This window comes from Hyla sarda, chromosome 6 (assembly GCF_029499605.1).
Source record: "Hyla sarda isolate aHylSar1 chromosome 6, aHylSar1.hap1, whole genome shotgun sequence".
In the NCBI taxonomy this organism is placed as follows: domain Eukaryota; kingdom Metazoa; phylum Chordata; class Amphibia; order Anura; family Hylidae; genus Hyla; species Hyla sarda.
In genome coordinates, this window is record NC_079194.1 from 219,857,183 (window position 1) to 220,001,361 (window position 144,179).

Below are 144,179 nucleotides of genomic sequence, written 5' to 3' on the forward strand. Positions count from 1 at the left end.
ATTCACAGTAATAACAGGATGGCACTGTTAAAGTAAGACTGTCAGCCTGTTCACCCACACTAAACCCACTGGATTATAGTGCGGATGAACAGGAGTCCAACGAGGGGTCACTTACTTGATTATGTCCAGTAGGTACTGAGATATGTCCCCCAGAAGATCCTCTGCTAAATTCAGTGAATTGCGCACAGGAGACGAGACTCCGCCCACTTAATTTAAATATTCATTGTCTGTGACTCCCCATTCTAGTGAAGTGGAGTCACAGACAATGAGGCCCAGATTTATCTCAGCTAACAAGCTCTGGTAAAGGGAAAGCTGAGCTGTAATTGGTCGCTGTGGGAAAATCACTCCACTTTTTCTCTCACATAGTTTGATGAATCTGGGCCTGAATATGCAAATTGAGTGGGGAGAGCCCCCCTCCTATATTCTAGTGAAGTGGAGTCACAGACAATAAATATGTAAATTGAGTGGACGGAGCCCAACCCCCTGTGCACAATTCACTGAATTTAGCAGAGGACCTTCTGGGGGACAAATCTCAGGACCTGCTGGTTAAGTAACATAGTTCATAAGGTTGAAAAAAGACCAGAGTCCATCAAGTTCAACCTATATCCCTAATGAGTCCCTACTGAGTGGAGTTGCTCCAGAGGAAGGCAAAAAAAAACCCTCATACTAGAGGTAAAAATTCCTTCCCGACTCCAAATATGGCATCAGAATAAATCCCTGGATCAACATTCTGTCCCTATAAATCTAGTATACATAACCAGCAATGTTGTTATTCTCCAAAAATGCATCCAGACCCCTTTAGAACTCATTTACAGAGTTCCCCATGACCACCTCCTCAGGCAGAGAGAATTCCACAGTCTCACTGCTCTTACAGTAAAGACCCCCCCGTCTGTGCTGGTGTAGAAACCTTCTTTCCTCTAGACGTAGAGGATGCCCCCTTGTTATAGATACAGTCCTGGGTATGAATAGATCATGGGAGAGATCTCTGTACTGTCCCCTGATATATTTATACAAAGTTATTAGGTCGCCCTTAAACAAAGCCTTCGCTTTTCTAAACTAAATAACCCTAATTCTGATAATCTTTCTGGGTACTGTAGTCCTCCCATTCCCCGTATTACTCTGGTTGCCCGTCTTTGAACCCTCTCCAGCTCCACTATATCTTTCTTGTACACTGGTGCCCGGTACTGTACACAGTATTCTATGTGTGGTCTGACTAGTGATTTGTACAGCAGTAGAATTATTTCCTTGTCGTGGGCATCTATGCCCCTATTGATGCACCCTATGATTTTATTTTCCTTGGCAGCAGCTGCCTGACACTGGTCACTACAGCTAAGTTTACTATTAACTAATACTCCCAAGTCCTTTTCCACGTCAGTCGTCCCAAGTGTGCTCCCATTTAACACATAATCCCAGCCCGAATTAAGTAAGTGACCCCTTGTCTGACACCTGATCACCCACACTATAACCCAGTTTATTGGGTTATTTTTCCATAGGGGGTAAGGATGGCTGCAGAAGTGAGGGGTCAAAATGTCTGCGCAATATACTTTGTAGTCTGTGAGAGAAGCTGTCATATTGGAGAAGAAAAAGAAAGAAAATGTCTAAAAAATGTATGTATAATAAAAAAAAGAAAGAAAGAAAATTGCTGCATCCTAATATTTGTAATATTTGTATATTAGGTCTGGCCCTCAGAATCAATTCTACTGTTAGGCTCCAGGCACCCCAATCTGGACCAAGTAAGGATTCTATACTTTATCTTCTGTTTAGTGGATGTCAGGGATTAGAAAGAGAAGGAACCTTTTTGTTTCTAGTAACAGCACTGCTCCTTGACCAGGACTGTGTTTGGTACTGCAGCTTGTCCCTTAAAAAAAAATGATCTGGTGGTTTTGCCCTAATAATAATAATAATGTATTCTCTGAGAACACAAATATAAACCTACAATTTATCTACATAAAAAGAAAACAATTTTCAGAATATTTAGGAAGCGTTTTGCCATCCATTTCCATTTCAGATCACCAACATTGCCAGTTGGACCTGCCATTTCACAGTCACAGTGGTTTTTGTAGATCTATGGCTGAAAACAGATTGGTGAATCACACGCTGACCTGCAGTCATGTTGCCATGCCAGAAAATAATATGTGGGTGGTGGGGAAATTGCTTAATGTGCTTAAAATTTCCAGATGTCTCAAGAAAGATTGTGAAAGATCCATCTCCTGTGCAAGCATCGTAACCTCAAACCCTGATGTCTACAGAGCAGAATGCTGTGACCGAAGCTGACAAAAGAGTTTATGCAGAAGAATGCAACACACGAAAATCTCCTTTATTGTGCTATGGTCTGCATTATAAATGGCATGCAAATGTTACTCTGTAAGTCAGTATGATTATGGGGATATGGTAACTTTTTTTATTGGTACAATTTTTTTATTGGTATCCCTTTCAGCACCCTGAAAGGAATTGTCTTACAGAAACAATCCCTATTACAATCTGGCCAATAAGCCCGACACCCAGTAAACACCTAACTAACTCATTCATTTGTACAGAGGGCAATTTTTACCCACAGATTTACCACCTTTTGGTCCCTATGATCCTTACCATCAGCTACTTGTGTTGAAGATTGTACCATATGTAAGGGTAATTCCCAGTGAAATTATGTACTAAATTACCCACATTACAAAATAATGGCACTCGGACATAATAAACATCCAACCTAATCCATCTAACCTACCAGAAATTTAGATTTCATGGATAAAATCAGAAGAACACCATGTCCTCTTATTGTTTTCATACGCAAAAGACTTATCCTTCAAACTGAGCCATGTCAAAAGCTGTAAGAGGTGCATATGTCTTTGGTAATTTCCTTTGGCTTTTTCAGAGTGGTGAAACAATTGTTTTCTAAAGAGATGTTGCAATAATTCACTTAAAGGGGTACTCCGGTGGAAACCTTTTTTTTTTTTTTTTTTTTTTTTAATCAACTGGTGCCAGAAAGTTAAACAGATTTGTAAATTATATACAAAAATGGATACTCTTAACACCTTGACGCTATGGAAAAAATGATGTGCCCCACAGCAGCTTTTATTGCCGATCTAATGGATCCCTGTATAACCATTAGAATAATAGACAAAAGACAAAGTTATTTGACCGGCAGTAGCGCTAGTAGAGGTCTTACAAATTGTTCTGCTGTCCAATATACGTATGTGCATGAGTGCGCACAGTAGTGTGTGCACAACCGCGCCTCTATGTTACAGAGCGAGATGTACTTGTCACACCTTAACCAAGTATTTGAATATATATAGGAAGATATTTTACCTTTATCAATGTGTATTTCTGGTCCGATCCTATTCCTCCAGTATCCGCAATGTTTCTGCCGATGATACTGGACTGTATAGTAATCCGTGCAGTTTGCAGGGAGATCTGCCCTGGCTGGCAGCGTCTCTACCTGCGTGCTGCAGAGTGAAGATGATAGTAAGTCCTGTAGCTTTGAGTGACGTCACTACAAAGAGATAGTTGGGCCAAAAATACAGTCCAGTATCATCGGCACAAATATCGCAGATACTGGAGGAATAAGATCGGACCAGAAATACACATTGATAAAGGTAAAATATCTTTCTATATGTATTCAAAAACTTGGTTAAGGTGTGACAAGTACATCTCGCTCTGTAACATAGAGGCGCGGGTGTGCACACACTACTGTGCGCACTCATGCATATACGTATATTGGACAGCAGAACAATTTGTAAGACCTATACTAGCGCTACTGCCGGTCAAATAATTTAGATTTGTAAATTACTTCTATTAAAAAATCTTAATCCTTCCAGTATTTATTAGCTGCTGAATACTACAGAAGAAATTATTTTCTTTTTGGAACACAGAGCTCTCTGATGAATCACGAGCACAGTGCTCTCTGCTGACATCTCTGTCCATTATAAGAACTGTCCAGAATAGGAGAAAATCCCCATAGCAAACATATGCTGCTCGGGACAGTTCCTAAAATGGACAGAGATGTCAGCAGAGAGCACTGTGCTCGTGATGTCAGCAGAGAGCTCTGTGTTCCAAAAAGAAAATAATCCTCTGTAGTATTCAGCAGCTAATAAGTCCTGGAAGGATTAAGATTTTTTAATAGAAGTAATTTACAAATCTGTTTAACTTTCTGGCATCAGTTGATTAAAAAAAAAGTTTTCCACTGGAGTAACCCTTTAAACACTTTAAAAACTTCTTTAAAAACAGAAGAAAAACAGAGAAAGAAAGATTCACACAGCTAGAGCTTATAGTCATACCCTCGAAAAACTCTGTTCAAGCATGTCACTAATACAGGTCACCAGAAACTAAGCATATTTTAGAAGACCCCCAAAGAAGTGGTAGAAGCTAACTTAAAGGATTCCTTTGCCACCCATCATCAAAATAAAAGTTATCACTTAGGATCACAATAACCTCAATGGGAAAACATCACCAGGACAGGATGCCAAAACCAAGAAAAGTTCAGAAGTCAGAAGAACAGAACTAGTGGTGAATGTATAAACCCACTATATGTTGTCTAACCATCATCCACATAAGCTGGAGTTTAGAGTCATAATAGCCTCTGTGGGAAGATGTCATCAGGAAAAGTGGCCATAACCTAAGACATATTTTGATGTCAAGATTTGGAGGCATAGAACTTCCTGTAGCTAAATCATGTCACTAAATTCCTTCCAACCATCATCCAAATAAAATTTGGAATCTAGGGTCATAAAACCCTCAATCCTCAGGTAGCCATAAAATATGGTACTGTATGCTTCAGAAGATCTCACACAACAACAAAAGTTGAAGCTAACTTTGAAGTCCCCCATATCCAAATAAGAGAACGAAAACACGGAGTGGCTTAGACTATCCTGTCCCTGACAAATGTATTGTATTAGAAAGCAAACGCCATCATGTTGCCTGCCTTGAATACCAGACAACTCTTATTTTGTTAAACAATTCAAAGACAAAGAAAATTGAAAATTCAGTCAGATTACCTTTACCTCACTTACCAAAATTAGATTCCCTAATTCTCAGAATTATGCTAGGAGTATCTCGACTTTTCTTCACCTGGGTCAGAGATTCCACTTGCTACCCTATTTCTGTATTTAATATGACTCTGGTTAAAAAAGATTGACTTGTTGGTGCCTTCGCTACCTCCCCGATATGAGTGAAGTTGTATCCACAATATTGAAGCAGTACACTAGCTGTGTACATTCTCCTACTCAGTCAACATAGGCACAGTCTATCTCCATGTGTTATTTATGATGGGTCATGTCACTTTAGTATACAGTACACACTCCCCGACATTGTAATTACAACATCAAGGTCATAACAGTAAGGTTATGCAGGTGTAGCATCTGTGAGTGGCTTAAATGGTATAAAAGACACATCAAAAGCAAACTTTTTCAGCCACTTGAAACCTCAAGTCCATACAGCATGATTATGCGATGCCTCCTGTCTAACAACATGCCCATTATCGCCACTTGTCGCAAAGTGAGAGTGACAGAATACTTGAAATGAGAGACCTTGGTTTATCACCCTGGTAGATCTCTTTTCTCTTCAGTTTTTTTTTTTTTTTTTTAACAATGATAGCAGGAGCTGGAGATATTGCAAGCAATGCTATGAAGAGGCCTTTACGACGGAAAATTATGCTGGTCCTTTTCCCGGAATTAGGGTGTGGGATGGCATAATTTACGGTATCTGAATCCTAGCACACTAACAGCTTGGTGTTACATTGATTTAGTTGTGGTACCAGTGGTACGGCCAGTGGTATACCACCTATAGAGACAGACCATGCAGCTGCTAAGAGGGCCAAGGGACAGAAGGGCCCAGTCTTGGTCAAATGACCCAGCTCCTGCTCTACCAGATGAACTGCAGCCAGAAGAGTAAATGTATTTAAGAAAACAGTAGAGAATTCACAGCATCACTTACACTGTGTGCCATGTGTCATTCACTACTGCGTGAGTGTTTGGTTAAAGAAGGGGAGGACTCAGCACAGCAGACTGCAGAGGAAAAACAGCTATTTATTATCAGAAAGCTGCCTCTGCTGGGCTGTCCATACCCCCCTCCTTTAAGTCATGATCAGCTGCCTGCTTATGTGTGCATGTGAGTGAGTTTAAATGTGTACGTGTATACAGTGAAATCTCCCTTAGCGGACACCTCCCATTAGGGGACACCTCCCAATATCGGACAGTTTTTAAGTCATAGGACTTAATGTATTTGTACCCTCTGAATAGTGGACATTCCCAATAGCGGTCGCGGACACGCCTAATAGGGGACAATAGGGGACAAAACACTAACAATAGGGGACAACACACTCTCAATAGGGGACAAAACACACCCAAATAGGGGACAAAACACTCTCAATAGGGGACAAAACACACCCAATAGGGGACAAAAGACTCTCAATAGGGGATAAAACACTCTTCTGACACTCTTCTGCGCCTCTCTCACTGAGGGCAGCGGCAGCTGCCAGAAATGACAAGTGACATATGGAGCGTCACTGCTGGCAGAGTGAAGCACAGAGGAGCGTCACTCGTCACTGCCTGCTGGCCAGGTAAAAAGTAAGAAAAACAGGGGGATGAGGGAATGATTTGTCATTGCAGGGGGAATAATTTGGCATGAATGATTTTCCTAATTAATTACATTGTTTAGATTTTTTTAAAGCCTTATTACAGTGCAAAATGATTTATTTATATTTAGCTTTTTATCGTGTTTTGTAGGTAATTACATTCTGGAGTGAGTACAGTACAGTATTTTGTCATTTGGAAACATGTTTATACCTTTTTTTCCCAATATGGGACATCTCCCAATAGACACTTTTTGATTCCCCGTGAGTGTCCGCTATTGGGAGATTCTACTGTATCCGTAAATCTGTGTGTAAATGTGTACATATGTGTGTGTAAATATGTATGTGTGTATAAGTGTATCTATTTCTTGTACAGCAGTTGTACACTGGGATGTGTATAGAAAAGCTCTTTAGCTGAGCACACTCTAAACACGGCGGAAGCTGACACTTCATGTCAGTGGTTGGCATCGGAGTTATCCCTTAAAGCAATCCTGTGATTTCCATATTTCCACAACTTTTCCTTCATAGCCTTTCAAATTTAATGTTGAGGAACGTAGTTTGTAATAATGTTATAGTAGTCTCTGCATCTTCTAGTCCAGAGGTCTCCAACCCAGCCCTGAAGGCCCACCAACAGTCTAGGATTTTATTTTGTCTTAGTTCTATTCCAATGGACTAACTGAACAAAAAACTGGAATGTTGGTGGGCCTTGAGGACTGGGTTGGGGACCACTGTCCCAAACATCAAGTTAACAAGTTTTTCTACAATTGTTTTCTGAGATTTGTCTGTATTACAATGTTATATATACATGTATTTCATGGCTTCTGTTTTAGCTACAATACTAGGTGGTATTTTTTGTATTCTTACTACACCTATCAGTCCCCACTGACTAATAATAGGTACATTAGGGCTGTATCCGAAAATATTCTTTGTCAAGTGTGATGGAATTGCCCCAGGGTCCAAAACGAACATTAATGACGTAATATATAATGACTACTTTTTTGTATTTAAAACAATGTTTTCCCTTAAACATGTCAATGATATGCCAAAGCCTTAACATTTTAATAAAGTCATTTTGTACAAGTATACCAGTCTTAAGCTGTCACAATCAGAAATATTTTATTAACACTGATAAAAAAAAAAAGAAGATTCCACATGTAAGGTTTCTCAGGTGAAATATTGTATAGGATAATATTTTTGAAATAATGCTGAAATCTGGACCTGTTCTGAAGGTTGTCACCTTCCCCTAATCTTTTACTCCCCCTTCTTTGGTATAGTAATATGCTGCTTATTACTAAACCACACACCAGGCAAATAAAAAAAAATAATTACTATAATATTAATATTTACAATGGAATGTTGTTCTTTTATATAAAGTCTTTCGTACCAAAGGATTGGGTAAAAGCATATTCATACTGTGGATGGAGTCGATGTATGAATCTCAGTGATGGTAGTGCTTCCTCGAATTGTACATTTTGTGCAGAACCTCTCCACTGAACTGATATGTCAACTTTTTCTTGACCTTTCTCACTTCTCCAGTTTTGCCATAGTTGCGCAATGCCCTGGCCATCTTTTGGTAGGTCATCTTCTTGCGATTGCCTTTTTGAATACCCCATCGGTGAGCAAGGGCTTCTTTGTGCTTAGAGGAAAACTGGAAGGTTCCTTTGTCTTTATCAACCCACCAAATGCTTTCTTTCATGTCTCCACTGTGCAATAGCTCTAACAGGAATTGATATAGTCGAATTTTCTTCTTATTTCCTATAAAATACAAGATGAGCTGTTCTTAGAAAATGTAGGTGAAGCATGGGGAATTTATCAACTTGCCAGACTGCAAAAGGTTGAACTTTACACCCTGCTGGCCAATTAGGCAGAGCTTGATGTAAAGTGGGCATAAACTCTGAAACACCACTGTCTACAGATATTTGACTTTCTAACCTGATTCTCCAAGAAGCATCCCATAAGCAGAGTCTCGAGGATCCATCTCTCCATCTGACACCTCCAATGGGGGGCTTCGTCTTTCATGGTCATCTTCCTCTGAGCTGGGTGGTGCAGGAGATGTGTATGGTACACAGACGCGAGGGACATATGACACCTTGAAAAGAATATAATATCTGTATAGTTTGTCATGTTTCACATTTTAAGAGGTTCTCCTAAGATACTATACAAAGAAAAATGAATACAGTACATTATTAAAGTTGGATCAGTCAGTTTCCTGTTAAGAAATGACCATTCCCAGCCAACTCTTTATCCAAATCTAATTTTTTCAGAATCATGGGGGGAGGGGCACAGCTGTCTGAGCCTCAAAGACATCTTATAAAGTCTATGATACATATATTAAGTTGTAGATAATATTTAGTTAATGTAACTACAGTATATGAAATATGAAATCTTATCTCTTACAAAAAGATATTTAATAGACTTGTGCACTAGAAAAATTTTCGTTTAATTTCGTTTCGTTTTTTCGTTTTGGAAAAAAATTTCGGTTCGGCAATATTTTCGGTATAGATTTTTCGGATACATTCGGTATTCGGGTATTCGTGTTGTTTTTTTTCGGATACATTCGGTATTCGGGTACATTCGGTAAATCTTTTTAGTCTTTTTTTGGACTTTAGCGATCCTAATAAATAATGGAGATACCTTTTTTATTAAAATTTTGCAGGGTATCATAAAAAAATCATAATAAAAAAGATACAGTGGTGATGAAAAAAATTGTATCTAATGAAATGTATCATTTTTATTATGAAATGTTTATTCATTTTTAAACAGGGATCAATTTATGTGAGCGGGTAAAGCACTAAAAATGTAGCCGACAATAATGAAAATGTAGTGTGTGCGTGTTTTTCACTTTTTTTTTTAAAACATTTTTTAGGTAGTACTACTACTCCCAGCATGGAACACACTCTTCCATGATGGGAGTAGTAGTTACCTGTACTAATTGACAGATTGCAGGGGTCCCTTGCGATCCTCTTGTATAATGTATAGATGCGCCGGCTGCTCTTCTATGGTCCCCTGCACTCACGTATATATACACATATTCATATTTCCCGCAGAGCTGTGATTGGCCAGATGGTTCCAGCCAATCACAGCTCTCTGTGAGAAATAGGAATATGTGTATATATACGGCCGTGCAGGGGACCATAGGAGAGCGGCAGCCGCATTCATACATTATACTGGAGGATCGCAGCGGGTGTCAGGAGTGATACCCGCAGTGATCTTTCCTTTACTACAAGTACTACCACTCCCAACATGGAGCACACTCTGCTCCATGCTGGGGACTGCAGTACCTGTATTAATAGACAGATCGCAGCGGGTGTCAGAAGTTACACTCGCTGCCATATGTCTATTAATGCAGGCACTACAGCTCCCAACATGGAGCAGAGTGTGCTCCATGTTGGGAGTATTAGTACCTGCAGTAAGGGACAGATCCCAGGGATGTCACTCCTCCTGACACCCCCTGCGATCCTCCTTATGTGAATGTCGGGATCAGCTGTTCTCAGGGCTACAGAGCCAGGAGAACAGCTGACGCTGAGCCGTAGGTATACATCGTATATCTACTGCCCAGCAAGAACTTACAGTGAGCTTGCAATGTGTATACAGCATACACATTGCTGGCTCACTTAACCCCTTGCTGAGCTGTGCGCTATGCGGAAGCCCAGCAAGGGAAGAGTTAACTTACACTGCTGGACAGTGTAGGTTAACCCTTTGTGCAGTATACACTTTATACAGCTATCTATAGATAGCTGTATACAGTGTATACAGAAGACGAAGTCCAGCTTACTTCCCTCGAGTCCCGGGCCGGGTTCGTGTAGCCCCGCCCCCTAGTGGTGACGTCATTAGGGGGCGGAGCTACAGAAGGGAACAAGGCTAGTTTATCTGAAGCTCTGTTCACATTGTACGTTTTGTATAATGTGAACAGACCCTTCTGGCAGTGTCTACCCAGACAGGGAGACTCCAGCTGTTGCTAAACTACAACTCCCAGCATGCCCAGACAGCCAAAGGCTGTTTGGGCATGCTGGGAGTTGTAGTTTTGCACCAATTGGTGGCTCCCTGTTTGGGTAGACATTGCATCATGGGTGCTCTCCCCAGCGGACAGCGCCAAAAATGTCATAACCAATTTTTTGTGTTTTTTTTTCTTCTCGTTTCAGATCCGTGTATGCAGAGGATTACTGCGGATTCGATGGATTACGGCGGATTATTTTTTTTCCCTTTAATAAAATGGTTAACGAGGGCTGTGGGGGAGTGTTTTTTTAAATAAAATAATTTTTCCAATGTGTTGTGTTTTTTTTTTTATTTTTATTGAATTTTCAGGGTTAGTAGCGGAAGCTGTCTTATTGACGGAATCCATTACTAGGCCAGGGTTTAGTGCTAGCCCCAAAAACAGCTAGCGCTAACCCCCGATTATTACCCCGGTACCCACCGCCACAGGGGTGCCGGGAAGAGCCGGTACCAACAGGCCCGGAGCGTCAAAAATGGCGCTCCTGGACCTAGGCGGTAACAGGCTGGCATTATTTAGGCTGGGGAGGGCCAGTAACAATGGTCCTCGCCCACCCTGGTAACGTCAGGCTGTTGCTGTTTGGTTGGTATTGTGCTGAGAATGAAAATACGGGGAACCCTATGCGTTTTTTTTTTAAATTTAAATAAAAAAAATTAAAAAAAAAAACGCATAGGGTTCCCCGTATTTTCATTCTCAGCCAGATACCAACCAAACAGCAACAGCCTGATGTTACCAGGGTGGGCGAGGACCATTGTTACTGGCCCTCCCCAGCCTAAATAACGCCAGCCTGTTACCGCCTAGGCCCAGGAGCGCCATTTTGACGCTCCGGGCCTGTTGGTACCGGCTCTTCCCGGCACCCCTGTGGCGGTGGGTACCGGGGTAATAATTGGGGGTTAGCGCTAGCTGTTTTTGGGGCTAGCACTAAGCCCTGGCCTAGTAATGGATTCCGTCAATAAGACAGCGTCCACTACTAACCTTGAAAATTCAATAAAAAAAAAAAACACAACACATTGGAAAAATTATTTTATTTAAAAAAACACTCCCCCACAGCCCTTGTTAACCATTTTATTAAAGGAAAAAATAAATAATCCGCCGTAATCCATCGAATCCGCAGTAATCCTCTGCATACACGGATCTGAAACGAGAAGAAAAAAAAACACAAAAAATTGGTTATGACATTTTTGGCGCTGTCCGCTGGGGAGAGCACCCATGATGCAATGTCTACCCAAACAGGGAGCCACCAATTGGTGCAAAACTATAACTCCCAGCATGCCCAGACAGCCTTTGGCTGTCTGGGCATGCTGGGAGTTGTAGTTTAGCAACAGCTGGAGTCTCCCTGTCTGGGTAGACACTGCCAGAAGGGTCTGTTCACATTATACATAACGTACAATGTGAACAGAGCTTCAGATTAATTAGCCTTGTTCCCTTCTGTAGCTCCGCCCCTAATGACGTCATCACTAGGGGGCGGAGCTACACGAACCCGGCCCGGGACTCGAGGGAAGTAAGCTGGACTTCATCTTCTGTATACACTGTATACAGCTATCTATAGATAGCTGTATATAGTGTATACCGCCCAAAGGGTTAACCTACACTGTCCAGCAGTGTAAGTTAACTCTTCCCTTGCTGGGCTTGCGCATAGCGCACAGCTCAGCAAGGGGTTAAGTGAGCCAGCAATGTGTATACTGTATACACATTGCAGGCTCACTGTAAGTTCTTGCTGGGCAGTAGATATACGATGTATACCTACGGCTCAGCGTCAGCTGTTCTCCTGGCTCTGTAGCCCTGAGAACAGCTGATCCCGACATTCACATAAGGAGGATCGCAGGGGGTGTCAGGAGGAGTGACATCCCTGGGATCTGTCCCTTACTGCAGGTACTAATACTCCCAACATGGAGCACACTCTGCTCCATGCTGGGAGCTGTAGTACCTGCATTAATAGACATATGGCAGCGAGTGTAACTTCTGACACCCGCTGCGATCTGTCTATTAATACAGGTACTACAGTTCCCAGCATGGAGCAGAGTGTGCTCCATGTTGGGAGTATTAGTACTTGTAGTAAAGGAAAGATCACTGCAGGTATCACTCCTGACGCCCGCTGCGATCCTCCAGTATAATGTATGAATGTGGTGGCCGCTCTCCTATGGTCCCCTGCACGGCCGTATATTTACACATATTCCTATTTCTCACAGAGAGCTGTGATTGGCTGGAACCATCTGGCCAATCACAGCTCTGCGGGAAATATGAATATGTGTATATATATGTGAGTGCAGGGGACCATAGAAGAGCAGCCGGCGCATCTCTATATTATACAAGAGGATCGCAAGGGACCCCTGCAATCTGTCAATTAGTACAGGTAACTACTACTCCCATCATGGAAGAGTGTGTTCCATGCTGGGAGTAGTAGTACTACCTAAAAAATGTTTAAAAAAAAAGTGAAAAACACGCACACACTACATTTTCATTATTGTCGGCTACATTTTTAGTGCTTTACCCGCTCACATAAATTGATCCCTGTTTAAAAATGAATAAACATTTCATAATAAAAATGATACATTTCATTAGATACAATTTTTTCCATCACCACTGTATCTTTTTTATTATGATTTTTTTATGATACCCTACGAAATTTTCATAAAAAAGGTATCTCCATAATTTTTTAGGATCGCTAAAGTCCAAAAAAAGAATAAAAAGATTTACCGAATGTACCCGAATACCGAATGTATCCGAAAAATCAAACTATCCATATCCTTTTTATTATATTTGTTATCAGAATGAATTCTTCACGTTCGTTTACAGATAACGAATGCATTCGTTATTTACAGCTGGGAAATAACGAATGTATTCGTTACTTTGCTATTCGTATTATCGTGGCTATTCGGGAATGTTCAAAATATGTTTTCGTGCATTCGGATCGGTCCGAATGCACGAAAACGGTAAAATTCGTTAATTTAGACATTCGTGCCGAACCGAATTGCACATGTCTAATATTTAATACTCTGCAGTTACAACTACAACATCAGTATCAGCAGCTACATTTTCCAATGAGAACTCTGAAATGTAATAGACACATGTGATTAGATATTTCCCTTCACTCAGAAGTCTTGTAACCATAGTCATTAATGTAAAAAAGCAATGTTCAGCTCAAAGCACAGACAAGTGCGGACCACACCGGATGTAGGGCACATGAAAATAGGGAACTGTCCAGCTCCACTGCTCATGAATTATGGATTTTCTTATTGTGTACAAATCACATGGAGTCACACAAGACGCACAAGATACAAAGTGACATGTTTTGGCCGGTCAGACGAGCCAGAAGAGTCTATAAGTAGGACTGGTCTGACCAGCCGAAACGCGTTTTGTGTGAATCCATGTGATTTATTCACAATAAAGAAATCCATTCTTCACCAGCAGTGGAGCTGGACATTTCCTTTTTGCATAGTTATTAATGATCAAGAAAAAACATGAATCATGACCAATGGGACAGATTTGCAGTAGTCACGACCTAACAAGAATGACTAATGATCATATAAGAGATTGTACAGGATTGGGAAAACATGGCTGCTGTTTTCTAAAAAAAATTGTACTATACCCACCTACAGGTTACGTATGGTCTTACAGCTCATTATTCATTTACCAAACATAACACATGGACAGGGGTGGCACTGTTTCTAGAAGGTAGCAGCCATTATTTTGCAATCTTGTACAACTCATTTAAGTGATCTTGAGCAAGCAATGAGCTAAACATTTCACATGTTTTGTCCACCTTTTTTAAAAATCTGATGGTAAATTGTTGTTTGTTTATCTTGTGCCTATGTAAATCCATAAAGTAATGACATATCTTGAAGCCGAGGTATAAACTTGTAGCTATAGGATCCCTAAGCAAAATCTGTGGCTTTTGGGATTTTTGAAGCCCTATCTGGTTCCAGGGCACATCTATCCTCAACACTTCATTCAGATATGTTTCTGGCTGCAAGAATCTATTTTGTACGTCCAAGGAGCTTCTCTCCCCCACATGATGATAAAATTGTCTGCATGAGGTCTTAGGCACTAGTGTTGCTCGCGAATATTCGCAATTCGAATATTATTCGCGAATATCGCATATTCGCGAATTCGCGAATTTCGCGAATATAGCGCTATATATTCGTAATTACGAATATTCGTTTTTTTTTTTTTTTTTTTTTTCTTCTTCACAGTACACATCACAGTGATCACCCCTCTCTGCTTCCAGCTTGTGTGGTGTAAAGAAGGCTCTAATACTACTGTGTGAGACTGGCGCGCGAAAATTTGCATATGCTAATTTTCGCATATGCGAATTTCCACACATGCTAATTTTCGCATGCGCTTATTTTCGCGTACGCGAAAATAAAACGGAGAATATAACGAATATGCGAATATTCGCGAATATATGACGAATATTCGTCCATATATTCGCGAATATTCGCGAATTCGAATATGGCCTATGCCGCTCAACACTATTAGGCACACAGAAAATTCATATGGATGAAGTGTGTACAATGGCTCATATATTTTCTTCTGGGCATGAGGTTTAAGAATTGAGAAAAGGTGGTGGACATAATGGCAACAAATTGAGAAGGTTCCTCTAAGTGACCTGAATGTCTTCAGAGGTTAAATACTGGATTGTTGGTTCAGATATAACAGAATCAGCTAGATATCTGCATAGTTCATCTCTTATATAACTGATGCTGATAAATTTAGTAGAAATTGTATAGAATTGTAAAGTTAGAATACCTGATGCGTCAGTGGTAAGTGTGGATGTGGCGCGGTCATCCCAGGTTCCAGGACGTGCATTTGTTCTATCTCCATGTGTCGGTACAACTGCTGCAGCTGTGGGGGTTGTACACTTTGCAGTTCTGTGAGCTGGGAATCTGGAAACCCATCGAGATCTCCATGTAAATGGGGGGTGTACTCCCAGTAATGTTCTAAGAGAGAAGCTAAAGGGGGGTTAGACATGATGCATATGTTTTTTTGTATAATGAATTTTAAAGGGGTTGAACAAGAATAAAAAACATAACTCTGCACCAAATCTCTCCATCTGCCTGATATTACAGCCCAGCTACATTGAAGTGCAAGGTGATGAGCTGCAAAACGGCACACAACAATAGGCAGGTATAGCATTGCTTTCTGTACAATCCCATTAATGTATAAAAATGTAACCTAAAATACTTCATTCCTGATAGCTTCATCCATCTTAGACACTGAACCCCAGGATATATCATAAATGCCTGATAGGTTGGGGTACCATTTTTAAGGCCCAACCTATAGGCGGAATGGTTCTCCAAGATTAAATGGCCATATCCAGATGGAAAATAAATAGATGGCAGGCTTGCTTGGTAGTTATCTTTCATAGACTTTGATAGAGCTCTCTTTTAAATACTCAAAAGGATGAGGTTGTGGGTAAACACTTTGTTTTGCTAAGCAGGCCTCTTTGGGTGGGAGCCCCAGAGGTGAGACCCTCACACAACACATATCCTGTAGATGTGCCATAAGAGTCTTAGGTGAGAAAACCAGACACATCTTTATAGTATCTAATACTATCTATGTACTGTACTCCATGTATTGTGTCTAGTGATGCTAATATTTAATTACAGAGCATTTGCCACACTTTTTGTAACTTTCTGTGACTAAAAGTCTGTTCCATGTACATAAGGGTCCAGCAGTTGTCAGGATTTATACAAACCCTATTAAAAGTAAGGAGAGTTCCAGAAATTTCTGAATTAAATCTACTCTATATGAATATACCCCAACCGGTACATATTATGGCTTGTGCAGATCCTGCTTCTATCAACGGACGTGGTTGCAGCTTCTTGGGACCAATTTGGCCATAATCAGTGTTTCCTGTGATATATCCTTCATCCTTCACCTTGTAATCTGCTAAACCCAACATGCCTGAGGAAGCGGGTGACCGTGAAACGTGTTGCATTATGGGAAATAAATCCTTTTAACTTCTTATCTGGTCTCAGCGCTTCCATTGATCCTGCTCTGCTACCTGGAGATTGCTTGTTTTTATCGTGATATTATGTCTTGACCTCTAACATATATTATTCATTTGTGAAATCTGAAAACTAAAGTTGATGAAGATCTATAGCTCAACTTAAAAGTTATTGAGCCTACCTGTTACCTACAAAACACTCGGACAGTGTGCAGGCTTTTCCAAGTGGTACAATGCAGCAACATCGGACGCAGCTCGGATTATATATATATATATATATATATATATATATATATATATATATATATATATATATACAGTATATATATATATATATATATATATATATATATATATACATGATTTGGGCTAACAATCTAGTTGTTTAGGGTGTAGATTTAAGTGTGCTTATTGGGCTGTTATCAAAAGATATTCAATCCGTACCATGGCTTTCACTGTCACTGAGATATTGGTAATATTCAGGGGGTGGCCGGTACACCTCTGGCTCATAGGGAACAAGCTCTTCTGGATGTGTCTGAAAGAGAGAGATAAAAACAAAAGCAATAACAGTTTACTCATATACGATAAGGACTTAATCAAAAAAAAAAAAAAAAGAATCTTAGCTACTTTGTTAACTATAGCAGTGCAATCTATTGATCAACATATCATGAATAGTTGATGAAGGGCACGCTACTGGAGAAAATAATAGAGCAGGATATTTTATTTGTCTAGTCTTCCTTTCCATGGTGTCTGGCAGCTACTTATTTCTATAAGCTCTATATGCATATTAGGTTATGGCTCATATGTATGTTAATGAGCCATTCAGGATTGATCATAGGCAGACCAGTAGTCATTACAGAATTCCTAGTTTGCTTTCAACTCAGAATATTCAAGGGATGCGTGTAAAATGGTTCTTCTGTCCTGGGAGCCAGCCAGAAGAGGAGGAATAGAGGTGGGACTATGCAGGACAACTGGGACCCCACTGTATATCTCAAATCATGAGATCCTAGCTGAAAATACTTTGGGGGCCTGAAGTTGATTCAAGAAATATATATATTTTTTGCATATAGAGAGATCAGGGAGGTGTCATAGAGAAGAGTCCAGTGCTAGCACTTATCCTTAGTAAGACATATGAACAGAATAAATCTGACAGAACCTTTGCTAATATTGTAGGTCCTATGAAGAGCTGCAGCCCAGGTTCACACCACCAATGAGGAAAAGGAATGAAGCCAACCTGACTTTCACCCCTTTTTATCAGCTATATCTATAACATGCATAGCCTTGTTTAGTTAGAAATAACGTTTTGATAGAGCTTAATGTCAACTCATTGTACCAATTAAAAAAGATTATATAGTGCATATAAATTTTATGACAAATGACTACATGATTTATATGAATTTTCCTTCTCATAAATCAGACAGTCCGGGGAATATTACTTAAAGGGGTACTCCGCAACTAGACATCTTCTCCCCTATCCAAAGGATAGGGAATAAGATCTTAGATCGCCACGGTCCCGCTGCTGGGGACCCCGGGGATCGCCACTGCAGCACCCCGCCATCATTACTGCACAGAGCGAGTTCCCTCCCAGCGTAATGACGGGCGATACAGGGGCCGGAGCAGCGCGACGTCACGGCCCCGCCCCTCATGACATCACGGCCCGTCCCCTTAATGCAAGTCTATGGCATGGGGCGTGACGACCGCCACGCCCCCTCCCATAGACTTGTACTGACGGGGCGGGCCATGACGTCACGAGGGGTGGAGCCGTGACGTAACGATGCTCCGGCCCCTGTATTGCCCGTCATTACGTGCAGAGCGATCTCCCTCTGCGCAGTAATGATAGTGCGGTGCTACAGCAGCGGGACCCCGGCGATCTGACATCTTATCCCCTATCCTTTGGATAGGGGATAAGATGTCTAGGGGCGGAGTACCCCTTTAATACTGTCCTAAAGTTAGAATAAAAGCAGACCAAACAGGCAGAAATGTTTCACTATGATTCACACTGTATCATACGTTGTGGTTCAACTTTTAAGGCATGACAGACTCCGTCCTCTTCCCTATACCATTTCATGGCAATAATATTTTGCAAGAAAAAAAATGGCAACCACATGAATAAATCTGACAAATGTAATAATATTCTTCGATTGAACCTTTTTTTAGACACTTTTAAATTGTCACAGATGGCCTAAAATGTCTCTAAACCACATTATATAGTGGACACACGGCATATTTGGATACATTGAATTTTCTCCACATACTCAGGAGCAGCAAGACTACTGCCTACTAGATACTGAGACAGAGAAAAGGTACAGTGCCACAACTTTACTGCACCTCCTTCTCCAGGCCTATCTCATGGGAGTTTGAGTTGTTCTACTGGATGTAGGAGCAGGATAAAATGAGTATTAGGTGTTACCATGTTATGCAGAAGAGGGGGCACTGCTATTGAGTAAGTGGCACAAACAGAACTAAGTCTGTGTATAGATACAGTATTACTCTGTAGCACAAAGGATGTGTTATTACTTTGAGGACACAGGGGCACTATGGCACTGTGTAGGTGCACAGATGTGGCACTTTTATTTCGTGGGGGAAGTACTTAGTACTTTTGTTTAATAGAGACAGGGCACTATAACTATGAGAGAGAAACTCAGGGGCAGAGAGGGCAATTATTACTATGAGAACTTGCAGAGGGTAATAATACTATGCTTGACCCAGAGGGGGTATAATTACTATGTGGCAGCATAAATCCTGGTACTATTACTGTGGACCAAGGGGCTATTATTACTGTGTAAGGGCAAATTTTACAGTACATTATGAGAGGCACAAATGGGCTATAGTGCAGAGGCAAAAAGAAGGGAACTCTTACCTTGTGGTGCACAAAGTGGGCAAAAGCACTATAAAAACATAAGATGTGGCGGTTTTGTGCAGAGATAATTTGTGGCTAAAAGTCATCATGTTGGTCTATTAAACTATATTCTGTTTAAAAGCTGACAGTAAGTGGTTAAGTCCCCTACTAAAATATTGCACAGTACCCACTTACATTAATGGGTTGTCTGCGTAAAGGCCCTTTTACATGGGCCGAACATCGTGCAAAGAGGATTCCTAGGAACGCTAATTGCTCATTTGCTAATTTCTGTGTAAAAGGACCAGTGATCAGCTGACGAAAAAGCAAAAGCTTGTCCATCAGCTCATTGCACCTTTTGTGCCACCTTTAAAATTGTTGCTATCAGCTGTATATCACCCTGTGTAAACAGGTGAAGTGTGACTGACAGTGATGATTTCAATGGGTCTGACAGCCGTGCGCCCTTGTGAAGGCTTGGCAAACAAGTGTGGATCAGCATGATCATCTCTGGTTGCTAGCCTCCCGTCCGTCTGTGTAAATTGGCCCTTATACAGAACAGGACAGGTCCTCCAGAGCAAAAAACACTCTGTTACCGTTCACTTCTCTATTAAAGAGATAGGGGTACCAAACTAGAAAACCTTTTAAAGGCTTGGGCTTAGTAAACCTTCAATTGCTTTTCCTGTTTCCAGTTTTATTCCCCTAATCTACTCATAATTAAAACTCAAATGAAAGCTTTCATAACTGGAATGAACATTATACCCACAAAAGTTCCTAGTGTTAACACCCATCACTCTACACCTCAATGGAGTAGTCGTCTAAGGTTTCTGTAGCTGAGAATCTTGGCATGATTAGAAATGAAATAAACACTTTTGCTTATTACACCATCTGTCTGAAACGAAATGTTTTCAGCTTATGTTGAAGTGCCAGCGAGCACATACCATCGGATCTAAGTTAATGATGGATTATCTGTCTAAAAGATGATCAGGTATCAGCTATCAGAATACAGGAGAATGTAGTAGCTTAATCCTAAACCTTATATACCTGGTGTCCTGTGGAAGAGATATCTCAGGGGTTCTTTAACATGCTTCCAATAAATCAATGGTCTGCAATTTGTAGGTCTGCAATACTCTCACTACAAGGAAATACACAAGAGAAGCGACAGCATGTACTCACCACAAGGCTGGTATCTATATGTCCGGAGGTCTGGGACACCGGGAGGACATCAGGCTTCCAGCCTGATGTCCACAACTTCCAGCCTGATGTCCACAACTTCCAGCCTGATGTCCACAACTTCCAGCCTGATGTCCACAGCTTCCAGCCTGATGTCCACAACTTCCAGCCTGATGTCCACAGCTTCCAGCCTGATGTCCACAACTTCCAGCCTGATGTCCACAACTTCCAGCCTGATGTCCACAGCTTCCAGCCTGTTGTCCACAACTTCCAGCCTGATGTCCACAGCTTCCAGCCTGATGTCCACAACTTCCAGCCTGATGTTCCCAGCTTCCAGCCTGATGTCCACAACTTCCAGCCTGATGTCCACAACTTCCAGCCTGATGTCCACAGCTTCCAGCCTGATGTCCACAGCTTCCAGCCTGATGTCCACAGCTTCCAGCCTGATGTCCACAACTTCCAGCCTGATGTCCACAGCTTCCAGCCTGATGTCCACAGCTTCCAGCCTGATGTCCTCCCGGTGCCCCGGACCTCCGGACGTATAGATACCAGCCTTGTGGTGAGTACATGATGTCGCTTCTCTTGTGTATTTCGTTGTTACTTCAGCTTTGTTGCGTGCACCCCGCACTTATCAAGTTATTCACAGGATTCCCAGCCTCCTCCACCTATATATCTTCCCAGCATTAGTGACATATGACGTGGTGCTCTCCCCTTCATTCTCTTGCTCTAATGTGTACTCTCACCAGGGCTCAAGTCCTGCAGGAACTCATGGGAACGGAGTTCCTGCACTTTTTCCATAGCAAGAACGCAGTTCCCATTAGCAGGAGTCCTGCAGGACCAGCCCTTAAAGGGGTACTCCGCCCCTAGACATCTTATCCCCTATCCAAAGGATAGGGGATAAGATGTCTGATTGCGGGGTTCCCGCTGCTGGGGACCCCCGTGATCTCGACTGCAACACCCCAGACAACCGGTGCACGTAGCGAACTTTGCTCCGTGCTGAATGACTGGTGATGCGGGGCAGAGGCTCATGACTTCACAGTAATGCCCCCTCAATGCAAGTCTACGAGAGGGGGCGTGAGGGCCATCACGCCCCCTCCCATAGACTTGCATTGAGGGGCCGTGACAGTGACGTCATGAGCCTCCGGCGCTGCACCCAATGCTCTAAACAAACGCCAGGTGCCGCAGGGAGAACGTGGGGGTCCCCAGCGGCGGGACCCCCAGAATCAGACATCTTATCACCTATCCTTTGTCTAGTACCCCTTTAAGTGGGTGAGTTCCCACACTTTTTCCCAGGATTTGACCCCTGACTCTCACTACAAGCACTCGAAGGCATCTTGGGAGTGATAGTGTTTCAAAGCAAGAAGAGCCACAAGACGAAGCTCTAGATTAAAACACACCCTTTGCTTAGTATATATCAATATATGTTCATTTAAATATAACAGGTTATAGCAGATGGAGTATTGCTTATAACTGATTATTGCTTATCTATTAAAAAGAAATTATATAAGATGATAGTAAAAGTATTTATTTATTTTTTTCAAAAAAAGCACCACCCTTGCCCATGAGTTGTGTCTAGCATTGCAGATCATTCTAATTTGAGTAAAGGTAATATAACACTATACTAAAATACTATACAATACTATTAACTAGTGCTTCAAAAATTGTGAAGTGGGCCTCACCGGTGAGATGCCACCTAGTTGTTGAGGAGCAGCAGAGGAGGCTATTTAAATAAAAAAAAAAATGAATATAAGCTACACAGTCCTTCCCCTGTCTGCAATACTCTCTGGTTTAACAAAACCTCATTCACCGGAAAGGTGGAAAACCGCATACAGGGCAAAAATGAGCCGACCGGAGTCAGCGTTTCACTCTGGTCAGCTCATTGAAATGAATTACATACGGGACCACATACGAAGGCATATGGGAGCGCAAGTTTTCAGCTGCCCCTGCCATATGCGGTCCCATATGGGACAAAACGTGATGTGAACCCAGCCTAACTCTTTAGGCCCAGATTTATCAAACTGTGTGAGAGAAAAAATTTAGTGATTTCCCCACAAGAACTAATTACCGCTCAGCCAGTGAGATGTGGTAAAGTGAAACCTGAGCTGTGATTGGTTGCTGTGGGAAAATCCCTCTAGTTTTTCTCTCACACAGTTTGATACATCTAGGACATTGTGTACTTTGTTATGTTATACAGTTTTTGCATGGACTTCTACCCCATGGTGTGTCTGGTGAGGCCCAGGAATCATCACTTTGGTCTGTTGGGTGAAGCCCCTGAAGAGTTTGAGAAGCCCTGGTATATAGACACAAACGTTGACAAGAGTGACACTGTTTGGGGGGGAAAGAATAGAATGAATGTTTTTCTTATCTCATAAAAACCCTGTAATTGATCAGTAGGTAACTCAAATGCTTTGAAAGGATAACCCCCAATCCTAACTTTAAATGAAACCCTAGAGGAGTAATCCGGCGCGCACTTTTTTCCTTTTATCCCGTCCGGGCTGCAAAATAAAAGAAAACACACTTTCTCTTACCTGCCAACGAGCCCCCGGAGCTCTGGTACACTCCGATACAGGTGTTCGGTCCCCGGGCTGTATTCTTCTTACTTCCTGTTAGCCCGGCACGTCACACGGAGCTTCAGCCTATCACTGGCCGAGGCGGGACATCGCTGCGGCCGGTGATAGGCTGAAGCTCCGTGTGACGTGCCGGGCTAACAGGAAGTAAGAAGAATACAGCCCGGGGACCGAACACCTGTACCGGAGTATACCGGAGCTCCGGGGGCTCGTTGGCAGGTAAGAGAAAGTGTGTTTTCTTTTATTTTGCAGCCCGGACGGGATAAAAGGAAAAAAGTGAGCCCCGGAGTACTCCTTTAAACAGCTAAATAATCTTTACTTTAGGAAACTAAAGTGAAATATAAGATAACACAAATATTTTAGGTATTTATACTTTATTTGTATTTTTGTATTTGTATATATATATATATATATATATATATATATATATATATATATTTCCAAAATACCAACAGAGCAGCACATCCAAAAGGCAGATAAGTGAAGCGGTGCCAGCGGCGAAATAGCCCGGTCAAGGCGGTCACACATCCAAGATAGTAATCCGCAGCACTCCAGGAGTAGGTGCAAAAATAAAGTGCTTTATTCCATACTAATACAGAGCTCTGTATTAGTATGGAATAAAGCACTTTATTTTTGCACCTACTCCTGGAGTGCTGCGGATTACTATCTTGGATATATATATATATATATATATATATATATATAAGAAGTCTCAAAGGAAGGGAAATATTTTAGTTTTGTTTCTACTCTACAGTTCCTGTTATGATTACTAATGATTGCACTTCTCCTCCCTCTATCACATCACCATCCATACAGAAACTAACTTGCTTCTTGAACTGTGTGACTTCGCTAAGCTTCCTCCATGACATCACCAACCAGAAACTATCCTGTTACAGATTGTGTGAATTTACTGAGCTTCCTCTATGACATCATAATCTAATCAGGAACTTGCTACATAGACTGTGTGACTTCACTTTTCTCCCTCTGTGATGGCACCACTGACCACAGATACCAACTCTAACTTTAGCTGTTACCTCTATGATATCACCGAAAAACAGAAACTCACCTGCTACAAAGATCAAGTCTGCACTGCAGTTACTATATGACAATACCTACCAAAAATTAACTGCATTCCATCATTGACATAACCAACCATTATCATACTAAGCTCTTATATAGGCTATGTGATTGCACTGTGCTTCTTTTTCTATGATCAGAAGTGTCTCTCCTATTAGGCGAGTTAGACGGCTGCCTAAAACCTCAGGCTGGACGGGGCCTCACAGCCGCCTAACCCGCCCCCTATGTGAGTGGTGATATGTACAATGTGCACATCTCCGCTCAGCAGAGTCTGACGACCCTGGATGCATTTAACTATAAGCGCAGCTATAGTTAAGCACTCGGCTGTGTTGACAGGGTGAAGAGACATTGGCCCCTCGCTCTGTCATTCACTCTTGTGGCCACCCACATTATGGGGGCAAACACAAAAGGGCACAGCGTCCTTCCATCATCATGTGCTGGAGCACAGAGCAGAGGGAAAGAAAGAGAGTAAACGCCACTGACTACGGGAGATAGGTGAATAACTTTGTCTTTTCTTTTACCATTGTCAAGGGGACTGCTGCTACCTAAAGGGGGCTGCTGTTACCTAAAGGGGACTGTTGCTACCTAAAGGGGGCTGCTACCTAAAGGGAGCAGCTGCTACCTAAAGGGGACTGCTGCTACCTAAGGGGACTGCTGCTACCTAAGGGGATTGCTGCTACCTAAAGGGGGGTGCTGCTACCTAGAGGGGACTGCCACTGCTTGCTACCTAGAGTGGGCAGCCACTGCTGCTACCTAAATGGGGCTGCCACTGTTGCTACCTGAAGGCGGCTGCTGCTGCTGCAACCTAGAGGGGGCAGCCACTGCTGCTACCTAGAGGGGGTGCAGCTTCTGCTACCTAGAGGGGGCTGCCGCTGCTTGCTAACTAGAAGGGGCTGCCACTGCTGCTACCTAAAGGGGGTTACTACTGCTGCTACCTAAAGGGGGCTGCTGCTGGTGCTACCTAGAGGAGGCTGCCCCTGCTGCTACCTAGAGGGGGCTGCCACTGCTTGCTACCTAGAAGGAGCTGCCACTGCTGCTACCTAGAGGGGGCTGCCACTGCTTCTACCTGAAGGGGTCTGATGCTGCTGCTACCTAAAGGGGGCTGCAACTGTTGCTACCTAAGGGGGCTGCTGCTACTACCTAAAGGGGGCTCCCACTGCCTAGAGGGGGCTGCCACTGTTGCTACCTGAAGGGGTCTGCTGCTGCTGCAACCTAGAGGGGGCTGCCGCTGCTGCTAACTGGAGGGGGTGCAGCTGCTGCTTGCTAACTAGAAGGGGCTGCCACTGCTGCTACCTGAAGGGGGCTGCTGCTGTAACCTAGAGGGGGCTGCTGCTGCTACTGCTAACTAGAGGGGGTGCAGCTGCTGCTACCTAGAGGGGGCTGCCGCTGCTTGCTAACTAGAAGGGGCTGCCACCTAAAGGGGGCTGCCGCTGCTGCTACCTAGAGGGGGCTGCCGCTGCTTGCTACCTAAAGGGGGCTGTCGCTGCTGCTACCTAGAGGGGGCTGCCACTGCTGCTACCTATAAAGGGGGCTGCCACTGCTGCTTCCTAGAGGGGGCTGCCACTGCCTAGAGGGGGGTGCCGTTGCTGCTATCTAAAGGGGGCTGCCGCTGCTTGCTACCTACAAGGGCCTACCACTGCTGCTACCTAGAGGGGTCTGCCACTGCTGCTACCTAAGGGGGCTGCTGCTACCTAAAGGGGGCTGCTACTGCTGCTACCTAGAGGGGGCTACCACTGCTGCTGCCTAGAGGGGGGTGCCGCTGCTGCAACCTAGAGGGGGCTGCTGCTACCTGGACGGGGCTGCCACTGCTGCCTAGAGGGGGCTGCCGCTGCTGCTACCTAGATGGGGTTACTGCTGATACTACTACTACCTAAAGGGGTCTGCTACTACTACTTAAAGGGGGCTTCTGCTACCACTACCTGAAGGGGGACTGCTACAACTATATGAAGAGGGGGGCTGCCCCTAATAAGGGGCTTGCACCTAACTACCAAATGGGGGGTTCCTATGCTTACCCCAACCCACTTTGCTCCCCACTCTACTGTGTAGGACATCCAGGGGTGTTATTATTACTAAATAGAGCGCTATAAGTGCTGGAAAGGTGCAGATCCTAAAATGTTTGTCTGGCAGGTTCTGTGGAGACGAGATGTGGCTGGAAGAAATCATCATGATGGTCTGGGCCAGATGGAGAAGAATAAGCAATTATAGATTTCACCTGATGTAACTGTGTGGCGTGCGGGGGTACAATGTAGGGCAGATGTTGTAACCCTGGGGGCAGATGTTATTAACTCCTTCTTGTCGTGATGCCAGGGCGTGGTTTAGCCTTCACCACCCAAAGGTAATACAGCTGGTCCTGGGCTAGGCACGGGGGCAATGAAGACAACGACGCCAAGTTACAGACAACGGTAGCTTTACTGAGGGTAAACAGGTGATACAGTCTATGCAGTAGAGCCAATATCCCAAGGAGGTGACCAGTGACACAGGGAGACCTTGAGGGTTGCTGGGACTTGTAGTATGTAGAGACAATTTAGTGCAGGCCACGGTGACTATATACACTGCTCAAAAAAATTAAGGAACACTAAGATAACACATCCTAGATCTGAATGAATGATCTAATCGTATGAAATACTTTTATCTTTACATAGTTGAATGTGCTGACAACAAAATTACACAAAAATGATCCATGGAAATTAAATTTATCAACCCATGGAGGACTGGATATGGAGTCACACTCAAAATCAAAGTGGAAAACCACACTACAGGCTGAGTAGTCAAAATGAGGCTCAGTAGTGTGTGTGGCCTCCACGTACCCGTATGACCTCCCTACAACATATGATGTCCCAGATGGGCTCAATAAGATTCAGGTCTGGGGAACAGGCGGGCCAGTCCATAGCATCAATGCCTTCCTCTTGCAGGAACTGCTGACACACTCCAGCCACATGAGGTCTAGCATTGTCCTGCATTAGGCCTGCTGGAGGTCATTTTGCAGGGCCCAGGCAGTGCTCCTCCTGCTCTGTGGTCACCACCTGAAATACCACTCCTTTATTGGGGGTGTCTTGCTAATTGCCTATAATTTTCACCTGTTGTCTCTTCCATTTGCACTACAGCATGTGAAATTGATTGTCAATCAGTGTATCTTCCTGAGTGGACAGTGGGATTTCACAGAAGTGTGATTGACCTTGAGTTGCATTGGGGGAGATTTATCAAAGTTGTCTATGTCCCGCATCAATATAGACCAAACTACAGAGGGTGAGGCTCGTCTATTGTGCACCTAATGTATCAAAAGTCGCACGACTCTGGATAAATTCTGTACACAGACTTCATGATCTATGCTTTAGACTGTATTTAAACCTGCTCCAACATGGTCTGACATTTCGGTGTACTTTCAGCCGATGCGACTTGTCGCAGAAAAGTCGCTTTTGATAAATTCAGCACCAATGCATTTTCCAATGCATTTCCGTCTAAAATAGACTAGAATGCATCACGTTCTAAAAATCCTCTAGAGCAAAAGTCGCAAAAAAGTTGCACATATTTAGACTGCGACTTTCTGTGCGACAAATTTAGACAGGAAAAACCAGTCTAAATCCTTTGATAAATATCCCCCACTGTGTTGTTTAAGTGTTCCCTTTATTTTTTTGAGCAGTGTAGAAGTCTTGGCTTGACTGACTTGACAATTGACATGATGATAACTTGAGCTTACTTGAGCTGAGTTTGGCTGCGGACTTTAGGATTGAGGTCTTCAATGCTCTGGACACACTCTGAGACAACTGCACTGGACATCAGCAGGAGCAAGAATGCTGGAAGAGAGAGATTGCAGCCCCTCCCCTGGTTTTGTAGGGGCTGTGCAAGGAGCCCATAGGTCACCCCCTAAGTCTGTCAGGTGCTGGCACGTAGAAAACAGATACAGTCCCTAATGTTGATATGCATAGAAGAATACAGAGCACTCACCAAGACTTGCTGTTACTTCTTTATTGTTCACATATACATGCGGGGTAAAGCATGCAGGGGAGCAGATGAAAAGGACACGGGGGACGGACCGCTGCATGCCAAAGTGACGGACTGTTGTCGCCAGCTCCATACCCCGGCGTCCTGTTCATCTGCTCCCCTGCATGCCTCACCCCACATGTATACGTGAACAATAAAGAAGTTACATCAAGCAAGTCTTGGTGAGTGCTCCATATTCTTCTATGCATATCATATATGTAATGTCCCAGTACAGAACATGGTTCTCTACTACCCTTAGGCCCTGTCAGGTTGAGTCCCTCAGTGACCTGGGGGCTCTCCTGCAGTGTCTCCCCTGCTGTTACTGTACTGTTATCTATTTTATTTTAAGGATAGTCAGTGTCCTAATGTATAGTCAGTATAAAGAACCTTTGGAGGACTCCAGCAGTTGTCGAAAGGACCTGTGAAATGTCACATGTTATGTCTATGTTGTCACATGTTACCCAGAGGGCACCAGCTTAACCTATGACCCACAGCTTTACCAATAGACTTTGGCTCAGCCCCCTCTATATAAGGGGGTGGCCATTACAATTCTCTGTCTTCCTTTACTGAGAACCAGCCAGTACAGAGATCTCAGTGCAAGTAACCAGCACCTGGAAGGCCTCCAATCTATAGTCATTCCAGTAAGTCAAAAGGATATGTCTGCTGTCACTAACCATAGTCAAGTCCAGTCTAAAGTCAAGCCTCAAGATAATTATCTAGTCTATTACCAGTCTGATTGGTCCCAGCAAGCTGTGAGGTCCTTTTGTGTTTCTGGCCACCTCTCTGGGAATTTGGCCTAGCTGTGAAGATAATACCATCTATCCAAACTATGTAAAGCCTCTGTTAAACCATAACTGGTCCTGGACTCTCCTTTCACTGCCTAGCCATTGGAATAGCAGAGGTACCATTCGTGTGGTTCCGGTACCCAAAAACCACTCTGGCGTCTGGTTAACAACACCTTGCCCCGGGGGTTAATACCATCTTGCCCCTTCACCTACACCGCTACACCCTGTGGTCCCGCCATACACCGTGGGTCACCACATATATAACTAGTGTTGTAATGTATAACTAGCAGATGAAAGGGTTGTTCCGATCGAAGGGGTCCCCTATAATTTTGAGATCGGGAAGCAGAGGCTTCCGTTAGAATGGAGCAGCAGGTCCCACCAATACTCCATTCATTCTCTGTATAAGCTGCTGGAAAAGGCTATCCTGTAAGGCTAGGATTCCACTTATTTATTTTTTTCCTGCCAGAAAAAAATTTCCTGACGTTTTTTCTGGTGTTTTTGCATTTGAGCCGAAATTGCACTTTTGGCCCCTTTGGCTTTTTTTCAAAATTTGTTGGATACCAAAAAAACAAAAAAACAAAAGGATGCAGTAGGGATGGGAAAAATGTATTTAACAAAATTTTTATTTTTTACAATTACATTTTTATACATTTTCACTAAAGTGTGTGTGTGTTTCACTTTTTTGTTCTCAATTTTTTACATTGTTTAGGTGGTACTGCAACTCCCAGCATGGAACAGACTGTTCCATGATGGGAGTAGTAGTACCTGTACTAATAGACATATCGCCCGGATGTCATTCCTGACACCCGATGCGATCCTCCATAATATAGCAGAGATGCGGAGCGGCTCTCTACAGTGCTCGCATCTCTGCTCTGTACTCCGGGCCGGCCAGTGATGTGAATAGAACATCACTCATTCATATTTTCTGCCCAGAGTGGGGATTGGCTGGATGGTTGCAGCCAATCCCTGCTCTCAGAGGGAAATATGAATGAGTGATGTTCTATTCATATCACTGGCCAGCCAGAGTACAGTGCAGAGATGCGGAGCACAGGAAAAAGCCGCTCCGCATCTCTGCAATAAATAAGACGATCGCATCGGGTGTCAGGAGTGACACCTGCTATGATCTGTCCTTAACTGCAGGTACAACATGGAGCACACTCTGCTCTATGCTGGGAGTTGTAGTACCTGCATTAATAGACAGATTGCAGCGAGTGCAACTTCTGACACCTGTTGCGATCTATCTATTAATGCAGGTACTACAGCTCCCAGCATGGAGAAGAGTGTGCTCCATGTTGGGAGTATTAGTACCTGCAGTTAAGGAAAGATCACAGCGGATGTCACTCCTGACACCCGCTGTGATCCTCCAGTATAATGTATAGATGCATCCGGCGGCTCTTCCATGGTCCCCTGCACTGACGTATATATACACCTATTCATATTTCCCACAGAGGGATGTGATTGGCTGGTACCATCTGGCCAATCACAGCTCTCTGCGGGAAATATGAATAGGTATATATGTACGGCAGTGCAGGGGACCATAGAAGACCATCTATACATTATACAGGAGGATCGCAACAGACCCGGGGCGATCTGTCAAATAGTACTGCCTAAAAAAAAATTAAAATAAAGAAAAGAAGGTGAAAAACACACACACACTACATTTTTATTATTGTCGGCTACATTTTTAGTGCCCTGCCCGCCCATATAAATTGATCCCTGTTTGAAAATTAATAAAAATTTCGCTATAAAAAAGATACATTTCATTAAATGCAATTTTTTCCATCACTACTGTATCTTTTTTATAATATTTTTTAATGGTACCCTATGAAATTTTATTAAAAAAAGGTATCTCCATCACTTTTTAAATCGCTAAAGTCCAAAAAAGAATAAAAACCGCCTGCCAAAGTTAAAACCCACATGGCGCTTTTTCTTGGTGTTCTTTTACGAAAAAACGCCATAGGCTCAACATGCTTCGATTTTGCAAAACTGCCAAGGAATTAAAAAAGAGTGAAAAAACGAGAAAAGGAATAAAAAAAAAAAATTAAAAAAAGCCAAACTGAAAAACGCAAAGTGGAAAAACAATTTTGCAGTTTCTCATTGATTTTGGCCCAAAAAACGCCATGTGGCAGAATTGGTGTTTTTCAAGGCGTTATCCCCCTAATAGGAGACCAGCATGTGAAACCCAAATCTTAGTATACCACCCCCCCCCCCCCCCACAGTCTCTTTCCCTTTGTTGTCAGGCCTATATTTAACTTCAACAACATTGCCAACCACTAGGCCACTGTCATAAAAATAGTAATAATAATAACCCACACAAGCTCCTCTCTCTTCATCATCATAGAAATATGAATTTTTGTGGCAACACTGGACAAAAATATGCATTTATGTATATAGCTACCTACTCATCCATCCATCTTACCTCACATTTTACGTAAGAAATTACAGTATTTTTGCTTGGTACACAGAAAAGCCAGCATTGTGATAACTCTGGGACACAGGTTTGTGGGTGGAATATTTACTAACATGGTCTTATGACTGGTTTCCAGATATGGTGTATGACTCACATTTGTGGTAGCAGTACTTGGGTTAAAAGATCATAAAATATCAAAATAATATCTACACCCAATTTAATGATTAAAGTATGTACTGTGACTGCTGGTTATTCAGAAGCACCCAACATTATCATGCCGATGCAACATCATGTTAAAACTCACTAAGTGTAAGTATAGTTGCAAAATCAGCCAGCCCAGCAAATGTTAAGAAAGTAGCAAAATGCAGTGGTGTGTGTTAGTGTGTGTGAGGGTAGGGTAGGGGACCCCCCCCCCCCTATCATAAGAATGAGGATATTTCTGTCAGTTCCATAGAGTTTTAATGTACACGCTCAGTACACAGGACTCCCTGTTACTGAAGGTGGGACTCCCCATGATAAAACTCTTTCTGTGTCTAGGAGACAAGTTGTGATTCTGGCAGAAAAAAAATCCTTTAAAGTATTAATAAAAAAGAAGAGTACAAATCCAGATGCTCTTGAACCCCAATGCAAAATCGGTAACAGGCCCCTCATGTATCATATATTATTAAAGGCGTACTCCGCCCATAGACATCTTAATATGTCTGATCGCGGAGGTCCTGCTGCTGGGGACGCCCGGGATATTGGCTGCAGCACCCCGCTGTCATTACTGCACAGAGCAAACTCACTCTGTGCATAATGATGGGCGATACAGGGGCCGGAGCATCCTCATGACGTCATGGCCCGCCCCCTTAATTCAAGCCTATGGGAGGGGGCGTGATGGCCACCACGCCACCTCCCATAGACTTGTATTAAGGGGGCGGGCCATGACATCATGAGGGGCGGAGCTGCGATGTTCCTATGGTCCGGCCCCTGTCTATTGCCCGTCATTACGCACAGATCGAGTTTTCTCTGTGCGGTAATGATAGTGGGGTGCTGCAGCCGAGATCCCAGGGGTCCCCAGCAGCAGGACCCCGCGATCAGACATCTTATCCCCTATCCTTTGGATAGGGGATAAGATGTCTAGGGGTGGAATACCCCTTTAACACTGGTTTATTTGTGGCAGGGAAAACAAAAACAAAATATCAATACAGAGACATGCAATAATGTAGGTCTGGGCAATGAGAGGAAGACATCCATGGTTCCCGCACAGCATACAATTTATCTACTACATCTTACTTTATAGCATTCAATTTCTCTGAGAAGACACTAGAATTAACCCTGGGAATGACCTTGTTTAGGGAAAAAATCAGGCTGTTTCAATTATAACGGTACTATAAGAAAGACAACTAAAGCCCAAAAGCAATGCACCACTGGGCAAGTCCACCACGTATGATGCATATCCTCAGTCTGACACCAATCCCTGAAACATAAAGGTAAAGAACTAGGGAACATGATATGAAGACGTGAGAGCACATGGTAGGTCCTATGCAAAATCTTCAAAAAGGTCTCCATCAAGGACATCTGCCAACTGCCTCTAATAAGAACCTAACAACAGGCCTGCCAATAATAATAATAATAATTTTATTTATATAGCGCCTACAGATGCCGCAGCCAATGTAATAGTATCCTGTTTTTACTGACTGTCCAAGAATTTATGAAGGGTTGGCAACCCCGATTCTGTCAGATGTATAGACTAAAGTAATCTCCATTGTGCTACACACAGTATAATAGTCTCCTATAAACAAGGTTTAGTATAATTGTCTACTATAAGCTTTATACAGTATAACTATCCTATTGCATATGTGCAGAATAATGCTCTTTTGTCAGCTATACACAGTATAATGGACTGCCATAAACTGGGTACAGTACAATAGTTTTCTTTGTGCTCTACACAGTATAATAGTCTCCTACAAATAAGGTACAGTATCGTAGTCTCCTTTTAGCTACGCAGAGAATAACAGGCTCTTTGAGCTATGTACAATAAAATAGTCTCCTATAAACAGTGTAATGATCTCCTATGAGCTATGTAGAAAATAACAGGCTTCTATGAGTTGTGTACAGTACTATAGTGTCCAGTTTCCTATGAGCTATGCACAGTATAATAGTTTCCCATAAGCCATGTAGAAAATAATAGACTCCTTTGAGCTACATACAGTATAATGTTCCCCTATGTAGAGTATAATGCTTGGCTATGAGCTATGTAGAGTATAATGCTCTGCTATGATCTATGTACAGATGTAATGCTCCATTTTGCTGTTTACAGTAAAAAAAAAAAACACCCTATGGGTATAGTATCGTGGTATCAGGGTTTAGTATCATGGATTATATCTGGTTACCATTAGAGGACATTCACATTGAGGATGATGCACTGTGGTAGAGATGTAGTTAGGCTTTCCTCAAGACTGAGTTTTGAGCCTCAAGAACTACAATCTACTATTCGCTAGTGTTGAGCGGCATAGGCCATATTCGAATTCGCGAATATTCGCGAATATATGGACGAATATTCGTCATATATTCGCGAATATTCGCATATTCGTTATAGTCTCGTTTTATTTTCGCATATGCAAAAGTTCGCGTATGCGAAAATTAACATATGTGAAAATTAACATACTCAAAAATTCGCATACTCGAAAATGCGCATATGCGAAAATTAGCATGCGCTAATTTTCGCATATGCGAATTTGCGCACGCCAGTCTCACACAGTAGTATTAGAGCCTTCTTTACACCACACAAGCTGGAAGCAGAGAGGGGTGATCACTGTGATGTGTACTGTGAAGAAAAAAAAAAAAAAAAGAAAAAAAAAATGAAAATTCGTAATTACGAATATATAGCGCTATATTCGCGAAATTCGCGAATTCGCGAATATGCGATATTCGCGAATAATATTCGAATTGCGAATATTCGCGAGCAACACTACTATTCGCCAACAACAGATAAAGTGCCTTCTTTACATTTTTTATGATTGCAACAATGCAAAAGTTTTTTGTTTTTATTTTTTTACATATCACACACTATACAGTGGTTTCCTTTATAAACGGAAGTGTGACGAGAGCATTATGCAAACATATACAGTGCATACATACTGTATGTACTGAAAGCTAAACTGACCCATGGACATCTAGGCTGGGTAAATGCGTCATGCGGGGCAGCTACCGCATATGCTGCTTGACGCCTCCAGGGGGGGATTAAGTACCGTAGTTCTTAGATCCATGGCTGTTCCTTTCCTTTGGGCCTCCCACCCCTTCCCCCCATGCCACCCTGGCAAACCCACTGTTTAGCCAACACAATCACTTTTATGTGCTACCACTGATAGCTGGTTCGAGCTCCACAGAAAATGTTGATACTTTTTCTAAAATACAAGTATATATACTATAATAGCCTGTAGTGGCCAAGCACAAGCTGTATCCATAAGAGTAGTCGGGTCACGGTGGATGAGTAAATGAAGGATTTGCTGAGTGCATAATGTCTCTCAAGTATTGTATGGTCATGTAAAAGGGTTTTTGCATTATAAAAGTATTTTGTGCCTTGCATAACTGTAGAATTTTCTCTTGTTACACATTTGTCCCCTATCTGACCCTAAAACCCCCTACCCAAATCTGGCACCTAGACCTAATGTTGCAAATTAATTGCCGACCACAGACTTGCCCAATAAATACATACAGGCCTCAGACCTGACTCTTAAATAAAAACCTCCCAGACCTGACACCCTAAATATATTTAGATCCAATCCACTAAATGAGACTCCAGACCTGACCCCATAAATAAAAATAGAGCCAAGACATAAACTCTTTAATAAATGTTAATAAATAAATACAGAATAAACAACCTAAATTCAGACTCCAGATCTGATTCCCCTAAATAAATATGGCCCCTAAATGCTCACCTCAGACCTGCCCCATTAACTAATACAGACCTCAGACCTGACCCCTAAATTAATACAGACCCAAACCACTAAATAGGCTATAAACTTGACCCTATAAATTAACCCATTACCAATATCAGATCTGACCTCCTAAATAAAGACTGAGCTCAGACCTTACCTCCTAAATTAATATAGATCACTACCTGATCTCTTGAATACAGACTCAAGACCTGACCCCTAAAAAATACAGACAAAACAGCAAGTTTATACTGTACCTGACGCCTCTATATATATGCACATCCCAAATCTGAACCTCATAAAAAAAATGCTGACCTTAGACCTGGCTCTCTAAATAAATATAAATATACAGCCTAGACCTGACCCCTAAGTAAATACCAAAGAATGTCCACCCAGATATTTTCCGGGCGGACATTCCGCTGTGTAAATGTGGTGTCCCAGTATGGGATGATGTGTCAGGCAGAGTCCCTGTCCAGGGTCCCCCTTATAATATCACCATCATGTATATATGTTTGTATTATAAAAGTGTACTGTTTCTTTAATGTTTGTACCCCATGGTTGTTACCCAGGAGGCACTTGTGACCAGGTGACCCTCCAAGGGACCTATGGGCTCCTTGCACAGCCCCCTATATAACCAGGGAAGGGGCTGCAATCTCTCTCTTTCCATGGTCTCCTAGCACATTGCTCTTCTGCTGTATGCTGAGGTCCAGTGCAGTCGTCTCAGTGTCTGTGTCCAGAGCATTGGAGGCCCTTAAATCTAAAGTCGGTCATCAGTAAGTCAAGTCAGTATTGTCAGTCACCATCTCTGTCAAGTCAAGTCCATCTGTAGTCACCGTGGCCCGCACTAAAGTCAGTCTAACTACTGCAAGTCCCAGCAAGCCTGTGAGGTCCCCCTGTGTCACTGGTCCCCTCCCTGGGATATTTGGCTGTACTGCCAAGACTAATTCACCTGTCTTGCCCCAGTAAAGCTGCCGTTATCCTTAATCTGGCATTGGTGTCTCCACTGCCCTTGCCTAACCCAGGATCAGCGGTATTACCTTCGGTTGGTTAAGGCAAAACCCCCTTGGGCGATAACATCTGCCCGGCATCTAGCCTGCATTACATCCCGACTCCAAATAAATATGGCCTAAGGGTATGTGCACTTTAAGAAAGAAAATTTCACTGAGATTTTGGAGCTGAAATCCTCTTTCTGCTCCATGATGCATACTAAGTCATTTAAGGCAGATTACACACAGATTTCTATGCAGATTCTGCCTCAAAATCTGACTGAAAACAAAGCCCCACTCATTATAATAGGAGGACCTGATGTGGGTTTAATTTCTACTTCAAGAATTGTTGCATCAATAAGAGAAACTCCGAGTACTGGGTGGTGTAGCACATGTCAAAGAAAGATTTCCCAGCTCCAAAAGCAACAAAAACTTGACATATACTTGAAACTAATTAGGACATAAATGCAGTATTTCCTTTGGACTCAGGATGGCGGACGGGAGTGGAATGTGCCGCGGGGTCTCCTGTGCGGCTAGAGTCACAGCAGCAGGGCACACCCCAGCAGCTACTGCTTCAGCACTGCTCCCAGCAGCTGCTGCTTGAGCACTGCTCCCAGCTGCTGCTCCCCACTGCAGGGTCTCAGCACGGACCAGACGAAGCAGCTCCTCCAAAGCCTCAGACGTCTTCTTCAGGGAAGGCAGATAATAGCATGGCCAACTATCTTCCTACAGTGTTCCCGACTGGCTCCTACCCTCCAGCCCACTTCTTCATAAGCCTTTTCTGAGGCTGCCCCCACCTCTGACCTCACCTATACCTTTTACCCCTTGACTCCTGATCTACCTAAGCTCCCATGCAGCCCCCTGTCAAGTATCCTCTCTGCTCCCATGCTGTTCACTACAGGGGCTTTCTATAATAAAACAATATTTATTTCTTATAAAGAGGCTGAAATAAACAATTATAAAGTATTTTAACCTCCATTGCATTATATGCAAGTATAGCTTATCATAGAAAATTCACTTGCATAGACCAGTGACACAATGGGCATCAGTACAGAGGGTATGAGAGGGCATCAGTAAGGACATTTTATTCATTGTTATAAAAAAAATGTCTCTGCTTCTTCACTCAACACTTGAGTGTTCAACACTCAAAGAATGCAGCTTTAACATACAGAACTAAGAATGCAACAGAAAACATACAGAATTAAATCAGTATGGTAAAGGTGCTTAGTGCTCACTTATGTACGACTGTAGTCTTTGAGGTGCACTCATATAACTTGTGCGTAAGGTATTTAATGCCATGAGGAAGGTGTCCATAATACCACATGATGCCAGGCACTGCCTGGGCCTAAAGAATGCTATGGGCACTGTAATTGAAACACAGACACTGATCGTAGTCATGAGCATGGGGACTTAAACGTATGTGAGTGTGTGTGTCTGTGTATTTTTGTGGCTTTAATATTTTATATTATGGTAATGGAGTAATTATAAAGCAGATTTGTTACCAGAGAATATAAAGGCAGCATTGAATGGAAAGAGGTCTGGTCTCCTATAGCCAATACGGCATGAAAATATTATGGCATCTGGCTAATAAAAGGGATTAGAGAATATACCGGACAAATAAAGTACCGATAAGAGTCTGGTGTATTCATGAGGGGATCGCTTTCCCCCTAGCTCCCCCCCAACATCTCTCAGCAGTGACTGACAGATAGCTGCTGTATTTCTGCATACACAGCAGTCTATCTATGACTGTGAGGAAGTGGGGGCAGACTCTTAAAGTGTCCCTGTCAGACCCCGACTGATCTAAATGTTTGACATGTTCAAAGTTTTCTTAAATAACAAAGATACTTTAAGTTATGTATCTGAAGTATTCTCTGATAGCTTTAATTAGCTAAATGGCACAGTATTTTTTCTGCCATTTTGACTAATACAAGACCAGATCTGTCCTCATACAATGCTGCCCTTACATATTACAGTAGAGTCTGACGACAAATCCGCATATGAAGAGTCGCTAACAAAAGCAGCAGTAGTTCATGTGTCAGTTTTTAGAGTACTTGAGAAAATGTTTATTCATGTGTGTCCCAATTACTAAAATTATTAAAGGTATATCGTACAGGAATATGTCAGAAACTATTGCAAATTACAGATTGTACAAAACTGGTATGTAGGTGACCTGTACAGCTCATGACAAACAGATAGATAGATAGATAGACAAATAGATAGATGATAGATAGATAGATAGATGATTGACAGATAGATAGATGATAGATAGATGATTGACAGATAGATAGCTAGATGATAGATAGATAGATAGATAGATAGATAGATAAATAAATAGATAGAAGATAGAAAGATAGAAACTTGAGCTTGATAATGAGGGGATGAGACCATCAAAACGTCACTGGAAATTGGGATGAATAAAAAGTTTTTCACGATATTGGAGTGCTGCCACCTTTTCTTTGGAGTAGATAGATAAATAGATAGATGATATATATATATATATATATATATATATATATATATATATGTAGATAGATACTTGAGAAAGACGTCTTGCATCCTAAACATGGGTGAATAAAAGTTCACATATTTCACCGATTTGGAGTGCTGGAACCTCTTTTTGTATTATAGATAGAAAGTATGATTCAGTAATATATGCGTATATATATATATATATATATATATATATATATATATATAGGCATAATAACAACAATACATATATTTATATAAATCGATAGATAGATAGAGCAATATAAAATATGGCAGCATTCTGTGGAGGGTTAAATCTGGTGCCAGTTACCACATCTTGATCCAGGTATACTTGAGACAGACAATTGTTGCAGCATTTGCCGTTCAAGATTTGAAAAAAATCATAATATAGGGCTGAAATGTTGCTGGGAATCCACGAGGGAAAAAAAAACCTCTTAATTTTTACACCATATCCCACCATTTGCACCATGTCTCTACCACGTACACCATGAATCAAAGTGTGGTCTAGATAAAAGGATTGATATGTTCTGTCTGAAAAAGTGCAATAGAAATGAATCAAATAGTCCAAATCAGACATCAGACATGTATTCTTAGCAATATATGGAAAAGGGCTCCTTTATTATACTGATGTATTTTTATGGAATAAAGGGGTCTTATACCCCAGTCATTTACAAGGACCAAGTATGTGAGTGCTACGCCGCCACCCTTTGGTTGAGAACGATTCATCAAGTATTTATTGAGTCTTAAATATAGAAATATATCATAAACTGGCTGAGAAACAATTGATGGTGTATTTTTAATACATTCAAATGACCTTGAGAAACTTTTTTCCTTGACATTATTATTATCATTATTATTATATCCTAGGATTTTATTACTATTATAGTTCATTTTCTACACTTTAGGATAAAATATCAGGACTGAAAAATATGGCCGTTCAGAATTGTCTATGGTCAGAATGGCAAAACCGCAAATGCCAATATATCCAAAAGTGCACTGTGTGTTTTGATGTTTCCTCATTTTATTAGGCTGAAATTATTATACTATATGAATTTCTCCAATAAATATTAAGCATATTTGTACTGTTATGTATAAGACTCTTCTCCATCTGTCCATAGGTAGTACTATGGGAATTCTCTACTCACTACTAATACGAACATGTCTCTAGTTTTATTCTACTTACATGACTAAAAATGCGTATGGACAGAAATATTTCCTCTTGATTTAAGTAACATATTCTATTCCGTGTCTAACTCCTTATCATTAACCAAGACGGGCAAATAATCTTTACTAAAATGAGGATATAAATATGACAATAACTCTAACAATGTTATATTGTACCTTCTTCTTGGTCAATTTAACATAAATTATACTTTTTCTAACAGTGAAACCAATGAGGACTACTACTCCAATCATTTATTATTGATAACTATAATAACATCTTTCAACACTGAACTCTATAGGAACATTTGGTAACCTAGACTTGAAATTGTAACCTGTAGGGTGTACACCCTATACGTATCTTAAGGCTTTATGCCTTTATGAAGAATAGTACTAGAGTACTCATAGTAACAGGATATAGAAGCCAATGAATATCTAACAATTTCATAAATTTTAGACTGAAAGGCTTGCCAAAATTGTATTTCTTTCCCTTCTTCCTCAGTACATAGATATAAATCATCAAATACTGAACACTGGTATCTTCTAACCAATCCCAAGATTGGTCACCAGAGCTCTAGTAAGAATAGTCAACTCACCGTGATAAGGGTATACCCATCCATCCTACCAGCTGGCACAATCCAGAGACCTGGGAGCCAGGATCTTCTTCTAGACTCAGGGCCCTTAAAATTGACTCTCAACAACCCTGAGAGTGACACAGAGGGCAAAGGAGAAGTGTAATCTTGGTGACCCCCCCTCCCCTCCGTCTATGTGTGCGACCAGTGGAGAATGCACGCTACCACTGATAATGAAGTTTTTCTCTCTTTCTCAATATAGGTTCCTGATTTGAAGTGTTCAATGTAGACAGCCAGTCATATATGCGTAAGACTTCACTGCATAAATCATATGGGGACGTCACAGGAAATGTGTCCTTTCAGATTGTGGGCAGCCAATCCTTCCTCCAGATTCTGGTTATAAAAGAAGAAATCCTGGCCTTATTCATGAGCTATCACAAGTCCAGGTGCTGAGGGCCATACCAAGTACCAAGACAGTGCTAATTCTTAGGGTCATGTACATACGAGGCTGATGGTTTAGTACTAGTCAATAGACATGAACGGACAGGTCATATTTCCTATAAATATACTCTGATATATCGTTGCCATATATAACCAAAATAATCTCTATCATCAGGAAGGAAAAGCTTTTCTGGGTGTACCTATATGCTGCATGTGGCACAGCAGGCGCAGCTTGTGTGAAGGATGAGCAATTTTTTACTTTTTAAGTAACACTTACGAATTTTAAACTTTACAATCTATCAGATAACCAGAAATATCACACATTAGGACAAGATGTTTTTTTTTTTTTTTTAAGTTTTCACTTTAGATGTAAGAAAAAAATAATTCTGTCACTTGAAATTGTCATAAACAATAATTCTTTACACCATATTAGGGCTTATGTGTTTTGCAGGACAGGTTGTACTTTTTAATAGAAACACACATACATTCATATTACCATATAATATAATGTTAAACCAAAAACATTATCTGTTGGGTAAAAATGACATGCTACCATTGTTGTGCAGGCTAGTTCAATCATACAAATATAACATTTATATAATTTTTGATATTTGTTTTTTTAACTTTAAATAATTTAAAACATAATGCTTTTTATCACCATATTCTGATAAATATATATATATATATATATATATATATATATATATATATACATATATATATATTCATCTAAGTAGCTGTGTGAGGACTCTTCCTTTATAGGGTGAGTGGTATTTTTTATTGCTATCATTTTAGGCTAAATGTGACTGTTTGATTGTTTTTCAATCCGTATTATGGGAAGCAATTTTGGTATTGGGTATACAGGATAAATTACATTATATTTAAATATTCTATTTAGACAGTTTAGACCTATCTGCACACAGCAATACTAAGTATGTCAATTTGTTTATTACTTTATTTATTTCATATGATAAGTAGGAAATGTGTTTTTACAGAGTCCCCCTTAAGGACACAGCCCGTTTTGGCCTTGAAGACACAGACAATTTTCATTTTTGCATTTTTGTTTTTTACCTCATAACTATTTTTCCATTAACAGACTCACATAAGGGCTTTCTTTTTATTTGCATGATCAATTGTACTTTGCGATGACACCTTTATTTTACCATAAGTTTTCATGGTGCCAAACAAAAAAAATACTTTCTTCTTTGACATCTGGCAGCACAGAAGGAATAAACCTGGCCTCTTTTATTCAACCTAGGACCGCCCACCTAGAAAAAAAACTCACAAACCATCAACCAATACTTGGTGACCACACATAATAAATAGATATTCTTCCTGGATAAAAGATGTTAACACACTCTTGCCCACCATTATCATGTTTTTTTGTTTCTTTTAAGTATATATTGTTTTATTTTACACCAGTGTCTCCAGGGTCAATGGGGTAAACCTGGGCTAAATCAAGAGGTCTGTGACTAAAAAACAGAGGCTATTTCCTGCCTATATCTATGAGGCTCATGGCATGCCTTGGGGTGATGATTCTCCCGGTTTAGGCACTGATGCAGTCATTTTCGGTGGAGGACTGGACGCTGCGGTATGTAAGTATATCGCCTACCCGATGTTCGCTTCTATTTTCGCAGTTGCGCATTAAAGTCTATGGATTTCTGGTCTGGCAGCCATGTTTGTCTTGGGAAGCACACACCTTGCGCAAGTTACTGGATAGATGCGTCAGCGGAAGTTCCAGTCTGGCAGGCCGAAACCGAATGTGACACTTCGGCAGGCCGAAACCGGATGTGACGTCCTTCTCTTCCTGAGCAGGTAATGTTATTTAAGCAGAGCAGAATGCCCACATGCCTTGCCTTTCTGTGCAGGCAGCCAGACTTCTCTGCTACTAAGGTATTGATTGCAGGCCACTGATCTTTTTTGTACAGGGGACTGTTTCCTTGTTCTTTGTACAGTATATCCATAATGTATATTTTTATGTACTATGGGGGTAGTTGAGTTACTTACTCATTATGGCAATGTTCTTGTCTTCTTATAGATGGAAAGCCTGTCTTCCTCAAAGAAGAGAAAATCTAAGTCTAAACATAGACTGTGTGTCTCCTGAATTAAGTGGAGATCATTGTGATGTTTGCAAGTTTCATTTGTCTTTATCACCTATTGGACGTAAAGCTCTTTGTGTAAGCTGTCTGCAACCTCTGCCTCCTAATGCTTCTTGTACTGTTTGTACTAACTGTGCAAATCTACATGAAACTTCATCCTTTATTGAGGAAACTAAAGGGTTCTTCAGTTTGTTTAAAACCAAGTTTGGATCTGGGAAGAAACCTAAAAGGCAGAAGTTAAGTCATAAAGATGAACCCTCAGAAGGAATCATCAGAAGAAATTATTGCTGAAGATTTTTATTTGTTCAAAAAGGAGAATGCAGATAAATTGATAAGAGCTGAAAAGGACATTATGGAGTCTTCTGAGGACAGACCTAAGGAGGATAAATAAAGTCTTTATTATTTCCCTAAAAATCACTCTGATTATCTAGTTGGACATCCAGTTTTAAAGACTATTATTGAGAAGGAATGGAAGAGACCTGACCATCGTTTGGAGTTTCGGTCCAGATTTAGAGCTGTTACAAACTTGATCCATGTGAATCAGAAATCTGGGAAAATCCTGCGAAGGTTGATTTGCCAGTTTCCAAGCTCTCTAAAAAAAACTCTCTTGCCTTCATACGACTCTTCTATATTAAAAGAGCAAATGGATAGGAAGACAGACGTTTTATTGAAACTTGCCTATGCTAGCACAGCCGCCTTGAATAAAGCAGCTCTTTCATCTGTGCCAGTTACCCGTGCTAATTGTGTCTGGTTAAGCCAACTAAGTAAGGACATACAAGATGGTATATCTAGAAGAGATCTGTTGGATGAGGTTTTAACTTTAAAGACAGCAGCAGATTTTGCATGTGACTTTCCTCTAGATGTATCAAGAATCTGTGCTAAAAACCTCGCTGTTTTAAATTCAACAAGAAGGGCTATATATTTAAAACTTTGGACAGGAGACGCTGCCTTCAAAAGTAATTTTTGCTCATTACCCTTTGAGCCTGGTTCATTAGTTGGATCTCAGTTGGATAAGATCCTAGAAGCAGGAAAAGAGAGCAAGGCCCCTGCATTTCCTTATTCTTATAAGAAGAAACTGTTTCATCCATTTCATTTTTGAAGATCAAGTTTTAGGCGAAAGCCATTCCAGGACAAAAGGTATAACAAATGTCATCAAGACACCAATAAAAAGAGACAACCTGATTCTAAACAACCTAAGTCAGAATTCTGAGTGCCAAGTCTGTAGGTGCCAGATTGCAAAAATGTTTTCCAAATTGGCTGGATATCACTACAGACAAGTGGGTCTTAAAGATCATGGAGGAAGGTTACAGTCTCAATTTCATAAAGATTCCAGGAGAAAAATTCATCTTGAACAGAGAAAATGCTATTATCCATCCAGGCTCTCCTGAACAACTTCATCAAGAAGAAAGCTCTAGAACCAGTTCCTCTCGGTCAACATGGTCAAGGAATTTACACACGTTTTTCCTGTTCCAAAGCCAGGCGTCAAGTGGCGGCTCCTAATAGATCTGCGGTACCATCTAAATCATTATTTGTCAAAAGAGAAGTTTTGCATGGAAAACATAAAATCTGCCACAAATATAATCCAGCAAGATGATTGGATGGTCTCGCTCGATCATATGGACGCCTATTTGCACATCCCTCTAAATGTAAACTCCAGAAAGAATTGCAATTGCTTTTCAGAGAAAGATCCATCATTTCCAGTTTCGAGCCATGCCCTTCGGCTTAACGTTCGCTCCCAGAATTTTTACAAAAATTGCTATCACCCTTGTTGCCTCCCTAAGACTTCAAGGGATTCATGTCATTCCGTATCTGGACGATTGGTTGCTCATAGCAACAAGTCAAGAGCTTCTCCTTCATCATCTTCAGATTACACTGAATCTTCCAGAGTCTGTCGGTTTTATTCTCAACCCGGAAAAATCTGATTTCATTCCAGCAAGAAGAAAGCGGGTCCTGGGTTCGGAGATAGACTAAACACTTCAGAAGGTTTTTCTTCCTCTAGAGAAGCAAATAAGAATTATGAATCAAGTGGATCATCTGATGAGGACTCATGTTACCATAAGAGAAGCAATAAAGATTTTGGGACTCATGACGGTGTCTATAAAAGCTGTACCCTGGGCGAAGGCACACTTCAGGGATTTGCAGATGGAGATTCTCTCTGTATGGGACCGAGATCTCTGGAAAGCCATCTTTTTCTTTCAGATCTGACTCGCCAGACCTTGCTGTGGTGGTTGATGGAAACCAATTTGCAAAGATGAAAGAGTTTCAGGTTGGTGACCCCCTTAGTGATAACCACAGATGCCTCAAAATGGGGTTGGGGAACACATTTGAATACATAGTGGGTTCATATACCCTGGTCTCCTAAAGAAAGATGTTTTTCTTCAAATCTCAGAGAACTGAGAGCTATCCGTCTAGCTGTGATGCACTTCACCTCCCTAGTAACCAACAACTCTGTACTGATTCAGTCGGACAATCTGGTATTGGTGTATTACCTTCAGAAAGGTCACCAGGGGGTTTTACAAAGCGCAAGGAGGCATGAAACAGTGTTGTAACCCAGGAGCGAGCTCCTGCCGTTCCGCTCTGCATTACCGAAACGGATCGATGTTCCTTTCATGTGAAGCATGATTTAATAAAAGACACAGTAGCAGGATTCAGGTGTGTGCTCCATTCTTTTTTTTCTTTTTTTGTTCCAGCCTTCAATCATTGATCGCTCCCAATGTTTTGTTCTCTAAGCTATGTCGAAGAAGAATGTTAAAATATTATACTTACCGTAATTTTTCTTTCTTCGAGAAAGAAGGCAGCACATATAACCCTCCCAATAAATAGTTTAAGCATCTAAGAAAAGAGTCTAGTTATTTACACAGTGTGCTGCTCTTAATGATATCTATTTATTATGTATGGTCACCATGTATTGGTTGATGGTTTGTGAGTTTTTTTTTCTAGGTGTGCGGTCCAAGGTTGAATAAAAGAGGCCAGATTTATTCCTTCCCTGCTGCCTTCTGTCTCGAAAAAAGAAAAATTAAGGTAAGTATACAATTTTAACCATTTGTGTCAGGAAACTAAAAAGAAAACTGCAATTTTGCTATTTTTGTTGGGCTTTTGTTTTTATCCAGTGCACTCCACAGTAAAACTGACGTTATCTTTATTCTGTGGGTCAATGCACATAAATTAATACCCATGTGAACATACTTTTCTAATATTTTACTGCTTTTAAAAAAGTCAAACTTTTTAAATCAAATGGTTTAAATTGGTTAAAATTGCCATATTCTGACTCACCATAACTTTCTTATTTTTCCATATATGCGGTTGTATGAGGGCTCATTTTTGTGCTATTATCTGTAGTTCACATTAGCACCACTTTTTGCATATGTGACTATTTGATCCCTTTTTATTTTTTTTCTGGGATTTGATGTCAAGAAACATGAGCAATTATGGACGTTTATTGAGGGACAAGCTTATTCACATTTGTTAAAACTTTTGTTACTATTTTTTTTCCAAGTCAATAGAGGACTATTTATTGCAATTTTTTGATAATTTGGTAATACTCATTAGTGCTATGCAATCGGTAGATTTCTCCGAGACACTAGTGCTCAGGAGAAAAAAATCGGTGTCCAAAAAGCGCTCTCTCCTCTGCGTCAGCTCACAGGTATCGGATACAAATGGTGGTCATGAAAATAAATAGCCTGGCTCGGTGGAGTAGTTTAGTAGTTTCGAGGGGTGGGACCCCCTCTTCGTCAGATCCAATGATGTGGCATGTATGCAGAGGCCACTGATTTATACATGAAAAAGCCCGCGAAAATCACCGCGAATTACCGGGTGCAAGGCAAGAACATAAATTCAAACATAACAATAATTATAATGTACATATGGGCTGTACCGTGTCAGCAGTGTTTACAACCCTCTGGCGGAGGTAAATCGGGAAAAACACAAAATCTGAAAATACACAGATACATCTCCCATATTAAAGATACTTGAAGTATAGGGACCACTGGCTCTGCCCTCCGTATGAGAGGTGGTGTAGGTGTGAGTGATAGAGTCTGCTTCCTGTAGTCTGGTGACATGCAGAGATAGATGTGCGGGAGGATCGCGGCTGTCCATGGCATGGGAGACCTCGTTCCTCCGTTGGAAAAAGAAAATCAGGGTGAGTGTTTCCCATGCAGACCACATGTTAACATTTCATTCTGAACAGGCCCGAGCTAGAATGAAGGGCTGTTCTTCTTCTTCTTCAGTGTGGTGTTTTTATTAGGGTAACGTATAGGGCTCCCTCTCCAACAATCGGCCCCGTGGGAAGTCAGAGATGTAGCCGGGTCGTAGTCCCTGGAGGTTGAACTTGGGTAAGGGAATATTTGGTGGCAGAGATGTAGCAGGATCGCGACTCCCGAAGGTTTTGCTACGGTGAGGGAACATTTAGTGGGATTCACCCTTTGTGGTATATTTGGTTTGGATGATAATATCCTCCAATGTTGGTGTGGCAATTAGGGAGAGGATCCGGTGGATAGATGGCCTGACTGAAGTTCCTAAGGAGAGGATGATATGATGAAAAAAAGCGGTGCGGCAGTCGGAGAAGGTGAGTCTATAGTGTTTAGCTTTAGTGGATTAATTCAATGGCTTCATTCAATCCATGAGGCTGGAGAGATTCCAATCTGTAAATCCAATACATTTCTTTTTTTCCCAAAGCTTCCAAGCGATTGGTAATATGTTCTGGGATGTAATCAATGGGCATGATGGAAAAGGCTTCTTTGATCCCATTGTGTTTAGTTGTGATGTGCCGTGATTGGCCATAGAACATAAATCCCTTTTTCACATTGCATCTGTGTTGATTTAGTCTTTGGTGTAATTTTTGCGTGGTCCTCCCCACGTATTGTTTTCCACAACAGCAGTTGATGAGGTAGATGACAAACTGGGATTGGCATGTCAGGTGGAATTGCAATTGGAATGTTTCACCTGTGTGGTGGCTCTTAAAGTCGGTGCTGTGATCTGTTATGATGTTGCAGCAGAGACACCTCTTCTTGCCACATTTGAACACCTTTTTTTAAGGGTCGTCTCCGTAGTGCAACGTTTGGCTGCACGTATCAGTGATATTGGCAATGTACCAGAAGGCAGATCATCAGAGCCAGTCATGGAGCAGGTGAGTATAAATCCAGCCGCAATCTTGACTCACCAGATCACCCGATCGCGCTGTGGGTGATCCAATGAGTTTCTGTAATCCCCCGTAATACTTCTGATGTCATGATCAGTTTTGATCAGTGCGATAGCAGCCAGGACCCGCAGTCTATGAAGAAAGCACAACTCCTGCGCTCACTTCATAGTTCGGATAGGACTTAGGATGTATATGTACTATACATTAGTGTTGCTTGCGAATATTCGCAATTCGAATTTTATTCGCGAATATGCGATATTCGCGAATTCGCGAATATTCGCGAATATAGCGCTATATATTCGTAATTACGAATATTCGTATTATTTTTTTTTTTTTTTTCACAGTACACATCACAGTGATCATCCCTCTCTGCTTCCAGCTTATGTGGTGTAAGAAGGCTCTAATACTACTGTGTCGCATATGCGACTTTTCGCTTATTCTAATTTTTGTATATGCAAATTTTCACATATGTTAATTTTCGCACGCACGAATATTCGCATATGCGAAAATAAAACAAGACTATTACGAATATGCGAATATTCGCGAATATGACGAATATTCGTCCATATATTCGCGAATATTCGCGAATTCGAATATGGCCTATGCCGCTCAACACTAGTATACATACTAAGATGGCAGGCATGTGGTCCTTCACTAGGCTTCTTGCTTGGCACCCCACAATCATGTTGCATGTAGAGTGATCTGAGAATAGTGGGCTTTGCCATCCACTTTGTAACCACCCAGATGCCACAGGTATCAGCTGGAATACAAAGCCACCATGCGTCATGTATCGAGTGGGATAAGCTCCTTAAAACCGTCCTAACATCATGATATAATAGCACATCACATTTTGGTAAAGGCCTGATTTATTTTTCCGTAAATTGATAATCTACCAACTGTTTACAGCACAGAATTGTAAAATAATCTAGAATTTCATTATACCAAAGTAATACTGAGAGTGTTTTGGACCCCTGAGCAAAGATCAGGGAACCCTTAGCAACATAGTTATACACTAGAATTAAGCTGGCACAATGCCCTTCAGTAGTATTTATCTCCTGTAACCTTTAGGATGAGTTCACACGTTCAAGTTTTTAATTGCAATTATTATGTGCAAAGAAAACTAACAAATTATGAATATGTGCCTAATAACTTTTAACAGTTGATTGAAAACACCACAGGTAAAGTGAGAAAATCTATTCCAGCTCCCAGCGTGTACTTCGCCTACAGAATTGCACTGGAGGAGTGAGCCCTGGAATTCAACTGGATGTCTTTTTCATAGACGGCTCCCCGGCATTTTCTGTATTATTCTTTCCCACAGGACATATGCTTTGTACTGCTAGCTGCTCCTATACACTGTGCATGAATTAGCTTGATGGAGTTTTTTGTTTTGTTTGCTATGTATTGTTTGCATTTTAAGCTTATGAGTGTCAAACCTATGTATCTGTGTATGCAGCAGGCGTCGGTCACTACCCTGAGCGACATCCCTGCAGCAGTGACACTCCCAGACCTATCAGAGCGTGTGGAGTCTGGTCCAATAGTGTTTGGTCCCGGCATCCATGCCTCTCTAGGCCGGCTGTTTATACTCCACTCACTCCAGTATTTCTTGCCAAGAATATTGGATCCTTTCTTGTTAATGGCGTTGTGATTGTATCTCCTGGTTTACCTGCATTTATTTTTGGCTTTTTCTCTGATTACTGTTTTTGCTTACTGTTTCTATACTGCACTGCTATCTCTGTTACTGACGGCTAGCTGAAATTGTTTATACATTCAGTTTTTCCTGTTTGCTGTTTAGTTTTTTGTTAACCAATTGTGTTCTCACCTGATCCCTGACATATGCACTGTTTGTATTTTATTGTTTTGACATCGCTACACTTTGCATTCATTCAGTATAGGAACTGTTGTCCAGTTGGGGGTCTGTCGCTTAGGAGAGATCGTCAAGTAGGCAGGGATAGAGGCTGAGGGTGAGCTTATGACTGCACACAAACTGCCCAATGTGACATTTAGCCATATTAGAAATTATGCAAAATTCTTAATTGCAGGCTTTCGTTATGGCCTCATTACACTGTTCAGTGTGTCAGAGCTACTTTAAATTTAATGATGTCTTTTTCTTGCAGCAAGTTGGCGCTTCAATGGTGCCAAGTTTTCCCCATCATTTTTCACCTTATTTGTTGCTTTGTGGGAGAATAAATATGTCTTCTCCGAATGGAATCCTTTCCTGTTTGATAGTAAACAAGTGTTTTGTTCCAGGATTTTATACTCATAGATGTCTATTATGTTGTCCCCCAGTTTAATGGTTACACAGAGAGCTGGGCATAGTCACATGAATACAGGTCAAGGGATTCCACAAGTGTGGCAAAAATCATTGCATGTGTTGCAAATATGTGGTAAAAACTATGAAGATGTATGGATGCAGACGATGACAGGAAAGATTGTGTAAATTGGTTCATAAACTGTAATAGTGTGCAGGCTATTTACAAGATCTTGTGCAAAATGTGTAATATGTATTGTGTAGGATGAATGAAATCTCATTGAAGGCTTAAAAAGATTCTGTATATGTTAAGTCTTCCAATGTTTAACAGAATTTCAATAAAAAACATAAAAGAGATCTATTTAGTTTACAAGGTTTTTTTTGTCATTGAAAGGGTTAACCGACTGCATAGAGAAGGTGATTGGAGATGTGTTAAGCAAAGAAATGCAGGGGATCTTCATGCCTAATACGATTGTAACATATGGTTTGAATTCTAGTACAGATCTTATTTTACCCTATTAGTAATATTATATACTTATTTTCCCAAGTGTTTACATGTTTTTAATGCTTCATAGGATGTGATGTCATGTGTGAGGTGAGGCTTGTTCAGTTTAAATTCTCCCCTTCAATGTAGTAAATTAGATTATAACTAAAGGCCATACCATCCTTAAAGGGGTGCTCCGTTGCTAGACATCTTATCCCCTATCCAAAGGGTAGGGGATAAGATGTCTGATCGCAGGGGTCCTGCCGCTGGGGTCCCCTGCAATCTCCCTGTGGCACCTGGCGTGTGGCACCTGGCGTTCGTTTAGTCTTGGGTGCAGCACCGGAGACCCGGAATGTCACGGTCACGCCCCAATCGTGATGCCATGTCCCCTCAATGACTCTCATAGACTTGCATTAAGGGGGCACGGCCGTGATGTCACGAGCAGGGCATGACTGTGATGTCACGAGCCTCCACCCTGCATCGCCAGTCATCTGGCACGGAGCAATGTTTGCTCTGTGCACCAGAAGCCACATCAAAGATCCTTTGGATATGGGACAAGATGGGGGGAGTACCCCTTTAAATGTGTCATCGCTTGTGGTTTCCGTGTCTGTAAGTCATTTTTCAGGTGCAGCTGTTATGTACCATTTTTAACACATTTCTAATTAAATAAAAAAGCAGATTTTACAAGAATAATAGTGCTAGATGTAATTTGTGCATTTGGATTCTGGGCACCAGCCCCTGAGTTGTGGTGGTGTGAACAAGCACCAAGAGGAGGGGATAATTTAGCAATGTGATGTGACCCTGGTCTGAGCCATCTGTATCACATATAAAATGAATTAATTCGTATGAAAGAGTAAGGCCCAGTTCCTAAAAAACGTTGGTAATAGTGCTCCAAATATCTAAAAAGAATGTACTGTTTTACTGTTTAATCCTACGCAGCTTCAGTGCCTACAGTCAGTGGCGTCTCCAGCATTCAAATTTAGGGGGGGCACATGGGGGGCCAGTGACAAAAGTGGGGGGGGCAATTTTAAAATGTGTGTGTATATATATATATATATATATATATATACACACACACACACATATATATATATATATATATATATATATATATATAAACACACAATGATTTTTTTTCTGTTTTTGCCATAGATTTTTGGGTAAATGACTGATGTCATTATAAAGTAGAATTGGTGGTGCAAAAAATAAGCCATCATATGGACTTTAAGGTGCAAAATTGAAAGGGTTATGATTTTTAAAAGGTAAGGAGGAAAAAACAAAAGTACAAAAACGGAAAAACGCTCGGACCTTAAGGCGTTAAAACTTTTGGACACTACCATCAACTTTTATAGCGGCATCTAAAGTGTTAATGTCAGACATCAGACTGATTGGTGATGTCTTGCATTAGCCGAGGGTTCTAGCTAATGATTTATACAACACAGTGGGAGCCGGCACTGTGCGTACACATACGCCTTGTGTCCTTAGGTCTCATTTACACGGATGGATCCCCAGCATATTTTATGCTGCGGATCCCCCGACAATGGACCCTACAGTGCTGCCTCCATCTGTGCCTGCTCAAAACAGCAATCCTCCGCTATGAGCAGACACACTTTTGATGTGTATACTCGCACACATCGCGGCTGCTCTCGGCCTAGTTCAGAGAGCAGGAGGAGCGGCCATGATGTGTGCGAGTATACACATCAAAGCGTGTCTGCTCGTAGCGGAGGATTGCCATTATGAGCAGGCACAGATAGAGGCAGCACTGTAGGGTCCATTGTCGGCGGATCCGCAGCGTAAAATACACTGCGGATCCACCCCTGAATGAGCCCTTAGGGTACGTTCAGATGTACAGGATCTGCTGTATATTTTCTGCAGCTGATTTTGCTACCTATTGAAGCTAATGGGTTGCAAAATTAGCTGCACAAAATATGCAGCAAAAATATGCAGCAGATCCCGTACATGTGAATGTACCCTTGAGGGGTTAATGAGGGGTTAATGTGTTCACATGTTGTCCTTCCAGAGGGGTCACTTTCCCTCCTCCAGTGTCCACAGGTCTCCAACAGGTCACATTACCAGAACAATTTATGGAAAAATCGCGGCAAAAATTGCGCTGTTTTACCGCGATTTACGAAAAATCGCGGTAAAAGCGCGCAATTTTTGCCGCGATTTTTCCCAAAAATTGTTGTGATAATGTGACCTGTTGGTGACCTGTGGACACGGGAGGAGGGAAAGTGACCCCTCTGGACGGCTACCATACACATCACTAGTGTTGCTCGCGAATATTCGCAATTCGAATATTATTCGCGAATATCGCATATTCGCGAATTCGCGAATTTCGCGAATATAGCGCTATATATTCGTAATTACGAATATTCGTTTTTTTTTTTTTTTTTTTTTCTTCACAGTACACATCACAGTGATCACCCCTCTCTGCTTCCAGCTTGTGTGGTGTAAAGAAGGCTGTAATACTACTGTGTGAGACTGGCGTGCAAAAATTCGCATATGCGAAAATTAGCATATGCTAACTTTCGCATATGCGAATTTCCGCATATGCTAATTTTCGCATGCGCGTATTTTCGCATACGCGAAAATAAAACGAGAATATAACGAATATGCGAATATTCGCGAATATATGACGAATATTCGTCCATATATTCGCGAATATTCGCGAATTCGAATATGGCCTATGCCGCTCAACACTACACATCACTCAGCCCCGGGTTATACTGCTGATCAGGGGGGAGAGAGGCAGGACACGGGACATCACTAACCTCACATGAAGCGGCCGCTCTGCTGTGTGACCTGTCAGCTCTTGGCCTGTCCTCTCCTGTGCTGGGGGGCGGAGCCATAAATGTATCGGGACATCCCTATTTATTTTAAATTGGGGGGGGGGCCCCTCTGGCCCCCCCCCTAGTGACGCCACTGCCTACAGTGCCATAGTAACTTTGGTTTTCACCGCAGTGGACAATTAAAGCACTTCAAGTAAAAAATTTCACATTTCCCGACAAAGTTTTGGCACAAAAAAGTTTCCATCAGATATTTCCATATTACGCTGCTGAAGGACCGCTGTATGCTGCCTTTACAGGTGCCTGCTCGGGGCGGCAATCCGCCGGTACGAGCAGACACACTGCGATGTGGAGTTGACGTGCACATGTGCAGTATACTCGCACATCGTGGCAGCTCTCGGCCTAGCTCATAGAGCAGGGGGAGCGGCCGCGATGTGTGCCAGTACACCGGGCATGCGCAGGGACTCTCACATCACTTCAGTGTGTCTGCTTGTAGTCTGCGTATTGCTGCTCCAAGCAGGCACCTGTAAAGGCAGCATACGAGGTTTACACTAGTCACTCTAGTTTTTCAAAAGAGGGCGTGGTTATGTAAACTTCATGTTTGACATGATATTTTCAAAGCGATGAGAGTCCATTTTACATAAAAAATTTCACACGAGCTCTTTGCTAGTCTAGAAATCACAGAAATGGTTGTATTTTTTTTTCTTTTTTTTGGGGGGGGGGGGTGGGGGGGAGGTGTTATTTAATCAATTATTGAAAAAGAAATATTATAGAAAAATGGCAATAAAAAAATAATGTTTTTTTTTCATTGTCACTGCACCTGCACTCACATTTAACCCCTAGACATGTTTTATTCATACAGTTGTTGCTTGTATGAGCTCTGGTAATCATGGAATGTTCTTCTCCAGAATTATCCGTAGTTTACAATTTGGCCCAAAAAAAGAATTTTTTTTTTGTTGCAAAAACTACCAATTTTGGTGCAAAAAAATTTCAATATGGTAGCAAAAAAAAATTTGGGGGCACCAAACTATACCATTTTGGCATGAAAAAGCACAAAAGTGGCATGAAAATGAACTCTCACATATTTTCCCATTTGCAAAGCGGCGCAAGAGAAAAAAAAAGTGTGAATAATATCATAACAGAAATTACAGTAGTATTAAAATATTTCCCCCATTGTGTTATGACGCTGCTGTGTTGTAAATATAGATTTGTGGGAAGGGTGCAATAAGTGTTTTACATTTTGTATTATTTTAGGGTATTTGAGACACAGTCAGTATATAGGTTAGTAAGTTATAGGTGTAAGAAGATGACAATTTTAAGCATACTTATTTTTGTGCATGTAATTATTTTTTTAAGGTTGTAAAATAAAATTAAACCTATATAAATGGGTATTCTTGTAACCGTATGGACCTACAGAATAAAGATAAGGTGTCATTTTTACCAAAAAATCTACTGCGTAGAAAAGGAAGCCCCCAAAATTTACAAAATGGTGGATTCTTTTTTCAATCTCACCCCACAAATATTATTCTGGTTTCGCTGTAGACTTTGTTATGAAATGATTGATGTCATTACAAAGTGCAATTAGTAATGCAAAAAAGGGCAGGAGGTAAAAGGGTAAAAGCAATGGGGGGGGGGGGGGGATGGAATCTGTTTCACTTTCTGGTAAGAAAAATGTTTTCTAGTGGAGTACCCCTTTAAAGGGTTAAAAAAAAAAAAAGGTAGTGCTTAAGACAGAGAACAAAAGTTTCTATTGTTTTCCAGGCAATATTTTACAGAGCATTTGTCAGACTTCCTGTCTGTTTTAGTAAATCACCCTTAAAGGGTAGCTCCCACCATCCTATTTTTTTTTTCTGTCCCTACCTATTGGCAATCTATCCCTAACCCCCTCCCTGCTTTTAATTTTAATTTTTACTATATTAAAAATGCTTTTTGTCTGCCTAGCAGTATGCTCACTACCAGGCAGACTTCCCCAGCAGGCACCACGTCACTGATGCCTGCTGGGGGGGACTTCCGCCCTTAGTTCATCTACACAGGGTGCCTCCAGCTGTTTCACCACTACAACTCCCAGCTTGCCCTGACATCTATTGGCTGTCAGGGCATGCTGGGAGTTGTAGTATTGAAACAGCTGGAGGCACCCTGTGTAGATAAACTATTAGTTAGTTACATGCGGCGCTAGCCCGTCCCCTCCGTCTCCCTCCCCCCATGCCATACCCCGTTCCCTCCATCACAACCCCCCCCCCCCCCCGCATACCCCGTTCCCTCATTACACAGCGGGCGTGCAGGGACAGCGGCAGCGTCAAGGCGGCGGCGGCGATGTGCGGGAGGTGTGGCCTCCCAGCCAGTGGCCAGGGAGCCAATGCGCTCGCTCCCTGACTGTCTGATTGACAGGTAGGGAGCGAGTGCAGCCTAACTGAAAAAGGACTGATTGCCAGGCCAAAATCAGTCCTTTTTCAGGCGTGGCGTCACGCCAGGCTGCAGCTGGCCACTAGGAGGGAGACCCCTAGTGGCCGGTTTTCAAATGTAAATTAAACCATTTTAATTAAAAAAAATAATAAAAGTATATTAGAGACATGTGGTAGTACATAAGTACTACAACATATCAAAAAATAAAGTTGGTGACAGTGCCCATTTAAAATGATAACACTTAAGTTTTATCTGCTTTGTGCTAATCCACTGTTATTCCTCCTAAAAATGTATGAATAAATTGACATCTGTGTCCCCATACAGTCTGACATCATCAGTGCTGATTGCTTAGTGTCATAGACACACTCATTTGTCAAGGTGAGAGGGTATGCCCAGGTATCACTTAAGTCATAGATGTCCAGGAGGAATGCACAATGCATAGTTCTAAGAATTTAGAAATTGAGTCTGAATCAGCCAGCAATTCCCTAAGTACCCTCATGGAGGGACATTTATCAATGTTTGCTTATGTATTCTTTTTTTTAGTAATTTTTTCTTTACTTTCTTTTTGCTTATGTGCGACGTATTTATCAACTGGTTTCAGCCTGTTGATAATTTTCTTTCACGGAAGCAATTTTTCCTTTTTTACTTTGGTAGTAGCTTTTTCTGCTCCACGTTTGAGCTGGAGTAAATTTAGTCAATTTTTAACCTTGTTGCGTCTTTTTTTTGCGCAGTTGCGACTGTCGCAGTTGATAAATACCCGACTAAAGCAAATCCATTTTTAAAAATTTACAACGTAAGCAAGTTAGAATTTTCTTGCTTTTCTTGTTCTTCATGCAAATTGTCGCACGAAAACACACGAAGTCGCAGTTGCGACAATTTTGTGACAATTATAGTAAAGCAAACCTGACTAAACCCATTGATAAATGTCCCTAATGGTGTTTATATTAACACACTTTCCTGGAAAGTTATACATTTGTTAATGCACAACTCCTGGACAATACAATACAAAATGGTACAACTGGTAAAGTTTGAGTTGACTGCAATGTTTTTGAAACCAGTTTGTAATATTATGGTTGTGCTTCATAGACTTTAGGATAGTCACAATATGACAATCCCTGCAAAACTTGCATGACATGAGTCAAATAAAAATCTCATCGAGTTGTGGTATCTGGGGTGTTGCAATGGTGAATGAAGGGTCTGGTGGTATTAACCCTTAATTGTTGTGACGCCAGGGTGCGGTTTTCTTAATAGTAATGTTCCTGCCGCAAACCGGCCCACAAACGGCAGGGATAATAAACGGAATGTCCATAGCAGATTTTATGAAGTAATGGGAAAACTTTACTTTAACTGGTATGCAACAGTCTTTACAATTATGTAGTCTTCCGGAGAAAACCGGGATGCAGGTTCCTCACAGGTTTTGCTGGGACTTGAAATAATGAGCTGTTTATGCAGGGCACTGTGCTACTAATTAGAAGATTTTAGCTGGTAGTAGTCACACAGGATTTGATAGGTTGATCTTGACAACTCACGGTTTTAGTGGTTGCTGGTTCTTTCAGGCTTTGGCCTAGATGAATTGAATGAAGTTATGTTGATTGTGCTTGCTTGATATCCAGGAGATAAGAGAGTGCAGGAACAAGAGACTGAATTTAGAGACTGCAGCCCTTTATATATGAAGGGGGCTGGACTAGGCTCATTGGTCAGCAAACCTATAAGTCCTGAACCCAGTGAACTCTGGGTACATCACATGACCCAGTAAGGTCCTTAAACAATTATACATCCCAACAGTACATCACATGACTTGGGAAAGGTCCTATACATTTATATTTCCTATACAATATATATAAATATAATTTATATGAGGCGACCAGGGGTAAGCCCTGCAGGAGAGCCCTATGGAAATGGAGGGACTCTGGCTGAGGGGACTTTAGACAGGGACAGGACTAGGTCCTGTACTGGGACACCACAATGTGCTGTGAGTCATCTTCTATTCTTTCAGTGGACTTGTAGTTATATCAACAATTTGCTGCACGTGCAAACTAAGGAAAGGACACACTTTAGGAGGCATGTCCCAGAGATATATATAACATGTATGATTGGTTGGGGTGAGCTACACTCCTGGCTTGCAGCGATCTCTTTCTTGCTGCACTGGACAGCCCCATTGTAAGTCTATTGGGCCACCCAGTGAAGCAGGATGGAGATCGTTGCAAGACAGGGAGTAAAGTGAGCTGTCGGGCACTTCTTCTTGCCCTGTTCTAGTGATAAGCTAGTGATCTAGTGATCAACATTTTTTACATGTCTCTGTATGTCAAAAGTTTTTCTAAATTTCTGGTTTAGATTTTTATATTAAATGTTTTATTAACATACCTATGGATAGTATTATACACAATCAACTTCCCTCCATCTGATACCCTATGTGATTCCATACATTTTTGTAAGTCACTTTATTTACCAAAAATGACTCCTTAACAAAAAACAACTCTAATGTCTTGGACACTAGGTGTCAATTTTTTTTGCAATCTGCTGAATCTGCTGGCCACTACCTCTAGTTACAGCTAAATCAGTACAAATTACAGAAAGTAGGGGTGGGGCTCATGTGCAGGAAAAAGATAGCCTAAAAGGCTAGGCTGTGCACCTGCAAGCTGAAGAGGATTCACATTGTTCCTTAAAGTTAAATCAAGGCTTCCCTCTTATTTCTATTTTTATATAAGTGCTAAGTGTAACCCTTTCATTGATTTGCTGCTTTCTTTCCTTTTTGCCTAAATCACACATGGCAAGCCAGGTGCATCAGTAACCACTTCTTCTCTCACATGCCATCTAGTACTGAACAGAACAAAGCACCAGCTAAGCACAGTACAGCCTGTTCTAAATCATGGTACAGCAGAGAGGAGAATGTGCTTTGATAGGCCAGAGAAGTAAGGCAAAGGATGTTTGACCACTGGGACCCCCTGTGATCTCACGTATGGGGCCCTGGCTTGGCCCCAGTTCTTTTCCAGGAATGACATTTTGCAACTAGCACGTTACCTGTCGAAACACGCCCTCTCCATTCATATCTATGGGAGAGGTGGGTACACAGCGTTCATCTCTCATACGGCATACTGTGTACGAAACTTGCATTAGCGGAGCAGAGTCGGGGCCCCGTGCGGGAGACCATGGGGATCCCAGCGGTCGAACCCCGCCCCATGATCAGACACATCCCCTATCCTGCGGATAGAGGATACATTTTTTTCGCTGGACGTCTTTAATTTTACTACAAAAAAATTAAAATAAGGAAATGAGCAAAAGTAAATATCGTTTAGTGGGATTGCAAAATAATGGATTCAAAAAGGTTGAAAAAAAAAAACAATGTAAAAAAGCATAGAAAAATATACCTATTAGTTAAAATAATGACCACTATGTTTTAGTTTTTTAAATTAAATGGCATGTAATAAATAAAATGTTCCTATTTGGCATCTTCATATTTTCTAATATCGATCTATTTATTAATCAGGACTGGACAAGACCCAGTTACTAAGCTGGCACAGCAACTAGTAACCCCAGTGCAAAATCTGTGTCATGGTTCTCCTAACATCGGCTGTTTATAATATTGGTGCCCTCCCATAGGGCCCTTTAAGCCCCCACAGGTTTCAAAGGATGTGTACAACAGCTACCTCTGCACTTCTATAGCTATGACCCTCATGCCATTGATGCATTCAATGGTTTCCCCCAGGTTTCAAGAGCATTGTGCTTGATACTGTCCCTAACCCCAACAAGCATCTTTTCTCCCTGCAGAGCCATTACTGAATGTTCCAGTCAGGATCAGAAATTACACGGAACAGCCTGAAACCATTGGTGTAAAAAAAAACAGCCGACAATTGGTTGTTCATATGTAGCTTGCTGTGATGATTAGGAGCTAGGGGTGGTCAGATAATACTCTGGCTGGGGCTGTCTACTGTAGAAGGAAGGAGGCCATCCCATTGTTATTAGTGGAAAGTGCCATGACTACTGCTGTATTAAGGGACTGCCCTTACTACTGGGGAATAGGGGAGGTGCCTATTCTGAATACTAGAGAAGTAAGGAACTTGTGTTGACTACTAGAGAAATAGGGGTGACTGTAATTATTGGGGGGGGTTACTGTGACTACTGGGGAAATGGGGCCTGCTGTGACGATTGGGAAGATGATAGGCAGCTGTGACTACTGGGGAGCTGGAAAGAATGATGTAACTAGTAGGTGGATGAAGAAAGATAGTAGAGCACAATCTGTCCATTAACTCTTCATGTATTCACTATGTTCAAATAATGCAGGTTTCTTTGCAGTTGTTTTGAAAACCACAGATCTCCTCCACAGACTAAGGCTGGGTTCGGCTGGGGGGGGGGGGGGGGGGGGGGAGTGAAAACCAGGTGCTCCTGTACCCCAGAAGGACCCAGCCCCCATCTCATTAATTTAAATGAGCCAACCGGAGTCAGATAGAGACTCCGGTCGGCTAATTTTTGCCCCATATCCGGCTTTCTGATAGGACCTAAAACCACTGTATACCACGGTTTTAGGTCCAGCCAGAAAACCGGATACAGGGCAAAAATGAGCCGACTGGAGTCACTATCTGACTCCGGTCGGATCATTCAAATGAATGAGAAGGGGACCGGGTCCGGATGGGATACGTGATTGCCCAGTTTTCACTACCCACAGCCGGATCCAGTGGTTCCCGTATTAACAAAACGTGGTATGAACCCAGCCAAACTCAGCTGTACGAAATGTGAGCGTAACTACTATACATACAGTGGGGCAAAAAAGTATTTAGTTAGCCACCAATTGTGCAAGTTCTCCCACTTAAAAAGATGAGAGGCCTGTAATTGTCATCATAGGTATACCTCAACTATGACAGACATAATGAGAAAAAAAATCCATAAAATCACATTGGCCCTCATTTACTAAGAAAATCGGGTTGTAAGTCTATGTTGCTTTCTTACCCGACTGCTTTTTTCCCCTGGTATTTATTATTATGTCACATACTGTTTGTCGCACGTAGGTTTTGTTGGTTTTGGTTTCCAACTCCTCTGAGCTGTCGGGAAAAAATCCACAATAATACAACAAATTCGGGTTGGAAACCTTAATAAATACGTGGGAAAGCTCAGAAATGTCGGGTAACGCCCCTTTTTCGGGTTTAGGAGAATCCACATCGGGTCCGTCGGGAAAAAATGTTGCATCGTGTCGCAGACTGGCGCATGATGTCTGCGACATGGCGCAGACAAAGATGCGACAAAAAAACCCGACAAAAGAGGTCGGGTTTAGAATAGTAAATGAGGGCCATTGTCTGATTTTTAAAGAATTTATTTTCAAATTATGGTGGAAAATAAGTATTTGGTCACCTACAAACAAGCAAGATTTCTGGCTCTCACAGACCTGTAACTTCTTCTTTAAATGGGTACTATCATTAAAGTAAATTTTTTTTATTAAAAAGATTATGCAAAAATAAAAATATTTCTAATATATGTAAATTAAAAAAAAGTTTGTTTTTATTGTTTTTTTTTACATTATAAAACCTGGCCACTAGATGTCACCCTATATGGCTCAGGAATCCTTTTGCCCCCATTACGTTCAGCACGTTCGGACCACTGCTGGCCAGGCAGCGTGGTCCAGCGTGGTCCGAAATGCTCGTTCACAGCTCACTCTCTGCCTGTATATGAATCAGGAAGAGAGCGAGCACAGCGCTTGTTTGCGCGCGGCGCGCACAATTTGAATATCCCCGCCCCCTTCATATGCCTCTTCTCTCTGCAGCATGCGTGCTGCAGTCTATCTCTCATGCTGGAGACAGAGAGGGAGACGAGAGCGGAGACGGGCCTGTCCTGATCTATGCCTCTATGAGCGCTCCAGAGAGGGAGCGCAGCATACAGGAAGATGGGCGGAAATGATCCCCGGCCAGGCTTCAGATGACATCGCGCCTGCCGGTCCACGCCCACTTCCTGCCCGAAGAGGGCATAAACAAGGTATTTTTTACAGGGATATCATTACAAATTAATAAAGAGATAGAGGTGGTTAGTGTCAGGGACAGATGGGGAGAGGGATTAGGGAAAGTTTAGTTAATGATAGTTTCGCTTTAAGAGTCTCCTCTGTCTTCCACTCGTTACCTGTATAAATGGCACCTGTTTGAACTTGTTATCAGTATAAAAAGACACCTGTCCACAACCTCAAACAGTCACACTCCAAACTCCACTACGGCCAACACCAAAGAGCTTTTGAAGGAACACCAGAAACAAAACTGTTCACCTGCACCAGGCTGGGAAGACTGAATCTGAAATAGGCAAGCAGCTTGGTGTGAAGAAATCAACTGTGGGAGCAATTATTATACATGCAAGACCACTGATAATCTCCCTCGATCTGGGGCACCATCCCGTGGTGTCAAAATGATCACAAGAACGGTGAACAAAAATCCCAGAAACAGACAGGGGGACCTAGTGAATGACCTGCAGAGAGCTGGGACCAAAGTAACAAAGGTTACCATCAGTAACACACTACGCCACCAGGGACTCAAATCATGCAGTGTCAGACGTGTCCCCTGCTTAAGCCAGTACATGTCCGGGCCCGTCTGAAGTTTTCTAGAGAGCATTTGGATTATCCAGAAGAGTATTGCTTCTGCTAAGGGACCAGGACGACTGATTCATGAAAAGGAAAGAATGAATGGGGCCATGTATCGTGAGATTTTGAGTGAAAACCTCCTTCCGTCAGCAAGGGCATTGGAGATGAAACGTGGCTGGGTCTTTCAGCATGACCATGATTCCAAACACACTGCCCGGGCAATGAAGGAGTTGATTTGTAAGAAGCATTTCAAGGCCTAGCCAGTCTCCAGTTCTCAACCCCATTGAAAACCTTTGAAGGGAGTTGAAAGTCTGTGTTGCCCAGAGACAGCCCCAAAACATCACTGCTCTAGAGGAGATCTGCATGGAGGAATGGGCCAAAATACCAGCAAAAGTGTGTGAAAACCTTGTGAAGACTTACAGAACACATTTGACATCTGTCATTGGCAAAAAAAAACGGTAGATAACAAAGTATTGAGATAAACTTTTATTATTGACAAATACTTATTTTCCACAATAATTTGCAAATAAATTCTTTAAGATTAATCAGACAAAGTGATTTTATGTTTTTTTTTTTTTCTCATTATGTCTCTCATAGTTGAGGTATACCTATGATGAAAATTACAGCCCTCTCTGGAGAACTTGCACAATTGGTGGCTGACTAAATACTTTTTTGCCCCATTGTATCATGGTGAATATTTAACATTTTATGTTACTCTGACTCAGAAAACACATTAATTGAAAGATGTTCTGTTCCGTAGAAGAAAATCTTATCTCAAACATCTTGTTGTCATGTAAAACAATGATAACATCAGGGCTTGCTACAATATAAAATAAACTATTGTAAAATATTCAGCACATTGACTTAAGTGCAAATGGTAGATAGGCCATCAATGTTTAGTGGGGGGCCGACCTTCAGAAACCCCACTGATCAGCACAATGAAGGTACAGCTAGCCAAGGGTCTGACACCACAAATCATATATTGATGGCCTATCCTAAGGAGAGACAATTAGTATATAATGGAGTATTCTCCTTATCAAAAGTTATCCCCGATCCACAGGATAGGGGATACCTAGTGGATTGGTAGGTATCTGATTCAAAGAACAGAGGACATATGTCCTCCGAATGAATGGAGCTCTAGCAAGTATGCACAGCCAGCTCTTCATTTTTTTCTTTATGGGGCTTCTGAACATTGCCAGGTGCTGAGCTTGGCAATGATCAGAATATAGAGCTGGCCACACATGCATGCGACTACACAATTAATCCGGAGAACATTTGTTTTAGGATTTGTGGGGGTCACAGTGGTCAGTCTTTCATCAATCTGCTAGTTATCTCCTATCCTATCAGTTGTCATGTTCCTGCCTTTTGACACCCGTTATTCAGCTATAACGGATCAATAATTAACAGATCAAATTACTATTCAGAATGGATCATAACGGATGTCCAGTTACATTAATGTAGATTCTGTAAAATAACGGACATTGGCCATCCGTTATGATCCGTTATTTTATTAGTTATGATCCATTATGGTCCTCTAAATTTAACCCCTTTTTGACTTCCCTGTTGAGAGGCTTTAGTGAGCATGCTCATTAACAATAATGGATCATAACGGAATATAAAAATAATGGACAATAACGGATGTTATTTGTGACTTCAATGTTAAAATTTTAATGTCCGTTATTTATTATTTTTGATGGGACAAAAAAATAAGTGCAGGCAACGTTATTTGCCACGTGAAAAATAACGGACGTTAGTCATAACGGGCTATAACGGATGATGAAGGATGGTCAAAAAATCCCATAGAAATTAATGGGATTCTTTGACTGCCTTTTTATGGACTTTGTGATGGAAGATCATGACGGGAGATTTTGAAGGAACATGACGGTAGTGTCAAAGGGGCCTTAATCATGTGAATACCCCTTTTAGTCCCAGATAAGCACTTGAAATAGGAGTCCCCCTAGAGCAGGGGCTCAGTTGCAATTGTATTCTCTATACGCCCTATAGCTAGAACTTTTTATTATCTTGTTTCTCTTGCATTTTGCTCATTTTGCATAATTGTTCCATATATAGCTTTTCCTCTCTTTCTGGTAAAACATACACCCTTACAACTGGTAAAGGAAGGAGCTTGCACATACTAAATAACAGTTTATTATTCTTACAGAGTCAGTGGTAGAAACAGACAAAGACTTACACAATAGATTCGCGACAGATACATTTCTAGTACCTCGGCAGTTTAGGTAAATGTCAAAAACTCTGAATGAATAAACAAGCAAGCTATTCTTCTGATGGTCCATTCAACTGGTGCCAGAAAGTTAAACAGATTTGTAAATTACTTCTATTAAAAAATCTTAATCCTTCCAGTACTTTTTAGGGGCTGTATACTACAGAGGAAATGCTTACATTTTTTTTTCTTCTGTCACGACCACAGTGCTCTCTGCTGACCTCTGCTGTCCATTTTAGGAACTGTCCAGAGCAGGAGAAAATCCTCAGATCAAATAAATGCTGCTCTGGACAGTTCCTAAAATGGACAGCAGAGGTCAGCAGAGAGCACTGTGGTCATGACAGAAGAGAAATCCAAAAATTAAAGCATTTTCTCTGTAGTATACAGCCCCTAAAAAGTACTGGAAGGATTAAGATTTTTTTAATAGAATTAATTAACAAATCTGTTTAACTTTCTGACACTAGTTGATTTGCGTCATATCGCGGCCGTCTCGGCGGCCATCAACGGCCGGGATCCGTGGCTAATACAGGACATGTAATACAGGACTTGCCCTGTATTAACCCTTCAGACGTGGCAATCAAAGCTGACCGCCGTGTCTGAAGCGAAAGTGAAACTGTCCCGGCTGCTCAGTTGGGCTGTTCGGGACCGCCGCGGGGAAATTGTGGCATCCAGAACAGCTTACAGGACACCAGGAGGAACCCTACCTGCCTCCTCGGTGTCTGATCGGTGAATGACGGCTCCATGCCTGAGATCCAGGCAGGAGCAGTCAAGTGCTCATAACACTGATCACAGGCATGTTAATACACGCCAGTGATCTGGGTAAAAGATCAGTGTGTGCAGTGTTATAGGTCCCTATGGGGGCTATAACATTGCAAAAAAAAGTGTTAATAAAGATCATTTAACCCCTTCCCTAATAAAAGTTTGAATCACCCCCTTTTCCCATTAAAAAAATAAAACAGTGTAAATAAAAATAAACATATGTGGTATCGCCGCATGCGGAAATGTCCAAACAATAAAAATATATCATTAATTAAACCGCATGGTCAATGGCGTACACGTAAAAAAAATTCCAACGTCCAAAAAAGCTTATTTTTGGTCAATTTGGTCAAAAAGTGATCAAAAAGTCCAATCAAAACAAAAATGGTACCAATAAAAACTTCAGATCACGGAGCAAAAAATGAAAAATAAAAAAGTTATAGGGGTCAGAAGATGACATTTTTAAACGTATACATTTTCCTGCATGTAATTATGATTTTTTCCAGAAGTACGACAAAATTAACCCTATATATTAGTAGGGTATCATTTTAATCGTATGGACCTACAGAATAATGATAAGGTGTCCTTTTTACTGAAATATGCACTGCGTAGAAACGGAAGCCCCCAAAAGTTACAAAATGGCATTTTTTCTTCGATTTTGTCGCACAATGATTTTTTTCCCAGTTCGCTGTGGATTTTTGGGTAAAATGACTAATGTCACTGCAAATAAGAATTGATGACGCAAAAAATAAGCCATAATATGGATTTTTAGGTGGAAAATTTTAAGGGCTATGATTTTTAAACGGTAAGGAGGAAAAAACAAAAAAGCAAAAACTGAAAAACCCTGCTTCCTTAAGGGGTTAAAACTCTTCCTAGCCATGGACTTGCAGCTGGGGAGGGGGCACAGAGAACAGCATTTCCCTGCAGTGAAGGCCCAATTGGCTGAACATTCACTAATATATCATTTATCTCCTATCCAGTAAATAGGTGATAAATGCTTATGGTTGGAAAAACCATTTAATACCTTAAGGATCGGGCGTTTTTCCTTTTTTGCACCATTGCATCATTTTTTCCTCCTTACCTTTTAAAAATCATAACCCTTTAAATTTTGCACCTAAAAATCCATACGATGGCTTATTTTTTGCGCCACCAATTCTACTTTCTAATGAAACCAGTAATTTTACCCAAAAATTTATGACGAAGCCAAAAAAAAAAATCATTGTGCGACAAAATTGAAGAAAGAACACCATTTTGTAACTTTTGGGGGCTTACGTTTCTACGCAGTACATTTTTCTGTAAAAATGACACCTTCTCTTTATTCATACGATTAAAATGATATTCTACTTATATAGGTTTGATTTTGTCGCACTTCTGGAAAAATCACAACTACATGCAGGAAAATGTATACGTTTAAAATTGTCATATTCTGACCCCTATAACTTTTTTACTTTTACGTGTACGAGGCGGTATGAGGGCTCATTTTTTGCGCTGTGATCTGAAGTTTTTAGCGGTACCATTTTGTATTGATCGGATTTTGATTGCTTTTTATTCATTTCTTCATGTTATAAAAAGTTAACAAAAATACGCTATTTTGGACTTTGGAATTTTTTTGCGCGTACGTCATTGACCGTGCGGTTTACTTAATGATATATTTTTATAGTTCGGACATTTATGCACACGGCGATACCACATATGTTTATTTTTATTATGGTTACATATTTTTTATATGGAATTTGGGAAAAAAGGGGTGATTTAAACTTTTAATAAGGAAGGGGTTAATGTGTCTTTTTTTAAAACTTTTTTTTTTTTTTTTTTTTACACTTTTAGTCCCCTTAGGGGACTTTTAGGAGGAATCATTAGATTCCTCATACAGATCAATGTGGTTTCATAGAACCCCATTGATCTGTGTGCTCTGCGCTCGATTGATAAAGCCTGGTCCTGCCAGGCTTTATCATTCACAGCACAGCAACCGGCATAGGACATGAGGTAAGCCCTCAGGCTACCTCAGCAATGAATCGCCCCCCCCCCCCCACGATCAGGCTGCGGGGGGCGATCCACCCCACTGGGTTTACATGTCCCTTTAGACGCCACTGTCAACTTTGACAGCGGCGATCTAAAAGGTTAATAGCCGGCCACGGCAATCACCGCATGTCGGCTATTAACGCCGACCCCAGCTACAGAAATCAGCTGGGGGCCGGCCAGTATGGCACGGGCCTGAGTCGGGAGCCCGCGCCATACAACGGTTGCCGTCTCAGGATATGCCGGCTCGTCCTTAGATGGCAACCGGTTAAAGGAGCACATATTGATCCAATGTTGATTTATTAACAATCACAAATTTAGTTCACAGTTCCTGACACAAAAAAGAACTATACAACTTCCTCTGTAGTATTCAGCAGCTGATAAGTACTGGAAGGATTGGGATCTTTAAAAGAAAAGATTTATAAATCTGTTTAACTTAATGGCACCAGTTGATTTAAAAAAAAAAAAAAAAAAAATTCCGCTGCAGTACCCTTTAAGATACCAGGCCAGTTTTCGTTTTTACACTTTTGATTTTTCCTACCATATATACTCGAGTATAAGCCGAGTTTTTCAGCACGATTTTTCGTGCTGAAAACACCCCCCTCGGCTTATACTCGAGTGAACTCTCCACCCGCTGTGGTCTTCAACCTGCGGACCTCCAGAGGTTTCAAAACTACAACTCCCAGCAAGCCGGGGCAGCCATCGGCTGTCCGGGCTTGCTGGGAGTTGTAGTTTTGAAACCATCGGAGGTCCGCAGGTTGAAGACCACTGCGGCCTTCGACATCATCCAGCCCCCTCTCACCCCCCTTTAGTTCTGTACAGTACTCACCTCCGCTCGGCGCTGGTTTGGTGCTGCAGGACTGTCCGGAGAGGAGGTCGTCCGGACCTTAAAAAAAGTTTCAGTGTTAGCATTAAAAAGGTTCCCTAGCATTTTACATTGATGACCTGTTCTCAGGATAGCCCATCATGCTTACACCTGCCCCCTCTACTAATCAGCAGTTCTGGAATAAACACAATGAACAGGTTCAGAAGTCCATTCACACTATATAATTAATTAAACCAACTGCTTCTGGCCCCGTTCATTTGGTGAGATTTATCAGAACATGTGCAGAGGAAAAGTTGCCCAGTTGCCAATAGCAACCAATCAGCTCGCTTCTTTCATTTTTAACAAGGCCTCTGCAAAATGAAAGAAGCAATTGGATTGGTTGCTATGGGCAACTGGACAACTTTTCCTTTTGATAAATCTCCCCCAATGTGTGTAAACTGGATCGGTGGGGTTGCTGGATATGGGCACCCTGCTGATCATTGATGTAAAAATTTTAAATGCTTGGAATACCCAGTTAAGTAATAATACTAACTTCATTATTTCTTGGTTTTTGGGAGCTATTTTCTTTTCTTTTTTGTCTGTTATAAAGCCTCTCAAAACAGTGTAGATCAAGCGTTCATAAGCATAACGGAGGATGTGAAGTCTGATGTACATTCCAATGCAAAAATGAACTCTAAACTGCAACATAAATGTACATTGTGGTGTAAAAAGGGGTTTAAAATAACCTTTATTTGCATATTTAATTTGATATAACTGGACAATGCGGTCAATATTTCGCCTTTCTGGACTTTTGTGTAGAGGAATACTTCTTTTTTTTTAGCTAAAAGGGGAGATTCCCAGTTATGCATGGTTTCTCCGAATTTTATGATTAAAAGGGTTATGCACCATAATGTGATTTTAGTAAATACCTGGCAGACAGTAATGGACATGCTTAGGAAGGATCTGCTCTTGTCTTTGGGCAAAATGGCTATGTCATGAGATTACCACAACACTGTGGCTAGCTTTTTGTGAGCTGGTATTTCCTGTTTGAGTTTTCTTATTTTGCCTACAAATCCCAGAATTCCATTTTCCTCCCACACACACATCAGCCACCCCACCCATTGAAACATAAATGAGCTGCATCCATTCAAAAGACCTTTGGTTTTCTATCAGGGTGCCTACAGCTGTTGCATTAGTTGCACATCGATCTCTCCCCCACCAAGCGATCGCTCCACCCATTGAAGCAGACAGGCTCCCTGTCATCAGTTGACTAGTGAGTCAGGTCTCGGCCGCATTGCAACCTGGGAAAAATCTGAGACAACAGTCATTTTGTATGCTGGTAAAAATAAATATTGGAGTGAAAATTACAGAAGAATTGTGAGAAAACCGTCACACACAGGTACAAACACTATATTATGAACTACACTAACTGTAGCATAGTCAAATAAAAAAAAATCTTGGAATACCCCTTCAACTAAACTCCGATAAAAGTAGTATGAGAAAAAAGATCATTGGGAACACTTATTAATGGGAACCTGTCAGCAGTTTCATGCTTCCTAAACTACATAAAAACTACTAGAAATTTGACAGCAACTCTGAGCTACAAGGCTATGTTCGGAGAATCTCTATGCAAACATTCCAGAGAGTGCAAATTTGCCGGCACTAGGAACACACGGGTATGCTCCTTCTCTTAGACAGCTATGCATTACATGCAGTCTCTGCACAAACGACGAACGTGTTCATTCTTTGTGCAGTCACGGAAATCGGAATTTCCGTGTCGGAAACATCTGGCACAGAAATTCCAACGTGTGCACAGAGCAGCAGATTCCTGTTGATATCAATGGGACTCTGCTGCAGCGAAATCTCCATGCCGGATTCCAGTGTGGTTGGAAAATGGCCTAATTCAGATCAGTACATGGTAAGTGATGTAAAGTATTTACAAAGTTATTCAATTCTATACATTGAATAACTGTCAAACTGTGTTCAAAGGCAAACATTTGCTATAAAGAATAGGTGTACGTTTGCAACTATAGATTTTTACCATTTTGTTTCAACAGCACCCATGCAGACCTATGTGTCCCTATGGTTATAGATTACAAACAAACCCTTAGTAGTCATTCATAAACATGACTACTAAGAAGATATTGTAAGCTGAAAATAAAAGGGGTGTGGCTTAAAGGGTGGGCGTGTCTTTGCCAGCTGGACTGACACATTCACCAGGAGATGCAGAGCGGAGCTTGTGGAGTTAGGTACCATAAGTCCTATATACTTGCATGGGACCTGAAACAAAAAACCCATCCTTCTCATATGGGGGTAGGTCAGGGATAATTTAACTATTATATATTTTTATTTCACATATAAGTAACATGTGACTAAGTATTATCGAAATATCTCCAGCCGTACGAAAGTTATGCTGGAACATACATTTCCCATAGATTTGCATTGCACTTTAAACATACAAAAAAAGCAGTGATCCAGCAATGTTAGAAGATATCCAGCTTTATTCAAGGATCCACGATAAAAGCAGGTACAGCAACTGTTAACATGTCATCAGACGCCTTTTGTGCGCATGCGCACCTTTTGTCTGTGACGAAGGGTGTGCAAGCACCCAAAACGTGTCTGATGACATACTAACAGTTGCTGTACCTGTTTTTATCATGGATCTTTGAATAAAGCTGGATATCTTTTGACATTGCTGGATCACTGCTTTTTCTTCAGAGTTCTTCACATCCGTCTGGGTGCCACATCTGGGCAAGTCAATGTGGTAGAGGGTGAGCTGGACACAGAACTCTGTTCACATTTTACTTTAAACAAAAACCCTGACCCTAGCAAATGGGGGTAGGTTAGGGTTAAATTAACTATCCTATATTTTTAGTGGACATATAAGTAACATATGTACCAAGTATTATCAAAATATCTCCAGCTGTTTGGAAGTTATGCAATAACATATATTTCCAATAGACTTGTATGGGACTTTAAATAAAAACCCTGACTCTAGCAACTGGGATTGGGTAAGGGTTAAATCACCTATCCTGTGTTTGTTGTTGACATATAAGTAACATGTGTGTCAAGTTTCATGTTAATATCTTTTGCCATTTGGAAGTGATGCTGAAACATACATACATACATACACACATTGGGGGAGATTTATCAAAACCTGTCCAGAGGAAAAGTTACTGAGCTGCCCATAGCAACCAATCAGATCGCTTCTTTCAATTTTGAAAAGACATCTGAAAAATGAAAGAAGCAATCTGATTGGTTGCTAGGGCAACTCAGCAGCTTTTCCTCTGGACAGGTTTTGATGAATCTCCCCCATTGAGTTTTATATACATAGATAAGAGAAATGGATCCTCAGAATTACTGGATCACAGTGCTAGTTAAAGGGGTTTTCCGGGCATAAGGTATATTTTGATATGCTGCCTTGGCAGAGGTTCGGTATGGAAACCCAAAGCCAAAGGAGAGTGAGATAAGTAAGTTAACATTTAACTAGTTAATGTGTTTTCCCTTAGTCATGTCAGCAGCACAATAACGGGGTAAATATGCCCCCCTGTGTCCTTCCAGGACCTTGGAATAATTTTAATTTCCACCCTATATAAAGAAAAGGACCTCCCCCAAAGGGGATATAAACTCACCCAGGCCCCTCCTCCAGTAAGTAATTATAAAGCATACACATAAATTTAGGGAGGGAGCTTGTGCTGCTGACATGACTAAAGGAAAACACATTAACTACTTAAATGTTAACTTCCCTATCATCATGTCAGCAGCTCCATAATGGGGAGTTGAATAGTAGACCAGTTAGGGTGGGGGGAAAAAAACAAGATAATGTTACATAAGTAATTACGGATTAACAGAATCCAAAATAGTTTTAACAAAGGAGGATCTATGCCTTGATAGATCATCTAAACTATAATGTTTGAAAAAAGTCACAGGCGTGGACCACAAGGCACTGTGACATATCTGCTCCAAAGAAATTGAGCCTTGCTCAGCTCAGGATGCAGAAACAGCCTTAGATGAATGGCCTTTAACAAATTCAGGAGGTGTCAAGGAAGCCGAGGTATAATCTGTATTTATACAATTACACACCCACCTAGAAATAGTGGGTTTAGAGGCTTTTTTACCTTTGCCAACACCAAAAAAAGAAACAAAAAGATTTTTATCTTTTCTTAAAAGATATATCTTAGGCATCTCACCACATCTAAATTCTCGAAGCTGTTCATTTCACCCAGAGACACATCTGGAGAATATCTGGGCAAGACAATAAGTTGATTTCTATTAGCGAAAGATGATACTTTAGGACAAAAGTCATGAACCTGGTATATGGTATATCTTCTAAAGAGAGTGCCTGTAGCTCACCTACTCTTTTTGCCGTAGTAATTGCTAAAGAAAAGCCATTTTAGAGGAAAGAAATTTAAAGTCCACTTCTTCTAGAGGTTCAAAGGGTTGGAAATAGATTCTCTTGAGTACAAATTACAAGTCCCACGACAAGTGCAATAGGTCTTAGAACTTTAGGACGGAGACGTTCAATAGCTTTAATAAAGCTTTTAACTTAATTAAAAATAAGTAATTTCTTGCATAGAAAAGCTGGCATAGCTGCAACCTGCACCTTAATGGTATTGGGTGAAAGTCCCTTGTCAAATTCTCCATCCTGTAAAAATTCCTAAATTTTCAAAACCAAAGGATTAGCAGGATCCACAGATCTTGAGGAACACCATGCTGTAAAGACTCTCTTTACTCTAGCATATGTTTTGTTGGTTGCAAGACTTCTAGAGTGTGCCAACGTGTTAAGACTTCTATCCAAAAAACCCTTGGCTTTTAGAATGGACCTGTCAACCTCCATACTGTCAAGTTCAAGGATGGTAGGTTGTGGCAAATCTGAGTGCCCTGTGACACAAGATCTTGCCTGAGGAGGAGTTTCCAATATTCCCTGCTCACTGCCCGGCTCATCAACTTCAATTGAGGGAACCACGCTCTCTTGGGCCAAAATGGAATCACCGCTATTAGATTGGCTTGGTCCTGTTTGGCCTTCATTAATACCTTGGGTCTTATTGGGACTGGCACAAAGATGTACGCCAGATTGAACTTCCAAGGGATAGACATTTCATCTATCACCCAAGGTTGGTCTGCTGAGTATAGGGAACAGAACCTGGGTAACTTGTGATTGAATCTTGTTGCCATCAAATCTATGACTGGCATCCCCCACCGGAGTGTCAACATGGAATGTTTCTGAATTTAGAGACCATTCTCCTGGGATCAGCACACTCTGACTCAGATGATGCGCTAGAAGGTTCTGAGTTCCCCTCATGTGGACAGCTGACAGTCTGGAGATTTTTCCTTCCGCCCAGGAGAAAAATTTTCCCACTTCTTGAATCAAGGCTTGTGATCTCGTGCATGCATCAGGTGTCAGCAGAGAGCACTGTGGACAAGACAAAAAAGAAATTCAAAAAGAAAAGAATTTCCTCTGTAGCATACAGCTGCTAATAATTACTGGAAGGGTAAAGATTTTTTAATAGAAGTAATTTACAAATCTGTTACACTTTCTAGTTTGTTTTAAAAAAAAATTGTTTTTCACCGGAGTACCCCTTTAAGGAGTGTTTCGTCAAGAAAGACAGAGTGTGAGAGGAATTTAGATCTGGCAAGGTCCTGTTCCACTTGGTAAGTATCTCTGCTTGAAGTGGCCTGAGATGCCAGAGTGCCCACGGATCCGCTTCCTGCCACGGAGCTAAGAATCCCCAGAAAACATATTAGTGTTCTTAAGGACACTCTGCGAGGAACCTTGAGAAAATCGAATCCCTTCCGAATTCGCGCCTTCCTGGCAGGAGTAAGATACAACTTCATATCCTGGGAATTTATGATGAATTCCAGGAATTGTTTTGTTGTTTGAGGTTGTAGAAAAGATTTTTCCAGATTGACAATCCACCCAAGGTCTTTTAAGAGACCAAGAGTGTGGTTGACCTGCTCTGTCAGCTTCTGACAGGAGTCTGCCATAATTAGCCAATTGTCCAGGTACGGGACAACTTTTATCCCTTATAACCGGAGGCCCGGCATCATAGAAGACACCACTACACAGACAGACACAATACATAAACAATACCAACACAGGAAAGTGCCAGGCAGAGACCGGGATGGTGCCATCCCGGTCTCTGACTGGCACTTTCCTGTGTGGGTATTGTTTATGTATTCTGCATTGATGTGGTTCATTTAGATTTATAGCACTTTCTGCATATGGCACTTTTACTACAATACTATACTATGTTTAACTACTGTACTATTTTTGGTCCATATTGCTGCTATTTATAATACGTGCACTTTAATGAGGTATATACCCACATATTACCATCTTGATTGGCAGATATGCCGGTGATGTTGCTGTATTTTTTGTGATGCTGTCCCCCCCCCCCCCCTTCTTTTCTTGAAACCAGTTTTTTTTTTTTATGTATACCAATAAATATTATATTTTATACAAGTGACTCCAAGTAGTTCTGTGTTTAGGTTTATTCTATATAGGAGGTCACATTACAATTGTGCCTTAGATGGTTTAGTAAGGGTAGTGCAGTCTCAGTACTTTTAGACTCCCCTTACAAGTGTGTTTGGTTTTTTGGTAACCAGGTAATGCAAGAAGTATATTCACTATCTTCTGGAAGATCAATGCCGCATTTTTTACAGACAAAATGCCTTCTTTTTTCCTGAGCTTTCCCTCCTAAATGACGGGAATCAGATTCTCTAGACATCTGCAATATGGGGGGGGGGGGGAAATTATCACAAAAGCAAAATATTTTTGTAGAATAACAGAAAGAAAAAAATAATCCCTAGGAGATACCTGCAATGGGAAATACAAAGTAAGGACTCTAGAAGCAGACTTATGTTTTAGCAAAACACAATAGTCAGATTACCACACTGGATAACGCTCCAAGAGGCTGATTCCTGCAAACAAGCACCCTTATAAAGGGAGAAAGGTTAACCCCTCCCCCTTCCCCCCGAAGGAAATGTGAGAGGCTAAACGCGATTAAAAAACAAATAACAAAACTAGCTACAAGGAGCTAGAATATACAGAAGAAAGAAAATGTGCTAAGAATAGAAAAAAATGTCACTATAGAGAAGTTATAACTTACGGAAGCCACAGCTTCCAGTGCATGGAGGTTGACCCGGAAGTCACCTGGCCACCGACAATAAGGAGCTTCACTGGCGCCACGTGCGTGCCTAGGATGCAAATTCTCCTGCACAGAATGGGTAAGTCCACGCTATTTGCGCAGCGCAAACAAAAGGACACCAAAAGCAATCTTCTTATCCCTGCTGCAGGTTCCCAGGGTCACTCTGAACTGCTGGAGGAACCTGAAAAGACAAGAGGCACACAAAGAAATATACACACAGTACACCAGGTCCTGTGGTACACAGGACAAAAAAAACTCACTGGAGGAGGGGCCTGGGTGAGTTTATATCCCCTTTGGGGAGGTCCTTTTCTTTATATAGGGCGGTAATTAAAATTATTCCAACGTTCTGGAAGTACATAGGGGCATATTTACCCCCATTATTGTGCTACTGACATGATGATAGGGAAGCATACAATGGATGCACAGTATAAAGTCTGCACACCCTTTTAAAATGCCAGGTTCTTGTGATGTTAAAGAATGAGGCCAAGACAAATCGTGTCTGAATTATTCCCCATTTAGTTTGTCCTATAACGTGGAAAAAAATAACACTCTATAACCTGGTTGCATAAGTGTGCAGATCCTCTTATAATTGGGGATGTGGCTGTATTCAGGAATAACCAATCAAACAATAGAAGTCATTACACACCTGCGATCATTTAAAGTGATTCTGAATAATCACAAATACAGTTCAGCAGTTCTAGTAGGATTTTCCTGACATTTTCAACTTGCAACTAAGAGCAAAAGCCATTGTGCGCAGAGAGCTTTTAACGCATAGGAGGAATTTCATTGTTGAAGTACCGTATTTATCGGGGTATACCACACACCGGCCTATAACACGCACCCTCATTTTACCAAGGATATTTGGGTAAAAAAAGTTTTTTACCCAAATTTCCATGGTAAAACAGGAGTGTGGAAATTTTATAAAAAACTACTTGTCCACGGGACTAAAATGGAGCAAAATCTACTTGTCCCTCATGACGATCCACTTGTCCCGGCCAATTTTCGCTTTTACACTCTCTCGTTTTTTCCTCCTCGCCCTATAATAGCCATAATTACCTACTATAATGATACCTTTTAATTTTTCAATAACATATTCTCTGAACCCAATATATATATATATATATATAATAATCGGTGAAGTGAAATTGAAATAGTAAAAGATAATTTAGCAGATTTGGTGGTTTTCTTTTCTGCGCCATTTACCTTGTGGTTGAGGTAACATGTTAGTTTTATACTTTAGGCGCCTGATTACAGCGATACCAGATTTGTATCGTTTACGTCATGTTTTACTAATTCTGGACTTTTTCAAATTTTTTTATTTGCCATTTTTTTAACCCCTGTAGCTTTATTTTTTTTTCCGCATACCAGGCTGTATGAGGGCTCATTTTTTGCGCCATAATCTGTTTTTTGTATCGGTACCATCTTGGTATTGATCTGACTTTTTAATCGCTTTTTAACTTTTTTTTCTGGGATATTATAAAAATTGCAAATGTGTGGTTTGGTATTTTTTCACATTTACCGTACGGGTTACATAATGTAATCCTCAGACAGATGAATAGAGTTCTATTAAACTCTATTAATCTGTGAGCTCTGTGATCCATTGATAGAGCCTGGTCCAGCCAGGTTCTATCAATGACAGAGCCGGGACAGGAGGAAGCAGAGGTAAGCCCTCCGGCTACTTCCATAGTGGATCGCCCCCCTGCGATCGCGCTGCGGGGGGGGGGGGCGATCCACCCTACTAGCCCACCAGGGAGCATTCACATCTCCCTTTAGATGCCGCAGCAGCGATATAAAGGGTTAATAGCCAGCCGCGGCGATCGCCGCATGCTGGCTATTAGCGGCGGCCCCCGGCTACTGAGAACAGCCGGGGGCTGCAGAGTATGGAGCGGGCAGGAATCCCGAGCCTGCTCCATACATACTGCAGAGCGCCACATGCATCTCCCCGTGCAGATGCGCCTCCTCCCCCCAGCTCTCCGACGCTACAGCTGGGAGGAGTGAAGGCAGAGGACGCAGGTCTGCACAGGGAAAAATAAGCCACGCCCCCTCATCTCCCCCCGCACGTCTGCAGAGCAGGGGAGAGAAGACAAATACACAGCTTCTCATCTCCCCTGCTCTGCTTCCGAGGACACAGGCTGCAGAGTATGGAGCGGGCAGGAGTCGGCAGCCCGCTCCATACAGACTGCAGATCGCCGCCGCACTTGTCAGGTCCGGCCCTGCTTGCCCGAAGCCGGGCTAAGGGCCGGACAAATTCACCTGCCCGGCGCCCAAAACTGCTAGTCCCGGGCGTCGGGCGATAGAAATTCCACATCCCTGTAAAATGAGGGTGCGTGTGTGTGCGCGTGTATACCCCGATACACCCCCAGGAAAGGCAGGGGGAGAGAGGCCGTCGCTGCCCGCTTCTCTCCCCTTGCCTTTCCTGGGATCTAGAGCCCTGCTGCCGCCGCTTCTCTCCCGCTGGCTATTTGCGCCGCTGCCCGTTCTCTCCCCCTGACTATCGTGCCAGCGCCCCATTGCCGGCGCCGATAGCCAGGGGGAGAGAAGCGGCGCTGACAGCCAGGGGGAGAGAAGCGGCAGCGGCACCCATTGCCGGCGCCGCTGCCCCGTTGCCTCCCCCCATCATCGGTTGCATAATTACCTGTTGCCGGGGTCGGGTCGGTGCTGCTTCAGGCCTCCGGCGTGCGTCCCCTGCGTCGTTGCTATGCACTGCACGACGCACTGACGTCACGCGCCGTGCAGTGCATAGCAACGACGCAGGGGACGCACGCCGGAGGCCTGAAGCAGCACCGACCCGACCCCGGCAACAGGTAATTATGCAATCGGGATGGGGGGAGGCAACGGGGCAGCGGCGCCGGCAATGGGTGCCGCTGCCCCTTCTCTCCCCCTGGCTGTCGGTGCCGCTGACCCATTGCCGGCGCCGCTTCTCTCCCCCTGGCTATCGGTGCCGGCAATGGGGCGCCGGCACCGATAGTCAGGGGGAGAGAATGGGCAGCGGCGCCTATAGCCAGGGGGAGAGAAGGGCCGGCAGCAGGGCTCTAGACCCCAGGGCAGGCAGGGGCAGAGAAGCCGGCAGCGCTGGCTGTCTCTGCACCTGCAAAGCCGCTGCAGTTCATTGATTTAAAGCGCCCGCTTTAAATCATTGAACTGCAGCGGCTTATCGGCGTATAACACGCACACAGACTTTAGGCTAAAAATTTTAGCCTAAAAAGTGCGTGTTATACGCCGATAAATACGGTATATCAGTCATGAGAAGGGTACAAAAGAATTTTCAAAGCATCAAATATACCACAAGACACAATGAAGACAGTCATCATCTTTTGGAGAAAATATGGCACAACAAAGACATTACCAAGAACTGGACGTCCCTCCTAAATTTATAAAAAGAAGAGAAGAAAACTTCCAAAAGGAGGCTTCCAAGAGGCCTACTGCAATATTAAAGGAACTGAAGGAATTTCTGGCAAGTACTGGCTGTATGCTATATGTGACAGCAATCTTCCATGTCCTTCACATAAATGGGCTATAGGGTAGGGTGGCAAGATGAAAGCCTTTTTTATTTTATTTTTTACAAAGAAAAACATCCAAGTCCAGAGAAAACAAACTCAAGTCCCCCAAAAGCATGTTGGAAAATGTGTTATGGTCTCATAATTGAAAAGGTATGTTTGTCTCTTGCACATCACCCAAAGAACACCATACACACAGTAAGGCATGACATGCTTTGGGGCTGTTTTTCTTCATCTGAAACTGGGTGTAGGGAATTTTGAAAAGTTCCAAATACTAGGCAATTTTGGGACCAAACCTTCAGATGTCCATTTGAAAGCTGAAAATGAAGAGGCCACATTCAAATCCACAAAAGCATGGCTTCACCAGAAGAAGATTAACATTTTGGAATGGTCCAGCCAGAGTCCAGACCTTAATCCAAGTGAACATCTTTGGGGTGATCTGAAGAGGTCTGTGCACAGGAGACATCCTGGCAATCTGACAGATTTGGAGCAATTTTGCAGGTGAGGGTTGCTAAATATTGCTATGTCAAAATGTGCCATGCTAATAGACTCCTACCCAACAAGACTGACTGTTATAAAATGAAAAGGTCAAAAAAGTTCTGACATGATTCATCTTTGTCTATTCTTTAAAGAGTATCTGTCACCAATCTAAACTTTTAATATATTGTTCCTACTGTAATTATAAGACACTTTGCTATTTATTTGCTGTTAAAATTCCCAACCTTTATATGTTTTTAATGTGATTGAAAAAACGGCCACTAGGTGGCTCTGTTCTGTTCCCTGCGCAAGTCAAACAGTTAGTTTGGTCTCCTCCCGGTCTGGCAGGAGACCAAACTCAGGAAGTGCGTTTGTGGCATTGCGAGGCATAGCTCTCGCAGGCTTCAGTGATGTCGCGCCTGCTAGGGAATGCCCACTTTCTCCTGCTGGGAGCTCACACAATGTGGGCAAAGGGAAATGATACAGAGCTTTTTTAAGCTCAGAATTTTTTTTTAAGGGGTGATAGGAATAGTTAGGGAATATAATCTGAGTTAGTTTAGAAAATATGGTTTGATGACAGGTACTCTTCAAAATCTCAAGAATCTGGGTGTGTACACTTTTTAAATCCTCTGTACATGTTTCTTATTTTCTATGTAGCCCAAGAAGCAAATTAAAGTATACCTTCTGCCCAGACAACCCTTTTAAGTGCTATGGCTGCACATCATCGCTTCTGGACAGTTACTATGCAGGGAAGTACAACACAGAACTATTCACTTAAATGGAGCTTTGTTGCAGTCGTTTTCACAGTGTGTGGTCAGGAACACCAACATGCAGGAGGAATGCCAACTTCAGAGGATTGACCCCCACCCATAATTATATAATGGCATATCCAAGTAATAAGCGATGCCAGAGCATGCTAATATGAAAATTCCCCTTTAAAACTGGAGTCCATAGCTGTATGTAGACACTCATTTCATAATATAATCCAATGAACATGTGTGGGATGCCGCTTCTTTGCTGGAACAGTTCCTTATTTTTGTATCATTTTTTGGCCTCAACTTCTCATTTTCCTTTTCTCACCTTTGGTGGAATCAAAACAAGGAACACAGGTAACAACCCTGTTTTTCACACTTCCCCTTTGACAAAGAACAAGAATAGTTATAGGAACAACTACCTAACATGTGGAACCAGATGTGTCTCAAGGTCTTAACCATTTTCTGGAATCAAAACATGCACTTTGACTAATACTATTAATGGAACATCCTGTATTGTATTTTTGTCTTTAGGAGTATCACAAATGTACATGACTTCATGGATATTTATCAGACCTATGTAACATGTGTATGGTGTCGGAATGTGCCACTTAAGTTTACTAACATATTCTTCAAATTAAATTCCAAAAATATTCTGGAAGGTTTATTGGCTTCCTATAAAACTGGTCCTGCTATGTGTGTAGGGCCCATAGCTAAATTCTCTTGAGGAGACATTTCTGTCACTTTCTGGTATCTAACAATCTAAGACTCCGGGAACAATTTGGTGATGAACAATGCTTTTTCCAACATGGTGTCCCAAGATAAAAGTGATAACTAAGTTGTTCGGTAAACAAAACATTGACATTTTGGGTCCATGGCCAAGAAACCCCCCAGAGAGAACCTATGGTCAGTCTGCGAAAAGCAGACGGATAAACAAAAACATAGAAATTGGGATAAACTCCAAGCAGACTAGACAAGAATGGGTTGCCACGAGTCAGGATTTTGCTTAAAAGTGGATATCCAACATGCAACGGCAAATTACAGAAGTCTTGAAAAAGAAGGGTGAACACTTTAAAGGGGTTATCCAGGAATAAAAAACAGTGATAATTTATTTCAAAGACTGCTCCCTGTCTGTCTCCAGGTTGGCTGTGGTTCTGCAGCTCAGTTCCATTGAAATGAATGGAGCCAAGTTGTAATACCACACCCAAAGTGGAGACAGACAGGGAGCGGTCTTTGAAAGAAAATAGGTCTGTTTTTCGATTCCTGGACATCCCCTTTAAATATTGAGTCTTTGCATAAACTTCACGTATTTGTTAATAAAGGTATACAAGGTATACAAAGTATACAGTTCTGTGCACAGCAGGTGGCTGAAATCATAACTGTGTAGGGAAGTAATATAGATTGGTGGAGGTCCTAGCAGTTGTTGGTGTGATAGAGCCCAGAGGCACATAGTGGAAGCAAGAAATTATGGCCTACCAAACTATTTGACCTTGGCCCAGTTTGCAGGGGGTGTAGCAGCAAATGTAGTCACAAATGCCAAGTGTATGAGTAACTTTCTTTGCAACAACAGGCAAGGGGTTTTGATCCAAGCGCTAAGAAAAATGCAGAAACATAACACTGGTTTGTTGCTGGATACCTATCCTCTGTATATTCAATTCTTAAGGTCAGAACAGATCCATCTGGCCAAAATAGTCTCTCTCTTTAAGCACCCAGGAAGTAGCTCTTCTTTCCTTGACACTGCCACCACTTGACAGTAGCACAATGCAGATTTACACTAGCAGCTGGGCTAGGCTGACCATATGTCCCGTTTTGAACAGTACAGTCCTATTTTTTTTATTTTTTTTTAAGACTGTCCCAAGAGTGTCAGTGCTCCAATGCTTCTCAAGTACAGAGCCTGGATCAGAGAAGCAGTAGAGCACCGATACAGCGGCATGGATGGGCATCTGGGCTTCTCTGGAGGCAGTATGGCAACATACTGTCTGATGTTTATGCTACTACTTTATAGATAGCAAGTCTGTCGCAGAGCTGAGATTTGCATGTTCCTGCAAAAATGTATGACTTCTTGATGCCCATAACCTCTTGACAAAGCCACGTGGATGTGGTGAAACATGTTGAGGGGGGCAGAGTGAACGGTTTTAGCACAGTATGTATATGTATCTCCCCATAAGGATTAGCTTGTGGACTGCAGCCAAAGCAAAGTACACTGCTCAAAAAATAAAGAAACACTAAAATGACACATCCTAGATCTGAATGAATGAACTAAACGTATGAAATACTTTCATCTTTACATAGTTGAATGTGATGACAACAAAATCACACAAAAATTATCAATGGAAATCAAATTTGTCAACCCATGGAGATCTGGATATGGAGTCACACTCAAAATCAAAGTGGGAAACCACACTACAGGCTGATCCAACTTTGATGTATTGTCCTTAGAACAAGTCAAAATGAGGCTCAGTAGTGTGTGTGGCCTCCACGTGCCTGTATGACCTCCCTACAATGCCTGGGCATGATCCTGATGAGGTGACGGATGGTCTCTTGAGGGATATCCTCCCAGACCTGGACTAAAGCATCCGCCAACTCCTGGACAGTCTGTGGGGCAACGTGGCGTTGGTGGATGGAGCGAGACATGATGTCCCAGATGTGCTCAATCAGATTCAGGTCTGGGGAACGGGCGGGCCAGTCCATAGCATCAATGCCTTCCTCTTGCAGGAACTGCTGACACACTCCAGTCACATGAGGTCTAGCATTAGGAAGAACACAGGGCCAACCGCACCAGCATATGGTCTCACAAGGGGTCTGAAGATCTCATCTCGGTACCTAATGGCAGTCAGGCTACCTCTGGCAAGCACGTGGAGGGCTGTGTGGCCCCCCAAAGAAATGCCACCCCACACCATTACTGACCCACAGCCAAACCGGTCATGTTGAACGATGTTGCAGGCAGCAGAATGTTCTCCACGGAGTCTTCAGTGTGAACCTGCTTTCATCTCTGAAGAGCACAGGGCGCCAGTGGAGAATTTGCCAATCTTGGTGTTCCCTCGCAAATACTAGTCATCCTGCATGGTGTTGGGTTGTAAGCACAACCCCCACCTATGAACGTTGCGACCTCATACCACCCTCATGGAGTATGTTTCTCACCGTTTGAGTGGACACATGCACATTTGTGGCCTGCTGGTGGTCATTATGCAGGGCTCTGGCAGTGCTCCTCCTGCTCCTCCTTGCACAAAGGCGGAGGTAGCAGTCCTGCTGCTGGGCTGTTGCCCTCCTATGGCCTCCTCAACGTATTTTACACTGCGGATTCACCGGTGACTCGACCCATAGTGTGCCTCCAGCTGTTCCGTGTGGCGTGTGTTAAAAAGATTTTGGTAACCAGCATGGTCTATATTTGGGCGTTGCTCTGCCTTCTGTGTGAAAATTACAGGTTATACTGAATTTTCTCCCATTAAAATATATTTTAAAGGGGTGAAAACCTTTTATCTTTTAAATCAACTGGTGGCAGAAAGTTAAACATATTTGTAAATGACTTCTATTAAAAAATCTTAATCCTTCCTGTACTTATTAGCTGCTGAATACTACAGAGGAAATTCTTTTATTTTTGGAATGCTCTCTGATGACATCACGAGCACAGTTCTCTCTGTTAACGTTATTATAATAATAATAACGCTTTATTTATTCTTGTTCTTAGTGGGATTTGAACCCAAGGCCCCAGCACTGCAAGGCAGCAGTGCTAATCACTGAGCCACCATGCTGCCTTAGCATACATCTGCTATGCATGGTTGCTAAAATGGACAGAGATGTCAGCAGAGAGCACTGTGCTCGTGATGTCATCAGTGTTCCAAAAAGAAAGGAATTTCCTCTGTAGCATTCAGCAGCTAATAAGTACTGTAAGGATTAAGATTTTTTAATAGAAGTAACTTACAAATATGTTTAACTTTCTGCCACCAGTTGCTTTAAAAGGAAAAATGTTTTCACCGGAGTACCCCTTTAACGTTCTCAGCTCTTCTCGATCTATAACATGATATTAATAGATTAGATAGCATTTTCATGGTTTACAGGTTTCCATTAATTTATGTTATTAGATCAGCATGCATGTACAATATAAAATAATAAACTCAATAGGGGAAATTTATCAATAGAGTGAAACAGTGGAACACTTGCCCATAGCAACCAATCAGATTCCAACATTAATTTTTAAGCCTTTTTAAAAAAATTAAAGAAGCAATCTGGTTGATATGGGGGACTACTCAACTGTTTACCTGCAAAAGTTTTGGTTAATCTACCCTTAAATTCCCAGAAGTCAAAATGATGTACTGGTAATGCAATAAAAATAGTCAGTAGAGTCACGCTGCAACTGAGGAAGAGATTCACAGCTGGGGACCGGAGCAGGACACCAGAGGCACCGCAGTAGTGCTGGAGGGGAGTACAGTTTTATTTTTATTTTATTATATACTACAGTCTGGGCATTATTCTGAAAAAATAAAAATTTCCGCCAGATAACCCTTTTAAGGAAACAGAATAAACTCTGATACAAAACAGCATGGAATCATCTGTTACAACATTACAGAGTACAAATTAATTGTTATGGACATCCCCATTTCATTATAGCAATGTACAAACAAGGAGAGCGCTCCTAGTGTGACACTACAATGCAAAGAGAACATGAACAACCAAAAAAACTTGCTCACCAAGTATAGCTGCACTGCGACCAAGCACAACCATGGCGAAGGCGTGAAGTGACCCTGCAACGGGCGAAGAACGGCAGCCGCCCCTGGACACACAGGTGAAGCACTTAGACGAATCCCTCCAAGGAACAGCCCAGGATAGAGGCAGCGCACAAGACTTCAAAGGTAAAATGGTTTATTTACCCGGCATGCAACGCGTTTCGCTGGATAACCAGCTTCATCAGGCATGATGCCTGATGAAGCTGGTTATCCAGTGAAACACTTTGCATGCCGGGTAAATAAACCATTTTACCTTTGAAGTCTTGTGCGCTGCCTCTATCCTGGGCTGTTCCTTGGAGGGATCCGTCTAAGCATTTCATTATAGGGCATTTATTGGGTCATTCCGGTGACCTTAACAGTGTGTGTGCAGGAAGAGAATGTTTTTGTAAGGATTACCATAATAATCATCTAAAAACTATATATATCTATTCCCTCCTCTTTTGTTCCTCTTCATACCAAAATTTTTAAGGAACATTAATTATTTTCCATTTTATAATTCCTTTGACATTTTTTCCTACCCCCAGATTAAAAATGACTATATTCCTTATTTTGACATGACTGTTTTAGTAAATGCTTATATTTCCTATAATATGCATACATAGGCGTGCGCAGCCTATTGCATTAGGGTGTGCACCCTAAAGCACAAACTCAAGCTGCGCACGCTTGTGTGTGTTTATGTGTGTATATATATATATATATACACACACACACACACACACACACACACTCTTGCTTGCATGCACACATACATAAACAGACTTACACTCATATAAATATCAATACAAACAAAATGAAAAACTTTATTAAAACTTTTTTTTGGATTGGAGGCTTTTTTTGGGGGATTGGAGGCTCCATATTTCATACACTGTACAGCAATCATACATCCATTATACATACACTGTACAGCAATCATACATCCATTATACATACACTGTACAGCAATCATACCTCCATTATACATACACTGTGACTGTACAGCAATCATACATCCAATCCATTAATAATGGATTGGATGTATGATTGCTGTACAGTCACAGACACAGTGTATGTATAATGGAGGTATGATTGCGGTACAGTGTATGTATAATGGATGTATGATTGCTGTACAGTGTATGTATAATGGATGTATGATTGCTGTACAGTGTATGTATAATGGGTGTATGATTGCTGTACAGTGTATGTATGATTGCTGTACAGTGTATGTATAATGGATGTATGATTGCTGTACAGTATGTATAATGGAGGTATGATTGCTGTACAGTGTATGTATAATGGATGTATGATTGCTGTACAGTGTATGTATAATGGATGTATGATTGCTGCACAGTGTATGTATAATGGATGTATGATTGCTGTACAGTGTATGTATAATGGATGTATGATTGCTGTAAATGTATGTATAATGGATGTATGATTGCTGTACAGTGTATGTATAATGGAGGTATGCTTGCTGTACAGTGTATGTATAATGGATGTATGATTGCTGTACAGTGTATGTATAATGGATGTATGATTGATGTACAGTGTATGTATAATGGATGTATGATTGCTGTAAATGTATGTATAATGGATGTATGATTGCTGTACAGTGTATGTATAATGGATGTATGATTGCTGTACAGTGTATGTATAATGGATGTATGATTGCTGTAAATGTATGTATAATGGATGTATGATTGCTGCACAGTGTATGTATAATGGATGTATGATTGCTGTACAGTATGCATAATGGATGTATGATTGCTGCACAGTGTATGTATAATGGAGGTATGATTGCTGTACAGTGTATGTATAATGGATGTATGATTGCTGTACAGTGTATGTATAATGGTGGTATGATTGCTGTACAGTGTATGTATAATGGAGGTATGATTGCTGTACAGTGTATGTATAATGGAGGTATGATTGCTGTACAGTGTATGTATAATGGCGGTATGCTTGCTGTACAGTGTATGTATAATGGATGTATGATTGCTGTACAGTGTATGTATAATGGATGTATGATTGCTGTACAGTGTATTTATAATGGCGGTATGCTTGCTGTACAGTGTATGTATAATGGATGTATGATTGCTGTACAGTGTATGTATAATGGATGTATGCTTGCTGTACAGTGTATGTATAATGGATGTATGATTGTTGTACAGTGTATGTATAATGGATGTATGATTGCTGTACAGTGTATGTATAATGGAGGTATGATTGCTGTACAGTGTATGTATAATGGATGTATGATTGCTGTATAGTGTATGTATAATGGCGGTATGATTGCTGTACAGTGTATGTATAATGGAGGTATGATTGCTGTACAGTGTATGTATAATGGATGTATGATTGCTGTACAGTGTATGTATAATGGAGGTATGATTGCTGTACAGTGTATGTATAATGGCGGTATGCTTGCTGTACAGTGTATGTATAATGGAGGTATGATTGCTGTACAGTGTATGTATAATGGAGGTATGATTGCTGTACAGTGTATGTATAATGGTGGTATGGTTGCTGTACAGTGTATGTATAATGGAGGTATGATTGCTGTACAGTGTATGTATAATGGACAGGGCCGTCTTTAATTTTGATTGGACCCTGGGCAAGCAATTTTTTTTGGGCCCCCCGGTGCCCCACCCCCATCCCACACACACTCGGGATCAGTACAGGATCAGTAATGTAATGTATGCACACAGTGACCTCACCAGCAGAATAGTGAGTACAGCTCTGGAGTATAATACAGGATATAACTCGGGATCAGTACAGGATCAGTAATGTAATGTACGTACACAGTCACCTCACCAGCAGAATAGTGAGTACAGCTCTGGAGTATAATACTGGATATAACTCAGGATCAGTTCAGGATACGTACAGGGGGAGGGGATTATCAGATTATACATGTGAGGGGAGGATATTGATTATTATAATCCTCCCCTCACATATATGTAACATCTCTCCCTCACATGTATAATCTGATAATCCCCTCACATGTATAATCTGATAACCCCCTCCTCACATTGATTATCCCTTCACATATATAATATCATAATCTGATTATATGTGAGGGGATAATCAATGTGAGGAGGGAGTTATCAGATTATGCATGTGAGGGGAGGATAATAATGATTATTATAATCCTCCCCTCACATATATGTAACACCTCCCCCTCACATATATAATCTGATAATCCCCTCCTCACATTGATAATCCCCTCACATATAATCTGAGTATGATATTATATATATATGTGAGGGGATAATCAATGTGAGGAGGGGGTAATCAGATTATATATGTGAGGGGGAGATGTTACATATATGTGAGGGGAGGATTATAATAATCAATATCCTCCCCTCACGTGTATAATTTCCTCCTTTCTCACATTATATAATAAATCCCTCCTCACATTATATAATAAATTCCCCCTCACACTATATAATAAATCCCCCCCACCCCCCACACACACACTATATAATAAATCCCCCCCCCCCCCCCCCCACACACACTTTATAATAAATACCCCCATAAACATACACACACACATTATACATACTCACATATCCGGCGGTGGGTCCCCTGCTGCGGCCTGGATCCTGGAAGCGGCCGTGTGGGGACTGAGAGGAGCGGGAGACTCTCTCTGCTCCGCTCCTCTCTATGATGCCGCCCGTGACGTCGCACGTCACGTCACATGACCATCTCCCAGACAGCCATTGCGGTACTGGCTGCCTGGGTATGAGTGACGGGGGCGGCGGCGAACATAAAAAGGTAGCGTGTGGCGCAAAACCCGGGCCCTCTCCCACTAACATTTTGTCCGGGCCCCTGACGCCTGGCCCGCCAGCCTTTATCAGCTTTATCAGGCCCCATGGGGCAAAAGGGGCAAGCTGCTTTTGGGCCCCCAGGAATTACAGGGCCCGGGGCAGATGCCCCTTTTGCTCCGCGGCCGCGGTGATTAGGGTGTGCCTGGGCACACCCGGCACACCCTGTGCGCACGCCTATGCATGCATACAGATTTTTTCACTTGAAGGCAGAAGAAATTATGTTGGAATGGCGCTCTCCCGTTGATGTAAATAAAGTTTAGAAGAAACCCATTTCGGACAATAAAATAATAATCCAAAAGATGACTTTATTAGCCATTATGGTACAATGTGAACATGCAACACGTTTTGAGGGCCAGGACCCCCTCTTTGTCAGGTCCTGCATACTAGCAAAAAGGTTGGATGCTCGGCTGCACCCGGCATTTGGAAACCACTATAAGGCATATTACAGTGTTGTACAACTCCAAAAGGTGAGCACACCACTATCTACACCTATTAACTGTTGCCATTGGTAATAACGGCACGTCTGACCCTTTTCCTTTTTGTTTTTCCATACATATATTTCCTACAAAATAACATTCTAAAGGAGCTTCTCTGAATAATCTTAGTTGGGCAATTCCTCTGATTTGATGAAACCTAAAAGCTTGACCACTTAATAATATTGCATAATATAGAATGCAATAACAAATAGACATGCTTATGTTCTGTATAGGCTAAAGGTAGGGTGTTTTGTTTGGTGGGTCCAAGGGACCTCAATCTGGCACTGCTTTTCTGGTAGGAATGGAACTGTATGTTTGCTACATCAACTATATTATATCTTTCCGAGGTTTACTTTATCAATGCATTCCAGCCAGGAAAAAAAAAAAAAAAGGTTGTGAAGTGGCTGCTCACAGACACATATTGATAAATCTCCCCCCAAGTCATGAAGCCATCAGGAGGGGAAAAACTGCCTGAAGAGCTCAAAGACAAAATAGTTTGAAGCTATAGATCTAATGTAGAGAAGGGTACAAAAATTTCTGCTGCACTGGAAGTTCCCAAGAACACAGTGGCCTCCATAATTCTTTAATGTAAGAAGTTGGGAACAACCAGATCTCTTCTTAGAGCTAGCCGTCCAACTAAACCAAGTAATTAGGGGGAAAGGGCCTTGGAAAGAGAGGTGACCAATACTCCGGCTGAGCTCCAACAATGCTGTGTGCAGATAGGAGAAATGTCTAGAAGGTCAACCATCACTGCAGCACTTCACAATCTGGACTGTATGGTGAAGTGGCCAGAAAAATAAGCCTCTCCTCCGTAAAAGAGCAAAGTACAGAGATATTCTTAATGAAAACCTGATCCCAAGTCTATTTTTAAATATGGTGCACTTTGCTTTAAAAATGTGATGCATGTCCCACGCTGGGTTGTCTATTTCACTGTATACCTGTCATGTCAGATGTTATCGCTCCACCCCTCATGGCCACTACGGGGGTACACATATATCTATTAGCAGGTCTGAAGTGTATTTTACGAAAATGGTTGGATGAAATGCTCCCCATCGTTCCAGAAGTTGTTAACACTCCAGAGCAGCTTCTGAATATGGACATGATCCACATGTCTCCTACCACAAATACTTCTACTAAATCATTGTTCAACAAATGGAGGCTTTTTATATCCAAGGTATTGAGTGTTAATGAGAGACAAGAGTTAATGTCTTATTTTCAATATACTATTTGGTTCTCTACTGAGGTACTGAAAAGGACACTTGGTAATGTAAATTTGTAGATCCCCTAACCCCCTACCCTCCCCCCCCCACCCCCACTCTCCTGGGTATTTGATACCCTGCAAAATGCTGTATGGGGCCCCCTTGATCCTCTCTAGCCATCATTATGGTTTATAGTTAGCTTTGAGCTACCCGGTGGTGCATTGAAAACTCACCCAGTCTTCCTCTGGTTGCAAGTTCGGCACTCATGTGTCTTAGCCTTTGTGCAAAAAGCTGTTCGGTTCTGTTTTATATTATTTTAAGTGTTCTTAGATTAACTTTTTATATAACTACTTTACACCTATGTACCTCTTTAGTCATGGCTGTACTTTGTATGATGCACTGGCCACCCTATATGCCGAATGGCTCTGCTCAACTTATATGAAAATGTGGACTTTCATATCTTGGAATCGGCTCAAATAGTTTGGAACTGCCTCTTTTCAACTACACCTATTCCAGGTATCAGTTCCTTTCTATGAAAACTGTTATTGTGCCATGTCTTTATTGTCCAAGTAAATTATTATTTAAAAAAAAAAAATTTTATGCAATTATCAAGTAGCGCCCAAATCATGTGTAAAGTAAGCCATTTCACTTGTTTGGCACCAAATAGGTCAGACTTTACCTCCAAATTAACCTATTATAGTTTCTGAAACAAAGTGACACAATGACTAGCACTTATTCTATACAGTAACATTCTCTTACCATAGACATAATAAACGACAGTGCATGTCAGTGTTTTGGTTTTATGGAAAATTAGAGACATTTATAGGATGAAATGTGATCCTTTCCGTGAACAACCCACACAGATGTAAAAAAAAACTACACACAATGATGACACAGGATATTTTGTCACATTATGACACATCATAAAAACCTCATTGTAGCTACTTATCACTGGCTGCACCTATTTGACATGATGGGAGATGAAGTGAAGCTTTGTAAAAATATTGCGAGAGATCCTGAAGAATATACTCAACTTAGAAGACAATAGGTCAAGATGGTTTTGAGTCCAATATCAAGACTTATAGTCTTGATATTGGGCTAATAAGTTGGAAGAAACAGGTTTCTCCAGAGAGGTAACATGAAGTTCATGTGCTTCAATGCTAAATCTATAATGGACCAGTGAATTGATAGCCTTCTCATATGACATAAAGGGAACCTTTGGGCCCTCTCAGTCTCCAGGCAGGGTGCAACCACAAACACTTCACCCTTTAAATCCATGACCCCCAATCTATGGCTCTCCAGCTTTTGCAAAGCTACAACTCCTGTTATGCCTGTTGGTGCCATGGCATTATGGGAGTGGTAGTTTTGCAACAGCTGGGGAGCCACAGGTGGGGAACACTAAACTCTATGCCCACCCCTGGTTTACCCTCTGGTCTTCTAAAGTTGGAATCATTGTTGACTCCAGCTTCTCTAATATAAACTAAGTGGCTTTGTAGAAAAGTAAGATATCAGTGACCTTACCTTACAGGATACAACATTCCAGTGGCCATTCATCCTATTACCAGTGCCTGGTAAGAAACTGTACATCCACACACAAGTTCACTTGCCGACCAACGTCTATGCAGAGATCAATGGGCCCTGTCCAGTTCACCAGCTACATGTCGGGGACAATTGATTTAAAGGGGGAAGTGTGTTGACTTCCTTTATACTGTAAAACTACAGAATCTAATTTACTTCTCCATGCTGTTAGTTCTGCTAACCTATGTTAATACAAAAAGGAACTTATCACTCCAGGCAAAGTCCCTATGCTTGTGTTTACTACTATGACATAACCAGCAATTTAGTCCTGCTATGGTAGTAGAATCACTGTGTTATATGCAATATCTGCCGTTTTATTCAAAAACTGTATATTATGGTCAAATAATAACTATGGTCTTTGGATATTAGTTCGTGCCATGACATGCAAACAGTGGTAAATGGTGAAATACTTTGCACAAAGATCTTGTGATAATATGAAACGCCCTCTAACTGATACTGAACTGAGGTTGCACGAAAAGCCACAGTGATAGCGTAATCATGATGTTGTATGTTACTGGGTCTATTCTAGCTGTCTTTTTTAACAAATAGTCCCACACATGTCTATGGGCTATGTATGGTATTGCAGCTCAGCCCGAATTAAGGATAAAGGGGTACTCCACTACTTTAAAGGGTAAATGGCTACAGAGGGTGTGAACCTAAAGCAAACTCCACTTTTCCTCAGTTGTATGTCCATGATTCAATTCAGTCAAATGTAACCAATAAGGTAGGATAAATAAATGTGATAGCCTGGGGGTGTAGGGTATATGGGGTGTAGCTGTGCGGTAATTAAAGGGTGTCTGATTAACCCTTGCTATTCGTAACGCCAGGGTGAGGGCTCCTGTGCAATGCTTGTCCTACCGCCACCCTTCCCAAGAGCGATAGGGAGGTATGGAATAATTGAATGTCCACAACCGGAGAGTTTGCTGAAAACAGTCGGAACTTTTACTGAAGATTTTATGCAAGCTTCATAACTGGAACAGTCTCTATACAGGCAAAGTCTCTTAGAGATTGACAGTGGTTGGGACCTTAAGCATTTTAGAGTCCGTAGACTGATATGCGCTGTTCCGCTGGATTTAGGGGATTTAGTTGAGGTCCAGCAGTCACGCTAGCTTTAGTGGGGATTTAGTTTAGAACTCACGATTCAATTGAGGCTGAGGCCGGCAGGTTTCTGGCCCAGCTTGTCTTTGAAAGTTGCGCAGATCCATCCTGCTAGTCCGGCATCCACGAGAGCAGCAACCCAAGAGAGCGATCATTGGCTACAGCTCCCTTATATGGTCAGGGGCTGGCCTTAAGCTGATTGGTTTAGTATTCACACCTGTTGGAGACAACATTGGCCACACTAATATAAATTTGATGTGTTTTTATTGTGGACTCAAATATAATGGAATAACAATGGAATGCAGTGGAATTTCATGGATGGAATGGGTGTAGGGTGTCGGCACGACTGGCTCCAGGAATGGTGGTTGATGCAAACAGCTGATTAGACAATTATTTGCTTTTATCCTGTTTAAAGCCATACAATAAGCCTTGTACTTGAGTGATAAGAAGGAGATGAGCTACAGTTCCAGTTACCTCCAATAATAAAGCCATAAAACCAGCCCCTGCGGTGTTGAACACAATGGACTGCAAATCTTCCTGTCAGTCCACCAAGGTGCGGTTCTCGAGGAAACTTGGATGGACATCTGTCAACACAATATGGGACAACAAAGGACAAGGACTGATTGCAATGCAAATAAACTGTAATCTGTTCTGATTGGCCATGGAGATGTCTTGGGATGGGCAATGTATGGGTTATGTGTGTGGATGACTGCTCATCATATAGGATGATGAGATAGAGGGAGCACTTCCTTCCTATCACCTTCCCCTCTTCCTTGCACCCCTATCCCTTAATCAGTTAGGATCCCCCTTTGTATTTATATGTATGTATAGCTTATAATAAACCCCTATAAAGATCCAGTAGTCCTCAATCAATTAGTAAGGCAATCTAAAAACAAAGCAGTTTCTACAACACCCAAAATAAGTCAAGTGAAATTGGAATTTTTATACTTACTAATAGAAACTATTTGCACAAATTTAAGCTGTAGCACATACCACAAGCCCACATCGAGAAACACTTATATACTATATAACAGCTGGCATTTACCGAGATGGCTTCTTAATGTGGCCATGGGACAATATAGAAGGCTGAGAAGAAACTGCTCGGACATCAAGAAATATGATGTAGATGCAGTCGCCCTGACACAGAAATTTCAAGAACAAAAATATCCAGAGAAAATCCTTATAGAGTTTGCTGAGAAAGCCAGAAACCTAGACAGATCCACTTTTTTCAAGAAAAACCACAGAATGTTACAAAGGAAGAAAACTGATCATCCCTTTTAGAGATGAGTGAATTGAAGTTGACGAACCCGAATTCGTTACAAATTTCATGAAAAATTCGATTCGCAACGAATACGAATATCGCCGCGATTCTATTGCGCGAATTGCTTCATTAAACTCCATTTTACAGCGTTCCAGGCTATTGGGGACCTAAGATGGCGGATCCACATGTGAGTACATGGGGCAGGGGATTATGCGAGGGTGGGAAACAGCGGCGGGAATGAAGGTAGGCGGGCTGACCCTGAACCACATGTGAGATGCAGCCTATCAGTGTTCACTGACCCCTGTGATGTCACAGCAACTATATAATCGGCGGCCATCTTGCCTCTTTTCATTTAATCTAAGCACTCAGATGGAGAGGACGGGACTGCGTGTGTGTGAATAGCCCATACCACAGCGTTACACTGCAACTGCTACTCACATCAGCATTAGGGAAAGGCAGGAGTGCAGAGTGCTGTGCTGTTACACTGAGAAGGATCATTGATTGCTAAACCTCCTATTCACGTTATTGAGCATTGCATTGGTGTTTTACAAAAATACAGAGTTTTTTCTGCTAATAGTTAGGCATATTACTGCCCTCATGAGTGCATACCGCATAGGTACATCCAAGTATTGTACCATTTAGTAGCTGTCAAGGTACTCCAAATGGTCAAAGTCCAAACAATAGTATCCACCGGCTGGTGTTTTACAAAAATACAGAGTTTTTTCTGCTAATAGGCATATTACTGTCCTCATCAGTGTATACCGCATACGTACATCCAAGTATTGTACTATTTAGTACCCAAATTACAAAAAAATCCTCTGCACCCCCCTGGGAGGCCAATAATAGCAGGAGTTGATTCGTTAACGAGTCGTCTAGGAGAATATGTACACCGAATAATGCAAAAATATGTCACTGCCCTGCCATCTTATTTGAGAGATTCGGGACAATTATTGGGGCTTTTAGAAAATTTTAAATGGAATGATAATTTATGGTTGGTCACAATGGATGTGGTGTCTTTATATTCAAATATCCCACAAGAAAAGGGAGTGGAGGTTATTGGAGAAATGTTACATACTGATATTTTTATGCCGGATGTTCAAAAGTCACAACTATTTTGTATTCAAGGACCAGTTTTATATTCAATACCACAGGACTGCAATGGGCGCGAAATGTGCACCAGTTTTTGCTAACCTGTATATGGGGATGGTAGAAAAAACATGTATAGAAGAAAGTAGTTTTTTTAAACAGATAAAAAATTTTAAACGTTACATAGATGACCTCATTGGGGTTTGGGAAGGTAGTAAAAGTAGTTTTTATGAATTTTTTAATGAATTGAATAGGAATCAATGGGGTATGGAGTTTACAGAATGTATAGATAAGAACAGAATTACGTTTTTAGATTTGGAAATATACATAAAAAATTATAAAATAAATACAAAAATGCACTTTAAATCAATAGATGCTAATGGGTACCTACATTTTAAAAGTAGTCATCTTAAAAGTTGGAAGGTGAATATACCTTTTGGACAACTTAACCGTATAAAGAGAAATTGTTCAGAAAATACATGTTATGAAGAACAAGCAAAAGTTATAGAAAAAAGATTTTTAGATAAAGGATACCCTGCGAAAAGCAGACAGTATAGCAAGAAGGTAACAAATAGAAAAACAAAATGGCATTTCTAAAAAGAAAGATAATAAAATGCGGAATACTGTACAGCATTTGTGTCACGGTATTCAGAAGATGCAAAAAAAAGTTGAAAATATTATTTGAAAAAACTGGGATATATTACAACAGGATCCATTTTTAAACGAAGCGTTTGGTATTGAGAATTTTAAACCTAAATTTATTTATCACAGAGCAAAAACAGTAGCCCAAAAAATAGCACCCTCATACCCTATTTTAAATAAAATAAGAATTGAAAAAGGAACAATAAAACAAAAAGGTGCTTATAAATGTAATGAAAAAAGGTGTGGGACATGTAGTTATATAGAAGATGGGACACAAAGTATAAAAAGCGCAACAACAGGAGAAATAATTCCTATTAAAACATACTTGAGTTGTGCAAGTAATTTTGTGATCTATGTGTTAGAATGTCCATGCAGGACCCAATATGTGGGCCGCACATCTCAAACATTGCGTAAACGGATAAACTCACATAGATTTAACAATAAACATAAATATCCAAAGCACAGCATTTCTCGGCACTTTGCAATGTGCCATAATGCGGATCCAGGGTTACTACGGGTTATTCCCGTAGAACAGATAACTGAGGGATTACGGAGATTTTCCACCCTATGCAAAAGAGAAAGCTTTTATATTTTCAAACTGAACACTTTAGTCCCGAATGGTTTTAATGAATGTATAGAACGTCCGCAATAACTAATGTTTTTTTTTTTTTTTTTGTACATCACCCTATGAGAAAGTGTTTCCGGGGTTAAGGAGGTCAAAGGAAGGAGTATAAAGAGGATCATTGATCCAATAAAAACTATATCCCTGAGGAAGGGGAATAATCCCTGCAACGCGTCGGATCCATATGTACTAGTACACCATTATATTTTATGTTTGTTTTAAATGTAGTAATAAATTGTTACCTTGCAAACGGAGTATCAGTTGGTTGCATTCCTCGTTGGAGAAAGTTCAGCTACTCCCAAGCCATCTGGTGAAATATTGATCTGGTCTGCTCTCCCATTTTTTGTATTTTTTTCTTGCTGCTAATAGTTAGGCATATTACTGCCCTCATCAGTGCATACCGCATACGTACATCCAAGTATTGTACCATTTAGTAGCTGTCATGGTGCTCCAAACCGTCAAAGTCCAAACAATAGTATCCACCGGCTGGTGTTTTACAAAAATACAGAGTTATTTCTGCTAATAGTTAGGCATATTACTGCCCTCATCAGTGCATACCGCATACGTACATCCAAGTATTGTACCATTTAGTACCTGTTAAGCTGTCAAGGTGCTCCATACCGTCAAAGTCCAAACAATAATATCCACCGGCTGGTGTTTTACAAAAATAAAGAGTTTTTTTCTGCTAATAGGCCCTCATCAGTGCATACCGCATACGTACATCCAAGTATTGTACCATTTAGTACCTGTTTAGCTGTCAAGGTGCTCCATACTGTCAAAGTCCAAACAATAGTATCCACAGGCTGGTGTTTTCCAAAAAAAAAAAACTGAGTGTTTTCTGCTAATAGGCATATTACTGCCCTCATCAGTGTATACCGCATACGTACATCCAAGTATTATACCATTTAGTACCTGTTAAGCTGTCAAGGTGCTCCATACCGTCAAAGTCCAAACAATAGTATCCACCGGCTGGTGTATTTAAAAAATACAGAGTTTTTTCTGCTAATAGTTAGGCATATTACTGCCCTCATCAGTGCATACCGCATATGTACATCCAAGTATTGTACCATTTAGTAGCTGTCAAGGTGCTCCAAACCGTCAAAGTCCAAACAATAGTATCCACCGGCTGGTGTTTTACAAAAATACAGAGTTTTTTCTGCTAATAGTTAGGCATATTACCGCCCTCATCAGTGCATACCGCATACGTACATCCAAGTATTTTACCATTTAGCATGTGGGCCCTTACCTGCCTCCTCGGTGTCCGATCGGCGAATGACTGCTCCGTGCCTGAGATCCAGGCAGGAGCAGTCAAGCGCCGATAACACTGATCACAGGCGTGTTAATACACGCCTGTGATCTGTGTAGAAGATCAGTGTGCGCAGTGTTATAGGTCCCTATGGGACCTATAACACTGCAAAAGAAATGTAAAAAAAAAAGTGTTAATAAAGGTCATTTAACCCCTTCCCTAATAAAAGTTTGAATCACCCCCCTTTTCCCATAAAAAAAATAAAACAGTGTAAAAAAAATAAAAAAAATAAACATATGTGGTATCGCCGCGTGCGTAAATGTCCGAACTATAAAAATATATCATTAATTAAACCGCACGGTCAATGGCGTGCGTGCAAAAAAATTCCAAAGTCCAAAAAAGAGTATTTTGGTCACTTTTTATACCATTAAAAAATGAATAAAAAGTGATCAAAAAGTCCGATCAAAACAAAAATCATACCGATAAAAACTTCAGATCACGGCGCAAAAAATGAATCCTCATACCGCCCTGTACGTGGAAAAATAGAAAAGTTATAGGGGTCAGAAGATGACATTTTTAAACGTATAAATTTTCCTGCATGTAGTTATGATTTTTTCCAGAAGTGCGACAAAATCAAACCTATATAAGTAGGGTATCATTTTAACCGTATGGACCTACAGAATAATGATAAAGCGTAATTTTTACCGAAATATGCACTGCGTAGAAACGTAAGCCCCCAAAAGTTACAAAATGGCGTTTTTTCTTCGATTTTGTCGCACAATGATTTTTTTTTTCGTTTCGCCGTGCATTTTTGGGTAAAATGACTAATGTCACTGCAAAGTAGAATTGGCGACGCAAAAAATAAGCCATAATATGGATTTTTAGGTGGAAAATTGAAAGGGTTATGATTTTTAAAAGGTAAGGAGGAAAAAACAAAAGTGCAAAAACTGAAAAACCCTGAGTCCTTAAGGGGTTAAAGCTTCTTGGGTACTGCGGATGCCTACTCCTGACTGCTCCTGTGTCTTTCAGGAAGTACTTGACTTCCTGATGCTTCTGGGCTTGGGCCTTTAATTTTAGGATTTTTGAAATACATGCATACATGCTTAATTAAAATTTCAACATTTATGGTGCAATGTATGTGGTTATTAAACACTCTTGGGTAGTGTTTTTTTCAAATTTCCGGATAATTATCACAGTAATAAACTTGAATTTTCCACAATAATAATCATTACACCATTGAACGATTGTTACGTGTGATTTTTTAAGTAATATTTTCAAAAAAAATACGCAGAGGGATGAACTCTGCTTCTTTATTTCATAAAAAATTATTTTATAGAAGAATGTCTTTTGGTGGTCCACCATCCTGCATTATAGAGTCTTCTGGACTCTTGGATATGCGCTTGTTCTTAAACAAAGGTACAAAAACCAAAAATGGCCAGTCAGGGCTATGGAGACGTTGCGCCTACATCTTACGGCCACATGAGCCCTGTGGGTGCTTGTGAGATTAGGTCCTTTGTACCCACACGGCGGGGTCCGGGACACAAATTTTGATTTAAATTTCAAATAAAAAAATCACACATTTCAATGGTCTCCACATGCTGCAGCCAACTCCAGGCTGCGTCATTCTGGTAATATATAGGGAGCACTCGCTGTCCTAAAGTTTTTTGTTGAGGGATTGTGAAGCCCTAGTGTGTACTCATGCATCAGCCAACTCCAGGGTGTGTCATTCATGCAACATATAGGTAGCACCTGCTGTCCTAAATATTCTTAAAATTATTTTAAAAATGGTTGTTTTTTCTTTGGGATTCTGAAGCCCTGGTGTGTACTCAATGCTGCTTCCTGCTACACTCTGTCAGCCCGTTGGTCCTGCGACAGTGTGCTACTCCGCCTCCACATCCTCCTCTGTGTCTTAAGCCTCCACTGCCCGGACAAGTCTCAGTGGACCTTCCATGTGTGCAGGTCACGGCGGTGTCATGCTGTTCTTCACATGGTTTGCCTTGGTGAAAAGTCTTGGAAACATGGCCGGTCAGGGCAATGGAGACGTTTCGCCTTAATCTCACGGCCACATGAGCCCTGTGGGGGCTTGTTGGATTTGGTCCTTCGTACCCACACGCTGGGATCCGGGACACGCAAAGGTTGTTTTAAATTTCAAATAAAAAAATTATGGCGCTGCTGGGCCTGGGTCTGTTAATTTCAAATTTTCTCATGGGTAGCACCCGCTATCCAAAATCTTTTTCAAAAATTTCTAAAATTGTGGTGTTTTTTTGGAGGGATTGTGAAGCCCTGGTGTGAACTCGTGCATCAGCCAACTCCAGGCTGTGTCATTCAGGCAATATATGGGTTACTGATGCCGCTGTGGGGCCTGGGTCTGTTAATTTCAAATTTTCTCATAGATAGCACCCGCTATCCAAAATCTTTTTCAAAAATTTCTAAAATTGTGGTGTTTTTTTGGAGGGATTGTGAAGCCCTGGTGTGTACTCGTGCATCAGCCAACTCCAGGCTGTGTCATTCAGGCAATATATGGGTTGCTGATGCCGCTGTGGGGCCTGGGTCTGTTAATTTCAAATTTTCTCATAGGTAGCACCCGCTATACAAAATCTTTTTCAAAAATTTCTAAAATTGTGGTGTTTTTTTGGAGGGATTGTGAAGCCCTGGTGTGTACTCGTGCATCAGCCAATTCCAGGCTGTGTCATTCAGGCAATATATGGGTTACTTATGCCGCTGTGGGGCCTGGGTCTGGTAATTTCAAATTTTCTCATAGGTAGCACCCGCTATCCAAAATCTTTGGTTTAAATTTCTTAATTCATCTTTTAATCTTAGGGATTGTGAAGGTCTAGTGCCTACTCATGCTGCTGGCAACTCCGGGCTGTGCCATTCATCCACTATATGGTCTCCTCATGCTGCCAACATCTCCATGCTGTGTCATTCAGCCACTCTATGGTGTCCTCATGCTTCAGCCTCATCCAAGCTGTGTCATTCAGCCACTATATGGTGTCCTCATGCTGACAACATGTCCGTGCTGTGTCATTCAGCCACTATATGGTCTCCTCATGCTGACAACATCTCCATGCTGTGTCATTCTGCCCCTATATGGTGTCCTCATGCTTCAGCTTCATCCAAGCTGTGTCATTCAGCCACTATATGGTGTCCTCATGCTGCCAACCCCTCCACACTGTGCCATTCAGCCACTATATGGTGTCCTCATGCTGCCAACACCTCCATGCTGTGTCATTCAACCACTATATGGTGTCCTCATGCTTCAGCCTCATCCAAGCTGTGTCATTGAGCCACTATATGGTGTCCTCATGCTGACAACATGTCCATGCTGTGTCATTCAGCCACTATATGGTGTCCTCATGCTGACAACACCTCCATGCTGTGTCATTCTGCCACTATATGGTGTCCTCATGCTTCAGCTTCATCCAAGCTGTGTCATTCAGCCACTATATGGTGTGCTCATGCTGCCAACACCTCCACACTGTGCCATTCAGCCACTATATGGTCTCCTCATGCTGCCAACACCTCCCTTCTGTGTCATTGAGCCACTATATGATGTCCTCATGTTTCAGCCTCATCCAAGCTGTGTCATTCAGCCACTATATGGTGTCCTCATGCTGCCAACACCTCCACACTGTGCCATTCAGCCACTATATGGTGTCCTCATGCTGCCAACACCTCCATTCTGTGTCATTGAGCCACTATATGGTGTCCTCATGCTTCAGCCTCATCCAAGCTGTGTCATTCAGCCACTATATGGTGTCCTCATGCTGCCAACACCTCAACGCTGTGCCATTCAGCCACTAAATGGTCTCCTCATGCTGCCAACACCTCGACGCTGTCATTCAGTCACTATATGGTCTCCTGACACTGATGCCACCACCAGGCTCTGTCATTGTGCTGCTGCGCGGCAGTGATTCTAAAAGTGATGCCGGTAATCTGCATGTTATTCTGAATAGCAGTATTATTTCACTAACCCAGCACACTCCATATGCGTTTTAGAACACAGCAAAGTGTTCTATACCCCTATAGAGGCTGTATGTAGGCTAGAAATAGCCTTTTTTTAATATAGATTTGCCGCAAAAAAATTCGGATCGAAACAAACTTTTCCGGAAAATTCGTCGAATCGGCCGAATCGAATTTTTGAAAACTTCGCTCATCTCTAATCCCTTTTACTGGTGACTATAGAAAGATTGAGAAAATCCTCAATAAGAATTGACACCTTTTATACAACGACAAAGACCTAGGCCCTAGGTCACCGGAAAAAAAAACAATTGTTTATTCCAGAGCGCCGAATGTAGGGATTAAAGTTGTACCCTCGATTAAGAATCCAACACCACCTGAAAAAACAGACACCTGGTTAAAATTGAAAGTTTATTTTCTATGTGGAACATGTAGGAACTGTAAAACAACTAGCTTTCCAAGGAAAATGGAGAAAGTAGTCTCTGCGGCAAATGGCTTTGAATGGGAAATTACAGACTTGTAATATAGTAAAGATGTCACATTTGTGAGCGAGGGCCCTTGTGGCAAACAGTATATCGGCAGAACAAAAAGACAGTTGAAAATCAGAATAGCAGAACACATTTATAACATCAAGAAAGGACTAAAGAAGCACCCACTTTCTGCCCACTTCATGAGTCATCACAATAGCAACCCTATCGGACTAAGATTCACCGCCATACAGACATTCAAGGCAGGATGGAGAGGGGGTAATTTCACAGTGAAAATGTCAAGAGCAGAGACAAGGATGATATTTGATTTTGAAAGTATTGAACCAAAAGGATTAAATGCAGAATGTGAACTTTTTGGATTTATATGAAATTTTTTTTAAATCTGAGGCCCCCAAGCGCGATAAAAAGAAGAAAAAAAAAGTAAGCAGGTGATATTAAAATTAACTGTATGAATTGCATATTTTAAGGCAAACTTTAATATATATCATAACTTCGCTATTCACAGCTTAATAACAGCTGCATACTACAGAGGAATTTTTTTTCTTTTTGGATTTCTTTTCTGTCACGACCACAATGCTCTCTGCTGACACCTCTGTCCATTTTAGGAAATGTCCAGAGCAGCATTTCTTTGCTATGGGGAATTTATCCTGCTTTGGACAGTTCCTGACATAGACAGAGGTGTCAGCAGAGAGCACCGTGGTCATGACAGAAGAGAAATCCGAAAAGAATTTCCTATGTATTATACAGGCGCGAATAAGTACTGGTGTTACACGATGCGCTCCGGCCTCACACGCTGGCCGTGAGCGCATGGTCCCCTTACCTTCTGCTGCTGACAGGGCTGGGACTCGCATTGCGGGACGCGTCCGCATGCGAGCCCCAGTCCGTCACTCTCTGGGTGTTTCTCCTGCCTCTCCCTCTCTTCTCCGGCGTGCGTGTCCCCGTCCCTTAGGGCATGCGAGCACTGGAGCTTTAAGATTTAAAGGGCCAGTATGCTCATTAGTGTAACCACCTGTGGCTTGTTTATAAATTCCTCCACCCTCCTCAGTTCTCTTCAGGATCTTTGTTGCCTTGTGCCCTAGAGAAAGCGTTCCTTTGTATTGCCTTGCCGTGTACCAGATCTCCTGCTCTTGTGACTTGAGCTTGCTCCTCTGCCGCCAGCCTACTGAACTCCTGCTACGTCCTGACTACGCTACTGTGCCGCCTGCCCTGACCTACTGCTATCCTGTGACTGTAAATGTGAGTGTTACAACTGGAAGGATTAAGATTTTTTTTTATAGAAGTAATTTACAAATCATTTAACTTTCTAGCATCAGTTGATTTAAAAAAAGAAAAAAAAAGTTTTTCAGAGTACCTGCCTTTCACCGCTCACTACATGATGGCACAGTCAGATATATAACTCATCTCTGACTGTGCCATCATATAGTGAGCGTTGAAAGGTAGGTAAAAAAAAAATAGCAACTAGTCCATTTATACGCCACACACTTTACCTTTTTTGCCCCCTGCTGGGGTGAGGCTGATGCCTCTTAGATTTATTAAAGAAATAGCACAGCAGCACAGAGTATTTCTGGAGGGAACTGTAGTGAGTCAGAATGTCTGTTTCACTACAGTTCCTGTGAGAAATACTCTGTGCTGCTGGGAAGCCTACTCCATCTTCTACCTGCCTTTCACCACCCCCTACATGATGGTACAGTCAGAGGTATAAGTTATATTTCACATATAACTTATGTTAGACTGTGCCATCATGTAGGGAGCGGTGAAAGGCAGGTAGAAAATACATACAACTATACAATTCATAAGCCACCCACCTGGCCAGGCTACCCTGTTTTGGGTCCATGCAGATGCCGACTGAGAAGGCCGACAGAGAGATCAGGGCACTTCTTCAGGAGGGCTCTGTACACCAAGGACAAGCGGGCTCTGTACACTGAGGACAAGCAGGGCTCTGTACACTGAGGACAAGCGGGGCTCTGTACACCGAGGACAAGCAGGGGTCTGTATACAGAGAACAAGCAGGGCTCTGTACATCGAGGACAAGAAGGGCCCTGTATACTGAAGACAAGCAGGGCTCTGTACACCGAGGACAGGCAGGGCTTTGTACACCGAGGACAAGCAGGGCCCTGTACACTGAGGACAAGCAGGGCCTGTACGAGAGAGAGTGAGCAGGGCGGCGGGCGCACTGATCGATGTCACAGTGAACTCCGACGTGGCGCTTCTGCGCTTAGACATGGGGTCACGTCACCCCCATGGTTGGGGCCCGGGTGTCAGGGGCAATTTAAAAATGTTTTTTTTTTTTAGATTTAAAGGGGTTATCCAGCATAAGGTGATTTTAGTACATACCTGGCAGACAGTAATGGACATGCTTAGGAAGGATCTGCACTTGCCTTGGGCTAAATGGCTATGTTGTGAGATTACAATAACACTGTGGCTAGCTTTCTGGGAACTTGTATTTCCTGTTTTCTTGTTTGCCTACAAATCCCATGATACCATTTTCCTCCTTCCCACACATCAGCTACCCCACCCATTGAAACTAATTGAGCTGCAGACCTGTGGTCTTCAATCAGGATGCCTAGAGCTGTTGCATTAGTTGCAGATTGATCCCTCCACCCATTGAAGTAGACAGGCTCCCTGTCATCAGCTGACTAGTGAGTCAGGTCTCGACCGCATTGCAAGCTGGGAAAAATTCAAAGTAATTTTGTATGCTGTTAAAAATATATATTGGGGTGAAAATCACATAAGAATTGTGAGAAAACCGTCACACACAGGTACAGACACTATATTATGAACTACACTAACTTTACAGCCCCTGCAGCATAGTCAAATAAAAAAAAATTCCCGGAATACCCCTTTAATGTGACAGGTGGCAGACAGCGGGCCCTTTTCCCGGCCGGGCCTTCAGACGACGGCCGAATGGACCGGCCGGTCAGTCCGCCCCTGGACTAAACCATTAAAAATTTTGACCGAGAAAGGGCTACTGACATATTTTTAATTACAGCAGCCTGCAGCTCTCTAAATATACGGTTTAGGAGGCCGCGAGGCCCCTTTTAGCGCGAGGCCTTAGGTGGCCACCTAAATCGCCTAATTAGAGAGCCGCCTCTGCTTATCTGCATAGCAGAAACTAAAATTTTCATTTATAGGAAGCGCACAGCACCCAGGAGTGACCATCTGCATAGCAGGCATTGCTATTTTCACTTACAGGGAGCGCATAGCACTCAGGAGATAATATCTACGTAGCAGACACTGTGACTTTTATCTACAGGGAGCACACAGCGCTCAGGAGCTACAAGCTGCATAGCAGAATCCGTGACTTTCATTTACAGGGAGCGCATTGCACTCAGAAGAAATCATCTGCATAGCAGAAACTGTGACTTTTATTTTCCAGGAATGCACAGCCCTCGAGTAAACTTAAAGACTGATTTTTCAGGGAGCGAATACCACTCTGCAGTGTGAATACTCATAATTATTGCACACCATTTTGGCATTGATTGCATAATTAATATCATATGGGGATATTTGCATGTCTACCAGTTTTTTTGTGTTTTTTCTGTAATTTAAGAGCAGGAAGGTGGTCGCTAAGGCCCAGCGAACCTCCCCACTGTATTCTACCTAAATAAATAATTTTATTTGACCTTAATTTGGTCTCATCACTCTTTCCTTTCCCATCACTTACTATTCCCGATCCCCCCCCCTCTTTTCTCTTACTGCTATCCCTTTCCCTCTCCATTTTCACTTCTTTCCTACACCTTGATCTCACCTCTTATCTCACAGATATCCCACAGTAGTAAACCTGAGGACTGCCCTCCCTCCATTTTCTGGAACCAGTTGATTTGAAAAAAACATTGTTCCACAGGAGTACACCTTTAAAGGGTACCTCTCATCAAAAAAAACTTTTGATATATTATAGATTAATGTATGCAGAATAACTTTACAATTGCATGTTATTAAAAAAATATGCTTCTTTCTATTTAATTTTCCACTTTGAAGAAATGACCACTAGGGGTCTCCCTACCAGTCCCGGCAGCAAGCATTTCAGACTCATGCTGGAGTCCTAAACACTACGAGCTGCCAGTCTGCTTTGTTCACAAAGGAGAACACTCAGAGCTGCCAGCCTGCTTTGTTCACTGCCTGTTTGGCTGTGAACAAAGCAGGCTGGCAGCTCTGAGTGTTTAGGACTCCAGCATGAGTCAGAAATGCTTGCTGACAGGACTGATCGGGAAAAATACAATAGAAAGAAGCATATTTTTCATTAAAATGCTATTGGAAAGTTATTCAACATTCATTAATCTAAAATATATCAAAAGTTTATTTGATGAGAGGTGCCCTTTAAGATACCACAGGCAATGTAACCTTCCTTTTTGGTGGTCTCATCTCAATAAGTTGTAAGGCAGTGTAAAAGGGGTAGAAGACAAATAAAACATGGGAAAGGATGGGGCTTTCTTCTTGCCTGTTAATGCATTGTTCCATTTTTCCATGTACACAATGATTGTATATTGTCATGAATTATACTGTGCTGTAAAAGGGGGTGAGTTCCAAGCTTTGTGGCTCTGGTGGTTTTCTAAACAAAGGTATTGAGCACATCCTTGCATGTCTTATCTTATTTAGACAGCTTCCTCAGCTAACCTGACCACAACCACCACAGCAATTCCCTCAGCAATGGGTAGATAGTGTGGAATACACCTGCTGTCAGACCATGTTTTGCACCCAGAAGCCGTGCCTAAAGATGTGCAATTCACCCCAAACGCATAGCAGAAGTCATTTTGTTTTAGTTGATTTGTATATGGGACAAAAATTTGCAGGTATCAGTTAGCATACTGTTCAGCTAATGTTTCGGGTTGCAGAGTATGCAAAGGTTCTTATAGATGTAGACCTCTCTCTACATAGGGCTAGATATATTTTTATGATTAACTATAAGCTTAGGATAACACTGGGCAGATACGCAATCTATTTGACACTGTGAGAAATCTGCCGAGCAGCGAGAAATACACTGTGTATGTGCTAGGAGCAGACACAGAGCTTTCCCCGCTACAGCCCTGTGTCTGCAAGGTTTGGAGGCTGGCCGTGCGCACTGGCATACTTGTGACGCATGGCTGGCTCCCCAACCTTTTTGCAGATGCAGGGTTGTAGCGGGGAAAATCTTAATCCTTCTAGTACTTATAAGCTTTGTATGCTCAACAGGAAGTTCTTTTCTTTTTGAATTTCCTTTCTCTCTGACCACAGTGATCTCTGCTGACACCTCTGTCCATATCAGGAACTGTCCAGAGCAGGAGAGGTTTGCTATGGGGATTTGCTCCTACTCTGGACAGAGTGGACAGAGGTGTCAGTAGAGAGCACTGGGGTCAGACAGAAAGGAAATTAAAAAAGAAAATACTTCCTGTGGAGCATACAGAAGCTTATAAGTACTAGAAGGATTAAGATTTTTTAATAGAAGTAATTTACAAAATCTCCAAGACAATTTCCTACATATACCAATATTGTATTCCTCTAAATAATAGTCATACAGTTACCAAATCAAACAGGTATAAAAGGAGCATATATTACCATATGTATAACCATCATATGGTTACTGACCAACCATTATACCAACACCAATAATACCTCTTCACAAGGACAAATAATACTGCCATACTTTAACCACATACCACCACCTCACAGTGACTGAATAATGCCATCATACTGTTACTGAATAAAAAAATCACTGTATACAGACCAATATTACCAATAATACCACAATAAACACATTATATAAAGATCAATATTCAGTGGATACCAGCTCTAAAGACCATAAAATTAATTTATTGGCAGTTATATCCATGTGACTTACAAGTGACATCTTCTCTGAGTCATTCTCCTTCCTTTTTGTTTTCTAGCATGCCATAATAGCTTCTAGCCATGACTCTTTTCTGGAGAATCTGACAGAAAAACACCATAGGCTCCTTTCTTTGTCAACACCTCACTTACCGCTATACAGTCTCCTAATCTATAGTCCCCAAAGCAGGAATAATGCCCTACTTAATGCCCCTGACAGTAAAATAGGGTAGATAAGTAAGCCTCCTGTTAGACAGATAGGTCCCCTATTATGTCTCCTACAGCAGTTAGGTAGTTCCCCCATTAGGGAGGTATGTCCAACGGTAGGTAATCCCTTCACTATGAAGGGGTACTCCGCCCCTAGACATCTTATCCCCTATCCAAAGGATAGGGGATAAGATGTCAGATCGCCACGGTCCCGCTGCTGGGGATCCCCGAGTTCGCTCTGTGCGTAATGACGGGCAATACAGGGGACGGAGCAGCGTGAAGTCATGGCTCCGCCCCTCGTGACATCATGGCCCGTCCCCTTAATGCAAGTCTTTGGCAGGGGGCGTGACGACCGCCACGCCCCCTCCCATAGACTTGTATTGAAAGGGGCGGGCCGTGACGTCATGAGGGGCGGAAAGAGGGAAGAGGGAGAGGGCCTGGACTATGTATTTGCAATCTGTGAGCCTGCCTGCCTCCTTCAGAAGACCCACACTGAGCCTAAAATTTAAATCAAGGCTTCTTTCTTTTCTCTGACCAACGACAACGTTTAAGGCAGTTGTTCAGAGTATAAACACTTGTGTTCTTACTATGTTTAGCAAAAAACAGGAAAAAATCCGCTCACCTCTCCATGTAGATTGTAGCTGCCATGATTACTGATTGTTCCAGGTGCTGCCGGGGCGTTGCTGCCATAGACAAGGTGCATAATGGAAAAAAGGTTTGCTCACTTGGAGCAGGAATTCCTCAGCACTTCCAGACACATCAATGTGTATAAAAAGCTTTATTTCATCTTCATTAAAAGCATCAGGGTAACAAATCAAGTGAAAAACATGGACCGACATGTTTTGGCTGTGTAGCCTATTTCAAGGTATGCTTCAGACAAAAATCTTATGCCGAATAAATATACAAATGGATATAGAACTCCTCCCTCTTGTGCACATCACGTCCTGTATTGTTCCTGGGCCAGAACTCCTACATTCACACCTGGTCAATGTAATGAGCAGTATAGTTCCTAATTCACACCTAATTTTTATTTTAGTTTTTGCCCCTTATCCGCTTGTGATATTGACTAGGTGCGAATTAGGAGCTATACTGCTCGTTACATTGACCAGGTGTGAATGTAGAAACACTACATGTTTTTAACTTAGCAGAAAACAAAGGAAAGTCCAACGTGGTAGTTCAAGCAATCCAAAACGTTTCTTCAGCAATTAGCCAACATGGAAGACAGGTGACGCGTTTCGGCCACGGTGTGCAGCCTTACTCTGATTTTTGTCTGCATGCAATAGCCTCACTGTGAGACCATAACCTTAGGCTCTGTTCACATCTGTGGCTGTCCTTCATAACTGATGGATCCAAACAGACTACAATGAATTATAATTGAGAACATTGGACTATGGCAAGATGCCATTTCAGCAAGGCAATGTATGCTGTGTTTTACTTGTGGTCAAATGTGATGAAAAAGGCCAATGTTGGCCCCATACTTACAATACTATGGTTTAAAATTATGAACAACTCCCTGTGTTTAATATTTTAGGCTGTCATCTTATGAATTACATTCTAAAAGCACACATACAGTATACACAAATACATATATTTTTAAACTGTTTATGAAATGAGTAAGAGTAAAATTCCAAGGCTGCATTCCTTCCAACCTTTATGCACTATGACAAAGGATCGCTTCCTCTTTTGGCAAAGACTTGATTGCATAACTGGGTAGTAAGATGAGTCAGACTGCCTCAATCCCCCCCCCCCAACCCATGAGTCCCCCCCTTTCCTACCCCCTCAGGCTATTCACAGAACTTTGTTTTTGGATGCGCAACCACCAAGAGAAAATAGATTTCCTATAAATCAGAGCCTTGGTTCCCAGAAACAATGGGCTCAACTCTACAGTAGGCATTATATGATTAAATAAGCAAGTATCAACCAATGAGCATAGTGTCAGTAATCTGCACCTAAGGAAAAAGCCTAAAGGATACATCCATCTTTGAGCTCCACTTTACAGTTTCTGAAAGAGTTGAATTTCTTATGTTGTTCTGTTGTTCTGATCCTGAGTTACAGTCTGTATTGTATGCCCAAGCTGCCTTCACAATTCTGTAGGCCTTAGAGATGAAGTCTTCCAGTACTCATTCCTTGCCGATTCAATGTCAACATAAAACGTCATCAGGAGATTTGTATTTTATGACTTTTCTTTAATTGAGACACTGCATGGTAATATTTTCCACTTTGTTATAGAAAGGATGGGATTTCCACAAGCTTGCTTGCTGTATCCAATAACAGCCAGCAGAATTGGAGTCCTGGACCATAAGGGACCGTGTACACTGCTGAATTTCAACCCGAAAAATTCTGTAGCAAAAATTTAGGCTTCGGGACCTACCAAAAGAATGAACATGTTCATTCTTTTGTCAGAAATCCACACAATGCATTGTCATCTATGGAGAAGGTGTATGTCCTCACAGTCCTAACGACCATGGATTTCGGCGGCACGCGCTACAGGCAGAGTCTCCATCTCAAAATATCACTGGGTAGCAGAAATTCAGCAGTGTGGATAGGCCTACAATGTTTTTACAAAGTTAAACTTTATAAGTAGAATATACCTTCTGCATATATGTTAATATTTTTTAATATGCTAGTGAGGCTCAAGAGGGTATTCCCCAGAACAGCAAGACCCCAGTCTCGTTGATGGAGAGGACTCTTAAAATAAAAAGGGAATGCCTGGAATCATGATGACTAGCCATGGGCTAATATATATGTGGTGGCCCAGTATGGGATGGTGTTTCCCCATACCTCTCCTGCCCTGTCATGCAGTGTCCCTTCGTGTCCCCAGGGCCCCCCTCCAGTGTTACCTTCAGTGTACATATGTTATACGTTAAAAGTGTAATGATTCTTTAATTGCTTTGACCATGTGATTGTTACCCAGGAAGCACTAGTGACCACATGACCATCAAGTGACCTATGGGCTCCTTGCACAGCCCCCTATATAACCAGGGGAGGGGCTGAAATCTCTCTCTTATCTCATTGCTATTCCTGCTGAGGTCTAGTGCAGTGGTCTCAGAGTGTGTCCAGAGCATTGGAGGCCTCAAGCCTAAAGTCTGCCGCCACAAGTCAGCTCAAGTAAGCTAAAGTCATTGTCTTGTCAGTCACAAGTCAGTCATGAGTCAAGTCAATTGTCTAGTCACCGTGGCATGCACAAAAGTGTCTCTACATATTTCAAGTCCCAGCAAGCCTGCAAGGTCCCCCTGTGTCACTGGTCACCTCCTTGGGATTCTGGCTGTACTGCATAGACTGTGTCTTCTGTCTAAACTCAGTAAAGCTACCATTTGTCCGTAACTTGGCGTTGGTGTCTTCATTGCCCCCATGCCTAGCCCAGGACCAGCGGTATTACCTTCGGGTGGTTAAGGCTAAACCATGCCCTGGCGTCACGATAAGAAGGGATTAATCACATCTGCCCCGTGGGTTATAATGTTCTTGTAGACCCAATTTTTGAATTTTTACAAGGGGTAAAAGGATAAAATTTATACTTGAATTTGTAGCCCAATTTCTCTCGAGTAAGCACATACCTCATATGTCTATGTAAATTGTTTGGCGGGTGCAGTAGAGGGCTCAGAAGCGAAGGAGCGACAAGGGGATTTTGGAGAGTACGTTTTTCTGAAATGGTTTTTTGGGGGCATGTTGCATTTAGGAAGCCCCTATGGTGCCAAAACAGCAAAAAAAAAAACATGGCATACCATTTTGGAAACTAGACCCCTTGAGGAACATAACAAGGAATTAAGTGAGCCTTAATACCCCACAGGTGTTTCATGACTTTTGCATATGTAAAAAAAAAAAAAAAAAATTTCACTAAAATGTGTCTTTCCCCCCAAATTTCACATTCTTGCAAGGGTTAATAGCAGAAAATACCCCCCAAAATTTGTAACCCCATCTCTTCTGAGTATGGAGGTACCCCATAAGTTGACCTGAAGTGCATTACGGGCGAACTACAATGCTCAGAAGAGAAGGAGTCATATTTGGCTTTTTGAGAGCAAATTTTGCTCGGGGGGCATGTTGCATTTAGGAAGCCCCTATGGTGCCAGGACAGCAAAAAAAAACGACATGGCATACCATTTTGGAAACTAGACCCCTCGGGGAACGTAACAAGGGGTTAAGTGAACCTTAATACCCCACAGGTGTTTCACAACTTTTGCATATGTAAAAAAAAAATTTTTTTTTTTACCAAAAATGCTTGGTTTAGCAAAAATTTAACATTTTTAAAAAGGTAATAGCAGAAAATACCCCCCAAAATTTGAAGCCAAATTTCTCCCGATTCAGAAAACACCCAATATGGGGATGAAAAGTGCTCTGCTGGCGCACTACAGGTCTCAGAAGAGAAAGAGTCACATTTGGCTTTTTGGAAGCAAATTTTGCTCTGGGGGCATGCCGCAATTAGGAAGCACCTATGGTGCCAGGACAGAAAAAAAAAACCACATGGCATACCATTTTGGAAACTAGACCCCTTGGGGAACGTAACAAGGGGTAAAGTGAACCTTAATACCCCACAGGTGTTTCACGACTTTTGCATATGTAAAAAAAAAATTATTTTTTTTACACTAAAATGCTTGTTTTCCCCCAAATTTTACATTTTTACAAGGGATAATAGCAGAAAATACCCCCCAAAATTTGTAACCCCATCTCTTCTGAGTATGGAAATACCCAATAAGTGGACGTGAAGTGCACTGGGGGCGAACTACAATGCTCAGAAGAGAAGGAGCATCATTGAGCTTTTGGAGAGAGAATTTGGCCATGTGCATTTCCAAAGCCCCCCCGTGGTGCCAGAACAGTGGACCCCCCCACATGTGACCCCATTTTTAAAACTACACCCCTCACGGAAGGTAATAAGGTGTGCAGGGAGAATTTACACCCCACTGGTATTTGACGGATCTTTGGAACAGTGGGCTGTGCAAATTAAAAATTTTATTTTTCATTTTCACAGACCCCTGTTTCAAAGATCTGTCAGACACCTGTGGGGTGTAAATGCTCACTGTACCCCTTGTTACATTCCGTGAGGGGTGTAGTTTCCAAAATGGGGTCACATGTGGGTATTTATTGTTTTGCACTTATGTCAGAACCGCTGTAAAATCAGCCACCCCTGTGCAAATCACCAATTTAGACCTCAAATTTACATGGTGCACTCTCCCTTCTGAGCCTTGTTGTGCGTCCCCAGAACACTTTGCGCCCACATATGGGGTATCTCCCAGCATGCCAACACAGCAAACAGCTGTCAAGGCATGGTGGGAGTTGTAGTTTTGCAACATCTGGAGGGCGACAGTTTAGAGACCACTCTCTAAACTGTCGCCCTGCAGATGTTGCTAGGCAACAGACTCCTGGACACGCGGCGTCATACTCACCTCCACCGCCGCCGTGATCACAGCCGCCGCCGGGTAAGTGATCGCCGCTTCCGCCGCCGCCGCTACTACACGGTTCCCCCCGCTGTGCCCGGACACCGATGGGTGGGCATAGCGGGGGGAACCGAACTTTAACCCCCCCGCCCCCAGTCTGCTATTGGTCGGTCGCTCGGCCGATCAATAGCAGGGATAGGAGGGGTGGCAACCCTGCCACCTCACTCCTATCTCTTCAAGGGGGATCGAGGGTGTCTTGGACACCCTCGATCCCCCTTATTTTATCGCGGAGCCGCCGTTGATGGGCAGGGGGAGAGCGCTCCCCCTGCAAACACCATAGATGCCGTGATCAGAACTGATCATGGCATCTATGGGGTTAATGCTGCCGGGACCGGCCCCGGCAGCTGCGGTGGGACTCCGGCTGTGATTGACAGCTGAGTCCCACCCGCGATCTCCTGCGCTGCCTGCAGCAGAGCAGGAGATCGCTTGGACGTATGCATACGTCCATTTGCGCGAACGTGTAATTCGCCTGGACGTATGCATACGTCCAATAGCGGGAAGGGGTTAAAGACTAAAGATAACAGAGCCATCACAGCCTATAGATGGAAAAATAAAAAAAAGCTATAAGGTCAGAATATGGTAATTTAAAGCATATGTTAAATAAAAAGATTCTGTTTTTTAATGTAGTTAACCAAAACAAAAAACTATACAAAATGGGTATCATTGTAATCATAATAATCCAAAGAATACAGACAACATGTCAGTTCTGTATAGCAAAATTGTGTTTTGTTTTTTCAAATTTACCATACACTTTTGTTGTGCAGTATATGTTATGGGGATAGAATTATTTTGCAAAAAACAAGCCCTTATATGGCTCTTTAGATGGAAAAATTATGTTGCAGTCCTTAAAGGGGTACTTCGGCGCAAAGACATCTTATCCCCTATCCAAAGTCATCACAGGACTTTGTAAGTATCATACCCGTAGTCATGATAGGTTGCCTAGATATAGTGTAATGTGCCTATTCACAGCAGTCATATAGTGACAACTCTGTTCATGAGAAGAGTGTGTATATGGAACATATAACAGCTATTGCGACAGCTAAAAGACATTACCTGATAATGAGCAGCGAACCGAACTGACTATGGTGACAGCTTGAAAGGCGTGACAGACCTAAAGCATGCAAAACTTACTAGTGATGATCTTCATGTGAATCTGAGACACAACCTGAATACATGAAAATTAGTGGACATACTACCGTAGCAACCTGAAAAACATGGCCGACCATAACCCTAGTAGACACCACCAGACCAGAGTGCAGAGTACTAATATCGTGACAGCCTAAGAAAATATGACAACACTGAATACCTGAGGAAACAAAACTGTAGTAATGACGACAGCCTAAAATGTAGCAACCTATGAAACGTATCAGTGCCATCTGCCCTGTGCTGCTATATAAAATAAATATATGATAACGACATCTACCCGGCATACAGATGATAGGAATGCATACATTGCACCTGTATCATGGCATGAAGCAAATATATACATACATTAGTGATGACTAGTGTTGCTCACGAATATTCGCAATTCGAATATTATTCGCGAATATCGCATATTCGCGAATTCGCGAATTTCGCGAATATAGCGCTATATATTCGTAATTACGAATATTCGTTTTTTTTTTTTTTTTTTTTTTTTTTTTCACAGTACACATCACAGTGATCACCCCTCTCTGCTTCCAGCTTGTGTGGTGTAAAGAAGGCTGTAATACTACTGTGTGAGACTGGCGTGCGGAAATTCGTATATGCGGAAATTAGAACATACGAATTTTCGCATATGCGAATTTTCGCATATGCGAATTTTCGCGTATGCTAATTTTGTATATGCTAATATTCACATATGTTAATTTTCGCATACGCGAACTTTCGCATATGCGAAAATAAAACGAGAATATAACGAATATGCGAATATTCGCGAATATATGACGAATATTCGTCCATATATTCGCGAATATTCGCGAATTCGAATATGGCCTATGCCGCTCAACACTAGTGATGACATTGCGTACTTTGCCTACATGTGATCTAGCAATGTGTGCGTAGATGGTAAAGTGTACATGGTAACAACTAGAGAAGCGTATACATTGTGTCACTGCTATAGTGACGTATGCTTAGTGTGTGAGCTTATAGTGACATGTATATGAAATAAAGCTATAGTAAGGGAAAGCAAAGGTATCTATGCTATTGTAAGTATACATAGTGTATGAGCTATGAGGACTCCTATAAACAGGCTGTGTACACTCTTCACCCCCGGTCTCGGTAACCCCACTGGGGCCAGCAAGAGGTTGCTCCATCAGTAAATTGCATAGTTCGGCCTTCCTAGCTGTTGCCGCAAAAGGAACTCCCCTTCTGCACAACTCCTCCATGATTTTAGGAATTGTCCACATGCGCTATGAAGAGACACTGCCTCTGTCGGAAGCCCTTGACGGAGTCTTTGGAATCGACAAAGCATCATCAATATCTGAAGCATGAGACAAGCTGACCGACAACCTGTTACTGGCTTTAGTAAAACTCAAAAGCAACGTCACCAAGAGCTATGCCCTGAAAGAAATGAACTGAAGATTACTAAAATATAACGTATTGTGAACTTATGTACGAATTATTGTTGCGTAAAATAAGTACCCTTGTCAGAAATTAGATTAAAATAGGAATGTGACTGAAGTTGAGAGTGCCATGCTAGGAACGTATCAGTGAAACATAATTTTTGCATGGAACAAGTGTCGAGTAGATATATATATAATTTTTTTTTCCAACAATAGGTGGACAGTGAATGCCACCTGAAGCGTGACAGGTCATGAGAGACATGCCACTGCATGTGTGTGACGTGTGACCCATTGCTCTGAAAGCGTGTCAGCAACAATAGGTGATGAAAATTTTAATAACTTATACTGCCAATTAGTATGTGTTATTGCTCTGAAGCTTGTCAGTAACCCTGTGACGTGAAAACAACCACATGGATGAGTGTTTGATATGACAAGAGATATTAACACTGCTGATGGAATGATAGATATTGATCGACTGCGGTGAACATTGATAAATGAGATGATACCTGATGACAGCTACCGTGATGGACTTGGTGCATAGCCACAGGAACTCAAAAGCAATGTCACCAAGAGCTATGCCCTGAAAGAAAAGGACTGAAAATTACTAAGATGATAAATCGTGCTGATAAATCGTACAAAATGTTGATTACAAAGAAAACCCATGTAGCAATGGAGTAAAAGCTACTGTGTGATTGACATGAGAGTGCTATACTAAGAACATAGGAGTGAGCATGTAAACGTTTACCTTTGAAGAGTGTCGAAAGAGAATATACATGTAAATAAATCCGTATATTTTCTTATAATTATTATATTTTATCTATTTATTTTTTATTATCGTTAAATTTATAATATATATATATATATATATATATATATATATATATATACAGCAAGAAATAGAAGACAGCAAACTTCACAGTGAGCGGGTGCTGGCTGTGGTCAGGCTCTGGTCCTGGGCCCCCACACAATATATCAAACAGATGCGCAGTAGCACTCCGGTGATTAAATAAGTGGCTTTATTTCATCACACAGGTGAGCGACATTTCGGTCACCTCACCGGCTGCCCACGTGGAGTAGAACATATGAAAACTGCATGATGCAAACATAAATCTATCGGCTAGAACGCCGAAGACCGGACATGTGAACTTCCAGTTTCAGGTGGAAGTGACGTCGCACACTCGGAGGATATCAGCGCATGTGCGCTGGATGTTTGGGAGTAGGACACCACTAAAGGTATTGGCAATAGTGAGGGCACATGATGCAGTACTGGCTCAGCCTGCAGAATGACAACGTGCCCCTAGCAGACACCCAGCATCACCCGGACACTGGTCCCTAATTAGGGCGCTGCTAATAGTGTGCAGATGTGAATCATGGTAAAAAGGTAATATAGTTATGTCCCATTTATTTACAATCATCTCCGTCGCGTATGAGGTGACTGCCCACCGAAGAAAACATATGAAAGCACAATTAATAAACTAAACATAGGTGAAGAAATATAATACGTCACTTCAATTTAGTGGGGTCCATCCTGAGCTCCCAAAAAATTATGTAAAACTGTGTACATGAATATGATCTCTCACTGTACATATACATGAACACTGTATGTATATAGGATCACTGAATTATTGGCTGATGATAAACATTGACCATGTCACTGTGTTATTCCACTGTTTATTTACATATGATAATCACTTGTGACGTCAGAGGAAATGATGTCACCATATATCCTCTATTTATACCTGCCATTGTGTTCACTGTATTGCTTGACAAAGGTCACGTGAGATGCAAGTAACTTCTACCTGAAAACCTGTCAGGTATTATGGGCAATCACTTATACTATAACTACGTAAATTATATTGCTGTGAAGACGTGTCAATAACAATATGATGCAAGTAACTTCTACCTGAAAACGTGTCATGTATTATGGGCAAGTCACTTATACTATAACTATGTAAACAGTATTGCTCTGAAGACGTGTCAGTAACAATATGATGCAAGTAACTTCTACCTGAAAACGTGTCAGGTATTATGGGCAAGTCACTTATACTATAACTATGTAAACAGTATTGCTCTGAAGATGTGCCAGTAACAATATGATGCAAGTAACTTCCACCTGAAAACATGTCAGGTATGATGAGCAAGTCACTCATACTACAACCACATACGGAATATTGCTCTGAAAAGGTGTCAGTAACCACATGATGTGAGTGACTTCCACCTGAATGTGTCTCAGGTATGATGGACAAGTCACTTATACTAGAGCTACGTAAGCAGTATTGTTCTGAAAGCAAGTCATTTATACTGGACTACATAGGTGGTATTGCTCTGAAAGCGTGTCAGTAACAAACATGATGCAAGTAACTCCCACCTGAAAACTGAGTCAGGTATGATGGCAAGATATTGTACTAGAAACTACATATGGAAAAGTTCTGAAGTGAATCAAGGTGCGATAAAATAAAGCAAATGACAGACATAGATGCATGTAAATGTAATGAGACAGATATGTGTATAACTAAAACTGAATAAAGGATCTACTGTGGTAGACCTTACGGTAATGAACTCAACTAAAGCTAGACATGGCGTACAGCAACAACAAGTTATTGTATATACCTCATTATTAATTAATACATTTTATTATTATTATTATTTTTTAATTTTTGTATTTTTTTTAATGTTTTTTTATTTTATTTATTTATTAAACACACCTATATTAAGTAAAATGTTGGCAATGTTTACGGTCCCAGAGTAATCTGAACCACAGCATATCAAAACTAAAGGAAATACATACATACCAAGATAAATTCATTACATAAATACTTTAAACATTTCATAAAACACAATGATAACTGAGACCTCTGGATTTAAGAAAGGGGAAATGCTGCCGCAACATGGCCCAGATAAAGCTGATATTTAGCCTCCCACTAGCCCAAGTACTGACATCAGGGTGTGAATCCAGTGCTGAGTTTTAATGCCCCCTGGACACTAATAATAAAATGCTACTCAGCTGGCCAGCGGAGCTCTACAATCACTGAGCTAGCCAACACTGATCAACACAATCTGCTTGCATTTCCCTGTGCCGTGATGACAGCATCAGCGAAAGGAAAAACAAGCATATCACACAAATAATCTGCCAATGATACGCTGCCAGCCCCCGTCCCCTGTCGGCGTGTGACGAAGGCACCTTTCTCCACCCACTTGCCCAGGCGCTCACCATAGTAACAGAGCACACCGTGATCTCACTGCCACAGGCTACAGTGAAGTGGAGAAGGGGCGGACCCCCATGCATGGAGGTAAGCGGAACCCAGCAGAGAAACAGCACATATGAAGCAAATAACGTTGGCAAAGCCCTGCGCAGGCTAGTAAATGACACCTGCGGAAGCCCACAGCACAAATAAAGATGCGCCGCAGTGGGCAGTGAAAAGCCCCACAGGCTTAAAGAAAAAGCGGGCTTAAATAAATGACCACGCCGTTACCCCGTATTAACGGGGTAGCGGCACTTACCTATCCCGGCAAACTGAAATGTATTGTATGACACCAAAAAACACTAAACCTCCTCTCCTCCGAACGTATGAGCTCACAGTAGAGCTTCTGCTAACAGAGAGCACTGCATGAACGCAAGACACGCCCCAAGGAAAGGGATTGTGGGCATTATATAGGTGCATGCCCCTCCCACAAACACAGCCCTGCAGGCTTAATCACTTCTTGTAGTTTTAACCCCATTTATATAAAATTATAGAACCTCTGTAAAATTCAGATGTGCCAAGATAAAGTGAAAAGCATGTTTTATCAGTGTAGAGGAGACTAGCACAACCATGCTTTCCAACTTTAGAGGGATTCTGAAAACTGGTGCAAAATGGAGGAGGAACCCTGGTGGCCAATAACTGGGCCCAGCCCCTGTCTTATTCCTAGTGCCAGGGCCCATGTCACACTACCGCTCAGCCTATCACCAGCTGAGACAGGACACTACTGTGGCCAGCAATTAGTGACTTCTCAAAAGCAGGAAGAAGACATCGGAGAATGGAACAGCGATACCAGCGGCAACAAGGGAGCAACAAGAGGTAAGTCAAGGTTTATTTTTTTAATTGATGAGGCATGATAACAGAACAAAAATTTTCACCAGATTACCCCTTTTACTTAGCATCCCCATAATTACAGTGGATGGTGCAGGTTTCTGGATGATACACAACATCTGAAGAGCCATAGGTTCAATCTATGCCTGGCCATTTCTCTGTACGCTGCATGGTGCGCCACTGATTATTATAATGAGCATTCCAAGCAGCCACCAAAGGGTGGCATGGTTCTATCCTACCACTGCCAATTTATTTAAGTGATCAACGAGGGGCAGTGCAGTCAGACTCTCATCGATCATACATTGATGGTGCTATGTCACCAGTGTCTTAAAGAGGTAAAAAAATCATATTAACTGGCTCCAGAAAGTGAAACAGATTTGTAAATCATTTCTATCTAACTCTGAATAGTTCTTGACATGCACATAGGTGTCAGCAGAGAACACTGTGGTAAAACAGAATAGAACAATTCAACTTCTTCAGTAGTATACAGCAGCTGATAAGTACTGGAAGGATTAGGATTTTTTAGTAGAAGTAATTTACAAATCTGTTTAACTTTCTGGAGCCAGTTGATACAAAAAAAATTTTTTTCCACTGAAGTACCCCTTAAAGCCAGAATGAGAACCCTCATGTGAAGCTGAGGCTGTAGACCAAAACACTGCCATTACAGAAGCAATGTGGCACTCCATGACATCTATTCAAATGAATGACAACCAGGTAATGTGTTTTTTTTAAACTGAGCCCTCCACAATGGTAGACCTCTTTACAGCTGCGATCCACTATGGCTTAAAGGGGTACTCCAGCCCTGAGACATCTTATCCCCTATCCAAAGGATAGGGGATAAGATGTCTCATCGCGGGGGACCCGCCCCTGGGGACCCCCGCAATCTTGTATTCACCACCCACCTGTTTGAGATGCATGCCGCGGTGCCAGCTCACAAACAGCCAGGTGGCGACCATGGGGCCAGAGTATCGTGACGTGTTTGTGAGCTGGCACCGCGGCGTGCAGCTCAAACAGGTGGGTGGTGAATACAAGATTGCGGGGGTCCCCGGCGGCGGGACCCCCGGGGTGAGACATCTTATCCCCTATCCTTTGGATAGGGGATAAGATGTCTCAGGGCCGGAGTACCCCTTTAAAGCACTAGTACAGCTCCCTCACAACGTCTATATATCCTATCAAGCCAGGCAGACACTATAAACTTATCTGCCCCATGTTGTTAACAAATCTTAATACATAAAAGTTCTGGATTTTGTTGTGATATTCTTAACCGTCTATACAATTGTCTTTCAGTTTTAGATTGTGTACAAAAATATCCTCAAGTTTCTGTGCTACTGACTTGGAGAAGTGATCCTAAAGCTGTGGTTGACTTTGTAGTCAGTATAAAATTATATTTATCATGTGGAGAGATGCTTTATAGGGGAATTCCAGTAAGGTACGTTCATCAGCAAATGATCCCTTGGTTTCCACAATGGAATTTTATAGTAAGCCACTGCAATGTGTCATATGTATTTATAATATGTTTAATGAAAATGTTTGGAATCCTTAAAATTGTGTTTGTTATCACAGGTTTAAGACCTAAAGTTTGTTTGTTTTTTCATATTTTTCAGTGCCATATAAGGCTTTGTTTTTTATAGGATGCTTTTTATTTTATTAACGGTACCATATTGAGCAAAAAAACAATTGTAGGGTGAAATGGTGTGGACTTTAGACGGCTATGCTGGTGTGGACTTGTGCCATCTATGGAGTGGAGTATTCCCTGGTTTACACTGTTTGTCCCCTGCTTTCACTCTTTATCCAGCATGTGGAGGCTGGACTTCTGCTGCAGGGGAGATACCAGGTTACTACGTTAAAGGGGTACTCCGCCCCTAGACATCTTATCCCCTATCCAAAGGATAGGGGATAAGATGTCAGATCGCCGGGGTCCCGCTGCTGGGGACCCCCGGGATCTACCATGCAGCACCCACCTTTAGCGGCTTCCGGAACTGCTGGAGGTCTTCAGGCTGAGTCCATCTCGACCATGAGGACGGAGCATAGTGACGTCACGGCTCCGCCCCCGTGTGACGCCACGCTCCTCCCCCTCAATGCAAGTCTATTGGAGGGGCGTGACATCACACGGGGCGGAGCTGTGATGTCATTATGTTCCGTCCCGTGATCGCCAGTAATCAGACCCGGAGCGAGCACGCTCCGGGGACTGATTCTAATTGGGTACGGCGTGGAAGATCACGGAGGTCCCCAGCGGCGGGACCCCCGTGATCAGGCATCTTATCCCCTATCCTTTGAATAGGGGATAAGATGTCTTAGCGCCGGGGTACTAGGCTGCTCAGTGTTTGGAACAAACTGAGAGTACCTCTTTAAGAGTGGTTATGGTTAGGTGGCAGCTTGCCTGGCTGGCCAGAACGCCATGGTGCCTAACATCTTTGAAACCAGCAGGAGGGGAGAGCTGAAGCTGTAGGTAGTAGTAAGGCAGCATAGCAGAGTACAATCTAGCAGTTCGTAAAACAGCAGAGCTGAGAAGCTCAGATGCAGCAGGTGGTGCAGGCTTGATGAGAGCACAGGAGTAGTCGTCAGTCCAAGTCATACACTGGAGAAGCAGCATGTTACAGAGGGATCAGGCAGAGTCATAATATCAAGCACAGAATGCAGATTATACACCTTTGCCTGTAGAAGCTACAATATTGTTCAGGCACCAGAGAACGGGTGGAGCAGGTGGTAAAGCCATCAGTTAATCAGCCCATAAAAGCTATCACATACAAATATCTAGCAAACTGAGCAAAGCAGTGGGCTGACCTGTATTTTAAGAATACATATTAAAGGGGTACTCCGGTGGGAAAAAAAAAAAATTAAACAGATTTGCATATTACTTCTATTGAAAAATAATTACCCTTCCAGTACTTATTAGCAGCTGTATGCTACAGAGGAAATTCTTTTCTTTTTGAATTTCTTTTTTGTCTTGTCCACCGTGCTCTTTGCTGACACATCAGGAACTGTCCAGAGCAGGAGAAAATCCCCATAGCAAACCTATGCTCCTCTGAACAGTTCCTGACACGGACAGAGGTCAGCAGAGAGCACTGTGGACAAGACAAAAAAGAAATCCAAAAAGAAATTAATTTCCTCTGTAGCATACAGCTGCTAATTAGTACTGAAAAGACATATTATTAAGATTTTTTATTGAAGTAATTTACAAATCTATTTAACTTTCTGGCACCAGTTCATAAAAAAAAAAAAAAAAAAAAAAACTTTTCCACCAGAGTACCCCTTTAAAAGAATTGTAGCCACAGTTATGCATATTTTCTGGGTTCAATCAAACCAAGATTATTTACTTAGGCTTAACATAACAATGCAGTTAAAAGCGTTGAAAGAGAATGCAGCATAGCCGTCTAGTGCAAAGTTAAATTTTCTGGGTTTAATCAAACCAAGTTTATTTACCTGGCTTTAACACAGTTAAAAGTGTTGATAGTGAAAGTTGACTAGTAGGTGAGGGACAAATCACCCCAATAAAATTATAATAACCTGAAAAGCTTTTACAATTAAAAAATGTATATATCTTGTAAAGAAATTGTTGGACTGGGTAGAGGACAGAGCTTTTATGGGCAGTTTCACTGCCATGTCCTTTGCCAGAATGAATGTTGGTGGCAGTACCAGCATCAATACAGGTAGCAGCAGCCAGCAGTCAGGTGCCTGGTGTATGTTGTAGTAGCAGTCGTGTCAGCAAGCAAAAGTTCTCACTGTCTTCCAGGGGTTGTGAGGTTTAAGAGGATAGTACGGCCCTTGTGGACTGTTTGACTTGGTTGAGGTTTTCTCAGGAGAGGGACGAAAAGTCTAACAATATAACAGTGATCCAGATGTCAGTGGATTCCCCATCGTTTACAGTTACATGGCACAGTGGAAATGTCTGTCCTAGACGGTCTGTTCCATCATCTCTATCTTTGCTTCCCCTGTCATCCACCTAGTGCTAAGCAGAAGGATAGCATTCACCACAAGTAGGAGTCGTGTATGTTGTAGAGGTAGTTGAAGTGGAAGCAGTGGCCGAGAATAGCACTAATGGTAATAGGCATGGTGGGCATACTGTAAGGCACTGTAAGTTCATACTGAGAGGATTGGTGGGGATGATAAAGAGGAGTTTGATGATGAGGATGTCTGTTTTCCAAAGGAGAGGCACAGTTGGGTGGTGGTGTACCTATCGCTTTACAGTATGCTGTTGTGGGGAAATTTTTAACTATCTTACCAGATGCAGCAAACCATGAACAGTGCCATAACTGCAGAAAGAAAAAGAAAGGCATATCCATGGTTCAAATTTTACAATTCTACGTAAGGAAATGGAGAGGCATCACAAGGCCAGGTTTCAAGTATCAGTAGTCCAATGCCGGCTGGCTATGATACCACTACTTTACAACAGCCTGTTGTCCACTGGCTACAGCTACCAGTAGTCCTCGCTTTGCACCATCATGTGGCAGAGAGGGTGAGTCACTCAATGCAGTTTGTCATTGTACAGCAGAGTGTATGCCTCAGTAGATACTTGGAGTAGTAGCTGTGGCCAGGACCATTTCCTCATTCAAGTTTTCAAAAAGCACTTGCTCATGCATGTACAGACCTGTTGCAACTCCCTAAAAAGCAATTTCTTTATTTCCCAAAAGGGTAAAAAAATTTGAATGCTTGGAAAAAGCCATTGCGTAGCATCAAAAAGAGTGTTCAACCCAGTAGGACGCACCATTACTCCTAAGCGAATGTCTGCCAGCAATGTGGAAAAAGTCATGTTTGTTAAAGTAAATCAGGCATGGATCAGTAAGAAATTTAAAACTTCTGTGCCAGATGTCACTGATTAGACAGTACTACCACCGCCACAACTACAACTCCCTCCAGTCCACCACTTCCTACTGTACACTGACTACTATAACTCCCACCACTCCACCACTGTCGGCTGTACACTGGCTACTACTACAGCCACCAGTACACCACTGCCTCCTGTATGCTGGCTACAACTAACACCAGTCCACCATCACCTTTGCTGGAGCTACTACAAGCCAGGCCTATGCATACACAACCCATGATCTCTCAAAAAGATATAACTATTTTCAGCTTTTCATACAAAAGCTATTTTGTCTTTACTATTTTGGGAAACAAATCTTGTTGCAATGCACGAAAAGGGATAATTTTTGGAATGCCCCAAAAAATCCATTATTTATTCACTTGCCAGACTTAAAACCTGTAGCTACTCCCAAAAAGAAATAATTTCTGGAACGCTTGGAAAAAGCAATGGATCTTTGGATACCGGTATGTGCATTTTAACACAGACAGGCATCTGCCAAAAACCAAGGGTATTTTATTTACCTGTGGGAAGATACTGTTGCACCTCTTCAAGAGCATGGCATTTGAGTTTATAAGAAGGTGGACTGGGCTAGAGTGTGCATGACTGCTGCAACCTGTGTGTGATGAGCATTGCTGCGGATAGGTGTTAACATGGAGTGTGTAAAGGCTACCCTAAGGAGATGGTGCCAGGTAACACACCTGTTATGTGAGGCCTGTGCCTGGCCTGTGAAGTGAGGAGGGCAGGTAAAACCTGGGGACACTTCTATGGAGGCCACATTCCTGTGCCCTGCTGTACAAGAAACTGTCATGGTGACATTTATACAAGTATACTGCAGGGTCAGCAACATTCATGTTTGTGCTTCCATGCTAGAAAGAAGTTAAAGGGGTTGATCGGGCAGAAAGGTTTTTATTAATATGTGACCCAGGCTGCAGGGAAAATAACAAAGAGGTATACTTATCAAGCCCACTACCCTGCTACTGCCAATTTTCAAAGAGCCTGATCCCTGCTGCAGTCTCCTTACTAGTTTCGGAGACATGCCATTTTTAAGTGTCCCGCCAATTCTTTGAAGGGTAGGATGGAGGGCACCGCAAATGTGCATGATGCAAAAAAATGGTTCCAACAATATCTGTGCTAAAAATGCAAAATGGTGCTCATTTCCGGTTTAAATCTTTTTATTATTTTCAAGTAAAACAAACAAATTATACCACAGCACATCTATTCTGCCAATTATATAAATGCACAAACACAACATAACACAAATACAATTGCAGCCTTTATTCCAGAGCTGCATTCAACTAGTAACTTTACTATTTACTTTACTTAACCTAGTTGTTTCCACCATTCCTTTGTTAAATTCAGTTCCAACAACTTATTATTAAAATATTCGCATATATAAGTCCTACTTTGTTGGTTCTTTCCAATCTCAGTGTTTCTATTGCACACACATACTAAAAGGAAATCTGTCACCAATGTCACCTGCACTAACCTGTCTGTACCGACAGATAGTGCAGGTGACACTGATGACAACGGTACTCAACTTGTCCCATTCCGTGGCGGGGATCTTCGGTAATTTCCTCCATTAGCTCCAGTCCCTGCAGCCAGCTTGGAGCATGGACGGAGCTTACTGACGTCACCGCTGCTACTCCCTGCTGGGTCCCGCTGTGAGAGAACAGCAGTGGTGATGTCAGTAAGCTCTGCCCGTGCCCCAAGCCGGGTGCCCGGAGCGGAGCTAATGGAGGAGATTACCGAAGATCCCCGCCACGGAACGGGACAAGGTGAGTACCTTTGTCATCAGTGTTCCCTGCAATATCTGTACTGACAGGTTAGTGTAGGTGACACTGATGGTACTTTGGTTGATTTCCATTTCATTGTAATACAAGTGCGGGTAACTGATAATGGGTGAAAAACTATGTCTGGCTTAGGGGTGCAAAACTATCCAAACCCAGTAAAAGCAGAGAAACTACTGGACCCCATTTCAATTTCTCGGGCAATAGATTATATAATAACTCATAAATCCTCTGCCAGAGGGTTTGCACAACAGTGCACTACCACCAGATATGTGAAAGGGTGCTCTTTTTTTTACTGCATCTCCAACATAGAGACGATGTTTCAGAATAAAATCTCAGGGAGTATTTAAGCGCCCAATCCTCCGAGGTAATGTCCCTTCCCAGGTCGGACTTGAAGATATTTAAAAAAAGCCTTTATTAGAGAGGTTATATCTACTGCAGATATCTGGGGGGTTAATATTCCAGCCTCGCCGATATCTCCCAGGGTTTCAAACCACCTCTCCACAAAGTCAGACTCTGGTAGGAGATGATAAATCACATCCATAGGCACCCTGTCATATTTATTCAAAACCGCAATATGATTTGATATAACTTTTAACAAAACATTCATACTCACTGTGTATGTTGGTCTTATTGACAGACAAGTTTGCTTCTGAAGGGCAAAGTAGCTATGTTAGTAGTTAGTTAGTTAGCTAGTAGTTTTGAATATATCTTAACTGAACTGAAAAAAATTTATTAAAAATTATTTTTAACGTGTGAAAGTTCAATAGGGTTTCTGCTTCTAGCATTTCTTTTGGAATACACCCCTTAATAAATATATTATTAAACAGTTCCAAGAAGTAGGGAGCCAAGTTTGCAGCGTGGACTTTATAAAATTCGTTAATTAATCAATCTGGCCCCAGATATTTAGATGATTTAAGAGAGTTGATAGATTTAATAATCTCTTCCAATGAAAAGGGCCTACACAGATTTTCTTTTTGGGTATCTGTAAGGGATGAAAGATTAATTTTAGAAAGGAATGCTGCAATTGATGAGCTTGAAAGTTGGGCAATCGAGCTGTCCGCCTTTAGATTATACAGATTCTCATAATTGGCTGCAAATCCATTGGCTATTCCTAACGGGTCCATAGCTCTCACTGCTTAGGGCAGATCTAAATAGACAATTTTTTCCTTATTAATCTTCCTTTTCAGTTGTTTCACCAAAAAAAGCACCTGGCTTGTTTGCAAACCAATAGTTGTCCAACTTCTTTTTTTTACATGCAAAATCGAATTTATAAAGATCCTAAATGCAGTTCTGCTGTACAAAGGCTAATACATGCTGAGACTTGAGGATCATATTTAAATTTATTCTGCCAGTGTAATTCGGCAAGCTCAGCCATAATTCTATTTCTTTTATTTACGGTCTCCTTGTTATGGAAGGCTACTTGACTTATGATCTGACCTCGGATGGTGGCCTTAAAGGCACACCACAAAGTTGTCAGTGAGCTAACTGAGTTTTATTAATCTCAACAAATGAGGTAATTTGCAAAGATAGATTATCTCTTAGATCCTGTTTGAGAAGTATATGCAAATGTGCCCTCCATAATTTCTGCCCTGGAGTGGCTATGGAATCTTTTATTATTAATCTTATTGGGCATGATCGGATCAAGGGATTTATTCTGACTGCCATATTTGGAGTCGGGAAGAAATTTTATCTCTACTATGAGGGTTTTTTGCCTTCCTCTGGATCAACTCAGTAGGTGTTTAAATGATTTTTATTGAGGTTTTTTAAGAATTTACAAACATAAGAAAACACAGGCCTTTACAACTTCATGGCCCTACAAGAAGTAATACAAAAACGTACAACAGAAGGGAACATAACATTTACCATATGTATGTATGGAAATATCAACTCAGTAGGGACTCATTAGGGTTATAGGGTGAACTTGATGGACTCTGGTCTTTTTTCAACCTTATGAACTATGTTACTAATATAGATTTGGAAACTAAGAAATTGTTTATACGGGTGTATATCTTATGAGGATTTGAGAAGAAAGTGAAGTCAGATTCTGTAGGGTGATGGATTCTCCAAACGACACACAGTGAGTATCAGGCAATGGTTTGGGAGATGGATGTAGGTTCCGTAACAATAGTTTTTGTGGTAGAGTCTACCGATGGCCATAGTGGGTGGTTAAAGTCACCCTTCATAACTCGTTCTCCACTCAAAAATTTGACTTTTGTCAAGATTGCTTTTAAGAATTTATCTTGGTTAGTATTAGGGGCGTAAAAACCAATAGTCACATAGGGTTTTTTGTTGAGATTACACTTCAAAATTACGTATCTACCTTCCTCATCAACTTCCACTCCAGGACTAGTTATTCCCACTCTTCTATGAATTAATAATGCTACCCCACCGTTCTTTCTTGATGCCGCAGCTTGGTCGATAAGGGGGAAGTTTCTATGGTGTAATCTATAGGCATCTTCTGATTTCAAATGCGTTTCCTGCAGGCAGAAAATATCTGCCTGGAGGAACTGTGCTTCTTGTCAGATGTTATTTCTCTTATAGGGGGAGTTTAGATCCTTGCAGTTTAAAGAGACTAATCTTAAAGTAATAGGATTTCCAAAACTTTACTATTCATACCTGTTCTGAGTTCAAACAACCACCTGTCTCGTGCAATGTCTAGTATTCTTTTTTTTAATGGGTTTCAAATATAACTGAAAATAAAAAGAAAATACAAGCATTAGAACAGTGAAAACAACCAATACTTTTCCTGGGCCACCAGGCAAATATAATAACTTTCACAAAAAAACAAAAAAAGGGCCTTGTGGGCATCTCACAAACGCCCTCGAGGGGGTGCGATGAAAAAATTCCATCGTAAAAAAAAAAAAAAAAGGCTTATCCGGCATTAAATACAGGAAAAGGGGTAGTAAAGAAAAACAAAAAGAAAAACATATCACAATTGCAGTTTTTACTAATCAAAAGTAGCATCTCTACGTTTCTCTATTTATATCAGCTTATATATTTTTAGAGTTCCTTTTCTTATGGGTAGTTACCAATCAGGTGAGATGCATGGCAAGGGGTCTTCCACTGTTTTACCAGGGCCTTGCTTTTGTGAGGTTATTCCCCATTGCTGACAGTTCCATTAGTGCATGAGGGGGGGATGCAACATATTTATTCTTATGCTTATATGTAAGCAGATTCTTCACAGGGAAGCCCCATTTATAATTAATATGATGGTCTCGAAGTAATTTAGTTCCTTGGGCAAACTCCCTTCTCTTGGCCATTGTATCCACTGATAGATCTGGAAATATGAAAAGATTCTTAAAATTCTCCGGTAACAGTGGTGCAGTTCTCGCAGTCAATAAAAAATTTTCCTCTGTTTGGAAGAACAGTATTCGCAAGATTGAATCTCTCGGATATTCCATAGGGATCTTCTTTGACTTAGACAGTCTATGGACTCGGTCAAGTAGGTACATTTTAGTAAGTTGTGGTACCAAACACAAGAAATACTGTTACGCCGAGCGCTCCGGGTCCCCGCTCCTCCCTGGAGCGCTCGCTTCACTCTCCCCGCGGCAGCGCTCCGGTCACGTCCTCTGACCCGGGGCGCTGCGATTCCGCTGCCAGCCGGGATGCGATTCGCGATGCGGGTAGCGCCCGCTCGCGATGCGCACCCCGGCTCCCCTACCTGACTCGCTCTCCGTCTGTTCTGTCCCGGCGCGCGCGGCCCCGCTCCCTAGGGCGCGCGCGCCGGGTCTCTGCGATTTAAAGGGCCACTGCGCCGCTGATTGGCGCAGTGGTCCCAATTAGTGTGTTCACCTGTGCACTTCCCTATATCACCTCACTTCCCCTGCACTCCCTTGCCGGATCTTGTTGCCTTAGTGCCAGTGAAAGCGTTCCTTGTGTGTTCCTTGCCTGTGTTTCCAGACCTTCTGCCGTTGCCCCTGACTACGATCCTTGCTGCCTGCCCCGACCTTCTGCTACGTCCGACCTTGCTTTTGCCTACTCCCTTGTACCGCGCCTATCTTCAGCAGCCAGAGAGGTGAGCCGTTGCTAGTGGATACGACCTGGTCACTACCGCCGCAGCAAGACCATCCCGCTTTGCGGCGGGCTCTGGTGAAAACCAGTAGTGGCTTAGAACCGGTCCACTAGCACGGTCCACGCCAATCCCTCTCTGGCACAGAGGATCCACTACCTGCCAGCCGGCATCGTGACAGTAGATCCGGCCATGGATCCCGCTGAAGTTCCTCTGCCAGTTGTCGCTGACCTCACCACGGTGGTCGCCCAGCAGTCACAACAGATAGCGCAACAAGGCCAACAGCTGTCTCAACTGACCGTTATGCTACAACAGTTACTACCACAGCTTCAGCAGTCATCTCCTCCGCCAGCTCCTTCACCTCCTCCGCAGCGAGTGGCCGCTCCTGGGATACGCTTATCCTTGCCGGATAAATTTGATGGGGACTCTAAGTTTTGCCGTGGCTTTCTTTCCCAATGTTCCCTGCATCTGGAGATGATGTCGGACCTGTTTCCCACTGAAAGGTCTAAGGTGGCTTTCGTAGTCAGCCTTCTGTCCGGAAAAGCCCTGTCATGGGCCACACCGCTCTGGGACCGCAATGACCCCGTCACTGCCTCTGTACACTCCTTCTTCTCGGAAATCCGAAGTGTCTTTGAGGAACCTGCCCGAGCCTCTTCTGCTGAGACTGCCCTGTTGAACCTGGTCCAGGGTAATTCTTCCGTTGGCGAGTATGCCGTACAATTCCGTACTCTTGCTTCAGAATTGTCCTGGAATAATGAGGCCCTCTGCGCGACCTTCAAAAAAGGCCTATCCAGCAACATTAAAGATGTTCTGGCCGCACGAGAAATTCCTGCTAATCTACATGAACTTATTCACCTAGCCACTCGCATTGACATGCGTTTTTCCGAAAGGCGTCAGGAACTCCGCCAAGATATGGACTCTGTTCGCACGAGGCGTTTCTTCTCCTCGGCTCCTCTCTCCTCTGGTCCCCTGCAATCTGTTCCTGTGCCTCCCGCCGTGGAGGCTATGCAGGTCGACCGGTCTCGCCTGACACCTCAAGAGAGGACACAACGCCGTATGGAGAACCTCTGCCTGTACTGTGCTAGTACCGAACACTTCCTGAGAGATTGTCCTATCCGTCCTCCTCGCCTGGAAAGACGTACGTTGACTCCGCACAATGGTGAGACAGTCCTTGATGTCTACTCTGCTTCTCCACGTCTTACTGTGCCTGTGCGGATGTCTGCCTCTGCCTTCTCCTTCTCTACAGTGGCCTTCTTGGACTCAGGATCTGCAGGAAATTTTATTTTGGCCTCTCTCGTCAACAGGTTCAACATCCCGGTGACCAGTCTCGCCAGACCCCTCTACATCAATTGTGTAAATAATGAAAGATTGGACTGTACCATACGTTTCCGCACGGAGCCCCTTCTTATGAGCATCGGATCTCATCATGAGAGGATTGAACTTTTGGTCCTCCCCAATTGCACCTCGGAAATTCTCCTTGGACTTCCCTGGCTTCAACTTCATTCCCCTACCCTGGATTGGTCCACTGGGGAGATCAAGAGTTGGGGGTCCTCTTGTTCCAAGAACTGTCTAAAACCGGTTCCCAGTAACCCTTGCCGTAACTCTGTGGTTCCTCCAGTAACCGGTCTCCCTAAGGCCTATATGGACTTCGCGGATGTTTTCTGCAAAAAACAAGCTGAGACTCTACCTCCTCACAGGCCTTATGATTGCCCTATCGACCTCCTCCCGGGCACTACTCCACCCCGGGGCAGAATTTATCCTCTCTCTGCCCCAGAGACTCTTGCCATGTCCGAATACGTCCAGGAGAATCTAAAAAAGGGCTTTATCCGTAAATCCTCCTCTCCTGCCGGAGCCGGATTTTTCTTTGTGTCCAAAAAAGATGGCTCCCTACGTCCTTGCATTGACTACCGCGGTCTTAATAAAATCACGGTTAAGAACCGCTACCCCTTACCCCTCATCTCTGAACTCTTTGATCGCCTCCAAGGTGCCCACATCTTCACTAAATTGGACTTAAGAGGCGCCTATAACCTCATCCGCATCAGAGAGGGGGACGAGTGGAAAACGGCATTTAACACCAGAGATGGACACTTTGAGTATCTGGTCATGCCCTTTGGACTGTGCAACGCCCCTGCCGTCTTCCAAGACTTTGTCAATGAAATTTTTCGTGATTTGTTATACTCCTGTGTTGTTGTATATCTGGACGATATCCTAATTTTTTCTGCCAATCTAGAAGAACACCGCCAGCATGTCCGTATGGTTCTTCAGAGACTTCGTGACAACCAACTCTATGCCAAAATTGAGAAATGTCTGTTTGAATGCCAATCTCTTCCTTTTCTAGGATATTTGGTCTCTGGCCAGGGACTACAGATGGATCCAGACAAACTCTCTGCCGTCTTAGATTGGCCACGCCCCTCCGGACTCCGTGCTATCCAACGCTTTTTGGGGTTCGCCAATTATTACAGGCAATTTATTCCACATTTTTCTACCATTGTGGCTCCTATCGTGGCTTTAACCAAAAAAAATGCTGATCCCAAGTCCTGGCCTCCTCAAGCAGAAGACGCCTTTAAACGACTCAAGTCTGCCTTTTCTTCGGCTCCCGTCCTCTCCAGACCTGACCCTTCCAAACCCTTCCTATTGGAGGTTGATGCCTCCTCAGTGGGAGCTGGAGCTGTTCTTCTACAAAAAAATTCTTCCGGGCATGCTGTCACTTGTGGTTTTTTCTCTAGGACCTTCTCTCCAGCGGAGAGGAACTACTCCATCGGGGATCGAGAGCTTCTAGCCATCAAATTAGCACTTGAGGAATGGAGGCATCTACTGGAGGGATCAAGTTCTCCTGTTATTATCTACACCGACCACAAGAACCTCTCCTACCTCCAGTCTGCCCAACGGCTGAATCCTCGCCAGGCCCGGTGGTCTCTGTTCTTTGCCCGATTTAATTTTGAGATTCACTTTCGTCCTGCCGATAAGAACATTAGGGCCGATGCTCTCTCTCGTTCCTCGGATGCCTCAGAAGTTGAACTCTCTCCGCAACACATCATTCCACCTGACTGCCTGATCTCCACTTCTCCTGCCTCCATCAGGCAGACTCCTCCAGGAAAGACCTTTGTTTCTCCTCGCCAACGCCTCGGAATCCTCAAATGGGGTCACTCCTCCCATCTCGCAGGTCATGCGGGTATCAAGAAATCTGTGCAACTCATCTCCCGCTTCTATTGGTGGCCGACTCTGGAGACGGATGTTGTGGACTTTGTGCGAGCCTGCACTATCTGTGCCCGGGATAAGACTCCTCGCCAGAAGCCCGCTGGTTTTCTTCATCCTCTGCCTGTCCCCGAACAGCCTTGGTCTCTGATTGGTATGGATTTTATTACTGATTTACCCCCTTCCCGTGGCAACACTGTTATTTGGGTGGTCGTTGATCGATTCTCCAAAATGGCACATTTCATCCCTCTTCCTGGTCTTCCTTCTGCGCCTCAGTTGGCTAAACAATTTTTTGTACACATTTTTCGTCTTCACGGGTTGCCTACGCAGATTGTCTCGGATAGAGGCGTCCAATTCGTGTCTAAATTCTGGAGGGCTCTCTGTAAACAACTCAAGATTAAATTAAATTTTTCTTCTGCATATCATCCCCAGTCCAATGGACAAGTAGAAAGGATTAACCAGATCTTGGGTGATTATTTGCGACATTTTGTTTCCTCCCGCCAGGATGACTGGGCAGATCTCCTCCCATGGGCCGAATTCTCGTATAACTTCAGGGTCTCTGAGTCTTCCTCCAAATCCCCATTTTTCGTGGTGTACGGCCGTCACCCTCTTCCCCCCCTCCCTACTCCCTTGCCCTCTGGTCTGCCCGCTGTGGATGAAATTTCTCGTGACCTTTCCATCATATGGAGAGAGACCCAAAATTCTCTCTTACAGGCTTCATCACGCATGAAGAAGTTCGCGGATAAGAAAAGAAGAGCTCCCCCCGTTTTTTCCCCTGGAGACAAGGTATGGCTCTCCGCTAAATATGTCCGCTTCCGTGTCCCTAGCTACAAGTTGGGACCACGCTATCTTGGTCCTTTCAAAATTTTGTGTCAAATTAATCCTGTCTCTTATAGACTTCTTCTTCCTCCCTCTCTTCGTATCCCTAATGCCTTTCACGTCTCTCTTCTCAAACCACTCATCCTCAACCGTTTTTCTCCCAAATCTGTTCCTCCCACTCCTGTTTCTGGCTCCTCGGACATCTTCTCGGTCAAAGAAATTTTAGCTGCCAAAAAGGTCAGAGGGAAAAATTTTTTTTTAGTGGACTGGGAGGGTTGTGGTCCTGAAGAGAGATCCTGGGAACCTGAGGACAACATCCTAGACAAAAGTCTGCTCCTCAGGTTCTCAGGCTCCAAGAAGAGGGGGAGACCCAAGGGGGGGGGTACTGTTACGCCGAGCGCTCCGGGTCCCCGCTCCTCCCCGGAGCGCTCGCTTCACTCTCCCCGCGGCAGCGCTCCGGTCACGTCCTCTGACCCGGGGCGCTGCGATTCCGCTGCCAGCCGGGATGCGATTCGCGATGCGGGTAGCGCCCGCTCGCGATGCGCACCCCGGCTCCCCTACCTGACTCGCTCTCCGTCTGTTCTGTCCCGGCGCGCGCGGCCCCGCTCCCTAGGGCGCGCGCGCGCCGGGTCTCTGCGATTTAAAGGGCCACTGCGCCGCTGATTGGCGCAGTGGTCCCAATTAGTGTGTTCACCTGTGCACTTCCCTATATCACCTCACTTCCCCTGCACTCCCTTGCCGGATCTTGTTGCCTTAGTGCCAGTGAAAGCGTTCCTTGTGTGTTCCTTGCCTGTGTTTCCAGACCTTCTGCCGTTGCCCCTGACTACGATCCTTGCTGCCTGCCCCGACCTTCTGCTACGTCCGACCTTGCTTTTGCCTACTCCCTTGTACCGCGCCTATCTTCAGCAGCCAGAGAGGTGAGCCGTTGCTAGTGGATACGACCTGGTCACTACCGCCGCAGCAAGACCATCCCGCTTTGCGGCGGGCTCTGGTGAAAACCAGTAGTGGCTTAGAACCGGTCCACTAGCACGGTCCACGCCAATCCCTCTCTGGCACAGAGGATCCACTACCTGCCAGCCGGCATCGTGACAAATACTCTATTATAAAGGTGCCCAAATCCTCCTGTTTTATTTGCTCCAGTATTCCCCTTATGCTCAAGTTAGTTCGCCTTGATCTGTCCTCCATATCAGAAAGTTCCAAGTAATGCATCTCAGTCTGTATGTTTGTGACTGCAGTTTGTAATATTGTGGTAAAAGAGGCTTGAAAAAACTCATATTAACCACTGTACGGCCCGTTGGGCTGAACACTATCGGAGCTTATAGGTTTGCCAGTGATGGTATTTTGGGGGTATAGTGCATGGTTTCATAAGTTTTTTTTTTACAAGATTGAGGTCAGAGCTACATTTTAAGCTGAGTTTCTCCTGATGTTCAGAGCTTATAGGAGGTATAGTAGTTGTCAGCCCATTCCCAGTGTTTGCTACCTTACTGTGTTTGTCATATGAACAAACAAACACTGAGCAGTCTGTCTTTTTAAATGCATCTCGCTCCCCCAACACTTTCTTTATAGCACTTCCTTGAGTCAACAACAAGATTCCCAGTATTTCTGACCCATCTGCCAGACTGACCGCTCCCTCCGCATCTTTGTTTGATTTCCTGGTGGGCACATCATCTATGGGCCTGCTCGCGTCCGTGCTCCGATCCTCACCGCTCCCGTCTCCTGTGCAATAGCCACGTGCTGCTGTACTCCTGGAGAAACTGTGCAACAAATTTGGGGTTTTCCTGTGTTTCTTGTAAAAGTAAGAAAACTTAAGCGGAAACAAAAAATTCTTCATTTCCAACCTCTCAGTACCAACCTCTCAAGAAGTATACTGTTCCATTTTGGTGAGTGCATCCTCAAAAAAAAGTACCCAATTCCATCTACTAATGCATATCAGCCTTCGAGGGGACTTTGCCAAAAATATGCCATGCTGAGTAGAAGACTGCTTTGAGGTTTGGTGTTCAAACCTTGACAAGCGTATACCCCTGGTGAAGGAGACCATTAAAAGAGTGTGCTTAATACGGCTATTGAGGACTTTATGTCAACACTGAAGGGGCTAACAGCCCCATAAATTACTGCTGCGTCACCAAGTACTCAAACTTCTTCATCAGAGTTTAATTACAGTGCTGGATGCAGGGCAGGATAGTCCAGCCAGCGCCTTCTCACATGGGAACCAAAAGATATTGCCAGGCTGCCACCTTCTACTATGTTGCACTGGAGGAAGCAATTCCAACCAGAAGATGAGCCTTCTGTAAACTATCTTGGGAGAGACCTTTCCCTACAGTAGAGACCTGTTGCACTGTCCCACTGCCAGAAATGTTGTCCAGTGAACCACATGTGAAGAGCATACCTAGGCTATCCAACATCCCTTCTGGGGAGTTGTTCCTGCAGGCAGACAGCGATGGATCATGGCCATCTACACCTTTGCTATTGACGATGCCAATACAAGCAGCAAATTCACCATCTGTGGATGCTGCGACCAAGGTTGTTAGCCTCATACAGGCTGTAAGTTTGGGATCCCTGATCGACCTGGACTTCTCTGACCCAGAAGAGTATAGACAAGCTGCATCCTATGTAGCAAGACCACTACTCCTGAAGGTACATATTTGGTATGCATCGACTGAGAGGCCTATCCCTAACTGTTCTGGGAAGAATCCCTGAGGCTATATCATTACTCTTCTGGTAGGTGATGAGTCAGTCATCCTAAAGCTCCAGGAGGAAGTTGCTGTGGATCCTACTCATTAAGAGAATAATGTGCTCTTCCCAGAGAAAAAATTCCCAAGGTGTGGTGTGCCACATCCAGGCCTTGAACTGCAGAAAGGCCCAAAAAGATAACGCCCTATTCAGACATTGGAACACTTGGGGAGAGGAAATATTTGTTAATAGACCTCCTAACTTAAGCAGTGTAACATGGAAGAAGGTAGTTTTCCACCTACCCCTTATGGGCTGCAACCAACTGACCAAGACCTCAAGTTAGGACCATTGTTTGTCCCGCAGGATTCGACACATCATAAGAAAGGGGAGAAGGAATCCAGCCCAAGTATGCTAGCCTTAGAATTGTGCGCTATGGCAGTGTAAGCCAGGGGAGACACCTCTTGCACCAGTGGCATTTTCATGTAAACACCTCATTAGTAGTGTGCTCCTCTACCTGAAACTGCTTCATGCATGACTACCCCTCTGAATTATGATGTGCATTGCACAGGCCCACCAACATTGCCACTGAGCAAGCTGCCTAGCTGGCCTCTCTGGAGTCAAGCCCAAATATGTAAAGACTGTGGACTATTTTGTGATTAGCATAAAAGGAATAGGCCCTGTTGACCCTTATCTTACCTAGACCAAGTTCAAGCATCTAAGTCTAAATCAGTTGTTGCTAGGTATCTCTAGAGGGTACCCATTTTTCTACTTGTGCTCTAAAGATGTTTATAGACATTTTATCCATCGTGCTTATAGACTATGTGATTTGCTATGTTTACATTCAGAAATGTTCACTATCCTGCTTCCCTCTGGGCTGCACACTACACTCTTGTGATCATTACCTCCATAGCCATTCTTCTCTATCCAGAATGTGGTAAACAGCACCTGTATACTTCAGATGGCACTGGCAAGAGCAGCAAAACCCTATTTTGGTGTCTATTTAAGATTTGGACAGCTCCAGTTTTTCTGGGACCATCCAGCAGCTGACCCTAATGATGCAGGTCTTGTAAAATTTAAAATAGGTGGCTTTCTGTGTACTTAAAGGGGTTATCCAGGAAAAAAACTTTTTTATATATATCAACTGGCTCCAGAAAGTTAAACAGATTTGTAAATTACTTCTATTAAAAAATCTTAATCCTTTCAGTACTTATGAGCTTCTGAAGTTGAGTTGTTCTTTTCTGTCTAAGTGCTCTCTGATGACACGTGTCTCGGGAACAGCCCAGTTTAGAAGAAAATCCCCATAGCAAACCTCTTCTAAACTGGGCGGTTCCTGAAACACATGTCATCAGAGAACTCTTAGGCTGAAAAAAACAACTCAACTTCAGAAGCTCATAAGTACTGAAAGGATTAAGATTAAAGGATTAAGGATTTTTAATAGAAGTAATTTACAAATCTGTTTAACTTTCTGGAGCCAGTTGATATTTAAAAAAAAAAGTTTTTTCCTGGATAACCCCTTTAATGGCATTCCTGGGTGCAACAGGTTAAATACATTACTTGGGAATTAAAGGGGTTATCCACCATAAAGTGATTTTAGCCAGACAGTGTTGGGGTTAAATGGCTATGCTGTGAGATTACCATAACGCTGTGGCTATCTTTTTGTGAACTGGCTATTTCCTGTTGGAGTTAGTTCTCTCAAACTAAAAATCCCATAGTTCCTTGTTTGTATGGGTGAGGTCATTTTTCTTCCCCCCACACATTAGCCACCCCACCCATTGAAACACACCTGTTGTCAGGATCCGGATAGGTATGCAGCGAGGACACTGGTGGTGGATCCTCTGTGTCAGTGGGGTGATGACGTGGGCAGTACCAGGGGAACGGAGTCTAAGGGGTTAATGGTTTTCACCAGAGCCCGCCGCAAAGCGGGATGGACTTGCAGCGGCAGGTAACCCCCAGGTCGTTCCACCCGATAGCGACTCAACCCCAGCTGACAGCTGAGACAGGCGCGGTACAAGGGACAAGGCAAGAGCAAGGTCGGACGTAGCAGAAGGTCAGAGCAGGCAGCAAGGGTCGTAGTCAGGGGCAACAGCAGAGGGTCTGGAACACTGGCTTGGGAATACACAAAACGCTTTCACTGGCACTAGGCAACAAGATCCGGCGATGACAGGAAAGGGAAGTGGGTTTAAATAGGGAAGACACAGGTGCAGGGGCCAGGCGCCAATCAATGGCGCACTGGCCCTTTAAATCTCAGAGAGCCAGCACACGCGCGCCCTAGGGAGCGGGGCCACGCGCGCCGGGACTGAGCAGACAGAGGACGGGGCAGGTGAGGAGATTGGATCGCATCCCCGCCGGTGACACTAGTGCAGCGCTCCCGGTCAGCGGGTCTGACCGGGGCGCTGCACAGAGGTGAACGCCGCGAGCGCTCCGGGGAGGAGCAGGGACCCGGAGCGCTCAGCGTAACACCTGTGCTGCCTTCAGTGCAACAGAGTAGTGTTTTCTGACAAGGGTGCAGTTGTTGCAAATTCTTGTAGAATGATCTGCCACCTAGTGGTCGCTCCACCCATTGAAGCAAAGACAGGCTCCATCTGAACACCTGAATAGTGATGTAATGTCTCGGTCACACTGCAACCTGGGAAAACCTGAGATGACACTAATTTTGTATGCTGTTAAAAATAAATATAGGGACAAAAATCACAGAAGAATTGCAAGACCACCATGTAACACAGGTACAGACACTATATCATGAACTACACTTACTTTACAGCCCCTGTAGCCAAATATTCGAATAAAAAAATCCTGGAATACTCCTTCAAATAATGGGAGGCCTAATATTTTAATCCCAAATCATTTTTAATCTCCATCCCCAATCAATACAGAACTATGCCCAAAAACTGTCCTTTTTAATGCATGTTTGCACATATTGGCCCTGATTTACTATTGTAAACTCAACCTGCTTTTGCTGGGTTGTGTCTGCGCCAAAACTTGTGGCAAAATGCCCCAAAATAAACCAACAACCCCAACAAACTGGTAAAAGCAATGGGGTCAACCAACAAAAAAAGAGCGTGTTTTCCTAACCTATTTATTATTGAATTCATATATGAATTTAAATAAATGGCCAGAAAGAAAAAGCTACTTTCAGGACCTGTGCGTCACAATAGTAAATAAAGTGAAATCATGCAACTCTAAAACAATATTCCACACTACAGTGCTTTTAGTAAATCAGGACCACTATGTCTTTTGCAGATCAGTTTACTGGACAGTCAAGTGAACATGGGAATGGTAACAGAGGTATCACTGTATCCGATCTTGGAAGCTGAACCCCTTAGGCCTTGTTCACAAAACAGAATATCCGTGCAGAATTTTGCATGGACATTCCGCTGCAGCAGAGTCCCATTGATTTTAATGGGATTCTGCTGCACTGTCCACACTGCAGAATTTCCGCACCAGATGTTGCTGCCACGGAAATTCTGATTCCGGCAGAAAGAATTGACAAGTCTATTCTTACTGCAGATTTCGCAAGTAAATGCATTGGCGTCCATGAGACTTCACATTTCTGAGTGGTCCTAGTGGCTGCATGTTCTGCCGGTGATCCGTTGTTAGTGGAATGTCCGCACGGACATTCCACCATGTGAACATTCCACCGTGTGAACATTGCCTTATTGGGGGCAACTGAATCTGTGATAATATAATACAGACCTAACTACTAGGTTTTATAGGGGATACCTCTAACAAGTGACCCATTTACTCATAACCACAGTCATATTTTCTAAAATTCAATTTTTTTGTATTTGCAATAAAAAAAAATGCAAAAAAAGGCATACCTTTTAAAGGAACATGTTTAATAATTGTCTAATATATTAGTTTTCGGTCAATTATAGAGCTTCTTGTGGTGACATGGTTGCGACAAATAATATGCGTTGTGTCAATTTCTTGAAATGTGTAGTAAAAGATAATTTTACTTCTGACCCATGTCTTCTGCCGTCTCGAGAACAGGCCGTTAAGTAGTTTCCAAACAGGAAGCAGATTTTTCAGTCGGTCCCTGTTACACAAGCTGGCTTTTGCTCAAGGACTTGGTTATATTGCATAGTGAGCACATCTCAGAGCTGACCAAACATCACGCGTCTGCAGGGGGGAGAACTGCACAACTCCCTCATCTTCCTGACATTCTCCCCACTTGTGGTCTGACTGATATTCTGGATTCATCATTCCTCTGTTATTTCAGGTTTACATAGTGGATAATATAAAATACATACACTATGCATAATAATATTAGCTATTGTTATGGAAGCTGCAGCTCTTTTGCTTTTGGCATTCAGTGGATCTTAGGTACAGAGTGCAAAGTGCAGTACTTTTTTGGCAAAACTAGCATGGCCTGCAGCAATACTCCAACCGATTCCAACTTGCAGCACAATTTTGTTGGCTATATAGGGATTTCTGCTGCTGTGTGCAAACAGTGGAAGTTCCACTAAGGAATAATCTGAATTCTGCCCGAAATTGAACATGTTGCCGATTATTTCTGCACCAGGAAGATCGCGGACCACAGAGGAATTCGGGGATGATTTTCCTCTGTGAAAACATACCCTTAACCCCTTAAGGACCGGGGTTTTTTCCGTTTTTGCATTTTCGTTTTTTGCTCCTTGCCTTTAAAAAATCATAACTCTTTCAATTTTGCACCTAAAAATCCATATGATGGCTTATTTTTTGCACCACCAATTCTACTTTGTAATGACGTCAGTCATTGTGCCCAAAAATCTACGGTGAAACGGGAAAAAAAATCATTGTGAGACAAAATTGAAAAAAAAACCGCCATTTTGTAACTTTTGGGGGCTTCCGTTTCTACGTAGTACATTTTTCGGTAAAAATGACCCCTTATCTTTATTCTGTAGGTCCATACGATTAAAATGATACCCTACTTATACAGGTTTGAATTTGTCGCACTTCTGGAAAAAATCATAACTTCATGCAGAAAAATTTATACGTTTAAAATTGTCATCTTCTGACCCCTATAACTTTTTTATTTTTCCGTGTATGGGGCGGTATGAGGGCTCATTTTTTGCGCCGTGATCTGAAGTTTTTAACGGTACCATTTTTGCATTGATAGGACTTATTGATCGCTTTTTATTCATTTTTTCATGATATAAAAAGTGACCAAAAATGCACTATTTTGGACTTTGGAATTTTTTTGCGCGCACGCCATTGACCGTGCGGTTTAAGTAACGATATATTTTTATAATTCGGACATTTCCGCACGCGGCGATACCATTTATGTTTATTTTTATTTTTATTTACACTGTGTTTTTTCTTTTATGGGAAAAGGGGGGTGATTCAAACTTTTAATAGGGAAGGGGTTAAATGATGTTTATTCACTTTTTTTTTGCACTTTTTTTTTGCAGTGTTATAGGTCCCATAGGGACCTATAACACTGCACACACTGATCTTCTATGTTGATCACTGGTTTCTCATAAGAAACCAGTGATCGAAGATTCTGCCGCATGACTGCTCATGCCTGGATCTCAGGCACTGAGCAGTCATTCGGCGATCGGACAGCGAGGAGGCAGGTAGGGGCCCTCCCGCTGTCCTGTCAGCTGTTCGGGATGCCGCGATTTCACCGCGGCTATCCCGAACAGCCCACTGAGCTAGCCGGCATGCTTTCGGTTTCACTTTAGACGCGGCGTTCAACTTTGAACGCCGCGTCTAAAGGGTTAATAGCGCGCGGCACAGCGATCAATGCCGCGCGCTATTAGCCACGGGTCCCGGCCGTTGTTAGAGGCCGGGCCCGACCCGCTATGACGCGGGGCCACGCCGTGGCCCCGCGTTATAGATCGGGAGTGGACACATGACGTTCCAGTACGTCATGTGTCCTTAAGGGGTTAAAGGAACACTGGTGTCACACACAGCTATTTTTTGGAAAACAGCCAGTGCATTTTTTGAGCCAAAGTCAGAGGTGAATTAAAAAGGATGGGAAATATAAAGGAATCATTTATACTTCCCCTTTCTGCTGGATCTACATCTGGCTTTGGCTTCAATGTTTTTTTTTCATGTCAACTGGCTCCAGAAAGTTAAATAGATCTGTCTGTGTCAGGAACTGTCCATAGTAGGAGCAAATCCCCATTGCAAAAATCTCCTGCTCTGGAAAGTTCCTGACATGGATAGAGATGTCAGCAGAGAGCACTGTGGTCAGACAGAAAAGAACCACTTAACTTCCTCTGTGGTATTCATCAGCTGAAAAGTACTGGAAGGATTAAGATTTTTTAATAGAAGTAATTTACAAATCTGTTTAACTTTCTGGCTCCAGTTGATTTGAAAAACTTGTTTACCACTTTAAATGTAAAAAAAAAAACTGCTGTAAGTGATTCATAGTAATTCATAGTGTCCCAGCCTCC

At 42.3% G+C, this 144,179-nt stretch overlaps 1 protein-coding gene across 6 annotated transcripts; it reads right to left on the minus strand.

The window, feature by feature from the left end:
* Window positions 1-7,608: 7,608 nt before the first annotated feature.
* SPI1 (Spi-1 proto-oncogene) lies at window positions 7,609-92,196 on the minus strand. Of its 6 annotated transcripts, none has more exons than XM_056526527.1 (5): window positions 68,432-68,605; window positions 16,948-17,038; window positions 15,303-15,493; window positions 8,495-8,651; window positions 7,609-8,317 (listed from the first exon to the last, which is right to left on the minus strand). In XM_056526527.1, the coding sequence occupies exons 1-5, from the start codon at window positions 68,531-68,533 to the stop codon at window positions 8,001-8,003; spliced, it is 858 nt and encodes a 285-aa protein (XP_056382502.1). In that variant the 5' UTR covers window positions 68,534-68,605; the 3' UTR covers window positions 7,609-8,000. The 6 variants fall into 6 exon arrangements, with proteins under 6 accessions (XP_056382502.1, XP_056382504.1, XP_056382506.1 ...); XM_056526529.1 differs by lacking the exon at window positions 68,432-68,605 and adding an exon at window positions 92,005-92,196 and having other exon boundaries at window positions 7,610-8,317; XM_056526531.1 differs by lacking the exon at window positions 68,432-68,605 and adding an exon at window positions 40,483-40,705 and having other exon boundaries at window positions 7,610-8,317.
* Between the last annotated feature and the right edge of the window lie 51,983 nt (window positions 92,197-144,179).

Excerpts from the sequence above, each read along its gene's own strand:
- SPI1 (XM_056526525.1), bottom strand. The coding sequence starts at position 68,533 with ATGCTAGGGAACCTTTTTAATGCTAACACTGAAACTTTTTTTAAGGTC. Across the intron at positions 17,039-68,431 it reads CAAACCAGCGCCGAGCGGAG|ACACATCCAGAAGAGCTTGT; the intron begins GTGAGTACTGTA and ends TCTCTCTTTCAG. Across the intron at positions 8,652-15,302 it reads ACTTACCACTGACGCATCAG|GTGTCATATGTCCCTCGCGT; the intron begins GTATTCTAACTT and ends ATTCTTTTCAAG.